We start from the raw sequence: 144,179 nt of genomic DNA, 5'->3' as shown, positions 1-144,179 counted from the left end.
CTGCCTGAACCAAGTTTGGCCTAGCATTAGCCGTTAGCTCGTTGCTCGACAGCTTCCTTGTTAACGTTAACTACACTGCTTCGCTATGGTACATCGGTTCCACCTGGCTAGGGCAGGCCTCGGAGCCTGCGCTCCACCAGGAGGGCTTAACGCTCTGGATCCTACAGCCCAGGCTGTCCGCCCCAGGCGGCCCGCACCGATAGTCAAGGTGCGGCGCTGCCGTCCGGGGCACCGCTTGTTCAGCAGCGCGCCTTGGTCAAGATGGCGCCAAGCGACGTGAGACACCGCCTGCCGTGCAGCCGACCGCAGCTAGCTCCACTGTCACTGGAGCTGGCGGGTCTGGCGGAGTTACCGCGAGGAAGGTGACTAAGAAGTCTAACAATATCCCTCCGGTGACCATTTCTCCTACGGGCGCGGTGCCTAAAGAGTAGCGTTGTGAGGTGACCGTCGAAGACGTCCCCTTCGACGTGAACTTTAGCAAAACAGTCCGATCCTTCAGGCGAGAATCGGACCTGAGCTCCAGTCAGAGCTAGGGTTCGTACTCAGGATACTCTGAGGACGAGAAGGAGGAGGACATGGCGGAGGATGGCTCTCGCCCTGTCTTTACAGTGAAAGGTAAGGCCCCTGCGGCGCCAGCACTTCAACTGCCCCTCCACCCGCCAGTCAGGCGGGTGGAGCGGGTGGAGCGATGGCAGAGGACGTTGGTTTTCTGCAACGGAGATGTTGGATTCACTAAAGCGCTACAATCCTCATGGAAGTTACACAAGCACAATCTTTTCTGGGTTCTGTCAGACCCCAGTATAGAGTGGTGGGCACGACGTTTATTTTCTGTACCCCGCGTCGGGGAAATGAAAATGAGAATGTCAATGTATATGCCTCCTGTGTCCCAGATAGATCTGTTGAAAGAACAAAGTCTGTTTCTGTCCAACTCTATTGCACTAGCACAGATGACTCCATCTTGCATGACTCCTGTAAAAGTGTTGAAGTCCTGTCAGGACTTGTAATCAATCACGGGTTTTATCAGCAACCAGTATTGTTATTGTCAAACATTTATATGGTTCCTCTTACACGCGAGGGGAATATCCCTCGCGTGAACAATGCAATGAATTTAACGATGAGTCACTAATTCTGTCGGCCTACTATGAGCCCTCGTCACGGGACAAGCATGAAGGCCATAGCGCAGGTATTAAACGTAAAAGTTCCTCCCCTGTCAGGGGAGAATGCTTTAGTTGCGGACATTGTAGAGGGGGATTGTGTTGGGGCAGGGGTCCGTGGTGTCACCCGGTTCCCCTCCCCCCAAACGAGGACGTTTATTTTTCCCCGCGTCGGGGAAATAAAAATGAGAATGTCAATGAATATGCCTCTTGTGTCCCAGATAAATCTGTTGAAAGAACAAGTCTGTTTCTGTCCAACTCTATTGCACAGACGACTCCATCTTGCATGCCTCCTGTAAAATTGATGTAGTCCTGTCAGGACTCTGTAGTCAATCACAGGTTTTATCAGCAACCAGTAATGTTATGTCAAACATTTAGATGGTTCCCCTTACACGCGAGGAGAATATCCATCGCGTGGTCAATGCAATGAATTAACAATGAGTCACAAAATTCTGTCGGCCTACTAATGAGCCCTCGTCAAGGGACAAACATAAAGGCCTTAGGACAGGGGCTAAGATAAATGCATGCCTCCTGTAGTATTGATGGAGTCCTGTCAGGACTCGTTAATCAATCACAGGTTTTATCAGCAACCAGTAATGTTAATGTCAAACAATTATGTGGTTCCTCATGCGCGCGAGTGGAATATCCCTCGCGTCGACAATATGACTCCTTTATGCATGCCTCCTGTAAGAATGATGGAGTCCCGTCAGGACTCCTTAATCAATCACAGGTTTTATCAGCAACCAGTAATGTTAACGTCAAACAATTATGTGGTTCCTCATGCGCGCGAGTGGGCTTTCCCTCGCGTGAGCGATGCTATGAATTTAACTTTGAGTCAGAAATTCTGTCGGCCTACTATGAGCCCGGGTCAAGGGACAAGCATAAAGGCCTTAGAGCAGGTATTAAACGTAAAAGTTCCTCTCCTGTCAGGGGAGAATGCTTTAGTTGTGGGCGAGTCTGTTTATCAGTCGAATCGCTTTGTTCTTCCTGTCTCTCTATCGAGCGAAGTGCGAACGCTTCCGGTGACACCGGATACGGATTCGCTCGCTCCCCGCTTCCGGTCCCGCCGCAAAATAGCTCCGCTAGTCAAGCGGTACAACCAGAAGGTGTTTCCGCCATGCGGCCTATTGAACCCTTGCGCTCCGCATCCGGTCGTCCCGGATACGGATACGCAGGTCTCCCGCTTCCGGTCCAGTCGCCAAATAGCTCCGCCGTCACGGAAGCACAGTGGTGGGGTTTCTCTCTCTCAAAACACGCTAGCACGCTGCGCGTGCCAGTGGAGGTTATGCGTAAAAGTTCCTCTCCTGTCAGGGGAGAATGCTTTAGTTGTGGGCGAGTCTGTTTATCAGTCGAATCGCTTTGCTCCTCCTGTTGCTCTATCGAGCGAAAACCGAACGCTTCCGGTTTCACCGGATACGGATTCGCTAGCTCCCCGCTTCCGGTCCGGCCGAAAAAAGCTCCGCTAGTCAAGCGGTACAATCAGAAGGTGTTCCCGCCTTGCGGCCTATTGAACCCCTGCGCTCCGCATCCGGGTGTTCCGGATACGGATACGCAGGTTCCCCACTTCCGGTCCGGCCGCCAAAAAGCTCCGCCGTCACGGAAGCACAGTGGTGGGGTTTCTCTCGCTCAAAACACGCTAGCACGCTGCGCGCGCCAGTGGAAGTTATGCAACCCGAGCCATTGGGTATTTCGAACGATAACCAGGGGTACAGGTTACAGTTCGCAGACATACCCCCGCTTTCGAGCAGGGTTATTCATACCAGGGCGCGTGGTTTAAAAGCAAATCTTTTGAGAGAAGAGATCAGCTCCTTGCTAAGCAAGGGTGCTATAGTGGAGCTGGACAGGACCCAATCCCGCATGGGATTTTGGAGCCGTTATTTCCTGGTGCCCAAAAAAAGGGGGGGGGGCTACGTCCCATCCTGGACCTAAAGGCACTAAACGTGTACCTGAAGAAATACGTTTTCAGGATGCTAACTGTACCCACCATGTTACGGTCGGTCAGGCAAGGGGATTTCCACTGTTCAGTGGATCTGAAGGATGCTTATCAGCACGTCCAGATTTATCCCCCACACAGGAAATTCCTACGGTTCGCCTTCGAGGGTCGCCTGTACGAGTATACAGTACTCCCTTTCGGTCTGTCACTGAGCCCGAGGGTTTTCGTGAAAGTGACCGAAGCAGCCATCGCCCCGCTGAGACAGCAGGGCGTCAGGTTGGCGACGTACATCGACGTTTGGATGATTTCAGCGAGCTCCGCCCACAAAGTGGCGCGTCACACACAAGTGGTTTTGGCTCACCTGAAGGCCTTAGGTTTCATAGTCAACCACGGCAAGAGCATGCTGACTCCAGCAAGTCGTCTTACATTCATTGGGGTCCTTCTGGACTCATCCGACATGTCGGCCCGTCTCTCAGAGGAGAGGGTGGACAGGTTTCGGGAATGTCTCGACTCCTTTTCAAGTGGGCCAGGAGGTCACTTACAGGAGTTGCATGGTACTGACGGGAATGATGGCTTCCGCAGTACATCTGTTGCGTTTGGGCAGGTTTCATATGAGACCTTTTCAAAGATGGATGTTATCCCTCGGGATCCCGCCCTCCTTGAAGTACAAGAAGGTTACGGTTTCCCCTTCCTGCGCGATCGCCCTGTCTCCGTGGCTGGTGGAGGGGTTCCTCACCAGCGGAGTCTCGATTGGCGAGGTGGTTTCCCGCAAGTCGATCACGACAGACGCCAGTCTTAGTGGATGGGGAGCCACTTTCGAGGGGCGCACAGCGCAGGGGCTTTGGCCTCTGGAGATGAGGGGTCGTCACATCAACTATTTGGAGTTGATGGCTATACTCCTGGCGCTCAAGCATTTCGAGCCTTGGATTTTGCATTGTCACGTCCTGGTCAGGACAGACAATACGACGGCCATGTTTTATGTCAACAAACAGGGGGGCCTGTCGTCGTTGCCACTGGACCGTCTGGCTCGAGAATTGACGGTTTGGTGCTTGTCGCGCCTCAAGTCGATCAGGGCCTTACACGTCCCAGGTCTCCTCAACAGCGGAGCAGATCTCCTGTCCAGGGGAGGTTCTCGCTACGAGGATTGGTCTCTCCACCCCAGGGTGGCGAGCCAGATTTTTCGCAAGTTCGGTCAGCCAGTGGCGGACCTGTTTGCGTCAGCGGAGAATACGAAGTGTCCGTTGTTCTTCGCGGTGAAGGGCAGTCCTCCCTTGGGGTTGGACGCCTTAGCGCACACGTGGCCGAGAGGTCTACTGTACGCGTTTCCCCCCTTCGACTTAATCCGACCCACTCTGGAGAGAGTCAGGAGGTTCGGTCTGGAGATGCTCCTGGTGGCTCCCTACAAGGGCACGTGGAGGTCGGCGATCGCCCCTCTCCTTTGCGAACCGGGTTGGCAGCTGCCTCAGTGCAGGGATCTGTTGAGTCAGGCCAGGGGGGAGATCTTCCACCAAGACCTGCAGGTCCTAGACCTGTGGGTTTGGCACGTGAAAGGTTAAACCTGCTGGCGGCTGGTTTTTCTTCTGAAGTGGTTGCTACCATTCAGAGTGCTAAGGCGCCTTCTACGAGGGCGTCTTATGATGGAAGGTGGAATGCCTTTGAGGACTGGTGTGAGTCGCGTGTTCCACCGGTGGTGGCCCATGTGGCGTCAGCCCAGGAAATTCTGGAATTTATGCAGGACCGCTTGAGAAGTGGTCTTGCATTTTCTACCCTTAGGGGGTATTTGGCGGCTATTAATGCCTGTCACCTGGGGGTGGCGGGCGAGGCACCTTCTAAAGTCCCGGAGGTCATCAAGTTCATGCAAGGAGTTGAACGTTTGAGGCCGGTGACTAGGTCTTTGTTCCCAGTTTGGGATCTGCAGGTGGTTCTAGGGGGCCTATGTCGGGCTCCCTTTGAGCCGCTTGTAGGGATGCCTTTGAAACTTTTGAGTTTCAAGACGGCTCTTTTGCTGGCTTTGGCCACGGCTAAAAGAGTTGGTGACCTGCAAGCTCTCTCGGTGTCTGCGGAGTGCATGCAGTTTATGAACAATGATCTCAAGGTGTTGCTCAAGCCTCATCTTAAGTTTGTTCCTGAGAACATGGTGGTTCCTAAGGAGCCTGTTGTTCTTCTGGCTTTTCATCCTCCTCCGTTTGTCTCGGTGGAGGATGAACGGCTGAATTGCCTTTGTCCTGTCAGGGCATTGAGGGCCTACTGTGACAGGACTGCTGGTTCTAGAGCTTCTTCTCAGCTCTTCGTGGAAATGGGCAATGTTCTTGTCAGAAAGCCGGTGTCTAGACCCACTCTTTCGAGGTGGATTGTGGATGCTATTAGGCTGGCTTACTCTAGTGCGGGTGTGGAAGTGCCGGCGGCACTTAAAGCCCATAGCACTAGAGGTGTGGCTACTTCGTGGGCACTGGCAAAGGGAGTCTCCGTTCAGGAGATTTGTGTTTCGGCGAATTGGTCTTCGCCTTCTACCTTTGCAGCCTACTATCACCTGGATATCGAATCCTCTTCGCTAGCGCATTCGGTTCTGGGTGCAGTTGCCTCCTCTACGTCATAGAGGAGTCGGATCTTCCCCTCCCACAGGTGGGCATGTAGCCACCTGGGGTATTTTGGGGGGGACCCTGTGTTTTCCTTATATAGTGTGTCTTACTTATAAGGCGGACTTGTCCTTTTCATTTAGTTGAATGAGGCGGACTTCGGTCTGTCAGGGTCTCTCCTTATTTTCTCATGCCTTCACACCCAGGTCCGGTGGGCCTGGGACCTTCTGGGTGATGGGTCACGCCCGTTTGGGCTGTGCTCACCCGTATGAGGGGTGTGTGGGGGTATGAGAGTAGGTTGTGGCTTAGAGGGGAGTTTAAGAATCCCAAGTGGGAGGTCATCCTGGAATATTGACAGTAAACGGTAGGTTCCGTACGGAACCATTGTTTACTTAGATATGGAAGGATGACCTCCCACGTAATGCCCCTCTGTTTCACTGAATGTGGCAGAGAGTGGTATTAAGAGGATGTTACTTCCGCCTCCGGGGGCTTATATAGCCTGGAGGCGGGTCACTCCGGTTTGAGTGACAGGCCCTTCCTACCTACGTTAGTACGGGAGCTGAAGTAGTTTCTCTGAATGATCGCCAGGGGGCGTCATTACCCAAGTGGGAGGTCATCCTTCCATATCTAAGTAAACAATGGTTCCGTACGGAACCTACCGTTGTACGTCATGCAGACAGGCCAATATGAGTGGGTGGAGTTGGAAAAAAAGAGAAATTTAAATCTCATTAACTACTCTAGTCTTTTCAACTCTGCACCCACAGTATTTTATGTTGCTTTCTTTTCAGACACAGCTCAGTATTTTAGCAGCCATGTTGGCTTAGAGTTCCTTACAGCAATGACCTGAGAGAGTATGGATGGAGGGAGTTTAGAATCGGGTGCTGCTGCTGCTCTTGTACTGTAGTGTTGGTAGAAGAAAAAGTTTTTACCCTGCATAAGGGAACACTGCTAGCAGCAGTTATTTAGAGCGAGTGACATTTTTCACCCACACAGTCATCCAGTAATATCAGTAGCCTACTAGCCTACTTATAGGACGACTTCACCACTTTTCAACCTATCTTATATAATTGGTCCTCACTAATGTTAATGATAAAATAGCACAATTCTTTCCTATGCTGTCTGTGTCTCATAGGAGGACCGTGGGCAGTTCAGAAATCCGTCTGCCAGTGACATCATCGATGGGAAACCAAGCTAATGGGGCTTTTAAGCTGTGACATCATTTTGTAGTCAGACCTCCAAGCAGATTTAGTCAATATCTGTCCCTCGCTATTTCAACAGATCCGAGACAAAAATAACGACTAAAGTATAATTCTACCACTTTCCTTTCAACAACAAAGAGAAGAAAAATTTGTAAATAGTAAAAATAGTAAAAAGATTCACGGGCGCTGCGGCCTTTTGGCCCCAAAAGTTCTCCTCTGCCTGCAAAATGATGTCAGACTTAACAGCCCCATAGAAACTGTTGGCTTTTTATTCCTGAACAGTTACAATGTTATAATGGAAGCCATTGTTCTCGCGATAATAAAAGTCTAAATATTTTTTTTTAAATCTTAAAAAAACAAGAAAAAAAATCTGCCAAATGATGATGTCACTGGCAAACGGTTTTCTGAACTCCCCACAGCCCTCCTCTGAGACACAGACAGAGTAGAAAAGAATTGTGCTATTTTATCGTGAACATTAGTGAGGACCAATTTGAAAAGTGGTGAAGTCGTCCTTAGTAAAAGGCTACAGTTGTACTACTCGGCTGCTCATGGATGTGATAAATGTAAAATAGTCCCTTTCTTTATTATTATTAGAAGGAAGAATTGGGGGGTTGCATATTCTAATATTCACGGAAGGAGATTCTCTAGAGGAAGGGCCATGGGTTCACAATTTAATTATGAGATATCCTGCATGGAAAGTTACCATTTTGTCCGGAGGGTGCTCAGCATCATTCAAATGTTCATCCACCAGACAAAGTTTCAGGGCAATCTGCCCATTAGATTTTTGAGATATATTGTGTGCAAATTGGACATTTTGGCTTAATGCTGGCTCTAGAGGAAAGGGCATGGGGTCACTCAAATCAGTAGAGCTCATTCTCCACAGAGCATGAAGGTGAAGTTCATGCCAATCCAGCCATAATTTTTTGACATACGTTGTTTGAGATCAAAGTGGTAGACTTTAGAGCACTGCCACTAGTGGGGTTAAGAAGACATGACCTTTGTCTGACATCAGGGGTTTAGTGAGTAACTTTGACAGCCGTTTGCTTTCAGTGCCTGTGCCAGAGACCCCAGTGAGGCCATCTCTGACCGACTGAAGGACATGTTCCAGGTCTTCAGTCAACACTACGAGGACAAAATGGAGGAGAACAGGGGAATGGGGAAAGGTACACACACACACACACACACACACACACACACACACACACACACACACACACACACACACACACACACACGCACGCACACACACTTGATTCGAGATAGTGATTGGCCGAATGGCCGTATTCGTGGGTGGGAAAGATGTCAGATGAGGGGTTGTTCCCTGACGCTGCACTAGCAACTACATGTTGGCTGGGATCCCTGTTCAGCAGGGAGTCAGTGGAACTAGTCTCGGAGGGATAACGTGTTCCTCTGCACGTGTTACGCCCTCCTGGAGAAAGCCCTCACTGTCAGGTGAAAAGAAGTAGCTGGCAACTCTGTGTATCAGAGGAAACATATGGTTGTCTACACCCTCGCCTGACCAAACAATAGGGGTTGGCAGTGATAGGGACTGAACACATGGGGGGGGAATTGGCATAACGAATTGGCATAACTCCGAACATTTTTTAAAAGAAAAAAAAGAAAGAAAGAAAGAAAGAAAAGAAAGTGATGTGAACTAGAGGCGTTTGGGTTGTGCAGTGGAAAAGCCCCTGCCTACCACCATGTAGGTTGTGGGTTTGAATCTGCCGTGATGCAGCCGGCTTTGTAAGGCATCTACAGTACAGTGTATGTGAACACAATTGGCCTGTGTTAGTGGGAGGGAAGGCGTGATAGTGTTGGTCCTACGGACTGGGGCGGCACCTGTCAGCAGGGAGTGTTGGGTGGGAGGACTGAGACGAAAGCCCTACTGTACATCCTCCTGGTGGGGGCTATGCCTGGCAGATGAGTCAGTAGGATACAACAGCAGTGACTGACAACACAGAAATGTGTATCGGGAGGAATTCATAGGCATAATTACTAAATTGGGGGGGAAAAAGGGGGTAAAAGATATATTGGCTACTCAAAATCTTGAAAAAGAAAGAAAGTGGTGAACTGATGATACATTTAGTGTCTCTAATGTACAACCATCTGTTCCTGGGCTCTGTGCTGTAGACATGGCAATGAAGTATTTCCGCCTGGCGGAGGCGCTGTACTACAAGATATTGGAGGCCATCATTGAGAGAGAGAAGAGAATCCTGGGAGACGCTGACCTTTCTGTAAGCCACAACTTCCCCCAATCACAATCATTTTGACCTTTTGTGAGGCTTGTCGATAGTATCATTTCAACCTGGACAGTTTCAGTTCAATTTCTGTGTGTGTGTGTGTGTGTGTGTGTGTGTGTGTGTGTGTGTGTGTGTGTGTGTGTGTGTGTGTGTGTGTGTGTGTGTGTGTGTGTGTGTGTGTGTGTGTGTGTGTGTGTGTGTGTGTGCGTGCGTGCGTGCGTGCGTTGCAGGGGATTCTGGAACAGGATGTGTTTCATCGCTCCCTGCTGGCTTGCTGCCTGGAGGTGGTCATCTTCTCCTACAGGCCACCGGGAGACTTCCCTACTGTCATCAGCATCTTCCAGCTCCCTGCCTTCCACTTCTACAAGGTAAACGCACCACAAATCACAACATGTACAAACGCTGTAGTGTAGATAGCTTTCCTCACAGACCATTGAGCCATGCATGTAAGGCAGGCCTAGGGGTTCCCAAACGTTTTTGTCTCAGGACACCCTGTAAATATTTTTTTAATCCGAGGCACCACTCCCAGCACCTTAAATTTATAGAATATCGTCGTTGTCGGGTGGAAACCTTGTATGTGTCCAAAACCTTTCTTTTTGTATTTATCATCTATAAAATGTACTAAACTAGTGAAAACAGCCGATCTACAAGCACACAACACCTCGCGATGTTTTTTGCGACAGAGGTTTCTGCCTGATAGTGACGATATTTTAGTGATTATGTTGCGAGGATAACGTTGAGATAATAGCCATTTTGGTTAGAACTGACTGAAAATAACTTTGTGCTTCAAGTTTAAAATGATACAAAATATTTCTTCAAGTGTCCAAATAAATTCCACATATTATCAAATGATCTCGCGGCACCCCTGGACTGCCGTCGCGGCACCCCAGGGTGCCCCATCACCCACTTTGAAAACCCCTGATGTAAGGTATGCAGCATGGAGATGGTCCCCGGCTCAGTCGCTGCCCACTACTCCCAAGTCCTCATTTATGGGTTTCAACATTGCTGGGTGTGTGTGAATTCAAGGAGGCAAAACCACTTGGAACATGCATTAGAGTCACCGGTTACCCTGTTATTAAGGTTTATTACGTGACGTCACGCACATAGTTCTCTTTGATCTCCCAACACAGCTCTGACCATTTTGGCAGGAGGTAATGAGCATAGTCTTCTTTCCCTCCATGAAAATCTTTATTGTCACATCACAGGTTTACAGGTGTAAAACAGTGGGTCAATTTTCTTTTGTGCAAACTCCATCGTTTTGCTAGTTTGTCAATATCATAGATATTTGATTTATGTTCAACTCAAACCGCCTTTTATTTTGTGTTATTTTCACACTCAAACGTAACCTGACTTGCGCCAGATGATAGCAGCAGTGCGTATGCCTGCTTACTATCCATCTGGGATTGCTCCGGCAGATTCGATGTAAGGGGCGGGCCATTTTTTTGAAATTCTTAGCAGGTGATTGGATGGGGCTGTCTGTCTATCACAGTCTGGGAGTGCCAACTCCAACCACTCATATTGGCCTGTCTGCGTGACGTTCCACCCAGAATCCGCCTCCTGGGTTTCCACGTGGTCTGCAATCAGACTCTATTGGCTCAGAGCCGCTCAGAGCCCGCCCGTAGCTGCCGCTGATTGGTCCGGCCCGGGGCTTTACGAGCGTTATCAACTCCCACCGAGAGAACTCAGATGGTAAAGTAGAGCGGTAGCCAACGCACTGCTGCCACCATCTGACGCAAGTCAGGTTAACTCAAACGTAGGCCTGTTCTCACCTCTCACCTGTATGCTCAACCCAGTTCCTTTAAATAACCCTGTGGTACAAAGGATTCTTTGACTAGTAGATCATTTCCATAGTGTACCAACCAGTCTTTTTTTCTCATGGCAAAATCTTCCCCCCTCTGTGTTGACTGAGGCTAAATCGCCTATGCATGGTTCCCAGATATGCTGTAAAGATGGCTGCATTCCACCTCCTAGCTACACAGAAATCTGTCTTGTATGATGGTGCTCTGTGCCAGAAATAGACGATCTTCAAGCTCACAACATGGTGCAATGTGATGTGTCTATTTTCCTTTCTTTGTGTGTGTGTGTGTGTGTGTGTGTATGTGTGTGTGCGGATGTGTGCATGTGTTTGTACCCAGGTTATAGAGGTGCTGGTGCGAGCAGAGCAGGGTCTGTTTCGGGAGGTGGTGAAGCACCTGAACCAGGTGGAGGAGCAGGTTCTGGAGAGCCTAGCCTGGACCGGAGGCTCCCCGCTCTGGGACAGCCTCCGTCAGGCCAAGGAGCAGCATGTCCCCACCTGCCAGGAGGTCTGTCTACCCCCCCCCCCCACACACACACACACACACACACACACACACACCACTACACCCTGAAAGACTCTGGATCGCTCACTCTACATTCACTTTGTTGCTCAGTGATTGACATGTTGAGTGCTAAATTAAAACATGCTTAATTTATATTCCATTTACAAGTCCACGATGCATCCCCCTCTCTACAAACTCACAATGCATCCCGAGAATAGCAGATCGACAAGCTCAAAAGTAAAGCAAAAAGTATGCTCTCTTTATGTGTGTGTGTGTGTGTGTGTGTGTGTGTGTGTGTGTGTGTGTGTGTGTGTGTGTGTGTGTGTGTGTGTGTGTGTGTGTGTGTGTGTGTGTGTGTGTGTGTGTGTGATATAGGTGATGCCTCCACAGCATCTGGAAGACAGTGATGGCTCAAGCACTTCAGGCAGCACCCCTCTCACCCCCATCACCCGTGGGCCTGACCTCACCACCAACAGTATTGTCAAAGGTCTGTGTGTGTGTGTGTGTGTGTTAGATTATAACGAAACCACTTCAGACCTATACATATACTGTACATGTACTTTGGCCATTTGAAAATAACTGATCTAGAGGCTGTAGATCTGCTATTTTCAAAGGCTTTTTATACATTTTAAAACTCGGGACCTTCTACAATCTACATGAGTATATTTACTTTTGGGACTTTAAGTACTTTTTTATTTTATTTTGATTACTGAACATGTACTGTACTTGTAACAGACTATTCTACAATAGGGTATTGATACTTTTGTGATTACTTCATATCCATCACTGCTTTTTTCTAGGTGTGTCTCCGTCTCCTACGACCCTGTTCGGTCGCTACAGCTCTCCACCCGCCGGCTCAGCTCGGAGGAGGCTGTTTGTAGACCCAGTGGACGGCACAACATCCTCCACCTCCACCGGCACCACCACAGCCACAGTAACCACCATCCCAGCCCGAACCGGTCAAACCAGCCTGGTCACCACCATCCCAGCCGGACAGACCGTGGTCACCATGGCAACTGCCACTGTCACCGCCAATAACGGCCAGACAGTCACCATACCTGTACAAGGTGAGCATCAGGGTTCAACTCAAACCGTATACACCTACAATGTCCCTTACTAGTGGCCAAGGGACATTGTAGGTCCCTTTGCTCAGGATTTTACAGCGAAAGAAGAGATACTGTCAGCATCATCTAACTAGCTTCATTAGAATGTTGCACCAAAGCTGGATGTAAATTTTGATGCCCTTTGACATCCTTGCAGGAATTGCCAACGAGAGTGGAGGCATCACTTTCATCCCAGTCCAAGTGGTACAGGGCACTACTCTGCAAACCATAACAGCCCAGTCTCTGACTGGCACCATAACCAGCCAAGCAGCCGTCACCAAACAGGTGAAGCCAGCCACCAGTCCACTGAGAAAAGGCTCCCTTTCGCTGTTCTTCAGAAAGGTAAGAAAAGACAGTTCAGTTGAAGTTATATGACAAAGCCTACTGTACAAATTGCATTAGACAATTATGAATGTACTGCAAATAGAAAAGGGAATCAAAGCATGGGAGAGATGCTGTGTGCCTCAGCTGTACAATGGCATTAGAAAGGTGTTTTCCAAAGACATTTTAACTTTGATATATCCTAGAGTTTTGCCACTCTTGCTTGAAATTTACATAATTTACACGCACGCACGCACGCACGCACGCACGCACGCACGCACGCACGCACGCACACGCACACGCACACGCACACGCACACACACACACACACACACACACACACACACACACACACACATTGCTACTTTGTGGGGACATTACACATAGTCTACTATCTTTGTGGGGACATTCCATTCATTTTAACCCTAACCCTAAACCCTAACCCTAACCCTTAACCTAACCCCTAAAGACCTTGTGGGGACCTATTAATAAGTACCCACAAGGTATTGTGCAAGGATTGTACTATCTTTGTGGGGACATGAGGTCCCCACAAAGATAGCTTTGCAAGCCCACACACACACACACACACACACACACGCGCACACGCGCACACACACACACACACACACACGCACGCACGCACACACGCACGCACACACAAACACACAGTTACAAGTCCACTTTAGGCTACTGCTACCAACAATTCAAGAAGTTAAACTTTATACCTAAAACCTGCTTTGTGCAACAGTCTTGTTCGTCCGGAAAACATTACATACAATATATAAATAAAATAAAGTAAATCATAATAATAATAATAATGCTAATATTTTGGAGTATGTTTTCTTCTGCAGGTGTACCACCTGGCCAGTGTGCGTCTGAGAGACCTGTGTGTCAAGCTGGACATCTCATCTGAGCTGCGGAGGAAAATATGGACGTGTTTTGAGTATTCTCTGGTGCACTGCACCGAACTCATGATGGACCGACACCTTGACCAGCTGCTCATGTGCGCCATCTATGTCATGACCAAGGTGCATGCACACTTTTTATGCCTGTGTTTTTGTTCTTATTGTTTATTGTACCTGCATCTCATGGCTGTCAGATAAGAAACAACACAGCAGGGAATGATGGATTCCTTTCACACCAGACATTTTGATCTGAGGGTAATAACATTCATTGTAGGTGTGTTTCATTTAGGCGTTTCTGTGTGCCAGCATGAACCCTAACCCTAACTGTACAAGAGCTGTCCATGCTAGCACACAGTGCTAAGGCCACCCTAACACTTGCACCTAAATGAAACACACCCACAGTTAAAGTTACTTTCAGCTGAAGCCCATGTTACTCACAGCATCTTATGTCATTAGTTCCAGCGACAGAGGGTCTGAATCCTAAGTCAAAATGTCTGCGGTAAAAAGGGTCTTTCATGGCATGACTTATCTCACGTGTGTGCGTGTATGTGCGTGCGTGCGAATGCACACACACGCGTACAGTCAGAATCGTCTATGTGCATGTGGGCTGCTATCTGTCTATCCAATAGTATATTTGTGCTTCTGTCTCTTGCTTGCTATGTACAGGGGGGTTGAGTTCAGTGGGTAAGTCCAAAAGGTCATACACCAGTAAGACTCCCTAAGGGCGAGAAGCGCGCACATGGCTGCGTGCATATGGCTGCTTTGGCATGTATACCCTTCTGCTGAGCTGGTCGAGTCATCACTGTGATGTGAGAACAGTTAGCTATATCCATATATGGAGTCCGTGAGGTCAGATGTAGAGGTATTGACCAGCTCAATATATGGAAATCTAGGTGATGATCCAGTCATCTCCATGTATGGATATCCAGGGTTTGCTGAGGTCAGTGTCGTGATCTTCATATATGGAGATCCAGGTGATGATAGTCAGCAGTCTTGATTTGCAAAGGAATTCTGTCTTAAGACTCTTGGCCATATATGGAGCATCCATACTGTATATGGGCATTGCCAAATATGGGCTTAAAATATGGGAATTCCCAGATATGGGCTTATTATTGATGACATCAGGGATCTCCATATATGGGCATAAAAGGGACAAGGATGGAATTAATTTGCAAGTGTGGCAACCACACTGGTTAGACTGACACAATATGTCCATATACAGTATGGGCATTACCAGATAAGGGCTTAATATTGATGGGTAGCTCTCCGTAGCTGAGTTTCCATGTTGTGGGTCAACTGAACACATGTACATCACCTTCTCTAGGTGACCAAAGAGGACAAGTCCTTCCAGGACATTATGAAGTGTTACCGTACACAGCCTCAGGCCAGCAGCACTGTGAGTACCTTTGATTGATTGATTGAAATTTTGATGTGACAAAAATACATATTTAACTTATGAACGATCTGTACAGTTCTGTCAAAAAGTATAAAAGATGCCTGAGAGTGCCCAGTGTCCACAGTATGTCTCGAAACATCCCTGATCAAGACTTGGAGAACCACTGCTGTAGTGTAGAGTAGACCACCTCTTCCATATACTTCTTGACACTAAGCATCTCACTGGTGATGCTGTCAGTCAGTGTGTCTCTGTCCCCATTCACATCACTGGATAACCAACAGTTACCTCCAGCATAGCAAGACAAATCTGTGAAAACCCAAATCCCTATCGTCTTTAAAAAAACAAATAAAAAAAAACACTTAGATTGTAGGTTTGGTTTTATGTGAGATTCATCTGTGACAGTGTTGTGCTGTTTATATGAATGTTGTGTCTTTGTTACTGTACTAATACTATGGATGTGTCTCTAGTCTGTCATTGTGTGATGCATTGTTTGCTGTTCTGTCTGTGTGACCCAGGTGTACAGGAGTGTGCTGATCGCAGGAAGAAAGAGACGCAACTCAAGCAACACGGAGGGCAATAGACAGAGCTCTCCCACTGATGCCAGCCAAGAACCAGGTGAACACACGTCGCACACGCACTAACACATATTATTATGAAATCTGTTTATAAGTAGAGTTTTCCATATTAACAAACATGGATTTGTTTACTTCCATAATTTCGTATACTCAGAGTATGTTGTTAGGCCACATTGACTATATTGAATAAAGGTATTACCTTCAAAGATGTTCAGGAAATCGAGAACAAAGGGGTTCTACGGAGCACCTCAGCCTACATGGCTAGTCCGGTGCACCACAGGAGCAGGGACAGAAGTATGCAAAGGAGAGAGACTGGAGCAGCTTGGACAAATTAAGTCTTTTATTTAGCTAGTACAAATATAAAAAAGTAATTTTTATTTTTGTACTAGCACCTAAATAAAAGGCTTAATTTGTCCCAGCTGCTCCAGTCTCTCTCCTTTGCATGTTCACGAAATTGTAATATTTGTGTTAATGATGACAATACTAGCCCCATCCTCGTGGTGTGCACTTACGTCATGATGCATGTTCTTGAAAGCGGGGAGGGTTCTTCTGTCATTGCACATACTCCTACAGGCTGGGGCGGAGAATGTTTACCGGAGGAGTTGGATGATGGCTCTACATCTTCCCGGTGGGGCCTCCTTATTGGCAGTTGAGCCAGTAACAGCATTGTCAAACAGTGGGAGGAATATTTACCATTAATAACTAAAAAGGGGTAGAAATACTATATAGAACATCTGTTGCTACATGTGCAACTTCTCAGCCTATAGGATCATATATAAACTTTTAATCTGCCTGTCTCACAAAAGCCTGCCCACTCTCCTTTCCTCTCTGTTCTTCCAAGTAAATTGTTCATTTACTTGGTCCCTCTATCATTGTCTTTTTCATTGTCATCGGCAAGTAACTGATTTTATTTTGAATCTCCAGCGAGTGCAGACAACAGCCCGGTTCCTATGCGTTCCAGTAGCACCCTACCAGTCCCACAGCCTGGCAGTGCCCCCACCACTCCTGTCAACAATTCCCAGGTCAACTCCACCCCTGCATCCTCCTCTTCCTCGCTAGGGGAAGGCGTTGAGGAGAGGGGAGACCTCATCCGCTTCTACAACCAGGTCTACATCAAACAGATGCGCACCTTTGCCCTTCGTTACTCGCCCAGTTCACCATCTGCAGGGGTATGTGTGTGTGTGTGTGTGTGTGTGTGTGTGTGTGTGTGTGTGTGTGTTTGTGTGTGTGTGTCTGATTTAATTATGTTATATCTTGTGCGTGTATGGATATTGTACATGGTGTTAGCTTGTCAGTTGCCACCATTGGTGTATGAATGTGGGAAGTGAGGACGCTGGCGTTGACTGTTCGCCGCTTCACCTCCCAATGTATGAATGAATGGGACATTGTAAGCGCTTTGAGTTCGCAACTTGCTTAGAAAAGCGCTATAAAAATGCAATCCATTATTATGGTGATGAGTGTGGTACATTGCCACGCTGCTTTAACTCAGTGGTTCTCAACCTTTTCAGGCTGGGACCACCAAAATAATCATATTTTAACTGGGGACCCCCCCCTGACGAGGCATTACATTTTGTATAACACAGTTGTAGGCGTTGTTATATCGGCTATATTCACAATTTATGTCTCTAATATTTGACAATTTGGCCAATGTTTAATTTTATAGATATTAAAAAGTCCTTAAATTGTCACTTTATAAATGTGCAGATGTCCTCTATACACTTTATGTAGTTTTTGTTTTACTGTTGAGTGAGAAAATAATGTTGCACATTAAGTTAACCACTGCTTTAACTGATTTAATTTGCGTGTTTCAGGGGTCTCCAAAGCTGTGCCCGTACCCCAGCCTGAGGTCCGCTTCACCACGCAGACTCCTGCTGTCACACAATCACTCCATCTACATCTCACCTCACAAGACTGGATCACCTCCCACACCCACTCCTCGGGACAAAATCTACTACTACATCTGCAGCAGCCCACCCAATGTAAGTTGCATGAATTCACATGTGTCATTTCTAGCACACACACACACACACACTATAATTTTTAGTATTCGAATTATTCGACCTCAAAGTATTCTAATAGTCGAATATTCGACAGGACTGGCCAAACTGTCAAATATTAAGTAAGCAAGAGGCGAACATTGTGAAAATAGCAGATCTACACGCGTTGCGAGGCGTTGTGAGCATGTAGATCGGCTATTTTCACAATATTTATCTGCGGAACCAAGTCATATTAAATGTAATACCTACAATTCCAAGTGCTTGTCAGGGTGGGGGTCCCCAGTTCAAATATGTTTATTTTGGGGTCACGGCCTAAAAAGGTTTGAGAACCCCTGGTATAGAGCAATAACAAATTCATCCACCAGGGGCATTAACAACTCATTCTTATGACTTCCTATCTACAAGGTCGAATAGTGACTTTGATATTTGAATTTTCGAATATTCGAATATTTGGTGAATGCCCTAACACACATACACACCCCGACAACCTACGTTAAAACGATCTCTTGTGACCTCTGACTCCTAGCGTCTTCAGGAGATCAACAGCATGATCCGCACCGGAGAGACTCCTCCCAGGAAGCGCAGCCTGCCTCTGGAGGAGGAGCTGTCTCCCAAGAGGGTGTGTCCAGACCACTCCGCCCTCCTCCGCAGGCTGCAGGATGTGGCCAACGACCGAAGCTCCACCCACTGAGACACAACTAAACACACCCACTGAAACAGACATAGCCAGGACGGATGACATACAGTACCGTGCACTGACGAGCCATCAGGTATTACCAACAACATTCATTCAAGTGAAGCAGCAACATTTTAATTTTGTATTCATCTATGTACAGGAGGGTTGAGTTCAGTGGTTAAGTCCAAAAGGGCATGATGCTTTGGCTTCATTCTGACCCAACATACGTATGGAGAGAGAGAGAGAAAGATGGCATTGCATCTAGTGGCCAATCCAGTACGCCGTCTGCTTCAAATGACTTGATCGTGTGCCACCAAGTGAGAGGTGGTGCTGTTTGAAATACTGAGGAAACACTGTTGTTTTACCCATAAAGCTGTCCAATTTCTTGTTTGAATGGAAATATTGGATCAGATAGCGTTGATCAACGGTAGATAGACGTTAGTAGTTTCTCCTGCAGTATGTACTGTATGAACAGAATAGGCAACAGCTGTCAGTATTAAGCATCTTGTGTATATATATATCTACTATTTCACCAAACTAATGCCATTGTCTGAATTCAGCGGCTCCAAATCAGTTGAACCCGTCTCACGATGACTTCCTTCTCGCAACTTAAGATGCATCATTCCATATACCGTATTCATTCTGTAGTATGGAGCTGTAGTGAGAATTTCACTATTGGCACAACAACCTCCTTACTAAATGAAAGGTGTGTATGAAGTGGCTCACTGAAAGCACTCTATGATGACTTTGTCTTACTTTTGTCTAACCACTTTGTACACAGTGTCACCTTACAAACGGGTATCGGAAGAAGTCATTTAAACATAGTAAAAAAACGTATTAAATCATCCCCTTGGTTTTACAAAGCAGGAAACACCAACACGCTTTTTTTTATATCTTATATTTTTATTTTGTGTGGTATGCTTTCTATGCTTGTTATATATTTAATTAGTAGCTGTGGTAGCCAATTTCATTTAGTTATCTGTTATTAACAAGACGAGTGATTACAGTCAAACTGATTTCCCATGTTATTTAAAGGGGGCGTAAGTGATATACTTTTGTTAAAATAGCTCTATATATTCCAATACCAATCGTTCCTATAAAATGTTTGTTCTACAAAAGGGTCTTCCCATTTCGTTAAGCTCTTTAGTAAACAGAATTATCAGATCAAGATATCAGATATATCCAATCAGAAGAGAAAACTCATACAGCATACAGGATAAACAAGTGAAATTGGAAATGATGAAGCTATCCAAATGAAGCTGATAAATGATTGTTGCCAATTTCTCACTCCTGATTGGTTAAAACGGATACAATCACTTGAAAATGCATTCTCTGTTTACTGAGGAGCTGGAGTGATAGGGAGACCCCCGTTACGGACCAAACACTCCATATCAATGATTACTATCAGAATTTATGAGCTTTAACCTTTTAACAAAATTATTATTCTCACAAAAACATAACCCCTTTAACCATAGACCGATAATGTAATTATTGTAGGTTTTGCTCAGTTTTGAAAACTTCCCTTGCAATCATGCATTGTTAACTCGTATCATTTGTTAACCTCCTTGACATATGTTTGTACTGTATATATTTGTACAAAAGAGAAAAGAAGACATATTTTATGGTGGGCTGTGTAAGTTAAGCAAGTGCCTTTTTTTTACATCTGACTTGTAATCATCTGGATCATTTGTTCGTGTCAATTCACCAAGCAATATCAATGTCTTCAATCGTTGTAAACCAACCAACCACATTATGACAATAAAATGCACAATGCCCTTAGAGTTGACCGTGTTTTTCACCACTAGATGATGCTGCATGTCAAAATTCACAGATTATTGTTTGTGTACACACACACACACACACACACACACACACACACACACACACACACACACACACACACACGCACGCACACACACACACACACACACACACACACACACACACACACACACACACACTGTATGGAAAAATATTGCGCAAAGGATGTGACTTCTCTGGGTTTTTGGTATGGGGATGTTTCTATTCATTCCTAATAAGAGACTGCAAACAAAAGTTACAAGTTGTTTCCTTTTTGCATGCATAAATACGAAAGTTTAACATGTGTATTATTGAAAGCTTTTTATATGGACAGGTAAATCTATTGGGCCAGTTGAGTGGCACCTCATTCATAAATCCTAAAAGCTTGGTTTCCATACGTTAACAACTGTCTCCAGCATCACGTGGATCCCAAGCTTAATGCAGTAAACATGGTCGATTTTAAGACTCGCCATCAAATATTGACAGCGCAGTATAAAACCTAGAGTTGCCTGAAATGGAAACATCTTGTTTGTCACTGTCTATGAGCCATCTCTATGCTTCATTTCCAAGGCATGATTTACTATGCCACAAACTTCATGTCTACACTTCAAAAATGACAAACCGTAAATTTGGTGTTGTTGTTATGCTAAGGCGAGAGCTACACAATGGCTGTCCGGGGCATTTATGTTGCGAGGGACGGTTCAATTTGGTTGTTTCATAAACAGGAGGAGCAGAACCTGATCAAGGTGTCATCTATCAACAGCCGTCAGGTGACATCATCTCTACGGTCTTCTAAGTCCCTTAGAAGTTTTCTCTTTGTTTTTCTCCATGTATGCAGGTGGGGAAGTCTTGGAAGCTTAACACCAAGCCTCCTTTCTACTTCGCTGTAGCAGTGATTGAGTAAAATAGTAGAATATAACTGATATAGTAAAAAAGGGTTTTTAGACTAGTTCACCTGACATAAAAATGGTGAAGACATGCATCTTTGGACTTGCATGTACACCTTTTGGTCTAGGATTGAATCCTGCCCCTGACTTCCCTTGTCCTCTAAGTTAGTTTACCTCAATTACATTATGTCTCAATTATGAAAATACTTAGGAGAGGCCTGCCATCTAGTGCTTTTCTTTTTTCCTGAACCGGTCAACATACTTTGACACAAAACTTGCAAGTCACTGTCCATTTTTTAATCATCAATATAATATTTTCAATCAGCTAAAAATGACCTAATACCATTATCTTCCAGACAACCCGTTTTATTGTTCTGCTTGGTCAAAGAGTCATGTGAACATGAAGCGATGACAGGGGAATACAATCAAACAAAATGACTCGATACAGTTGCTGTTAGGCATAATTGTCTTGTATTACTCATCTGGCATCACCAGACACACATCTCTTTTAAAACAATAGACATAACATAGGCTGTTGAATTTACACTCTGTTTCTCCATGGAGAATCCCATCACGCTGTAAGAACCAACAAAGCCATACTGTAATGTTGAGCGTGCATATAGAGGGACATGTATGGTCTATTGTCCACGGTATGTTTTGCTCTATCCCTCTGCACTGTATGTGACTGTCAAATTCTGTTGGTTAAATTAAATCTAAATTTATTGACAAGAAAGACGGAGGGGTATTTTATTAGCCATGTTTTTTGGAAGTCCACATTTCTTGCAATTCCCTTTCTAGTAAGTTTGAGAGAAATACACATTATATCAAGATTAGGAAACACCTTTGCAATTGTCCAGTCTATCGGACCTCAGGAAAGTACTTAAAGTACACACACACACACACACACACACACACACACACACACACACACACACACACACACACACACACACACACACACACACACTTGTTAGTACTTATAATTCCACTTTCACTGTGAACATATTATTTCAGGGTGATTTTCATTAAGCATATAGTTTTACTGTTTAAACCTTTCCATTCTGTACTGCATGTTGTTAACATGCCAACGTAAAGCCCAGTGTAATGTTAAGTGTGACCAGACCTTACAGTATACATAACAACCTCATACTGTATATTATATCATATTCCAGTATTGGCAACAGGAAGCTGGACTTCTATTGTTGACACGACTCACCATGTGGTTTTGGCCCTTCAGTCTGTTACTAAGGCCCCAGGGCCTGCTGGAATGTTTGTGTACGATGAGAAGTCTTCATCATATCTAATGACGGCAGAGGGGGTGAGTCATAGGATGTAGTGAGTGCACCTGGATCCCACTCTGTCAGCCCCTCAGTACCTGAGCAAGAGCCCAGCCAGACAGATATGTATTTGTGCATTAGAGCCCAGAAATTAATCAGCCATGAATCAAAGGATCCGGTGGACTGTAATTGTCACCTTCACCCAACTTCAAAGAGGCGAGGTGAATTCCATCCTGCTAAGGTAGCACTCTCTCAGGTCATTAAATGACCTGAGCGTTGCATGCATGAACAATACAGGGTGTTTTATATTTCTTTGCAGTTAAATAATAAGTACAGCTTATTTGATGATATATATTCAGCCTAATTTAAGTAGGACATTGGCTATCATACACATTCTTTTTAGGTTGTGTTGTTATTCAAAAGCACATTTTCTTAATTTCATCCAAACTTTTTTCATTAACTGCTGAGAAGTGGTTTCTGAATTGTTTCATGTGACTGACCATGACCCTGACCATCATACTGACCTTGATACAATACTGAACATGATACTGACATGATACTGACCAGGACAAAATACTGATCATGAAACCGACATAATACTACCGTAACCATGATACTATCATAATACTAATCGATATACTTTTCATTGTGGCTAAGAGTTGTGTGTATAATCTGCCGTGGTCAACACCTCATCAACGCCGGTGTGTTTGACTGACTTTGATACTGACCATGATACTGACTGACATCATGTGTCAGTCAAACATATCGGCCTGCCACAGCCCTGTAACAGGGGTGTCAGGCCCTGTCACAGCCCTTTCACAGGAATGCAGGCCCTGCCACAGGTACGCACATGAAAGTCATGTGACAGGGCCTGACATCCATGTGACAGGGCTGGTAACATGGTAACGTGGTAAACGGTAACATGGTAACATGGACAGGACCTGTGGCAGGGCCATGACAGCCCTGTCATTCAGTGCTGTGAGAGGGGTGTTAAATAAATTAATTAAGTTAAATAAGTATGGAATATGGATAGATCCATAACCAAAATAAGAAGAGACGAGCCAAAGGACGTATATCTTAAATTGCTGTATTTGAAGAGAGGTCAGACAAGGAAGACAGACAGTGAGCATACCATAGTGGTAGCTTTCTAAATCGCTCTCCCTTCCAAGATGGAAGTTAACATGTATATAAAGAGTACAGTTATAACAGTATAAGTCGTGGGACACATTGATTCGTTCCCAGATCATAACAAGGAAGACAGTGACTGACATACAGTATAAGCCAAAACATGATTATATCATGGCAACCAAAGTTACTATGACCTGTAATCTATTAGCCTGAGCTTACAGTATCCGACCAAAATATGGTCTCCTATACTGTAAGTTCAGTTCATAATATATCCTTATATGGTCATATGACAATCATACACAAACCAGAGAATGATGTATCATAATTCTACCCTATCAAGGGGCCTCATGTGACATCCATATACAATCAAACATTTAATTTTCCGAATGTCTGTCTGTCTGAGTGAGTGAGTGAGTGAGTGAGTGAGTGAGTGAGTGAGTGAGTGAGTGAGTGAGTGAGTGAGTGAGTGAGTGTCTGTCACAGCGTTTCTCCTCAGTGGCTGGAGCAATTGATCTGAAATCACATCACCATTAGCATATGAACACACCTAACATAACTGTGAAGCCCGTTTGTCACTTTCACAAATCATATGCTGTATATTAGCATTTTTATGGTGTATCTACTATCTATTCTGCATCTAGCATGAGGCATATCTATTCTGCATCTAGCATGAGGCAACATGTTTAACCAGCTGTGTGTGTGTGTGTGTGTGTGTGTGTGTGTGTGTGTGTGTGTGTGTGTGTGTGTGTGTGTGTGTGTGCGTGCGTGCGTGCGTGCGTGCGTGCGTGCGTGCGTGCGTGCGTGCGTGCGTGCATGCGTGCGTGCGTGTGCGGGTGGGCGGGCGGGGGTACGCAGTATCTCTGTAGCCATTAAACGAAACGGGTATTTCTTACATTGATGATCCTACATATTATCATGCAAGCACCAGTTAAAGTTACTTTCCATCCCTCATATACTGTGTGCACAGTGCACATCCCATAACCCACACACTGCACATCATTTCGGAGCTCATATCTGTGAACGGGTAAGGGCTAGTTCTAATAATAAACGTAACAGGCTTCACCCTAGGTAGTAGACTAATAGTACTTAATACTCACATACTAATACTAACAGTCCAGTTTAATGTAAAATCTGACATTTGGAAATTGATGAGATGTTTTCTAAATGACATATAAGCAACACAATACTCAATACAAGGGATAGGGGGCACTGGCCCAAAAGAGATCGAGAAACACTGTTCTAGAGCAGGGGTCATCCATGCTGGCTTGTGGTGGACATATTTGTCAAAATGACCAGAAACACATAAAGAGATATCCCTGGATGACCATAACAGGTCTGTAACCCCATTGTAAACACTCAGAGTTAAGCAAATAACTGTTATTTGTGTGGTTCACAAATAACATTTGTGAACCACTAGTAATAGTGGAGTCAGTGATTCCCAACCTTTTCTGGATCAGGGCCCACTTGGAAATCTTGAAAGTGTTCATGGGCCTTGTGGCCTGCCCTTTTTTCTTTTTTGTTGTTGTCTTTTTTAAGAAAGCTTATTTGAATGATCAATCAAGCGATTATTTTCCGGCTTGGATCAATGGAACTAGTACGTTTCTAGAAAAAGATACCATTACTTGTTTATTTTCTTTCTTTCTTTTTTAACCTTTTTATCAAATTAATGGAACATTAACATAAACTATTGTCAATTATTTAGGGGCCCATGTGCACTTGCAAAATCTTCACAGCCCCACAGGTTGGGCAGGGAATCGTCCTGTATATCTCAGCCACACCAACTCAAAACGGCCAAAGACGGATTCTGTTCGGCGGTTCCCGACATTCGGTCGTGTTGGAAGTCACCATTATTACAGAAATATATACTGCATGCTATGCTGAACGTAATCCACTTAGTGTCATCTTTTCAAAATGCATATTTACCGTACAGTTTGTGTTTGTATGCTTATTTCGCAATACCTATTGCGCAATCCTCTGTAGAGTGAGTTTGTCATCATGGTCACAAGAGTATCAGGTTTCAAGAGGGAAGGGGGGGGGTTAGAGAGAGGAGAGAGAGAAGAGAGAGAGAGAGAAAGAGAGAGAGAGAGAGAGAGAGAGAGAGAGAGAGAGAGAGAGAGGTACAGTAAGATACAGTAGATTACAGTACAGTAAGATACAGTACAGCAAGGTACAGCATAGTACAGTACAATACGGTACAGCAAGGTACAGTAGAGTACAGCAAAGTACAGTACAATACGGTACAGCAAGGTACAGTAGAGTACAGCAAAGTACAGTACAATACGGTACAGTCAGGTACAGTAGAGTAAGATACAGTATATTACAGTACAGTAAGATACAGTACAGCAAGGTACAGCATAGTACAGTACAATACGGTACAGCAAGGTACAGTAGAGTACAGCAAAGTACAGTACAATACGGTACAGCAAGGTACAGTAGAGTACAGCAAAGTACAGTACAATACGGTACAGTCAGGTACAGTAGAGTAAAGCAAAGTACAGTAAGGTAAGGTAAAGTAGAGTACAGTACAATACGGTACAGTAAGATACAGTAGATTACAGTACAGTAAGATACAGTACAGCAAGGTACAGCATAGTACAGTACAATACGGTACAGCAAGGTACAGTAGAGTACAGCAAAGTACAGTACAATACGGTAAAGCAAGGTACAGTAGAGTACAGCAAAGTACAGTACAATACGGTACAGTCAGGTACAGTAGAGTAAAGCAAAGTACAGTAAGGTAAAGTAGAGTACAGTGCAATACGGTACAGTACAGTACAGTACAGTACAGCAAAGTACAGTACAGTACAATACGGTACAGTCAGGTACAGTAGAGTAAAGCAAAGTACAGTAAGGTAAAGTAGAGTACAGTGCAATACGGTACAGTACAGTACAGTACAGTACAGCAAAGTACAGTACAGTACAATACGGTACAGTCAGGTACAGTAGTGTACAGCAAAGTACAGTAAGGTAAAGTAGAGTACAGTAGAGTACAGCAAAGTACAGTAAGGTAAAGTAGAGTACAGTAGAGTACAGCAAAGTACAGTAAGGTAAAGTAGAGCACAGTAGAGTACAGGACAGTAAGGTAAAGTAGAGTACAGTAGAGTACATTAAAGTACAGTACAGTAAGGTAAAGTAGAGTACAGTAGAGTACATTAAAGTACAGTAAGGTAAAGTAAGGTACAGTAGAGTACATTAAAGTACAGGACAGTAAGGTAAAGTAGAGTACAGTAGAGTACATTAAAGTACATTAATGTACAAAGTACAATACAGTAAGGTACAGTAGAGTACAGTACAGTAAGGTACAGTAGAGTACATTAAAGTACAGTACAGTAAGGTACAGTAGAGTACATTAAAGTACAGTACAGTAAGGTACAGTAGAGTACAGTAGAGTACAGTAAAGTACAGTACAGTAGAGTACAGTAAAGTACAGTACAGTAAGTGGATGGATGGATGTGGATGGATGCATGGATGGATGGATGGATGGATGGATGGATGGATGTGGATGGATGGATCGATGGATGGATGGATGGATCGATGCATGGATGTGGATGGATGGATGGATGGATGGATGCATGGATGGATGGATGGATGGATGCGAATGGATGGATGTGGATGGATGGATGTGGATGGGTGGATGGATGTGGATGGATGGATGGATGGATGTGGATGGATGTGGATGGATGGATGTGGATGGATGGATGGATGGATGGACAGACAGACAGACAGACAGACAGATGGATGGATGGATGTGGATGGATGGATGGATGCATGGATGGATGTGGATGGATGTGGATGGATGGATGGATGTGGATGGGTGGATGTGGATGGATGGATGCATGGATGGATGGATGTGGATGGATGGATGGATGGATGTGGTTGGATGCATGGATGGATGGATGGATGGATGGATGTGGATGGATGGATGGATGGATGTGGATGGATGGATGGATGGATGGATGTGGATGGATGGATGTGTGGATGGATGGATGGATGGATGGATGGATGTGGATTGATGGATGTGGATGGATGGATGGATGTGTGGATGGATGGATGGATGTGGATGGATGGATGTGGATGGATGGATGGATGGATGTGGGTGGATCACTGCTGCAACGTAGCTGTGAGCGCCTGCGAAGCAGGCGCGATCTCTAGATGTGAGCGGCCCGAAGGGCCGCGAACCTCTAGTATACACAATATATAGGCCTACTCCTGAATACAAGTGTATTGCTGACAATGTTAAAATCACATTTGATACTTTGGCCTATTTGCAGTCCTAAACCTCTATTTGATCAATTTTGTTATTTATTTCTTCTAATGCCTTTGTCTGATTTAAATTTGATTTGAGCTGATTTAAACTTTTGAATTAGCCTACAATTGTGTAGGCCTATGACATGGGCATCATGGCTACTATTATCATGCTCTCCAGCTTTCAGCCTACAGCTCCACCAGTCTATAAATCATAATGTTGTTCACTGTTTACTGTCCATATTCTGTAAAAGGGTAAAAAGCAACACTTTTTCTCTGACAACTTCAAACGTTTTAAGAAATGCACAATAGGCTAATGTGCTGTAGATTATTAAAACCTACACACACAGTGCAAAAAATGGCAGTCCTATTAATTAAAAGATCACAGGAGCTGAGCTGACCATCTCTCTTGTAACAGAGAGCTGGGAGCAGGACAGGACGGACAGGACAGGATAGATGATGACAGACTGGGCGTGAGGATAAACGTTCACACAACAACTCTACAGGCAGCATGTAGCGCGCCGCGATTCCTCCCTCCCTCCCTCTCTCTTTCTACGAGCGCTCATGTGAGAGTGTACAAGCATGTCGCGCAGGAAGCAAACGAAACCGCAACACTGCATCCAATCGGAGGATTTGTCCTGCGGGGAATACACAAGTAAGTTTTAAAATGATTCCTAAAAGCGGCGTATCGTTGGGGATAAAATACTTGCTCAATGTTTCCTGTGATGTTAAATCATTAATTTTTCAAAAAAAACTTTGACTGGAAGTTTAAAACCCTTGTTTTGAAGTAGGCTACTACAGTTGAGTTTTCAGCGAATATTATGGAATAGAGATGTATTTAATACGTATTTGTGTGGTAGGCGTAGGACTATTTATTTATATTTTCTACACATTCAACAGCATTAATTATGAAATGATGACTGTATCATGTCACGTGGATAATTCCAGTAAGGTGTTATGTCAGTTAGGCTACGATTTTAAATGGCTTAAGTTAAAGTGCATTAATATTGAACTGAAACATTATGATTATTAGTGTGGTTGGCAACCAGACATAGTAGGCTACTTGTCTGTCTGTCTTTCTTTCTTTCTTTCTTTCTTGATACACTTTATTTTGACGCTCCCTCCTACAGAGTAGCCTAGTTTAATTTATTCATGAATTGATTTTCTCCATTGGCTTGAATGGGAAAATGCAAAAAAAAAATACTTTTCACAAATATGGAGATGACATAGATATCATAGATATCTGACTCATAGACTCAGTCATGATGACATCAGGGATCTCTATCATATGGGCATGTGGGGACAAGGACTGACACAGAGAGAGAGATCTCCCTATGGTCATTCATTTATTAGTAAATTAATAATTAATCCCCATTGACTTGAATTGGGAAAATTCAAATGGTAAGACAGAATTTATTTGCAAGTGTGACTCGAGTCATGGCAACCACACTTGCAATTTGGATGGGCAAGAGATAAATTGTTGTTTATTTGTTGTCTAATAATTAGATCAACATTTCTTTTGATCCTCGATCCTCCTCGATGAATTGAATCAGGGACGTGCTGGCCATTGGGAAAAGCGGGACAACTCCCAAACGGCCGGTCCATTCCCGGCCGGTCCAGGCCGGCCATTACAAAAAAAATGGCCGGCCCACAAAGTAAATATAACTCATGTAGTTGGCCGCTGGCTTGTCTCTCATGATCTGAAATGGCCAATATTTGAGTAGCAGCAGCGCTATTTATCTCGCTCTATAGCACTCATTAGACTCTTTATACCAGAAAAACGATGAGACCTAAAATCACAGTAACCGCTAATCAGTTAGTATTTGGGGCCTCGCGACGTGTCCCGAAGGCGAAAAAATCATCTGTGCGCAATGAGGGCCTCTCCAACTCCTTTTCCCGGGCTGAATCAGGGGCCCAGCACGTCCCTGAATTGAATACACAGGACCTAATGGAAACAAGCCCTGGGGGCATATCGGGTTATCTTTTTAGCATTCTTTTGTATAAATCTGTGCCACCATTTGCAAACTATTAATGAAGTAGCTATTCAATCAATCGATAATGTAGCTGCATGATTATAATCCCTGCTAAAATTGATCAATTATTATGTATTTGACTTCAACAGTTATGTACACAGCTGTTTAACTCTTAAAAAGAAGATTTCAGAGTTAAATTAACTCTGAATTTACTGTGTACGAAAGACTTTTATATAAAAATCCAATATTGTTCGACCACGTAAATGTATCATCCTTATCTCCTACAGATGATGGCCATTGGTGTTTGGATACACTCCCCATCACGGATCACAGTATTTATGTCTGCACCAGATGCTGTGCTGAGTTTAACTCATCAGCTGACATGCAGCAACATCAGACGGACTGCTCTCAGGACCCAGTGGTTGTGATTGTGAGTGATAATGTCAATCCACACTCCTATAGCCACATATTCCCTGCAGGCTCCTCACCGCCCAGCCCAATAGGGGAACACACAGATATGGCTGAAGATTTTGAAATGGAAGACAGCAATAATCTATCACAAGACAAAAATGGTCATGTGGAGTTCATTTATTACTCTCATAGGAAGACCAGCCACGGCAGCTTAGACAGTCCCAGTAGCACCAGCAGCCAAGATGATAGTGGCAAAAGCAGTGGCTCTGACCATGTTGGCGAGTCTGTATTCGGCACCTCAACTCTCCCAGCATCATTTCCTCAACTTGATCAATCTCCTGAACTGGAAAAGTGCTCATGGGCAGACAGCAATGTCGTCATTGAAAACCTCCAGAGCACAAACGTGGCCGTGGCTCAGTTTTCGCAACAGATGAATTTGGATGCTTATCGCAGCGGGAGTGGCAAGATTGGCATCTCCTCTCTGGTAGAGCAGCTCCTGGCTCTGCAGATCCAGCAGATCCAGCAGCTACAGCTGATTGACCAGATTCGTCACCAGGTTCTGATGTTTGCCTCTCAGAAGTTGGAGATAAAAGAGACTCCCTCAAGCTCAACTCAAGACCTGTTGTCTTCAAAACACGTTGGTCAGCTGACTGTCCTCAGTTCTCACCTGTCTCAGCAACTAGCTGCAGCCGCTGGCATTGCTCAGTGTCTGGCTAACCAGTCTGGTAAAATAGCTCAATTCAAGCATTTAACAGCAGCAGAGCAGTTACCTGAAAACCATCCTGGAAGTGGAGATTTGCCATCTAATCTTGAGCCCTCGCCAAGTGTTGGCAAGATATTGACGTCCACAGCTCGCAAACTGCTTCACAAAAAACATTACATGCTTTCTGGCACTTATCCCCAACTCAATGTTTTGTCCCAAGCCAAAATGTCCTCTTTGGCTTTTAGCGATAGCTTTGTCAGAAAGACTTCAAACAGCTCATGCCTATCTCAATCTAACTCTACCAGTGTACAAACTGATTCCAATTCAGCACCAAGCATTAGTGCCATCGTTGAAGACCTGGATGCACTGACATTTTTGGCCCAACAGAAAGATAAGACAACAAAGCTGCCCCTTTTTGAACCAAAGACATCTAACAAAGACTCGTTCTTAAAACACAAATGTAGATTTTGTGCAAAGATATTTGGGAGTGACAGTGCATTGCAAATCCACTTGCGATCGCACACAGGGGAAAGGCCATACAAATGCAACATCTGTGGAAACAGGTTTTCCACCCGGGGAAACTTAAAGGTCCACTTTCAGAGACACAAGGAGAGGTATCCTCACATCCAGATGAACCCTTACCCTGTTCCAGAGCACCTTGATAATATCCCAACCAGCACTGGTATTCCTTATGGCATGATCATGCGACCCGAGAAAACATCCACATGCCTGTTAGATAGTAAGCCATCACTGTCCTCCTTAAATGACTTTGCTCTATTGGGATCAACCAGTTTGTATTCACTTATCAAGAAAGAGAATCACTCTAGATTAATAACCACACCATGTGATCAAAGGGAACACTTTGATGCAACTGCAAAGACAACTGGCTCGGCAAGAACTGGGGAAGGAGGCTCACTCATAGTGAACCTTAAATGTGAAGATATCAAACCACATATGGACTTTGTCTCCAAGAAGAACACAGAGCTAGACGAATCAACCAATCTTGCATCTGGTGACATTCAATCCACCTGTACTGAATCCAATTCATTCAAAGTAATTCATCCGTTGCGAACCTCTGTCACCTCAAAACTCCAGCAACTAGTGGAGAACATTGACACAAAGCCATCTGAACCAAATGAATGCATCATATGCCACCGCATACTCAGCTGTCAGAGTGCCCTTAGAATGCACTACCGAACCCATACAGGGGAGCGACCCCATCGTTGTAAAGTGTGTTGCAGAGCCTTCTCCACCAAAGGAAACCTCAAGACGCATCAAGCTGTTCACCGTGCTACACCACCAATGAGGATCCAGCACTCTTGCCCCATCTGCCAAAGGAAGTTCACCAATGCTGTGGTCTTGCAGCAACACATCCGTATGCATATGGATGGCCACTTACCAAATTCCTCACTTTTAAACCAGAAATATGCTATGTCATTTGGTTGTGGCGATGGATTCATGGACAAAAAGAACTTGAGTGACCCAAGGAGCTTCTCCAATGATAACACAGAGAGCTCACAAAAGAGTGCCTTTTCAAGGTTAAATTCCATGTCCAGCAGTTTGTCTCCATCTCCATATAATAACAGTTCATTTGATGACCACAAGAAAGCCACCTTCCAAGGGCCAAATAGGGAGCCACGGACTAACTGGATTAAGATGGAAAGGAATGAGGAAGCCAAAGAAGGTTTCCCCATGGACCACACAAAACCAGCTTTGTCTGATCAGTGTCCTGTAGAGCTTTCCATTCATCAAGAGTTAACCTCAAATTATGTTTTGTCTCCAAATAATAATAATAATAATAATAAGACAGCTGGCTTTTTGGAACCACACAAGCCGCAGGTCATCATAAGCGCTTTGAGGCCCATCGGAACCAGTGTTGGGCCCCCCGACCTAAAACCGTTTAACCACCTAAAGGATGCCCCAAACTTGCTGCTCCGTGAAAGGAGCATCTTTAAGAACACAATTTGTGACATATGCGGGAAGAACTTTGCCTGTCAAAGTGCTTTGGACATCCATTATCGAAGTCATACTAAGGAAAGACCATTTATCTGCACAACATGCAGCAGGGGCTTCTCTACAAAAGGGAACCTCAAGCAGCACATGTTAACCCACCAAATGAGGGACCTGCCTTCACTACTCTTTGAACCCTCAAATCCCAACCACGTATCCAACCCCAATCCTTCTGTGTCGTCTATGAGCTCACCAGTCATCAAGACAGAGGCCAATGGTTTCTTTGAAAGCTCCTTTGGGAATGATAGGGTCACTTCTAGCATGTCTTTGAGCTCTTCTGTATCGATGCCCCCAATCCAGACCACCGTACCACCTCGACGGACACCTAAACAGCACTACTGTCACACTTGTGGGAAGACCTTCTCGTCTTCCAGTGCTCTGCAGATACATGAAAGGACTCACACAGGGGAGAAGCCATTTGCCTGCACCGTCTGTGGACGGGCTTTTACAACTAAGGGGAATCTAAAGGTATATTTCATGGATTATTTGTGATATTAAATGTAGACACATTTATGGGACAAAAATATTTTCTGCCATCTATATATATATATATATATATATATATATATATATATATATATATATATATATATATATAAATATATATAAATATATATATATATATATATATATATAATCGCTATGATCTATATAGATCATAGCGATGCACCAACCAAGAAGAGACAACATACGCAAAGGGAGAAGTAGCCGATCAGAGCGCTTTGCTTGGCCCAGTGGATGCGAAATTTAGATTTAAAAAACTCACTCGTTGATTCACTCGTACAACAAAATGTGTTTTACTTGAAAAAAATGCTTCTCGGGTCAAATATTAATATGCGATTAAAATGCAATTAATTAATTACAAAGCCTGTAATTAATTCGATTTTTTTTATCGCATCCCAGCCCTACTTGCTCAGAGCTCAATTTAAATCTAGAACACCCTTTATTCATTGTATTACAGGTGCTTAGATCACAGTGCACCAAGCTCAGCCAAGCTCACCTCAACTATAGATGGCAGCAAACTCACAAGGGTTTTGCTCCCCTTTAAATGACTAGGTCCCGAATAACTGATCAGCTATCTGTTTTGGGTTGTTGGTTCTTCTTCATTGTTCACCATTGTGTTGTCTGACTGTTGAAAGCTTTTTTGTTGTCCAACATCTTCCAGCTGGGTTTAGCTCAACAAGGAACGCCACCAATGCTAAACTGAATGCACACATGGAACTGAAAATGGTTTCCTTTGGATATCCAATGGGAGCTTTAACTATTCATTCAATGATTACCCTCCCTTACAGGTCCATATGGGGACTCATATGTGGAACAGCGCCCCCACCAGGAGAGGCCGCAGACTGTCTCTAGACGGACCACTGGCGCTCATAGGAAGCCGCCCTATAAAACTCCCAGAACCACCACAGAGGAATTCAGCAGCAGTCATGGCCAACACTGGAGAGTCCATTTTTCACTGGAGCCGCTGGAGGCGCTCTCTCCACAAGTTTGACCATGAAAACCAATGATATTTCTATCATTCAGAGTAGAGGACTAGCCTATCTGTGCAGTCCATGGGGTCGGCAACTTTGATGATGGCGAGGGCCACTATATTTCCACCTTCACTCCAGAGGGCCACATTGCATATTGCTACGTACTACTTTGTCATTCTAGTATCTCATACAAAAGAAGCAAAAATAGACGATCTACAAGCTCAAAACGCATCGCAGCTTGTAGATCGGCTATTTTGGCTTCTTTTGGAATCCTGGATTATTTTTTGTTATTTTTTAATTGGAATCCTGAAATGTAACATTTTGATTTAATTTCAAACACATTTAGTTATATACTCAGGTTAACTTTATGAACCTAAATACAATACATTGGACATAAAAAAAAAATCATTTTAATACTACTATACTAGTCATTAAGCTACTAATGTAGACTGACAGAATTAAAGCAGGTCATGGTTGTAATTTTAACAGCTGAAATCAATAATATATCAGTATTCCGGTATCAACCTGCGGGCCGCATTAAGTGAGGGTGTGGGCCGCATGTGGCCCCCGGGCCGCCTGTTGCCCATGTATGCCATATAGGACAGTGATTCTCAACCTGTTGGTTGAGACACTCAGGGGTGTCCCTCTGTGATTTTGAGTTGGTTCCCAGATGACAGTAAAGTTACAAAATAAGCCTGGGTTTCCGAGGCTAAACTAAATGTAATACATCCACTCCTACAATACCAAAGTGCTTGTCAGTGTGGTGGTCCCCAGGTCAAATATGATCATTTTTTGAAGAAAGACTCAGATCTTTTACTTCAGTAAAAGTAGCAATACCACAATTTGATTGATTGATTTGATTTGATTGATTGATTGATTGATTGAATACTTTATTAGTAATAAATGTAAACAGTACGAGGTACAGTCAGACATTTATGAAAGGATAACACAAATAGTCCAGGGGACATACAGTAGAAGTGAAAGTCTATTACAGGCAGTCCAGTAGTCACAATTTGTAACTTCAGTAAAAGTACAAAAGTATTGACTTCAAAATATTTAAGTCAATAGTAAAAGTACTGAAAATGTTTCAAAATCTCATGGAAAATAGCAGATCTACAAGCTCACAACGTGTCACACACACATCGCCAATTTTTGAATAGCTGAACAGGGCTTAAGGTTTTGGAATAACAACAACAATCGAAATCTATGATGTGACTAAAGCTGTCAAATAATTGTAGTGGAGTAAAAAGTACACTATATATTTGCCTCTGAGATGTAGTATAGGCCTACTCAAGTAAAGTAAAAGTACCTCGAAATTGTCCTTAAATACAGAACTTTAGTAAATATACTTACTTTACTTAGTTACTTTCCAGCACTGGTTACTGACTTATTTGGGCACAGAAAGACTTTGTTTTATGTTGTAGACTAGAGCAAATGTACTCGTTATAAATTATAATATATTATTTAAATGCATTTTGTAAATAAGTGTATGACCTGTTACCATTACGTTTTTATAATGCTGAGATTAGACTACCTTACATTTTTATTAGTCATATTTGCGAACAGCATTGAGGTGTTCTGTTGTATTTACAACATACTGATAAGCAACAATGTTTTCACTTACTTTGTGAGATAACAGATAACTTGACATGAACAGCAACAAATAATTTCACGTTTAAGTTATTAGAAATAGAAAGAAAATAATAATAAAGACTATAGAAAGGGCATACATCTGATTATGGATGAAAAATACTACTTTGTACACAGGAGTCGACGCAGGCAGTGTGTGTGTGTGTGTGTGTGTGTGTGTGTGTGTGTGTGTGTGTGTGTGCGTGCGTGCGTGCGTGCGTGCGTGCGTGCGTGCGTGCGTGCGTGCGTGCGTGCGTGCGTGCGTGCGTGTGTCTGTGTGTGTGTAGTCCCAAACTGTTTTATAACGTATTCATACTATTGCAAAAGCTAAAACGGATGTTGCTCATTTCATGCACTTTTAACAAACAGCTTTTTCCAATTCTCAACTCGGAAAGAAATGCTCAGCTGTGAAATCCTTGTGAAAGCCTTTTGTCCTAATCGAGGATAGAGTCCATGATCTCTTCCATGATGCTGTGGTTGTACTTTATTACACTCATTCATGTTCATGACACCCAATACTGTTTGGTAACAGTTGGTACAAATTATACACTTCAATAATAAAATGATCTTTTTCCAGGGGATCTGTTGGTGTTTCGAGAGTGGGTGTGTGTGTGTATGCGTGCGTACACTACTGTACTGTATTGTTACCTTTGTGTGAACCAAATGCCCTCACAAGGATAGAAAGATGATGAAAACTACAGAGCACTCACTACAAAGTGATGACACATTTTGTTTTAACATTAGGTTTAGGGTTTAGAGCATGGGGGGTCCGGGACCCAAAGGGGGTCCTCAGAGTTACTACAGGGGGTCCTCCAAATCTTTGAGTGATAGAAAAAAAAAAGTCTCCTTTTTTACATTAACCACTTGAACCCTAGCGCCCATATTCTGAGAACTTTAGCCAAAAATAGCAGATCTACAAGCTCACAACGCCTCGCAGCGTTGTGTATATAAATAAAGTTGCTGTATATAAATCAGTATCACATTTTAGTTCCATAGACATTAACCATAATATATTGCATCACATATCCTTAGGTCAAAGAGAAATGACTCCCTTTCTGTCACAACCTATTTTACCCTACTAAGACCTGGAATGCCTCTGTGTCACCTATAGACCACGCAGTAGCAGATATACAAGCTTGTAGATCTGCTCGTGAACATTTGTTTAAGTCTTTGAATATTTTTGACCCGATTCTATAAATGTCCTACATCTAAATCAATGGTTCTTAAACTTTTTCATGTCAAGGTTAGGACCCCCAAAATTACATGTATTTGGCCGCAGTCCCCCATCTCAAAACATGTCGTTCAAGGGACCCCCCAAAAGCAAATATTTGAGTTACAAATGTTCACTTTTAAAATGATATATTCAAAGATTTGAAAAACGTAAAAATTATTTTCAAAAATAGCAGATCTACAAGCTCGCGGTGAGCTTGTATATCTGGAATTTTTTAATAGTTAAAGCATAGAATAATGCTTAAAGTGGTTCCAGGTCTACTACATATCTGTCAGTCCCAGTAGCCAGCTTACTGGGCTAAAATGTCAACCCATCTCTCCTGTCTGCCATTAGCATCAGAACGATGAGTAATCAGCTGGAGTACAGCAAGGATAAGCCCAAAACAAATCCCTGTCAAAGCCATTCATAGATATAGATCTCATACAGACAGACTGCAGCCATGTATATGCCTCCATAGGCAGTCACAAAGACCACTGATATTACCCACTTAAATCCCACAAACGTCAGCTATTTTCAGTTCAACAGAAATGTCCATCTACAAGCTCAAAACGCGCTGTGATGTGTTGTGAGCTTGTAGATCTGCTATTTCTGCAGATTGGTTCACCTATATTTTCACAGAATGTTCTGCTATCACATGCCCAGAATAGGGATGCTGGGGTTCATGTGGTTAATGCATTACATACAGTCTCTCACACACACACACACACACACACACACACACACACACACACACACACACACACACACACACACACACACACACACACACACACACACACACACACTGTATTTGATGTTTTTATTAAAAAAAAAAGATTACATGTTCTTGACTTTACCCTCCAAAGATATCGCTTTGTTATTTAATGAAAGACTTCATACGTAAACATTTATGAACTGTGACTCATTTTATTATAAATTGTAATAACATTGAAAGAGCTGCTCTTGACTTTATCCTCTAAATATATAGCTTTGTTAATATTGAGTAAAAAGACACCATACCCAAACCTTGATTATCCAATCATATATTCACTGCTGAAAGTGTAGGAAAAACCTGGATATTTAGAGAATGTAATCAGACGTCAGCCCTTTCCATCTCATATGCATTGTTTTAAAACTTGCATTAGTGTGTCTATGTTTTGTCACGGCTGTATAACAGAAGCACAGTGGGATGTACCAGTCACACACAGCGGCTTACTTTAAAAAACTCATTGCTGACGAACAATGCTGCTTTTCTAATCATTGCATATTTCACTTCAAAACTGCCAGGGTCAGCATGTTGTTTGCAAGATGGCATTTCCTTTGTAAGCGTTTCAACAGTGATCATGGCACTTTTGTTACACTGACAATGGAAATATTCAATAACAGAAGACCCTGCCAAATCTGTGCCGGGGGCCGAAAATCTCCCCTCTCTCCCCTCTGCAAGCCCAACTGTCCGTTGATAACATTGTGATTATGTCTTTGTTGCAGCGGCGTGCCTACGGCACAGATCATTTCTGATCATAATGCTGAGGGGGGACCACCCTTTCAGAGTGGGCTCGGCTACATTTGGAGCTCAGTATTTCCAGAGAGAGGCTGGCTGGGGGATTTAGCAGCGTCCGCACTTTGATCCCTTCATGTATGCGCCCAATAAACAGGCTTAATGTTTTGCTACGCCATCCGCTAAGTGTCAATTTGTCACAAACTGCACTCCTATCTGAATGTATCTTCATTGTAATTTAATGCTAATAAGCATCAGTTGTAGGGGGACTTGGTCCTCTCGGCTGGCCCTTGTATCAGGGTTATCACTGTTGATAAATGTTCCCTGGATGCTCACATTTGCATGCACTCACAAATCACTTCATGAGTTCTGAATTGAGTTTTTTTTTATTACTTAATGTGTTCCATTTTCCCCACCTCAGTAAGTTTATTTATGTCTTATGTGTTAGAATGTTTTTAAGGCATTTATATTTATTGTAGATTTAGATTCATTTATGTATTGATTGTTGTTGAGAGCAACAGGAATGAGGGCAGAAGTGAGCTGAATTCAACACCTTAACATTGCAATTATCACTGCTTGTACCACCAAAGAGCCTCACATGACAAAATAAAATACAGTGTAACAGCCTCATCGTTGATATTTAATCAGTTATGTGGATTCAATATTGTGAATCAGATGAAATATATATACATTTATATATAATTTTTCCAAAGCATACAACATTTTTCACCGGTTAAACATGACCATTGTAAACATAATTATGTTTACACCTTGAACAACAGACATGGTTGGTTTGTGGTTTAATAAAGGAAAAGATGTATTAAGACAAGGCACATTTGTGTCATCTTGCAAACTTCTGCCAAGCAGTGGTTTTCCCATCAGCTACATGTATTTTCACTATTTTCAGGGTTCGGGTTTAGGTGGTTAACCAATGGCAAACTACAGTAGCAAAGATTTAGCCAGTCCTGTCCACACCGTTATACCACTGATTCTCAAAGTGGGGTCTGGAACCCCCAGGGGTCTTCGGAGAGCAAAATGAGGAACAGCTAAACACTTTATTAATTATTTATACATTTTCAGCTCTCAAATCTCAACCCTGTAATTGGTCTATTTTTGAAAAATATCTTATAGGGGTGCCTGGCACAAATCGTTTAAAATGAGGGACAGAGGCCAAATACATATACATTTCGAGATCCTTGAAATGAAACCTTCTGGTCAAACATTAAATTGGTTTATTAGAATCTTTCAGGTTGTTCTGATCCAACTTGTGTTGTGCACTCTGAGGGCAAATACAGCATGATAAATGTACTCTGCTAAGTGCTAACAAACCAAGACCAGATACTTTGACACTTGGATCGGATGATGTGGATGGATACAGAGTTCCTGTACTTTCTCCAGTGGAAGCAATGACTCCTTTTCTCCTTATCATGTAGGCCTACTCAAGTATTCAAAAGTACAAATGGCGAAATACATTTTCAGAAATTTTCCATAATTTTCCAAATACCTTTCAAAAACTTTAGTCCACCACTGCCCTTGATAGGGATGAGTAACAAGTGGCCCACCCACTTTCACAACTTCAAGGTTAGCAGTGGTGGAATAAGTACTCATAATGCAAAAGGTTCCATTTCACAATTATATTATTCTTGTAACTGTTACAGTGGGGATGATTTTACTTATTTTATTTGCTGCCAAGACAGCCAAGTACCTTAACCTTCAATAATTGGCCAAGCACGCCAGTAAGGATATTGGCACGGGATCATGTCCTTGTCGCTGCACTAGTGACTCCTACTGGTTGGCCGGTTTGATTGATTGATTGATTGATTGACTGAATACTTTATTAACAGTTACATACAGTGGTACGATATTAGATATAAATAGGGTATAAGTTATGGGGGGAAAAAGATGACTTGAACAGTGACAATAATTATCTTCTTTCTTTATGTTAGACTCTAGAGCCTTATATTGTGAAGGCCTTATTATGCAGAGTGCAGACGGTGGCTGGATGGTTATGCAAGGACTTCCACATGTATGTCTTTCCCCCCCGTATGAATATTTTTTATGAAACTTAATATTATTATTACTTTTCTTTTTATTATTATAACTTTGAAAATTAATACAAATATTTGAAAGCTGCCTTGTGTGTCATTGCTGCTTGGTAAAGAGGTCAATAACTGAGCTCTTATTGGTGAGCAGTTAAATCACATGGTTTCTAATTAAATGTGTAGGCTACTGTAGTACAGAACAGCTGGTTGATTTACATTTCCAGCATCATGGTTGTAAGTGTAACATGTTGAATACCTTATAATATGAGATATTCTGAATATCAAAACATTGCCCTGGTTTATCACTTTCTATTGAGAGTACCAGTGAATCAGGTGTTGTTGCGTATAGGCTATGCGTGCCGGTGCCTCGGGGTTAGATAGCTCTGTGTCCATCTGAATATCACTCAGCAGCACCTGTCATATCCAAAACAAACACCTGAACTCCACTCCCTCATCTCATGCATCTATCGTTTTGACGTACAGGAAATGACAGCATTTCACTTGGCCTGGGGTCATTACTACTGGCCACAATGCAAAAAGGTTTATGTTATCAGTGTGACTGATGTAACCTGCCAACTGTTTCTAATTACTCAAAACCAAATTCTCAGCTGTGAGAGAATTTGGAGTTGATTTGCAGATGCTTGTCTTCAAGAACTGTGAACAACATGGCAAGAGCAGGTGAGAAATACACCACAATGGAAACATTTTTGTTATCCTTTTAGCACCATTGTGTAATCGTACCACTGTACTTTTTGCAAACTGTTAATCAATCAATCAATCAAGTGTAAGTCTGTCATTCACAAGGAATTGATCCCCTGAGAGGAGTTTGAGAGGACAGAGTTAAACTGTGCTGGAATTACACTAAAAAATACAGCATAGGCAGGAGATTAAAAGCATGATAAAGGATGGGCAGAGTGTTAAAAACCCAAACAATTCTCCCAAAGGAGACTGTAACTCTTAGTTAGTTGTGAATACTGCATAAGCCAATTTTCCCAATAAAAAACAATCTAGTAGCTTCCCTGTTTTGGGCATGTCACAATATGTGAACACTGTGAGTTTGTTGATCAGCAATTTTTGGTGAAGAGATCTATGGAAAAAAAGAGGGGACCAAGTATAGACTCCTGGGGGACCCGGTCATGAAGTATATAGGGTTTAAGTGAATTCAGATGAAAAGCTGTTGTTGAAGTTGATCCATTAAATTATAACAACACTAATGAGCTATGTTGTCAAATGTTGGTCTCTTGTCTGATTCATGAACAGATATCATCATTGCATGATGGAAACTGTCATAATTTGTAAGAACACGAAGGCACTATGCCACCATTTGAGGATACAAGAAAATATTGCATTTCAATTAACTTATTATTTATCTAAATGCTATCAATCTTCGGGTGACTTGGCCCTACATCATCCATGCAAGTTAATGCCCATTTGATCCCAGTTAATGATAGTGTGTGGTGGTGTAGAGGAGCAGGATGATGCAAAACAATGACAAACGCACTACCTTCCTTCTTATCTAAAAATATTATCAGTAACCTGTAATATAAATATGCAAATCCACTGCGTGTACATTATAATCTTCACTTGGGGTGATTCATCTCCCTAAAGATTTCATTTGCATACAAAGATAAGGACCATGCATCATTGTATGTCATTTTGAAACCAAATATTAATCAATTGTTGGACCTAAAGTGGCCCAGAGTCCGTTGATATACAGCATACACAGGAAAGAGCCTTGAAGAAACTTCAATGTACATATTCACTGCTGCTTCAAACGTCACATGGTAATTCGGCTGTGGCATCAAAATTCATTAAGGGATGCATTTTTTTGTGCCCTTATCACTTGCTCACATAGTCAGACTGGGCTGGGCAGCCTATCTGTTCTGCAGATCATACATGGGCCGTGCCGCTGTATAGCCATTTAACCTTGACCGGCTGTGGCTCCGAACAAACACAGACCCAAAATATTCAAGGACATGGGAACACAACTTGCCTGAACTGACTAGAATGGGAACGTTGAGCTCTCATCTTCCAGAATTCAGTTACTTCAGCAGTGTGATTTCTTTCATATCGTTATCAATGAAAGCTAGTAAAATTACATTAGTATCATATCATATTTTTATTTCAGTGTATCCAACACAATGAGGATGTTATAGTATGTGACAGTATGATGTCAATGTACACACTGTGTTATTACGACTGTAGCTCGCATTTACTATGAAAACCTGCAGCTCATGTCTGTCCGTCCGTCCATGCCTCATGTCACGCTCCATATATGGCCAAGACAGAATTGGAGATCCCTGATGTCATCAATATACGTCCTTGTCCCTTTTATGCCCATATATGGAGATCTCTGATGTCATCAATATTAAGCCATATCTGGGAATGCCCATATATGGACATATTGTGTCTCATGTGGTCTATGACGTCAGACATCTCCATATTTGGGAAAATATGGGCACATTTTGGCCACGTTTTGTCCAACTTAAACTAGTAAGACGCCCCAGTGCGACACGTGTTAGGGCTAGGTCAGTGATGGCCAGTGATGTATATCGGACCAGTTACCCATATATGGAGACCCTAATGTTATGTCAAAACATGCCCATATATGGGCATTCCCAGATATGTCCTTAATATTGATGACAATGGGACAGGGATCTCCATATATGGGCATAAAATGTATGTTAATTAGTAAAGCCAGGCAGGGCCTTGGCAAGTTAGGGCCTTTGTTTGATGCCTGGGGATCTCCATGTATGGGCATAAAAGGGATTTTGTTTCTGGGAATGACCATATATGGACTTTTTATTTTATTTTATCCTTTATTAATAATAATATAACCATATCCATATACATACAATACAATATATTTTATGCCCATACACGCAGATCCCTATCTGAACCAGCCACACAGATATGGGCCATGCCTTTGCCATCTGGCCAGTGATATATACCAGTAAGACTCCCTAATCGGGAGATAAGCGACCCACAAATAGGCCAAAAGTTTGTTTTTACCAATTATTACACTCTATGTGAACATTTACATCAACAAATCCCAAGTACGATTACGGCCACTGTCATCCACAGCTTGCTCTGGTTGCATGCCATCAGACTGCAGTAGTGTCTGTTGGAGCAGGTTCCACTGCACGTCAGCTGAACTCCAAGTCATGAAGAAATGGGGAAGTCCTTTGGCGTCCATCATGTCGAGTAGTTAATCAGTCTTCCTGCCCTGTTCGACTGAAAGACCCTTTCGAGCCTTCTCGATATTGTATAGATTTCCACGGGAAATCTGGGGCGGCTGTAACGAAGGCTCTCAATTGCGCTCAAGACATACGGGCAGTTGACAGTTTGCCATGGTTACTCATTGAAGTTGAATCTCCATATATGGAGATAACCTACGCATCACACTAAGTCTGACCTCACCAGCCCATATTTGGGCATGAACAACTTATGTCTCCATATATGGAGATATGATGACATCACACAGTCCTCAGCCGATGATGTGGCGTGATGTCATACCATACACAAACGAGCCCTACGCATCACACTAAGTCTGACCTCACCAGCCCATATTTGGGCATGAACAACTTATGTCTCCATATATGGAGATATGATGACATCACACAGTCCTCAGCCGATGATGTGGCGTGATGTCATACAATACACAAACGAGCCCTACAGTATAAAGTGTGATGTCATACTGATGCGGAGATATGAGCAGGGCAAAGGTGTGACGTGTGACCGACCGACCGACGGACGGCCGGTGGAGGTTTTGATACTAAACTGCGACCTGACGGTCGCAATCAATGACATCAGGGATCTTCATATATGGTCATGAAAGGGATACCCATATATGGACTTTTACATAGGTGATATCACCTGTGATGTCACAGTGACAAGGGAACCAACCCATAGACTGTAAAAATGTGTACTTACTGACTGACTGACTGACTGACTGACTGACTGACAGACACAGTATGGATATCCAGGGTTTGATCTTTGATGAGGTGATGTCACGTGACATCACTTCCTGTACTGACTGAAGGACTGACTGAAGGACGGAAAAGCTGCGACATTTCTCATGGTATACTACGACCTTCGGTCGCAACAACCAACGAGGTCTGTGCATTTTTTGGGACAAAGTTGATCCCATGACAAAGCGCCAGTGCTCGCCCAGCAGTCTGCCATCAACCAGGCGGATAAGTGCATGCGTCCATGTGCACACGCCCATGTGTGCGCTTCTCGCCCTTAGGGTATTTTACTAGTTATGTTTGTTGGTTCAGTAGCCATGTTGACTACTGTTGCCAGAATTCTGTGTTGATTATGAACACAAAAAGTTCTTAAATTATTATGCTTGGTTAATTAAGTGATTGGACTACAATCAATAGTGGAAAAGTAACTAAGTACTTACTATGTAGTATCAGCACTAATACAATTCTGAGGTGTTTTTACTTTACTTGAGTATGTTTGTCGTTGAGTACTTTATACTTCTACTCCACATCTCAGAGGCAAACAGTGTATTTTTACTTCAGTACAATTATTCAACAGCTTTAGTTATGTAACTTTGCAGATTTAGATTATTATTACAAAACGTATATTCAGAAATAGTTGATCTACAAGCTCACAAAGGTGTTGAGGGCTTGTAGACTTTTAAGTACAAACCACTGGAGTGGAGAAAAGTAAGGGGTGGGAGGTGGGGAGGGTGTATCACTCATCTCAGGAATATTACAACATCTCTAGACCAGCTGTCTCTACAACACTCTGACAGCAGCTGGACTGTGGCGAGGCTAATATGCACACCAGCTATGACCCTGAATCCTACACTCCCTGGTCGGTGCCTGCCTGGAACGCACTGGCACCGCATTGTTCTGAAATTATGTCTTGTGCAGCTGGTTGATATGACAATCGAGGATAACTGATAAGCTATTGTCTGTGTGTGTGTGTGTGTGTGTGTGTGTGTGTGTGTGTGTGTGTGTGTGTGTGTGTGTGTGTGCGCGTGCGTGCGTGCGTGCGTGTGTGCGTGCGTGTGTGTATGGGCAGAGAGAGAACGAGAGATAAGAGAAACAGAGACAGCAAGAGAATGTCATTAATGCTCAAACGTGTTCGCACGTGTCAAGCTAAGACACGTACCTGGTGTTAGCCTACGACAATTATGTGACCAACAAAGGAAATCAGAATTCAAACAGTTCCAGGAATCCCACTGGATTCATGTAGTCAGAGAGAAATTGCAGTCAAACACAACAGGCTCATAGCTTCTTAGATGTGGTAAAGAGGGACGTCATCAACAGCTTAGGTCACAGTCAGACCCATTCTGTAAAGTTCACCCGATGTGGTTGTACTTAGTAGTAATAGTAGTAGTAGTATTTACATCTGTATTTTCATTTATTGTAAATTCTTCTTTATAGGGAAAAAACTCCTCTCAGATACTTCATCAGCCACCCTAAAGTATAGTAAAGTTGACAGGTAAATGATTCCCCTATGAGAGTATTTCTCATTGGAACCACAGAGCTCTACTTTCTAATCATAGGTCAAAGTTAATTTCCTCATATAAAAATGGTAACATTCTAAGGTAATGAAATCTTAATTGCATTTCAGGATGAAGGGTCAGTTGTAATTGAAAATGTTGATGCAGAAATGCAGAATGTGCACCTGAACAATGTTGTATACACGGTATGTGTATATGTAAAATGCCTTAATTAAATAACTGGAATATTATTTTAGCCATTTTGCATTTGTTGAGACCAGTGGTTCTCAAACTTTTTAATGTCAAGGACTCCGAATTGAAATGTATTTGGCTGTGGACCCCCATCTGAAAATGTTTTTTGTCAGGGAAGCGGCACGCCCCATAGAGAGAGCCAACGTATTAATGGATGAAGTGGTTAAAATGATTGTGATGCTGTGTTAACAAATTAGCTTGGGACCCCTTGGAACCCTCTCAAGGACCCCCAGGGGTCCCTGGACCCCACTTTGAGAACCACTGGTGTAGCCTATTGTCGTTGCAAGTAATTTTCAAGCTAAATGTGCTCCGACCTTGACCTTTAATTTAACTATGTTGTTCATCGAATATTGATTTGAGAATACTAGACCCCTACTGAGAGAATACGACCACTAAATCACTGCAGAATGCAGCCCAGTCCATTAGCAGTGTGGCGTGGATTAACACTAGGTTATACAAGGATCAATCTCAAAATGGTTTTGACATTTGTATGTGACATTTTTTAGAGTGACTTCCCCATTTTTCCAACAATATTTTCTTTGCCTTTGCCTTTGAGAGACTTCCCCATTTTTCAAACAATATTTTCTTTGCCTTTGAGCAATGCATATTAGTTAGAAAATATTTGAAATACATTCATTGATAAGCCTTTCCTGCCTGGAGCTGAAAATGCAACGTGCCATTCGTTCAAAGCATATGAGCAAATCATATTTTAAACTAAAGCGGTTCATTTGAAAATGCTGTTTAATAAATAACAAATAAATAATATAACTACAGCATGTAAAGCAACACTTCATAATATAAATCTTTATGAGCACAGGTGTTGTGTTAGGTAGTAATGTCTTTTTTAAATGCTCGCAACCATTTGGTAAGATGGTTTTTTACATTATGAGGATGGTGGATCTCTATCTGTCTTTCCATAGTGAAGAAGTCGGTGAGTTAAAAATCAACAATGAAATCAACTCTGTCTCCCAGCTGGCTCTGTGGCCCACTGTACTCACTGGCCCCAGAACAAACAAGGACTTATGCTCTCTCACTGGTACAGACAGACAGAAATGTATCAAAACTGATAAATAAATGCATTTGGCCGCAGCCTGCCCTCTTAAGACAATGGAGCCTCAATGAAATGCCATTGTTTTTCCCACAAGCGTCCGTTTATGTGCTTATTTGCTGTATTAAAGCCACACAGGCATTTGACAGAGTGAGGATTGTTTCATAAATAGACGCTTGAGTAAAGTGAAAGGACAAAGAATCATCTGCTTGCATGATTCTCAATGAATAATCAGTGACCATTTGAACTATTTGAACTAAGATGATAGTCATGCAACCATTAATGCAAGCATTAGTTAGTCAGCTATAGATCTCATCCTGACAATGATTGTGATCAATTGCTGAATGTATGTTTATTAGAGCTTAGGGCTTGTCAATATTGATATAAGGAATTTTTTCCTCAATGTCAATGACATTTTCAATAAATAATCATCAGTAAATTGTAATAATTAGGTGGATAATGTGGGTAAAGACAAATAGAAAATCTGAAAATCACTTCACATTACAGTGATGCAAAATTTTAAAAAGGAAAAGTTCAAACATATATCATAATCATGATATTATGATATTTCAAATCAAATCCCAACAGTATCTAGTCTCATATTGATATAATATTAGTATATTGCCCAACCCTAATATAATGATGGTCTACTATGCAATGTACTGTATGTCTTGCATACTGTACTTCATTGTGTTCTATGTGGGTTTCTTCTTATGCTGTAGGCCTAAATGATACCACAGAAAATTGGCCTACATCCTATCCTATATTAAAATTGCCTAATGGACGACGGTGGACAGTGGGTTGACGTCACAAATGTAACATCCAGACTTGGGATGCACACCGTTGCTCCGATCCGCACCAAACTTGGAACAAACACTGTTCAGGGGTCCGCCATAACAATATAGTCACACGGTTGAGTCACACCAGGGGCCATGTCAGGGCCCCCAGCTCCAGGGGCTCAAACACTGTTGCTCAGAAATGCACCAAACCTGGCACAAACACTGTCCAGGGGTCTGCCATGACATTGACAAAATTGGCACAGGGTAGGCAGGCACCTTAGCACCATCATAGTTTGTTAAATAACAAATTGAAAGTGTCCTAAGTCAGCAGAATAGCATATCGTAATTCTTACTTTGAGGGCCAGTCACCATGACTAAACTTAATTAGACAAACATATATGAGATCAAGGATGTATTACCTTGCTTATTGTATTATGTATTACCTTGCTTATTGTAAGTCGCTCTGGATTAAGTGCTAAATGCCTAAATTGTAAATTGTATGACAAGTATGAACAACAGAAGATTAAGGCTTTGGGCAGGCAAGAGACAACATGTTGATAACAGCAGTAATACTTTGAGTTAGTCTCCACCTAGTGGAAGAACACTGGTACTACAGTGTGGGTGAGGTCAGTGGAGAGATGGGCTGAATCAACCTGCCAGACCCATAGACTAGAGTATATAAGGCCAGACCATGCTTTTCTGCAGAATACATTCTTCCTGTTCCCAGACTAGCTGGTTAGCTGGGTTTTATTACATCGGGGCAAGTTGCATAGGCTTATATCCAGTTGTGAGTGACAGTGTGTCACATAAAAATAACTTAGCCTCACATCTCTCTTTTTCACTTCCTTTTTTCTTATTCTTGCTTCACTTTTGCATTCATTGCTGACACGACTTTATCTACAGATAAACTTCCCCGTTCAACTGGTTCCTCTTTTCAAAAACAAGTCATTGTGAATGTTTTACGATCAGGATAGGAGCAGCCTATTCCATGCTTTTCCTCTGTCACGCCAAACATTCACTCCCTGACAGAACAGCATACAGGAGGAAGGTAAGACTAATAGTCTAACTGTAATTTGTGATTTTGTGTCGACACTGGTTATGCAACGCAAATTATTACCATCCACTATAGAACTTTTTCAGTTTTGTTTGAGGTGCTCTTTGGATAGGCATGCCTACATGTAAACTACAAGAAAACCTCAAGGCCCTCATTTGAAACAAATAAAATGCCTTAGGCTTTACTGCCATGGCATGGCCAATAAGCCTTAAACAAACTCTGTCGTCTGGCGTGTGGCATGTTTCGACTTCAAGCCTTGGGCAGGGAGCCAATAAAGTAAAAGAAAGCTTTTGATATTCTTGGGTTGGGTTAAACAACTCGGTAAAGTTGGGGAAAATTCACAAACCAAATACTTGGTAGAATGGGGTTCCAGACGATACACGGTCACCTCGTATTGTCTGGAAGGCACTTAAGACATTTATTTGGGGAGTTCCAAGCTAATAGAATCTACAATCTTTCTCTTCCTAGAAAGTTAGCATGCTGAAACAGAAGCCACTGTTCTTACATTGATAAGGCCTATACAAATACATTAATGAATAGTATACATAACATTGTGAAAACATGTTTGAAATGACAAAACCTGCCTACCGCAGGCAGGTTTTCTGAAGTGTCCATAACCCTCCTCTGGTCCTTTAAGTTCTGCGGTTGCTGATTTGCCAATAGAGCTGGGATGGCAGAAGCACGACTGGTACGAATACCTGCTAGTAGACAGAGGGACAAGAAAGGCCCAGACACAGTGACACAAGAGTCTGACCAGCACAATGGAAAAGCATATGAGACACTGGCCCCAGGTATTCTTTCAGTCCTGTATTTCAATCAAAGCAACTTCCTATTTAACAGATTATGTTACAAACAAAAAGTACCTGGAAAAGGACTCCAACTGTGTGTGTGTGTGTGTGTGTGTGTGTGTGTGTGTGTGTGTGTGTGTGTGTGTGCGTGCGTGCGTGCGTGCGTGCGTGCGTGCGTGCGTGCGTGCGTGTGCGTGTGTGCCCGTAGGACCCAGTTCTTCCTGTTTAACAACCAAGGAGCTTCAGCAAAATTGGAAGATTGTAAAGAAGCAACTGAGGTCTTCCAAACTGCTGTTTGAAATCCCATCTGCACGTATTATAGAACAAACCCTGTCCAAATATGTGGTGAGACAGACCTCTTGATACAGAACCACTACAGGCAGCAAAACTTGAAAATATTTCAGTATCCATAAACCAACAGGACAGTGTGTATGTAGGTAAAGTTAAAGGATAACTTTACAGATTTGTTTTATCCTATTATTCCTTTGTGCTGGCATGTGTGAATCTGCAAAACTTTCCGGTGTGTTTTGTGCTGAAAGCTTGCTCTCAGTGGCTCTGTAAATTCTCTGCTGTGTTGTTTTACGTGCACTAGCACAGATTTTCTAAAGAGCAATGCCTGGACAGAGAACTCATTGGGAAGTGTTATGTGAGATTTTCAAATGTGCTCACAATGGAATGGCAGGATTCAAATAAATAATTGATTAAGTTGCCTTTTATTATACATTCCAGGTATACAAGATTGTGGTGTTCCGCTCTGGCATTTACGAGTCCAGGCGCGTGTCTGTAGAGCGCCGCTACAGTGACTTTGTCTGCTTCCACCGCCAACTGCTTGAAGAATTCAGCGCTGAAATTGAGGATGTAGAACTTCCACGCAAACTTCTGACAGGGAATTTCGACGAGGAGAATATCAACGAGAGGCGCCTAGCTCTCCAGGACTACCTAGCAAAACTCTATGCAGTGCGCTGCATTCGATATTCCTGCCATTTCTCCGAATTTTTCACCCAACAAGAGCAGATGCGTGCGCACAACCTTTTGCGGTCTGGACAGTTTCAATTAGCAAGGGACCTGCTGCAGAACATTCTAGAACTCCTGGAGAAGCTGGCACAGAGGCAGAGCCCAGTCCTGCTGGTGCCCACACTGTGTGCTCTTGCCATTTGCCACCGCGACTTGGATGAAACCGAGGAATCGTTCTCTATGGCTCAAAGGGCACTGCCCCCAGTGAGACGCTATGGGCTGAAACGCTACAGAGCACCGCTGTTAGAGCTCCTGGTGGATTTGGGGTACCAGCTGGGACGTCCTGTGGCTCAAATACAAGACGAATTGACTGGAGTTAGGGATGCAGAGAGGGGGCTGGTGTCTTTTCTCTCTCTCAAACAGATAGTGGTACAGGAGTTCACATAAGGATTGTGTGGTGGACCGTGGACCACAGATGTAATGTTGATATGGTATGAACTAAGAACTATGAACTTGAAAATACCCTCATTTTCACTTCTTAAGAAAGTTTGTGATGTTCGAAACAACTTACCCATTTGGAGTGTTTTGGCGACACCTCTAGTAGCTACGTGGCCATTACAGCATGTCATGTTTTTGCTGCATCAAAAGTAATACAATAAAACAAAACAGCAAACCAGCAGCCAATCAGAGGCAGGATTTTGCCAGAATGTGGGTGCTAAAAGGGCCCACAACACAGACCCAAAATCAATCTCACTGCCATGCATAGGGAGCACCACTAGGGCTGTCACAATTATTACATAATCGTCTAATCGCAATTATTTGACATAATCGTGATTATTTTTCATAATCGTCATAATCGTTTCCATGTTGAAACATTTTCACATATTTTTATAAAAGTCAAAAATAGTGGAAATAGCAGATCTACAAGCTCACAACGCGTCGCATCACGACGCGTTGTGAGCTTGTAGATCAGCTATTTCCACTATCAATGTTATTTTTTAAGTAGTAAGTTGTCAAATATGTCAGTAATGTATTTGTATATTTAGTTTATGTGTCATATCTACCATTATGCAACTTCAAAGCCTAAAAGCCAAACAGAAATGTAATTATCAACGACAAATACACAATTAAATCGTTAATCGCCAATTATTTGAGTGACAATTAATCGTCATGTAAAATGTCATATCGTGACAGTCCTAAGCACCACAAATGCTACAAATGTCACTGTTGCTGAAAACGTGATTTTCTCCACCAAATTACGAAATTAGTAGCCTATACTGGTTTTGTTCTCAGCTTAGCAGCCTGCCATGTTGGCTGAGTAATTTGTGTTTGACAGACCTTGTGTGTTTAACTTTTGATCATTCTATGGCAGACTGGATGAACAGTAACCACATGCAGAAAGATATAGTAGCCCTGTCACCTTATTAAACAAATGGCCTAAGTCATTTTTTAAGGTTTTCAGGAAAAATATTAAAACTGATCCAAAACCGAACTATATGTTATTTTTTAAACATTCCACCCAAAACATTACTAAATAATTATGACTATCAATATGTAAAAATAACACTGTCTGTCAGTTATGTAACATAAGAGGGCCATTTAGAAATAGCCGATCTACAAGCTCACGATGTGCTGCACCGCAACGCATTGTGAGCTTGTAGATCTGCTATTTTCAAAATAGCATTAAATAGGATTAAAACTTAACTTAAGCAAAAATAAAATGCCTATTTGGGTCAAAAATCTGTCAATAATTTGGCCTAAATCACAAAGAATTGCCAAATTTGGCCTAAGTCACACTCGTATCTGACAAAAATATAAATTTCCTAAAAGATTAACTCAGCCAGGCCATTAGTTTAATAAGGTGACGCTATGTAGCTCAAAGTGGAACCAAAGAAAAAGTCATTTGTGTGCATGGATGGTTGTCAAAATGGATACTGATAATGAGGAAATTGTTTGTTACACTGTTCTGCTTTCTGGTGGAGGATGGTCAACCACTATCATGACCTAAATAATATGTGCTAACAGGCAATAGCTGCAACATCCCTATTAGTTATTTATGATTTCATATTATATAATATATATATATATAATATATATATCTAACATATAATTTTCCAAAAGTCTGTCTCTCTGAGTGTCTGTAACAGCGTTTCTCCTCAGTGGCTGGAGCGATTGATCTGAAATCGCATCACCATTAGCATATGAACACACCTGACATAACTGTGAAGCCCGTTTGTCACTTTCACAAATCGTATACTGTATATTAGCATTTTTATGATTTTTATGGTGTATCAGTCTGTCTGTAACAGCGTTTCTCCTCAGTGGCTGGAGCGATTGATCTGAAATTGCATCACCATTAGCATATGAACACACCTGACATAACTGTGAAGCCCGTTTGTCACTTTCACAAATCGTATACTGTATATTAGCATTTTTATGATTTTTATGGTGTATCTGTCTGTCTGTAACAGCGTTTCTCCTCAGTGGCTGGAGCGATTGATCTGAAATCGCATCACCATTAGCATATGAACACACCTGACATAACTGTGAAGCCCGTTTGTCACTTTCACAAATCGTATACTGTATATTAGCATTTTTATGATTTTTATGGTGTATCTGTCTGTCTGTAACAGCGTTTCTCCTCAGTGGCTGGAGCGATTGATCTGAAATTGCATCACCATTAGCATATGAACACACCTGACATAACTGTGAAGCCCGTTTGTCACTTTCACAAATCGTATGCTGTATATTAGCATTTTTATGGTGTATCTACTATCTATTCTGCATCTAGCATGAGGCATATCTATTCTGCATCTAGCATGAGGCAACATGTTTAACCAGCTCTGTGTATGTGTGTGTGTGTGTGTGTGTGTGTGTGTGTGTGTGTGTGTGTGTGTGTGTGTGTGTGTGTGTGTGTGTGTGCACAGGCAGGCAGGCAGGCAGGCAGGCAGGCAGGCAGGCGGGTGTGTGTGCAGGCGGGTGGGCGGGCGGGCGGGGGGGGGGGGGGGGGGGGGGGGGACAGTATCTCTGTAGCCATTAAACGAAACGGGTATTTCTTACATTGATGCTCCACATATTATCATGCAAGCACCAGTTAAAGTTACTTTCCATCCCTCATATACTGTGTGCACAGTGCTCATCCCATAACCCACACACTGCACATCATTTCAGAGCTCATATCTTTGAACGGGTAAGGGCTAGTATTATATATTATTCATTAAAAAGATTTAAATTCAATGTGTGTGTTATTCTGACTGAAATGTGTGTAGGCCTACACAGTGCATATTCCTGCCATATGCCATATTTGGGGACATTGGACCTGAAACCTGATGTTGGTATGGCATTGTGTGTGTGTGTGTGTGTGTGTGTGTGTGTGTGTGTGTGTGTGTGTGTGTGTGTGTGTGTGTGTGTGTGTGTGTGTTGGATTTGACTGGGGAAAGTTGAAAAGGACACAGCTGGGTTATTCACTCACACATCCCCCGCCCACTGAGCCACTTGTACGTACAGTAATATATCTGTAGGAATGCAATGACTTCATTGCTGATAAACAGCTAAGAATCTTCTCAAAAGCAGAATATTATTCATGGTTACAACTTACAAATGACATTGTTAAACCATTGTGAATACACCTGAGAAAGCGTTTAACTCCAATGCAGAACAACAGAGAGGAGGAGAACAACGCAACCACAACCATCCACTCAAGCAGCCAGCCTTCAAATGAAACGTCAACGTGCATACACAACACAGACAACAGGTAGCAGCATACAAAACCATTGTGCCTACCTTAATTTAGCCAATTAGCCATCTTCTTGGCCTCTGTGCAGAGAAGTCCTCAATCACATCATACATCTACTCTCTGCGGCAGGCCACACACTCTCAATGGACATAAAGATCAGTGTTTCCACCCTCTCTCTCTGATTTATAGGCCTACTTGAGTTGAGAGTGAGACAACATTGGTGAGATGTTTTGCTCATGGGCCCAAATTAACCAAACTGTTCAACTATAGGGAGCCTGGGCGAAAGGAGTCCATCCATAACATAACATGCAGACAGAGATATCCATAAGGCATAAAAGGAACAGGCACTGCAGACATGATGGACAGATACAGAAATCATACTGCCCAGAATTCATTGGTGTTCTCTCTCTCTCTCTCTCTCTCTCTCTCTCTCTCTCTCTCTCTCTCTCTCTCTCTCTCTCTCTCTCTCTCCTCTAGTATGTACACTGTTTATTTTTAACAGCCTGCTTACACTTTCTCCCCCCCCAGTAAGTAATTACAAAGATCAACCAATCATCCAACTCAAGCCTGGCAGCTGGATGATTGGTTGATCTTTGTCGACTCGTCATCCTTCAAACACCGCTCTGGGTTTGATTGCTTGAGTCTGAGTGAGGTTTAAAGTGCGTGTGTGACTCGTGTGACTCGTGTGTCTGACTGTAGTCTGTAGCTAAACATCCATACGACACACATTTGAGGTCTCTGTACATAAGTTTTATATTTTTAATACTCAGGCAAATATGGCAAGTGACCCCGCGTATCTCTCCAAAAACCTTATGCGCATGAAGGTAAGCAGTGTTACTTGTTGTGGGACCTGTAGTAAGTAGCAACAGCATGCTAAGATAATAACATTAGCCAACAATGTTAGCATTAGCTAATGCTAGTCCTACATCTGTCTACACATAAAACATGCTAAATCAATCTAAATGACATGCCAGCCTTTGCATAGGGCCTGCAAGCTAAAGGTAATGTGTTGGTAGTGAACATTAATGTTGTACGTTGTTCATTATCCCTGCAGTTCATGCAGAGAGGTCTGGATGCTGACACCAAGAAGCAGCTGGAAGAGGAGGAGAAAAAGATAATTAGTGATGAACACTGGTATCTAGATCTCCCAGAGCTCAAAGCCAAAGAGTACGTATAATGTAGAACTGGTCTGGTCCATAATTCTGTCTGTGTAAATTAACAAGCAAAAACGTGTCAGTGTTTGGACATTTTTATATTCAAATAAATAGTCTTTTGTTGGTTTAACATACTTTCTTTGCCCATGTTTTTTTCCAATAATAATAATATCAATTAAGAACAGTAGCATACTAATTTTGAAATGAGAAATGGAATGGCAAAATGTCTCATAAAATTGGATATCTTTGGGATGGAAAGTCTCATTCAGCCACTTTTCTTAACACAGGAACTTCATCATAGAGGAGAAGAGTTTTGTGCTTTGTGAAGACCTGAAGTATGGACGAATGTCATTCAATGGTTTTAATCCAGAAGTGGAGGTTTGTAATTTAAACTTCCACTATGGGATGTATAGTTTGGAATGCAACAAGTACTTACTGTTTACTGTTAACTGTCTATTTTGCGCATAGCTGCAAATTGCAACACTCGATTTTTTAATCTGTTGAATCTAGGGTTGCAATACCTCCCATAGGGATTCAATGCATCAATGCATTTTTTTAATTTATTTTTTGCTATCTAATTGTATTAAACGACGTGAAACTCATCAATATTGCGGCTCTATGGAAATATTGAATTACCCTCTTTCTATCTACAAAGTGTTTGTTTCAGAAAAAAAACATGTTATGAGCTACATTCTGTCAAGAAATTCAGTTCAGGTGATTATTTTGTATTGGAGTTTGGAAGTGCTCGTGGGAAATCACTCAGCAGTTCTGTGTACCACGGTACCACCTGGTTCTAAATGTCACATAATGTAGCAGGCAGCGAAACATTGCGTTATTGAAGACGAGCGCTTCCAGGTATTGCAACCCTAGATTCATCAGATTAAAGATCTAGTGTTACGGCTATTTGCTGCTATTTTGTGCAGGTCATTGTACAGGCGAATGAAAACCCTACTGAGCTTGTAGATCAGCTGTCTTTGAAATCGGGCTTAAGTGGTCACTTTTTTGCCACCCGTTAGTTTTTTTATTAAATGATGCCTCTGTTTCAAAGACTCCCACTTTGATATTAGATTTAAGCCACAGACCCTCCATTTCATACCAGTGTTAATTTTGTCTAAGACTAAAAGATTTTGATATTTAGTAGACTAAAACAATTTCAGAAGACTAAAACAGGACGAAGACTAAATGGTGTTATTCAAATGACTAAGACTAAATCTAATCTAAGACTAATAATCACTGTAAAAATAACACTGGGACTGTGCAATGGAAAAGCCAAATACATCTTTAATCTTTACATTTGAGAATGGCACTTATCTGTTCTTTTCCAATCTTGTTGATTTTGCACAGAGTAGCAGATAGTGTCTGATGTGATTTTTTTTTTTACCTGGCAGTGGCACTGTGGCACACACAGGGCATTGTAGCCTAGCCCTAGCAGTTTACTTCTTTTGAGAGTTACTTGAACATTAACATAAGTGATGTAAATGCTGTATTAAGGTGCAATGGCATTACAGCCGCGATAGTGTTTTGTTTATTATTTTTTGAGAACTCAGAATTGCACTGTATTTTTCTTAATCTTTTTGATTTTGCACTGACAGAGCAACAGACAGTAGAAGACAATGACTTGTTCAGAGTTAGGTGGTTATATTTAGCCTAAAGACGAATCCCAAAATACCTTTTTAAAAATATATATATTTAGTCGACTAAGACTAGACTAAGAAAATTAGAAGACTAAAACAGGACTAAGACTAAATGGTGTGTTATTCAAAAGACTAAGACTAAATCATTTTTTTACTGGGAAACAAATTATTCCATTTGTTGCTGACCCATCATAAGACACAAAAGAGTCCATTTGGCTGCTAGCTATCAATAATTTAACCGAAGAACCCCTTCAAGGACCCCTGGAGGTCTGAGATGGCAGGTTGAGAACCAATAACAGGACAATCTGGGAACCCATTGTCAAAGAAAAGGGAAAAACAGCGCCCTCTCTGTTTTCATCTGTTCTTGAGAGAGCAGGATAGTGACTGTTGTGTTGCATCCACCATAGAAACTGATGAAATTGAAGAATGGCCCCAACGAGATTGAAGAGGGCAAAGAGGATGCAAGAAAAATGCAAACGGATGTCACAGATGAAGAGATGGCACAAAGGTACAGTTAAAGACAAGGAACAGTTCATGCATGCATCATTTGCATAGGGAAATCTTTGCTTCTGACTTCTAACATTTAAGCTGTTGTAACCAACATAATAGAAAATAAGTATACTATTGAATGTATTGAAAAGTACACAGTGCAACACATTTAAAAATGCCAAATTGTATAAAAACACAAACAAGACAGATGCCTGTTTCCATAGTGGTCCATTTTAAAACATTCAACTCTCAAACAACAGTACAATACACAAAGATACTAAAAAGAAATACTAGAGTATACAGTTTAAAACAAATGACAATAACCTTTATCCATTTAGTTGTATTAATTGGCTATTCTTTATTGCAATGCTCTCCTTTTCCTTGCAGGTATGAGAGTCTTGTAAAGAGCATGAAGAAGAAGTTTGCCAAGAAGAGGGAGAGGTCAGCCATTGAAGAGGAAGAGGAAGATGTCAACCACAATATTGCAGAAACAAACACAAAGAGAACCTTTTTGAAACCTCAGGATTAAGTAAAAGAGGATGTTAGAATTTAGAAATATCTATTTGTTTTTTTATTGATTGACAAAAACATTTTTTTTTCTTTACAGCAATGCTTGCACAGAAAAATCAAGAGTGTTAATTTAAATGCAGAAATGGACCTGTAAGGGTCAGTTAATTTAACACACGATTTTACTGTGCGTATAAACTTAAATGGATAGTGTCCATAAATGTCACAGTTATACTGTATTCTTAAGTGACTGGATGTTATACATCCTCGTAAAAAAAGAAAAGAAAAACGATTTTATGAGCATTACAATGTGGGACATACTGAACAATGACATACAATGTACTCTGTATTTATTTTTTTATTTTTTACACTTGATGTACCATGGAACGGATTCCCAGTAAATGCATGCCCCAACTTGTTAAAATGTTTGCCTTGTGATATTTGTCATGAAATGTATTTTATAGCAAGCATTCCCACAAAGATCCAAGAGGATTTATAGTGTCACTCAATCTGACAAGTATAAGCAGCTGAAATGTTGTGACATGCTCTACAGACAGTTCTAACAATAACAAGATAGGCTATTAAAATATCAGTCCAAGTGATCAGTCTTCATGGGAAGCCTTGGTTATAACTAACTGCATGCAGAAACATGCACAAACAGGTGATGGTAACATATTTTAAAGGTAGTGTAAGTGATATTGTTTGGTTAAATGTTTTTGTATGGGAACAGTTTAAAAACCCTATACATAATTATTGCTATAGAGTGTTTGTGATGAGCACAAAATGTTTGCGGACATTTGGCTCAATTGAACAACTATTGTCTCTGGCAACTCTTAACATTTCATCCTAAGTCCTGCTGGTTGAGAATCATAGACGTTAAAGAGGTGTGTGAGGAAGATGTCTGAGACGACAGTGGGGAAAACTCGGTAAAGGAACGGGAAGAGCCAGCCTGCCCGTCCCGGTGTATAGTGAAGGTTAGGGCTCTCAGACAGCAGGGCATGGCAGATGTCATCAAGCACGGGATTCAGGTCTGCAGAGCATTGATCAGCCTTCTTGGTGAACCAACCTTGGAGAGAGGATATGTAAGCCTCCCCGTAGTCCTCCCTTGCATCAGATGATATGCCGTTTAGGATCTCCTCTTGAAATTGACTCCAGTCTCCTTTATCGCTGACCATAGCTGGAATCAAATGGGAAGATTCATTGTTACATCACCCATGTTTGTACTGCAGAACACGTTAGAAGTCTTGGCAAATGTCTGGAATTGGCTTCAGGGTTTCTCAAAAGGCATTTTTGAACTAAGCTCAGTTTTCCCAGATTCAATAAGAATGCAACCATGCAAAATGTAATCTGAATAATGTTTCTTTGGAAACTGTCCTGGATGTCATCGTGAACTTGATTTATATTTAGCTGTGTGCACCTGTTTTGCACACCCTGAAAATGCAGATCTACAATCTCACTTAGCACAACACGTCTCGTGTGAGCTTGTGGATCAGCTATTTTCAGTGTTGCATGATGCACAACCGTAATCATACTTAAAAACGATTACATACTTGTTCTGAAGCCTGTTGGTTGAATCACAGCTACTTGAACACCCCAGCCAGCCAGCTCCATTCTAATCACTTTTGAGAAGTGGTTCAGAGCTGCTTTTGATGCTCCATAAGCAGAATATCTAGGGAGAGGCACCTCACCTATGAACAAAATTTAATTAATAAATGCATGTAGGCCTACTGAAAATTCATTTTAATTGCACAGAATCCATAAAACTGTCACATATTCCCTATTCATGAATGGTTTAATAAAAAATAAATCTACTTTCAAAGGGATATTTTACCCTAAAGTGACTTTCTTTCTATTGATTACTCACCCTATGGAGACTGGAATTCATGGATATGTTTTAGTTTTTGTTGCATTCCTGAGCCAATAATTTGTGGAGACAATTTGTGTCTCCATAGGGAACAAAGCAGGCTCTTTGAGTCTCCATAGGGAACCACTGCTGGTCATCAAATTATTGGCTTAAGAATTAGACGATATCCATGAATTCAAGTCTCCATAATAGATAGAATATCTTTCTTTATTGTTTGGGGTGAAATATTCCTTTAACACCAACATAATGATGCTTTGATTAGTTACTTTGCAAGATTATAATCTGTGTGATTATCTCTGTCAGTGATCTGTGTGGTCAGAACTACCTCCCATGCTGCAGACGTTCACAATCCGTCCCCTGGATTTTCTCAGCAACGGGAGGAAAACCTGACACATCTCCACAGCAGCCAGGAAGTTCACGTCTATGCAGCGTCTGTAGGTACTCATGGGCTGGATCTCCCCATCGGCCACCCAGCCTAGGCACCCTGCATTATTCACTAACCCCCAGAGACCTGCCAGCCAATGCAGACAGGATGCACTCAGGGGATGTTTTAACACTGTTCACAGTTAGCTTCTCATGAATATGGCCTGGAAAAGAACTACAACGTAAAGTGTGCAACCGTTAGTAGTCGTGGGAATTCTGAATCAATCAGTAAATGATGAGGCAAGAGGAGTCAGAGACAGTTGTATAAAGGTGGTGTTGGTTGTGCTTTAATAATGACATAAATTCATGGGGACAAGTACATTGGACACACCGATCGTGGTACGGTGGTTCTGCCAAGTTGATACAAGGACATGCTGTACCAAAACAAGCTGTACCAAAACAACAGCTATCAGGCCTAAGCCAAGACATCTCGACTCTTATAACGTCTATATATCATATATCATATCATATGGCAAAAGTTGAACAACATAAGTGAAGGTCAGATAAAGACAACAATAACACTATATTACCAATATGTAATTCTACCACAATTCTTCCTCATGGTATAGGCCTGGTAGGCTGGACAACATGTAGTCCCTGAAGTAATTTGGAGACCAAGTAGCAGTAGTAATTGCATAATACGATAATGTCTCATTAGCTGAATGGTTAGGGAGACTACCTGAGGAACCAGAGCCCCTGGTTGTCCCCGGTTCGATTCCAGGGTATAGCAATGTCGATATGTGTCTCTGAGCAAGACTCACATGCTCCTTGTGAGCAGCGAATCAGCTGGGTTGGGCTGAAAATACTGAATTTCCCCCTAGGTAACTATTATTACCAGTATTATTGTTATTATTATTATAACACAATACACACAAGAATGACATTATAGGCTATAATGGTATATTCTGATGACACTGAAAAGCTCATCTTGATCTTTTCATTGTCAGTTTCATTGTAAAACCTAACCATACCTGCCTCACCAACTGTAGTGCGGATGTACTGGTGAGCTTTTTCTATCTGCAGGCGGTCCGTCACATCGAGCTGTAGAACATGCAGCTCCTTGCATCCCTGTTTCCTCAGATTCTGAGCCCCAGCAGCATTCTCATCCAGAACACCAGCAAACACGTTCACTCCCATCTTACTCAAAAGTGCTGCCAAGGCATGTCCAAAACCTGAATCACAACCTTTAGGACAGAAGAGATTTAACAACTTAAATCTCCACCCTATTTTCAAATTTCTTTCAGAATGTCCAAAATAAATGTAAAATAAACAATATACAAGCTCACGACATGCTGCAATGCGAGGTGTTGTGAGCTTTTCGCCTATGACATGCCAGAAATAGGGATGCCAGGCTTAAAGTGTTTATGTATATACACTCATAAATCCTAACTGCTGAAAAAGCAGCTGTCCGTGCATAAAGAATCCTGTCATCATAAGTGCAGTTGCTAGTTGTACAAACTGTATTGACTGTACTTGGTACAATATTGGCCTAACCCTAACCCTGAATGACAATCAAATCAAACAAAAATGAAAACCAGCTATAATTGCAATGCTCTGGAAGTCTTTCCTCTATTAAATATTAAGTTAAAGTTAAATTAATGAAGTATCTTTGTATTTGTTTTGGTAGCTCAGTCGGAAGTCTTTCCTCTGTTAAATATTAAGTTACAGTTACATTAATGAAGTATCTTTGTATTTGTTTAAGTAGCTTGGAAGTCTCTCCTCTGTTAAACATTAAGTTACAGTTAAATTGATTAAGTATCTTTGTATTTGTTTAGGTAGCTTGGAAGTCTTTCCTCTGTTAAACATTAAGTTACAGTTAAATTGATGAAGTATCTTTGTATTTGTTTAAGTAGCTTGGAAGTCTTTCCTCTGTTAAACATGAAGTTACAGTTAAATTGATGAAGTATCTTTGTATTTGTTTAAGTAGCTTGGAAGTCTCTCCTCTGTTAAACATTAAGTTACAGTTAAATTGATAAAGTGTCTTTGTATTTGTTTAGGTAGCTTGGAAGTCTTTCCTCTGTTAAATATTAAGTTACAGTTAAATTGATGAAGTATCTTTGTATTTGTTTAAGTAGCTTGGGTGAGTTTACCAGGCTACCCCTCCTGACTCACCCCTGATCACAAAACAATGTTTTCTAAATATCTGTTTAACCACCGAATTCCAAAATATACACATATCTATTGTTGAGAAGGCACAAATTATAAAGGCACAAATTATAACAAATTAACACACAGTGTTTCCACATAATTAGAATTTCCAGTATTAAAATGTTGCCCTGCAGAATTGTTGACTCCAATGCATGTTGCTGAATAAACTGAGCATGGCTGGGGTTAAGGATTTTAGATGGTATTGTTCATAATGTCCATGACTGTAACATACAGTGACAGTGAACTAGACCTTTACCTGGTCTTTTCTTTACCTGGTCTTTTCATATTGCTACAGGCAATGTAGTAGGCCTATAAATGTCCTGCCACATTGCAACTATGATTTTCTCTTTCATTTAAGAGCCTGGTTGTATAAACACTCAGACAGCATATGTTGAGGGACCAGCGTGTACTGAGTTATCAATTCTAGGAATGTAATGAGGGATCAGCTTGGTGTACAAGAGGATAGGTGCAAGTCACATTGCTGCGATAGTTCTGTTGGAAAGGGCACAGATCATGTTTAAAAATACAACTAACGCAGAGGAAGAAATTCATATTTAAAGGGGATGTAAGTGATTTTTTGTTTTGTTTTGATAAAGTGTTAAATAGCTCTATATTCCCATAGTAATCATTGCTAAAGTGTTTGTTTTGTGACAGGCATCTATCTCCCTGTCTCCCCATCTCTTTAGTAAACAGAAGATTCATTTTCAGGGCCATTTCATTCAATCAGGAGATAGAACTCATACAGGATAAAGAAGTTACATTGGAAGTGATTAAACAAATAATCTGACAGGATTTGGAACACTGTAAAATTGAAGAAATTATGATCATATAGCTTACATTTCTTAATCACAGAGTATATGCTTCAAGTTACATTGGAAGTGATTAAACAAATAATCTCACAGGATTTGGAACACTATAAAATTGAAGCAATGAATACTATGATAATATAGCTTACATTTCTTAATCACAAAGTATATGCTTCACGTTCCATCGTACAGCATGACTGGAAAAGATCAGAGGAAAACCTATAGTACTATACAAGTGTTGGATGCCAGAAAAACTGTTTCAAACAGCTGGCAGAAAAACATATGTACTTGTTGTTACACAATTATTTTCATATTGTGTGAGTGTGTGTGTGTGTGTGTGTGTGTGTGTGTGTGTGTGTGTGTGTGTGTGTGTGTGTGTGTGTGTGTATGTGTGTGTGTGTGTGTGTGTGTGTGTGTGTGTGTGTGTGTGTGTGTGTGTGTGTGTGTGTGTATTCTCACCTGTAACCAGAACCGCTTTTCCATGCATTGGCAGCAACTTGGCATCTCTTGTTCCCAATGTACTATAGCACAGGCAGATGCCACAGCACAAAAACAGAAGTCCCAAGTAACCTGCAAAGAAGAGAGGGCCCCCAAGGGCAACGAGGGCTACGGCCGAACCAGAATCAACACCCTTTTTGATTTTCCATATGAAAGCACAAATGTATACACCTATGGTTACTGTATAAATACTAGAATACCAGAATCCACTGTCAGAGCTAAGTTCCATTATTCAAGTCTGATAACTGTAGTCCTTAATTTGGCATGTTGAGTTGCCAATATCTCCGTCTTTATATTCTCCACTCTGGAAAGCTAATTTATACTCGCTCTACCCGCTTTCCAGACTACAATCGGCCAATCAGCCAGGACTTTTATACATGAGCAAACAGGCGTATCCCAAGTACCCATTCGTCTTCTGCTACATTAAGAGGCGGTGACAGGTGGAAGAGTATCTGTGCTACGTTGTCATTTGGCAGACACACCACAGTCCCAGCTTCCTGACTCGTTCTGAGCAAAGCGAGTTGTCTGAGACAGTTCTCTGCCTTGATCATGCTTCACATGAACATTGAGTTAACAGATTAGAATCTAATCTGTCTAATCTACTCAGGGCTGGGAAATTGTCTCTGGCAGCTTCGTCTGCTAATCAGAGTCAATCATTTAATATGAATAAAAAGTCTGACAAAGAAATTAGTTCTGTTTTTTTTTATCTAGTAAGAGAGGTCCATCTTTATCTACAGTAGATTTGAAAAAAAAAAACATTCTTGCTCAATTCTGGATTCATCCATTCTCTATCTATACTATAATTTTGCGAATGTCTGAGTGAGTGTCTGAGTGTCTGTCTGTCACAGCGTTTCTCCTCAGTGGCTGGAGCAATTCATCTGAAATCGCATCACCATAAGCATATGAACACACCTGACATAACTGTGAAGCCCGTTTGTCACTTTCACAAATCGTATGCTGTATATTAGCATTTTTATGGTGTATCTATATCTATTCTGCATCTAGCTTGAGGCTCATCTATTCTGCATCTAGCATGAGGCAACATGTTTAACCAGCTCTCTCTGTGTGTGTGTGTGTGTGTGTGTGTGTGTGTGTGTGTGTGTGTGTGTGTGTGTGTGTGTGTGTGTGTGTGTGTGTGCAGGCAGGCGGGTGTGTGCGTGGGCGGGTGGGCGGGGGGGGGGGGGGGGGGGGGGGGGGGGGGTTAGCCATTAAACGAAACGGGTATTTCTTACATTGATGCTCCTACATATTATCATGCAAGCACCAGTTACAGTTACTTTCCATCCCTCATATACTGTATGCACAGTGCACATCCCATAACCCACACACTGCACATCATTTTGGAGCTCATATCTTTGAACGGGTAAGGGCTAGTCAAACATAATTTTCCGAATGTCTGAGTGAGTGTCTGTCTGTCTGTCTGAAACAGCGTTTCTCCTCAGTGGCTGGAGCAATTGATCTGAAATCGCATCACCATTAGCATATGAACACACCTGACATAACTGTGAAGCCCGTTTGTCACTTTCACAAATCATATACTTTATATTAGCATTTTTATGGTGTATCTACTATCTATTCTGCATCTAGCATGAGGCACATCTATTCTGCATCTAGCATGAGGCAACATGTTTAACCAGCTCTGTGTGTGTGTGTGTGTGTGTGTGTGTGTGTGTGTGTGTGTGTGTGTGTGTGTGTGTGTGTGTGTGCAGGCAGGCGGGTGTGTATGCAGGCGGGTGGGCGGGCTGGGGGGGGGGGGGTGTATCTCTGTAGCCATTAAACGAAACGGGTATTTCTTACATTGATGCTCCTACATATTATCATGCAAGCACCAGTTAAAGTTACTTTCCATCCCTCATATACTGTATGCACAGTGCACATCCCATAACCCACACACTGCACATCATTTTGGAGCTCATATCTTTGAACGGGTAAGGGCTAGTATATATTAAACATAAAAAGATCTTGATCTTTGCTAGATTGCATTGCTCAGATAAAGACAAAAAAAGGCTTTTGCATATAATACTTTCAAGATAACCTTTAGTCAGTTCACATGCATTAGAAACACACCTACAGTATTGTTCTGTGAAACTGAAAACCCTATTCTTTCATCTATCATTTATATCAGGTTTTCAACTGGTGATCCATGAAGGTATTTCATGTGGTTCCTGGTCATCCATTCAGTAATGTATAAAGCGAAGTTGGACCAGCTGCAATCATGCCATGGACCACTACTTGAGAAGTGCACAAAAATTACCTGGTGACTCAAGATGACAAGTCTTGAAGTCAGACACTGGGACGCAGGTCAAGCAATTCCACTGAAAAGTGGAAGGGAAAGTGCCATCATAATTAGGAAATATATCAAAGGCCACCCAATCCCACCTTGAACTAATTTTAGTCCACATATCCCCACCCAACACAACAGTGGTCCCCAGGTTGATTCTTAGTCAGGGTGGTGGTCCCTGGTTCACAGTTGAAAACGTCCGATTTATACAGTATAAATACAACCAGATTAGTCATTTGCAGCTCAGTTAACTAATAGTACTGACCCTAACTATAGTACCGTGTAACTACTGTACAATACTAACCAAAACTACAGAACCAACAATATCACTGACGATCACTATAATATTAACGCTGACACCATTGTGGGCAATTCCTACAGACGCATAGACAAAATGCAATTGCCTTTCCTAATTTGATCACATTAATTTGTTTGATTAAACTTGTGTGATTTGATTACTGATTAGTTTACATTATGCCATTTTAATTAAACCAAAGTATGTGATTAGTTCACATAATCCAGTATCTGACAAGGTATTAGATAGCATGTATAAGTCTAAATACACAATTATACATTAGGTGCAGTAAGTGATATTTGTGCTAAATATTCTGATAGCAATCATTGCTATTTTTGTGTTTGTTCACTCAGTAACAGGGAGGCTCCCATCTATAGAGCTTTTTAGTAAACAGAAGATGCATTTTGGGATAGAACTTTTATCCAGTCAGGAGAAAACTCACAGTATACAGGATAAACATGTGAATTTGAAAGTGGTGACAAAAGTAGTGAGCAGACAAACCCGGAACGCTAAATGGATACGCTCTGCTGATTGGCTGAAAAATGCATCAGAGCTGTAGAGAAGGGTTCATTATTGAACACTTTGACTCTTAAACAAAACTTCGTTTTAACCTTTGAGGGATAGGAATAAGTGTCCACCACATGACATGTGTTGTGTAACCAAAGCATGATAATACAGGTGCATAAAGTGACAAATGGAACATTTATTTTGCAACTCAGTGCTGACTAAATAAAGTGTGGGGCATATTTTCACTTACAGCAATATCTGCACATTATTAATGGGAGATTGTATTTCTTCCCCTCAGAAAAGCAACCAGATGATTCCCTTTAAAAGGTTATACATATCAACATATACAGTCAAGTCTCACAATGTACATCAAAACTCAAATTAACATACTGGCGATCACAAACGTAAAGTGCTCACGTGGCCAAGGACTACATAGTGAATTAATTTAGCCAATGGGAGGACAACACTTAAATTATTCAGCCAATGGTGTTGGGTTACAAACTGAAGCTCAGAGCAGAGGGAGGTTATTCAGGCAAAGTTTTTCTTCAGGAAGTTGATCAGCCCGTTGGTGGAGGAATCATGGGACGTGACCTCAGCGCTATCTTTGAGCTCAGGTTCGATCTGCTTGGCCAGCTGCTTGCCTAGCTCGACCCTATGGGAAGGGAAGACAACAACTTTGTCAAACAACCCAAAAAACACATTTCGAATGTTGGAAAAAAAAATGCAACAAAACAGTTAAGGCCATCCACACCAATGCAACTTCTTGCAACTGCCATTGGGGATAATGGTTGCGAGTAGTTGCATGTTGCATTGCAAGGCGATTCCTTGGTGTGGTTTGGCTTTAAGATGTTATGTTCCAATTCATCGTTAAAGTTGCCCTCAAAAGTATTACAAGTTTACCCAAGATTCATTAAGTAGTGTTGTTTGCATATCATTTACATGGCTGGGTTTTTGACTTACCCCCACTGGTCATAGCTGTTGATGTCCCACATGACACCTTGCACAAAGATTTTGTGCTCATACATGGCTGTAAAACACAGGACATCAGATCAGAGTGGAAGCATAAAACACAGAGGGCTATTTTCACGATTTTAAAAATGTTTTTCAAAAAATGCCACTCTAGTCTAAAAAGGTTCCTTTGGTTTGATAGCCATGGATACAAAATAAAGTATAGGGTGAAAGAAATCCCTTGGTGCTCATTAAAATATATCATGCTGACTTTTGAGGTCTCACCAGAAGATATACTGGTAACAAATTATTGTCCCCTCATCATAATTCAGTATGCCTCAAACACAGTATAACTAACAAAACAACACGCTTGTTTCCCAACAGCAGAAACACTAGCTTACTTCCCAACAGTAGAAACACTAGCTTACTTCCTCCATCATAAATTATCTGCTCAAAAATTCTTCCCCCAGACCAAAGATGCCAATGGGGCAAAGGAACAATCCATGCCAACACCCACTACTTACCAACCAGAGCTCCAAGCATAAAGGGACTCAGTTTCTTGAAAACAATCGAGTTGCTTGGTTTGTTCCCTTGGAAGACCTAATGTTGGACATGGATGAAAAGAAGATAAAACTATTAATTAATTCACAATTGGGATAGAACAAAACAAATTTACAGTGAGGTTCAAATAAGCAGACACGTTAATGTCCATTGGGATTTTAACCTCTGTAAAATGTAAGAGTTGAGTCTTGCAAGCTTAACCACTATATATATATACTAGGGCTTTCACCAACTAGTCAACTAGTTGACTAGTCGACCAGTATAACCACTAGTTGATCGTATAGGTACTAGTCAAAACGTTGTTATATGTAGGCCTAGTGAGCTCATTTCATTTGTATTATACTATAGTTAGTTTATTTTTAACAACGATTATAAACTGAATATTATTCAGTGAGTCACACACACACTGCATCTATCAGCATCTTCCTCATCAGGGGTTAATCCCAGAGTTCATCCAAAGTTCATTCTGTCAGAGCGAACGCTGGGACTACAGTACAGAATAGTTGTCAGTTTAAAATGGTAGTGCGAACAAAGCAGCAAGTGAAGACAGCAGTTCACAACTAACCATGCGTCACCAGGATTTCTCGGGGGAAATAGTTAACAGACCAACCAACGTTTGTTTGATTAGAAGTCATTAAAGGACGGTGGAGTGTTTGTGTAGCGAGCTAGCCTAGCCTATAGCCTGTTGTCATGACCATCATGCATTCTGGATTACTTTGTTAAACGAGAGACGCAGAAAGACCGTTTGGTGAGTCCAGTTTCCATTCCTTATTATTGTACCAGCTAAAATGAATGTGGCAATTATGAAATGCTGGACTTTGTTATGTTGCAGTAACGTGCACACGTGGGTTTGTGTGAGTATACATTGTCATGGTAACTTGGCTGTTGTGAAAAGCCGTGCCACAGTGGTCTTTATTATTACATAATAGGTTAACGACTAATCTACTACCAGTGGGTTCAACTCTGTAAAGAATACTAGTAGTGAAAGCCCTATATATATTCTTTGTTGACCCGAGTCCACTGAGGGTCCTCTCCTTTTCCCTCTCTACCCCAATTCTCAAAATACTCACAAGTAGGGTTGGGTATCGTCGGCGATACTTTTAATGGTATCGATTCACTGACGTTGATACTATCGAGTATCGGTTCACGTAAAAACGAACGATACCTTGTTTCGATACTTTTGAATGCACCCTTGCCGGTCGCATCTGTAACAGTTGGGCTACTGAAAGTTTAATGACTGCTTTAGTAGGCTACACTCGTTACTGTGAAAATAGCCGAGAATAGCCTATAATGTTTATTATTATGATAATGATCCAACGTCTATAAAATAGCCCATAGAAAAAGGCAAATAATAATTTTTAATAATAATAATTAATAAAAAGTATCGAAAATGGTATCGAAAAAGGTATCGTATCGATTCCCAGGTATCGAAAAGGGTATCGTATTGATTAAAAGGTGAACGATACCCATCCCTACTCACAAGATCGCGCACAACTTGATGGGCTTATACATGTGCTATTGTCCCTGAATGTTTGCCTATTATGACATGCCCAGAACTGGGACACTACAGTGCATTATGGTTAAGATCAATAACAGGAATGGACAATCAGCTGACTAACAGATCTATGATCTGTGTGCACCTACTTTGTGAGGCAGCAGGTTCTCCAGGGCCGGTCCTCCCAGGCCACTGGCCTCCAGCTCTTTGCGGGCCTCGTCTGAGGTCTTCCCCTTCATCAGTGCTTCTGTCTGGGCCAGAAAGTTTGCCGCCAGAATCTGAACAACCCAGAATTAGGACAGACTATTAATTTGAACCATTTAGAAAGAGACGTTTACAGTTTGTTCAGTTGCAAAATCCTTCTGTTTCCCCACAGGCACTGGATTACAACACATGAATAAAGCAGACTAAGGTACAGTACATGTTTTCACATTCAAAATGGTCAGATATCTTCTGCAAATAATGAGATTAAAAACTATGAGAACTGTTATTGGGTCACTGGGGAGGGTACCTTGTGATGAAGGTTGTCCCTGATTGGGTTCTGTGACTGGGCAGGAATGAGGAAGTCAGCAGGAATCATTCTGGTGCCTGGTTGGATAACACATAAGTTGAAATGGTCAAAGATAACGCATAAGGAAAACTGACATTCACAAAGGTACAGCAGTGGTCAGCAAGTAAATCTGACCTCAGGCCAATTATTTTCTAAGCCATTAGATGGCAGGCCAGAACACAATCAATGGCTAATTTAGGAACTGGAACATGCTACAAACCATCTTATATACACTATATTGCTATAAAAAGGTTTATAAAAATAAAAATAAAGTTTGTGTGGTGTTATAACTACGGTACTAAATGTGTGTAATCAAATGTTATAGTTGAAGATAGAAATTCTTCTATATAATAATTTAATCATTTTGTGCAGGCACCATCCTCAAATGTGGCACTATTAGGACCTTTTTTTGACAGACGATCATGCTTTTCAAACATAACCCCTTTCATGCTTCAAGGTCTCTACTTAGAACGGAAAGAAACTGTTTTGTTTTAGGATGCCATGTTATTGTGCATTAAATACTATGCTATTAAAATAATAGAATATATTCATGCTTTTATTTTAAACATGCTAACTGAGAACCAATGTCATTACTATCAATCTATAACTAATAATCTGTCAATTGCACAATAATCATGTAACAATTTCAGGGACCCCCTGCAGTATCCCCGCAGACCCCCTAGGGGTCGCGGACCCCCTGTTGAAGACCCCTGGTCTAAAGGGTAAAGTTGACAGTGAAAACAGAACATTTAAAGACGAATGGAAAGAGAAGCAGGCGTTCATCCTGCTTGGTTTCCTCAATGCAAAGCCATTGCTGTCCAAATCCTACCTGTGGGACTGTCAGTCAGATATTGTAACGTATTTACCGGGCCAGTTATTATCGCTGGCAGGCCAGTTATGGCCCATGGGCTGCCTGTTGCCTTCCACCGAGTTACAGTATAGTTCTGTTTGAGTAACCAGCTTGTCTTAGCACATCTACTGCCGGGTATATCATTAATTAATTCAGTAGATTCTGCTGGGGTTTTTCCACCTTATTTTTGAGGCTCCATGAACGCATCACAGTCCAAATGTAATCAGTTTACTTTTCTTTCACTCAGTAAAGAAAAGTTATAACCACGGCTTTCGTTATGCTATACCAGATGTTAAGGAGGGATGGCTCAAGATGCGCTGCTCACTTGGTCTGTGTGGCTGCTCTAAACTGTTTTCTTGGCACTACATTTTTTGACTAGGATTCATGCCATTTACTCTTCTTCTTTCGTGTATCATCATCATCGTCCTTGATGATTATGATCTTGCACTCAGTAAATCACTCTAGAAAAGAGTGTCTGCAAGGGACGGAAAGAGACAATAATTCGAGCTAGGAGTCACACACCCACACAGACCACATGTACACCACACATGCACACCAGAGGTCGCTGCAGGGGACCTTGGGTACAGTAATTACCGGTCTAAGCCATTTTAGAAAATGACAAAGACCAGAAAATAATATAATTCCATCCAGATATCCTGGCCAGTAAAAAAAAAAAAAAGCACATGGAACTGTATCATTATTTATGCTACCTCTGACTCTGTCTCTCTCTCTCCCTCTCTCTCGGAGGGCGATACACTACACAGCATTACAAAAAATAAAATTGAGAGATTGAAAGGCACATTGAGAGATTGAAAGGCACATTGAGAAGTCCTCCCACAAATGAACATCTTCAAATGAAGAGCGCATTGTTGTTGAAGCATCCAACAGAGATGCCGAAAGAGGTGTCCTTTACTGTGCAGGTTAAACCACGGCTCTAATCACAAAACACGGTCCCATCCAATAAAACATTACCACTTGAAGTGAAGAGATCTATGGACTATGGAAGAGAGAGCCAGCTTTGGGACAGTTGATTAAGCTTTTGCAGATATCTTGTACTAGTCAAAGACGCATGGACGGCACACAACACAACTTGCGAGTAGCCTATAATTGAATATTGAAGTGCCTACCTATTGTTGTGCAGTACTTTCATTGTTCTGAAGAAAATGTGTTCCAATAATGATGCAAAATCAAGACAGCTTGACAACATTATGCCAAAATGCAGGTCTTTATATTTTTACTCCATGTCAGAAAAGGGCTTCCTTTCATACTATTATTCATCACACTCATGTCTACAAAACCCTTGTCTTATTCTTTTTTACAATTCTGTTGCTTATTGCAGAGTAGTAGACAGTGTGTTAACATTACAGTACCTTGATGAATGAGCTGATAGAAGGCATGCTGTCCATTGGTCCCTGGCTCTCCCCAGACGATTGGTCCAGTGTGGTATGCGACACGGGTTCCACTTTTGCTGATATACTTTCCGTTCGATTCCATGTCACCCTGTGGACCACAAGCCAAGATCACAATCAGACACAACACAAGCTTCTCTATCTCTGCACATCCTGACAGCAAACAGGCTTTCCTGATGTCAACCAGGCCAACGCTGCAGGGGGCCTAGCACTTACAGTAAAACTTTGTGTCTGAACTTCCGCCTGTTGATTATTTAGATACAGATGCTACTTGTGCACTCTCCCAAAACACACTGTGTACAGTGTGCATACAGTATATACACACATTATAATGAAAAATAAATAATAATTGGTTAGATTAACTGAGATGCCAACTAAATTCCACAGACTGCAAGTCTGAAAGAGTCTGAAGAATTCTGTTTGGTGGAGAGTTACCTTAACCTGCCCATGGAGGTTACCCTATATGGAAACTATCCTGGCGAGCGGAGTGGTGAAATCTTGCCATTTCGACATCCCATCATTTCGACTAAGGGTTAGGGTTAGGCATAGTTTTACTGAGGTTAGGGTTTGGTTTAGGCATAGTGGTTAACATTCACCAGGTTAGCATTCACCAGCGTCGGCGGATTAGCATTTCACCAGGTTAACATTCACCCGCGTCAAAAAGATGGGACGTCAAACAAGTCAAAATGATGACACACTAGCGGAGTGATGCACCAAGAAAGTCAGTCGGATTAGCAGACCTACAAAAAAAGATAAAGCCTCAGATCCCTATATATGGAATACCCTGATGCCCATCAATATGACGTCATAGTACTGCTGTCATAGACTGGCCTGTACTTCATGTTAAGGAATTAAGGGACACAGACAGACGGTACAAAGATTTCCATACAATAGGTATTGCATAACCGGGTGGGGCACTTGCTTAGCCCTCAAGGAGGCTGGTATTGTGTGCGTGTATAATATATTTATTGATTTAGTCCAATTGAGGTACAAGTCTCTTTTACAAGACTCCATTACAAAAACAAAATCAAAGAGTAATTTAAAATTGAATAATTTTAAAAACAAGTAGCGGACCACTCAGTACATATAACCTGTTGTACCAACAGATGTTAGTCTCCAGCTTCTGTCTTTCAGTCCCTCATCTCTCAACCCTTGTGTCTGTGTCTCCGTCTCTGTGTGACTGACCTGCTGGAAGTAGGCAGCAAAGCGGTGCATATACTGGTCGTAGGGCAGCATGGCGTGGGTCTCAGCCTGAAAGAAGTTTATGTACCAGACTCCCAGCGCAGCCAGAAGCACCGGAAGATTCTTTTCCAGAGGCGTGTTACGGAAATGATTGTCCTGGGGTGGCATTAGGGAAAGAAAATTATTAAAAATCATACAACTTATTTTTACAGTGGTGACACAATGGGCTGAAGGTGAGTGAGGAGATCCATGTTCCCAAGGCCCACCCCAACCCTCCTCTAACCCAAATAGGACCCTCTTAGGAATGAACCCATGACACATGAGAGGTCATGTACCAGTAATGACCCCATAATGTGATTAGTCTTGCAGATGTAGTGCAAGAACATACTAGGAGTCACAACTCCTGTTACTGACTGACAGTGTGATGAGTTCTTGTTGTCTTAGTCTAGTCTTCTTTGTCTCGTACTATGTTTTTCCTCTTTATTTTCCCCTTTACTTTTTCAAAGCAGCCTCCCTCAGGAAACAACAAGTAAAATAACAAGTATGCAAGAATTGGTCATTTCAAAATGAATTAGATTCAGTGGAGGTATCAGTGGATGATCCCAGAGTATGACACATACTCTGTGGCATGCACCAACTTGCCCTCAGTTGCCAGAACAATACTGAATAATGCCTACGGAGAGGAAAGAGTAGAAAAGTGTGCCTACCATCCAGTGTGCACCAGAAAGAAGCTGCTCAAAGTTTTCAAATCCTACAGGACAGGAAGGAGGAAACATTTGACAATACTTAAAACACAATTTAAATACTTCCAAGAGGAGCAGGGAAATTTGATACAATTACACAAATTTGCAAATTTGCATACATAAACACAACTAACATGGTTAACAACTTACTTTATAATGGCTTTATTCCAGCATATTAGTTTATAATCTGATTTCATTTAAGTGATAATTATTGCAAGTACACAGTCACAGTGCCAGACAGTACAACTACGTTCCTAATGGCCTAATCAGTCAATAAAATTTCCGTAAATGCTAGCACTGCATTGTGTACTCTGCAAACTTTTCCATAATTAATTTCACAGGAGTAACACCATAGTAAAGCTGTGTTAACTGGGAATTATCTAAACCTCTTGCTTTAAGACAATGCCATACAGTAGATTTTAATAGCAATTCCAGCAGACATACCTATGTGCAGTGCAATGGACAGACCAATAGCTGACCACAGTGAGTAGCGGCCTCCAACCCACTGGAATATGCAAACATGACATAACAGTCACCAAAACAATCAGAGCAACACACAACAGACTTGGCCTACTTTCTCAGACAAGGCCACAATTCATCAAAAATGTCAGAACAATTTTTGATGGAATTGTTCGGTCAGTGGCATACATTTTTATAACCATGAGATCAAGACAGTTTAGGAAACTTATTGCAAACGGTATAAAAGCGTAACTTGACCTGGCTCGGGTCTGAGGCTATGCATGCTACTACAGTCTGAGTCACTCTTCAGAGCCTTACCAAAGCCATGCCAAAAAAGTTTATAAATTAATGCAGATTGTGTAAAAAACAAAAACAAAAACACATTACAAATAATTTTCATACAGGCATTTGTCATTCTCAACTTTTTGCAAATAGCCACTTGCACATTTCTGTTAATAATTTGCCTAATGGCATCATCATATTACGTGCACAGTCTTTATACTGTTAATAGAGAAAGTTGATTTGTACATTATATAAAGCATAGTGTAACAGTAAACACTTACATCCCAGAACTCAAACATGTTTTCTGTGTCGATGCCAAAGTCCTTCACTTTGGGCTAGAAGAGAGGATATCAAAGTCAAATGTCACAGAAAGGTTAAATCCATTATGCAGTGTGGCTGGCATGGGGATATGGGGGAAATCAGTGCCATTGGAAATGGCTACTTAGTACTTACTGCATTGGTGGACAGCGCTACAAAATGCTTGGCAACTGCAGATTTCTGCAAAAAAGAGAGAAGCGAGAGGAACATGCATAAAGATGATGACAATGTCATTGTGACACTTGTATCGGATACTTCCATGCACTTTTTATACCACGGTATGTAAAACACTGTGGCCTCATTGGTATTCAGAACAACAATTGACTCACGTCTTTAGCCGTCTGGAGGAACCAATCCCTGGCAGACTCGGCGTTGGTGATGGTCTCTTGGGTGGTGAATGTCTAAAAAAGGTTGATAACAAACTGATATTAATGCGGTGCACATACAGTAGTTAATGAACACTATTAATTCTGTGCCCCAGTATCTCTGAGAACAGGAAGAATAAACAGCTATTCTGTGTCGATACCACCCATAAACCGTTTACTGTATGTCCATGTCAACACAACCATAATAACTAGATCCTGAGCAATACATCAGATCAGATGTTATTGATCAGACCATATCTGTATGGCTATCGGTGAATAATGTTGTCCAATACGCACCAATATTACATTGTTTTACAGAACATAAGCCAGAAAATAGGCTTAGGGTGATATATAAATAAAAACACAAATAAAACAATTTCTAATAGTAAAGTAATTTTGGACATTATGGTTGTGGTGGATCAATAACATTTTAGGAACTTTTTTTTATTTTTTATTAATGTCCAGTATCAGTCAGGCTCCATTTAAAAATTCATGTATGAAAGATGGCACAACAATATTGTGTTTATTCAAACCTTGGAAGCAATGATGAAGAGTGTGGTCTCTGCATTGAGTTGAGCCAGGGTCTTGGCCATGTGAGTGCCATCAATGTTGGATACAAACCACACATTGGGACCGCCTGCCGAGTAGGGTTTCAGAGCCTCTGTCACCATCAGTGGACCCTGCACACAGAAAATCAATGTTACTGCTGCGTCATGGCGGGTATGCATTGTGATGTTTGACCTTTTCCAAGAGGATGTCATAAAATGGCTGCTTTTTTTGCCCTGCTGCATGGTGTCATTATGAAAGTTTGTTTTTTGTCTCTGGCTTCATATTCTACCACCTTATGCATTTCTGTCAAATGTCTTGATTCATTAATACCCTGTGACACAGTGATGCGTGATGCAGGATATCATTTGTAATAGCTCCTGTCCGTCTGAACAGAAATAACTCAAGAACAGACTGCGGAGGCCGCCCTGAGGAGGAGATCAACTTTGTCAAAATGGCATAATTGGTCATATCTTGCGAATGGAGGGGTGTAGAAAGATTAGGTTTGGTGTATTTGTATTTCCTCCCTTTGAAAAGGCCTTTTTGGGACAAAATGTGGTGGAGTGGCAAAAATTAAACGTGCTTCAGAACCATGATCAATTTGTATGAATGAAGCTGTGTTAGTCCTATGACGTCTATGATATGACATCATAGATACGATCCCTTTTATGCCCATATTTGGAGATCCCTGTCTGTAGAAACAGCCACACAGATATGGGCTGTATTGGCCATCTGTCTTGGCCATATATGGATTCTGTTAGTGTGGTATGTGGCCTCCATATATGGACATTCCCATATGAAGTCCTGTTAGATATGGGCTTAATATGGATGACATCAGGGATCTCCATATGGGCATAAAAGGGATTATGTTAGTGTGGTTCCCCTGACATCACAGTGATGTCAGAGCGGCAAACCCATAGACCGTAAAAAGGCGTACACGTCCGTCCGACAGACGGGCGGACGGACGGAGACATGATGTGCCATGTCTCATACTAAACTGCGACCTTCGGTCGCAAAAGCACAACACCAGTCATTTGTAGTGATTCACTGCAGCTTATGTAATATTGAAGCCAAGCACAGCTCCATGTTACCTTAGCTATTTTGGTACTGCTCAAGAATACATCCATGAGATATGAGCTAAGCATAAAAAGTTAAACAAAAAACACTAGTGGGATGAAGACGTACAGTGTACTGTATATGCCATAATCCCATATACATTTTCTAATCTCCAAAGATCAGACACAAGAGTCTGATCTAAGCCTACTCACAATGATAAAGATATTCCGTCTGTTATTTTTAAAGCCCATCCCTCTTTATGTGCAAGATCTGTCATATCTTATGAAATAACAAAACTACATTGAACTTGACTCCTAGTAAACTGGATTTGTGGGGTGAAATGAACTCACCAGATCAGAACCTCCGATGCCAATGTTGACCACATCAGTGATAGATTTTCCACTGAATCCCTTCCACTCTCCACTACGTACTCTCTGCAGTAAACACAACAAACAACAAAATGTGAATTTACATTGTGTTTAATTAAAATACACCACATTATAAAACTAACTAAAAGACAAGGTTTAAAACACCACAAATAAAAGACTTTGAAGTCCTGCACAAAAGTTGATACATGCGTCCACACACTATTTGTGCATACACAAACACAAACACAAACACACACACACACACACACACACACACACACACACACACACACAGAGAATACTCACGTGACAAAAGGCCTTCATCTTGTTGAGCACCCTGTTGACCTCTGGCATGACGTCGTTGCCATCAACAAGGATTGGCGTGTTTGAGCGATTACGTAGGGCAACATGGAGCACAGCGCGACCCTACACACGTCAGGTAAAAAGCATATAAATATTGAATTCTAGACAGTTTAATATATAGACAATAATATTTAGAATATGATACAAGGTGTTTCATTGCGAATAAACTATATTATTAACAAACAATGAATCTTCTATCGAACCTTGGCTGCATTATCTTTGAATGCATCTTTATTAGTCTGCACAAATTGCAGTGTCACTGGGGAGGATGTTGCGTAATGCCTTTGCATCATAGTGTCGTGTGTGAAAGAGGAAGGTTTCCCTGAATGACTAAACAGAGCGTGTGCTGTAATAAACTGCAACCCCAGGCACCATTGTGAGCATAAGGCAGTCAAACTGATAAACCACGACATATGGTCAGCCTTATAACTATAGCATATAACAGAACTACAATACTATCACCAGCAGCAATATTTGCTCCTCAGTCAAAATCAGGACGTAAACTCTGATGAAATTGTGCACTTTCATAAAGCTTTCACACAATGTGGAAATGTACTAAGGTGTTGAAAGTGTAGCAGTCAGTACCTCTGTGAAGTTGATCTTTTCTCCAGAGAACATCTTCTCTCTGGCCTCCTCCACACCTCTGGACTTGACCTGGGAACAATAAGCAAACAGGGACACCATTAATGCATCAATGTATTGCCCATAGATATATAAAGATCAACAGCAACACTGTATGTACCAACACTTTGGGCCGTTATTTCTTTAGCAATCAAAGGTTGCTCCATTTTAGAAAAAAGGAATACAATTTTCCTCATTCCTCAAAGAGGTTAGCGGAACTACACCACATTCTCTTAGTTAAGTAAGACGTTAGCGCAACACATTAGTACAATGTCCTTGTTTGGGCTCAGGTGCACCTCAGTCAGTACAATGTCCTTGTTTGGTCTCAATTGCCACATGCGAGTACAGAGGACACAGAGCCCCAAGACTTGGTACGCCTCTATATCGCGGACGTCTGTACCCCATAATTTATAAAGGATTATGTAAAATTACAAATTGCTAACATTGCTTACAGATAAACAGCTGGTATGTAGACAACCATTTCATATGGGGATGGCTTTAAGAGGCAGACAAGCCGTTTGACTACGAACAGAATGAGCTTAAGGATGATCAAGTGTGACAGCTGCAGCCTAAACCACACACTGACCGTGTGCGGTGACTTGTGTAAAAGCAGAGGAGGAAATGCTGCCATTGTTATAGAGTTACAGTACCATGGCCAACAGCATGGTCATGACTTCCTCGTTGATGAGATTCTTTGAGTAGTCCAACAGGATCTCTCCATCGCCTGTCTCAACGGTTGTGCTGTCAGAGACAATAAGAGCAGTGTCATACATTCAGCATACTAAACTAAAACCAGGGATAATTCTGATCTTTGTTAAGCACAGCTTGTAAGTGATGATGAAAATTATAAAAGGAAAGAGGGTAAAAATGTTGTGGATTAATATAAAGTCACACATTTACAGACTTGCAGCTCCATATTTAGAAATAGTTAAAGACAAATGATACTGAATCTGCATGACATTTGCATTTACACATGGTCATTTGGTGAACAAATGCAGGAATCATACTTTCATTAATACGGGGCGGGGGAAAAAACATATCTGAGCATCTCAAAGTCTATCCATGCTTTAGATTGCTTTAGGTGCACGTTCACGATGAATTAAAAAAGTACACAGTGTATCTGCTGTACAACAACGATACGACTGGGTCGTCATCCTGCTGTGTTCATCGTGGGCGTAGCTTGATTCTATTATATTCTGAAGAATGAATGGGCGCTGAAATTCATCTGAATGGCTCAGAACGGCATTGCAAACTTAATTTGCGAACAATAAAAGAAAATCACTCTCAGAGGGAAACGGTCAAGTAACGGTAACCCGATGCTCCCTCAGAAGAATCGGATAGATGCTGTGCAGACCAGCACGTAGCAGCCAGGCAGTGCTTTAATCACATGGAGGAAACGCCTTCGCTGCAGTCAACACAAGCGGCAGCTTAATCCCCAAAAGAAAACACGTAGACCTAAGTGTCACTGTCGTGTAGCAGAAAGGTGTCCTCTTCCTACTCAGAAACTAAAGTTTAACGGAGGACTGTTGGGAGGAAGGATTCACAGTTCACTCACACACCGAGGTCACGAAACGAGCCTGGCGGCGGTATGATGGCAGCAAGCCAGTACGCTAGCATTAGCCAGCTATTGCACATGATGGGCCTTTATAGCTCATTTAAGACATCTTTTATTCAAGTCGAACCTGAAGTTTCACAAACAAAAAAAGTCGACCAGGTACAATTTCACGGCGGAACGTTCTGAACGCTTTCACGTGTCAAACGAAGGCTAGTGAGAAATGCTTCGAAATGATGACCTTGTAACTCCTACAGGTACTGAGGCAGAAAGTCACAGCAGCGTGTAGATGTAAAGAACACAAAGTTTAGTTCGATTACAGAGAAGGTCGGTGTTTGGTGGAATAGGCTGCAACAAGTAACGTTAACAACACTGACATATAGAACTATTGCGTTCTTCTGTATGGGTAGGCTAACTCAGATTACGAAACACACACACACACACACACACATAGGCTACCTGAATTTGCTGAACCTCTCCTTGTCCGCATCAAACATGGCTCTCATGTTGAGGTTCCCGGCATTGGCTTTGTACCATTGCTCCAGTTTCTCGTAGTTCGGATCGCTCGCGAGTGCCATGGTGATAGAGTGATGGCAGTGGTCCCTTCTTTACTTCCAGACAGTGCAGCAGATGCTGAGTGAGTGAGATCAGATGTTTGAGACAGCGGGCATGTAAAGGAAAGGGGTCGGTACGTAGTACAATGCAGAGGAATGGCTTGACCGCTCTGCACCAATGACAGGCCAATGGGTGTTACCACGCCTACTATGACGGTCCTGGCTCCACCCACCTTGCAGACACAACTAGTTCCCCTCATCCAAAGCAATCATCTTGTTCAGTTCCACATTGCTACTCAGTGATGGAAAAAGCAGTTTATTAAGTAGAAGTATCAATTCTGCAATGTAGAAGTAGCCTACTCTGTTACAAGTACACGTCCTGAATTCAAAATGTGTTTGAGTAAAAGTATAAAAGTATTGGAAATTGGCATCAAAAGTAGACCTACTCGTCATTATGTAGAACAGTAGAAATAGAATGTCCCATGATTTCCAAGTTTTCAAATGTATAAAAATCTTTTGAAAATAGCAGATCTACAAGGTTCAGGTTGTAGATCGTAGCTATTTTCAAATGGCCCAAATGTATATAGGGCTGGAGTGGTTAATGTATGTTTTGAATAATAATCTAAAAGTAGCCTACTAGAGTTTTCAAATAATTGTAGTGGAGTAAAAGTACAATATTTGCCTCTGAGATGTAATGGAGTAGAGGTAGAAGTGGAAATACTCAACTAAAGTACAAATACCTCAAAACTTAAGTAAATGTACTTATTTACTTTACACCACTGATCACACATTGCTACTTCAGTAACTTCCATCACCACAGGCCTGTTATGTGTGAACCTACACACACCTATAAGATTATAGCTACTGGTATATTACTACTAGTCAAGATTCAATTGGTTGGCATTGTAGTGTGTTTTTTCAAAAAACACACAACAATAATAGTAGCCTAATGGCCCGGCCTCCAAAATGTACATCTGTATAGGCCGCCTACCAGTCAATGAATAGAACTGGCTGAGCGACATTTCATAGGAAACATGGGTTTCAAGCCTGCAGGTCCTCTCCACATTACACTGCCCAGTCAGGCCTTTACACAATGGAAATAGAGATCTATTTTATTTGTTACTTTAGGCGAGATTAGATCTCGGTTAGTAGGCGGGCGCCTAGTCCGCCTAACGCTCCCTACACTTCTGTTTTTTTGTCTGATCTGATCACAAGGAGCTTTTTAGGCCAAACCAATATTATGCAACTAGTTGCAACTCCTTGCAACAAAACAGTTTTAAGGCATGTCACCACACTCACACCAATGCAACTCCAATGGTTGCAAGTAGCCTAGTTGCAAGTGGTTGCATGTTCCAAGGAGTTGCATTTGTGTGGACGGAGTTCTTCCTTATTCCATAGTCAGTAAAATGATTGAAATTCAAGTAGGGTACATTTAAAGATACCCAAGTGAACATTTGGGTAATTACTCAAGTAAAGTGAACTTATTTATTGTACTTTTTTTTTCTTCACAAAAATCTTCTTGAGTAGGTATATTAGTTGGTTCTAGTGAGCTGCTTTCCATATCTTCTGGCAGTTGTAAAGCATTGGGGGAAAAACACGTGGGACAAAGTAACAATTAACTGTTTATTTTATGCATAAAAACAGTCCAATGAGGCCCACAATGGAGGATGTCACCATGCTGGATTCAAAGACAAAACATGTGGCTATATGACTCCAGAAACTGTTCAAGGAAACCAGAAGACAAAAATGTTTTTCTGTAAATATACTTTTACTTTTAGTATTGTGTCTCTTTATGTCTTGGTGAATCGAATACACAGGACCACGATGAAAACAAGCCCTCAGGGCTTTTTGTTATCCTTTTAGCATTATTGTATAACTTTGTACCTTTTGCAAACTGTTACTGTATAAGCATTCAATCTATTAAAAAAGAAATCATTAAGAAAACATGACCACCCCCTGTGCATGTTTGATGTTCTGACTACCACCTTACATTTCAGTAATTCAGTCGCCCCATAGCAGGGGTCTTCAACCCTTTTCTGGTCAAGGACTGCTGAGAGACGATGCAGGGACCCTCTACATACATATTTATCTGAATGTCTGTTGACCGTTAAAGATTTGAGACTAGATTGAAACTTTGGAAGTATTCAGGTTTTTCTTTTAGCTTGCCTCCAATTTATGCTGCAGCTTCGATGGCTTCATAGATTTCTTTGACAGCATTATCATCAGTGTTGTGGTTTTTAGTTTGGGCAATATCTTTGCCAATATGTTGAATTTGTATTAATATGTATTTTCAGACATTAATTAAAAAGAAAATGGTCCTATCACGCAACAATTTGGCAGCCCACCCCCCCCCCCCCCCCCCGTATGAACTCTGAGGAACACCCTGTTGAAGACCCATGCCCTACAACAGCAAACAGCAGTAAACACTTTGTTATAAACAACAGTCTCAGGACAAGGGTTTAAATTACATATCAATGATTATATATGCTATGACATTCAACACTATTCAATCGTACCAACAATGTTGGTACACAAGCCAGATCTTTTTCTCATATATATATATTTTTTTTGTGTATGGCTACCATTATCTTTTTAACTCCTAGCACATATCCCCCTCTTCTGGGGAAACATTGGTCTAAAAAGGTTACAGTGCAAGCTGTAGACCATCTATTTTCACAAACATGTTTAGTAGGCCTATAGTGAAAACAGGGAGCCCTTGGGAATCCTGTCAACCAAGTATAGGGTACTGTTTTAAGTGGTTATACCAGTTGTTCCAACCTGGTGTGTGCCAAGGAAAACTTAGGTTAAGATCACACTTTGCTGTGATGAGGTTAGAAGATATTACATTGTTTATTACAATTCAATTCAACCAAATCAAGTCTCCAAAAAAATAAGGTCCAATACACATTGGTATACCGTGTCCAGCGGTTCTTTTCATTGATCAATGCTTCCCCTTACATTAGTGCAAGGCTTTGTGTGCCATGAATTATTAACATATAAAGCTATGGCATTTGTTTCTGGTTAAAGTGACAGCACTGAAATAGTTGAGAACCACTATTCCTATCAATTATCCCTCTTGATAACATAAAGCCTGGACTAAGACTTTATGGTTTGAACTGGCCGTCACAATAATGTTCCAAGAGTAAAGATCTTATAAGCTTGACAGCCACGCTGTATTTACAAAGGGTGCATAACTGTTCCGGGTTTCCATAAGGTGACACAACCACGTCCCAGTTAACCCATTTAGGCCTAGAAATGATTGAATGCTTTAACCAGTGAAAAATAGCAGATATACAAGCTCACAGCGCGGCACCGAGTGCGGCGCTGCGAGCTTGTAGATCTGCTATTTTTGAAAGAGTCGTGAAAATGTGTGCAAATCTTTGAATATATGTATTTTCAAAGCGAACGTTTGTAACTCACATTTTGCTTCTGGGGGGGGTCCCTGGAACTAAATATTTTGAGATGGGGGTCCGTGGCCAAATAAATATCATTTTGGGGGTCCTTCACATGAAAAGGTTTGAGAACCACTGACATAGTTGTCTCTCAAGAACAGACAAACTGAGCTCCAGTCAAGTGAAAAGGACCTTTTCTTTGACGATGGCTGGCCAGATTGCTGACATAGAAACATAGGTTTTTTTCCAAAAATCTTAGAAGGATTCAAAAGACACTTATAGAATCGGGTCAAAATTCTAATTTTCACGATTTTTCGAAAATAGCAGATCTACAAGCTCGCAGCGCGGCACTCGGTGCCGCGCTGTGAGCTTGTATATCTGCTATTTTTCAATAGTTAAAGCATAAAATATTGCGTCATATTGTGTTCAGGCCTAATAGGTTTGTTTTATTAGCTCAGCAACAGATATGAACTGGAAATACATAATATGAAGATGTCATGTGTTTCTGGTTCAGACCTGCTGCCTAGCCAATCAAACAAACCTATGGGAAACTTAACTGGAACAGTCATGCCACCTTCTGGAAACCTGGTCAACAGTTATGCACAGAGCCAATTAGAAGATGGTAAAACTGAAATCAAATACTGTATATTCTATTCTGAGTGACACTTAGCCACACTGACCTACATACTTATTACTTAGTGACCTGATGCAAATAAATAGCTATTTAACAGCCTAACAGTAAACAGTTTGCTCTATGATCGTACAGTATGTGCTCATGACTGGAAAACATTTTTTAAATTAATTCACGTTAGGAGCTGCACCACCATCAAGCTAAAGTTAAAAACAACTTTTACAGTTATAACTACACAACAAATTAACATATTTTGATTTTTGTTCATAGATGTTCAATCATCTGGGGACCTTAGTGATGATCTAGCATTAAGGCAGACCATAATATATTTTCTATACATTTCCTGAGCACAATCAAGTACATTAAAGGTAGCTTTGCATGTCAAACCGACATCTTTTTAAAAAGAAAGGAAAAAATTAAAATAAAAGTCATTTTAACCATTAAATTAACACTAATTTGCATTAGTGTATGCCACTGCCAGGTCTTTTTGAACTCTTGACATAACATAAAACACATCAAATCTCTGACCCATGTTCTAACCGGATTATTCTTATATGGACTCAAAGACAGATGCCAATTATTAAAATTGTTGCTCTTTGGCACTGTCTCCCCCGCGTCATATGTGCCTACACCCTAGGTGGGGTTGGTAAAAGGGCCTTTCTGTGTGGAGTTTGCATGTTCTCACCGTGTCCCCTAGGGTAGGTACCCTCACAAAAAACATGCAGTAATCCTGGTCTCTATACTGCCTCCCACTGGTCAGCCAGGCACCTGATGGAGGGGAAAGGAACCAGTTGTAAAAACGTGTTCCTTCCTTGTACTACATACATCCTACTGGGGAAACGCCCCTGTCAGGTGAAAAGAAGTGGCTTGGACTCCTCATGCATAGAGGGAAACACGAAGTCAGTTTGTTGCTCTCCCCGGGATGGCAGAGGGAGTGTAGCGCCCAGGATTAAATTAGACAATATTGATACAAGTGAAAATAATGGGTTGCAAAAATCATGGGATTAAAAATAAATAAATAAATATTGCGTTCTGGCACTGTGGTCGTTGTGCCCATGGTGTAATCCCATTCAATCTGCTGCACCACATAGAAGTAAAAGCTAACATGTTATTCTCTGCCTGTAGAGACAAATAATCCACAAATTAAAACTCCACTCTGAAATCTAGCTACCCTACTGGGAACCATGAGACATGTTGGGTAATATGATAACAGTATCAATGTAATTCTATCATGATCAGCAGAATAAAATCTCAGGACAGATGAGCAGAAGACACCACTTTATAATACAATTTTGAAATTGTAAAAGTGCAACTGTATACATTTCTTGCCCGATCAAAATCCCATTCAAGACTTGATTCAGTCCAACTTCATCAGTTCCTCTTTGCCTTTCCCCAACTGGGCTTCATCATTCATGTCCTCATAAATATACATCAATATTGCTAGCAGACTAGTTGCTACACCCTGATAGGTATATATAATTAGTCTTTCATTTTTTTCTGTCAGAATAACTGCATTGACATGACATCTCTTATGTAGCTTTAGTAGGCTATCAACCTCCATGCAGTGCCATGGGACAAAATTAGTGGCATTGATAGATTATCCAAGTTAAATGTGGAGTAAGAATATAAGCAGATGAACTAAAGAGACAGACCTTTGTCTATCTGTACCTGTGCTTGACATTATGGACATCAGGATGACGTTACAAAAGATACCAGAAACAGTCCAGAGGAAATTAGTGTCCTTCATGAAACAGCAGCTGACATAAAAGTGAACATTACACATTATTATGAATATCATCTCAAAAAGGTATTTAGCCAAGACACTAAGTGCAATCAATCTTAACTGGACCATTTTCTGGGAAGCAACTCATAACTTCTTTTTTTTTTTTAGATCTTGCCTATATAGATAGAACTAATAGACATGATTGTAGCAAAGAGCAGCATCTCCAACTCATGTTTGTACCAGCAGCCTGTGAAACAATTTAAAAAATAAAAGCAAGTCGGCTTTGTCCTATGATCTGCAATGCTCCTGCCTTAAACTAAGTTGCGTTAACACCAAGTTGAGTTGTGCATTGGTAACACTACCACAAGAAAAAACAGAGGTTGAAGTACAAGTTGACATCTAAACTATGTTAGACTCGACAGAATTTCTTCCTTTGATTCAAACCTACAATTTAACATAAGTCATAGAAGACATTACTAAAACACAGGAGACAGTAGTCAGTCAAAACTGAATATTGCGTTATGAGTTTGAAGATCTAGTGGGAAAAACAAGCACTGCCACTTCAGAATTGGGATAGTTACCAAAGTGAATGGACTGAATATATATGGAACACCGTAGGTTAAGTGGGAGGGTGAGTGGTGATAGAAAAATACATGGTAAAAAGCTGTGACTTGAGACCCTGTGGATTGATTTGGTGCTTAAGTTACATTAAAGGCTAATACCCCCTCCTCCCCTCCCAAAAATAAAGCTATGCCAGTGACCATCAGTCAAAGGACTGAGGTTTATGACCCTCAACATCAAACAAAATATTATCAAATACAAGTTTATAGGGAAAGGGAGGAGAAAAAAAAACATTAAAAAAACGAAACAAAAGAAATAATAATAATGACCTCTGACCCTCTGAAATATGACATTTTATCCTCTTTTTCAGCCACCTGGAAATGTTTCTTGTTGAGCTCTTGAATTTTCTGAAGGACTGCGCTGTTGTTTCCATTGTTGAAAAGATATGGAAAGGAAATTGCATTCAAGCAGTCTACCCAGTGCTGGTGACGAATATACAGCTAGTACACAATCTTCATTCTTTTAGTCAAAAAGTAGCAACCAAAACTAATTTAATAACTTTTTAGCACAAGGAATTGCACCTCTCCATGGACTCTTCCTCCAGTTGTACTATGCAGACACTTTGTTGTCCTTCTGGAATAAATAAATAAAGAAAAAAAGACAAAAGAAACAGCATCATCAAAAACTGAGCAGAAAATGTCTTCTATTAGTACCTACAGCAAAATCCACCAAGTTTTCAATAAACATATTAGACAATTATTTTGAGTTTGTCAATAAACATTAGACATTATTTTGAGTTTGTCAACTAACATTATGGTCATTATTTTTTAGAACCTTTTTGTATTGATGCCATGTTTTTCATATAGCCAAAAATGTATATTTTGCTTTTTTAGGTAAAATGTTTAAGCCACAATCCCTAAATCCTGTGGTCATCTGAACCCCGCAAGCCAGATGACGTCATGATGATGTTATGATAACATCCTCCGGTGAAGTTCAGAACTAGGCCAATTCACAGCCCATATGGGGATGATCTTGACGTCATTACCAGGACGTCATATGGACTATAGGATTATTGTTATTGTTTGTAATGTTAGTTGAAATATGAGCATACAAGGTTATATTCCGGGACATATCTGACTAGTTAAGATATTTATCGGGCCTCGATCGGACCCTCTCTGATTAATCCAGGACGTCCGTTTTTGTGGGAAGGATTTATGTTGGTTGAAATCAGGTGATATTCTAGGCCAGATCTGACTAGTCATGGTTTGACTTGATCTGGCCCCAATCGAGACGTCACTGATTGGTCCAGGTCCTGACCGTGCTTGCTGGGAAGTATTACAATAACAGAATTTCTAAAAGCTTCTAAATGTTTTTGTACACTTTCAATCCATCATGATCATCGTATGAAAATAGTTATGTGCCAACACCTTGCACACTGAGTCTGTTGAGTTTATTCTGTTGCGTTTATTCTATTATTTAGAACTGCGTGTGACAATTTAGACGCTAAATACGGACTCAAGAGCCTTAACCCTCTACTGGTCACAACTCTGCAATGTCACTTGTGAGCAGCGTTCTTCCAAATAAATAAACTAGTCAAGACCATTTTTTTTGTGTCACTACCACATAGATTTAGAGGTGGTATAAGTTGAACGTCTCTCATTTCTAGCTATGATATGATGACTGTATAGTAATTGAACTCGGTCCCCGGTATCAACATTGGTAAACTTTCTTCAAGGTGGAAATACTGCATTATTCCAAACATTAAGACTTGTATATTAGAGCTAGCAAGGCCATCATCTTTCAAAAAATCTGATAAAATTTACCCTGTACTCTGGTAAGTCGGCAAACTCCCGGCCTCCCTGACTGTTTCTGTAAGCTCCCCTATAGCCACCGCCTCCATGGGGAGGTCCAAAGGACCCTCGGCTGTTAGAGCGACCTCTGCCCCCACGGAAGCCCATGACACCGCCACGCCCACGGTAACCACCGCGGCCTCGGTTCTGGCGTAAGGGGATGCCAAAAGTCTCTGCGTTCATCCGCCTCTCCTCAGCCCAGGTATTTCTCCGTTCCCTGCACGAAACAGTAAAAGAGAGGACAGTCAGCTTTCAAACTATTTTTTTGGGGGGGGAACCAATCTACATGTTCATGACATCTCATCATTTTCACCACATGCCGTTCATACCATGAACTATATAACAGGTGATTTAAGAAAATAAGCATCAAAGCTGTGGCAAATAATAATGTGTGTAATTGGTAGATATTTTATCACATTTACCTTGGGAACCCCAAGCCTCCAGATTTTTCGTTCGCTTTCCTAATGAAAATAAAATATAACAATACAGTCATTTCATGGACATCAGGATTCAAATGGTGGCTGGTTCACTCACATGCAAGGACATTAACAGTGCATGTATATGAACCAGCATGCTCCCATGACAAAAGACTGTCACTGCACCCTGCAGCAGGTGTTTACTTGCGGCTGACAGTACTGTCCTTGTACACTTAATCATACATACTGCAGCAGACGTAGCACTAGCAGTTAAGGTGACTCTGCACCAAAGAGATTACAAGAAACTCTTTCCACCTCCTTCAGACTGGCAGTCTGTGGCATTTAGTTGGTACAGACTAAGCACAAACTCTAGTCGGCAGAAAGAACATTGTTTTTGCGTTGATCTCTGTCTGCCAGTCTGTTGCCAGGTCTGCTCATCATTATCGTTTATTTTCCGAAGTGTAGTTGCTTATTTGGGTCTTGCTTTCAAGATGAAAAAAAGAAAGAAAAAAAAGCTGATGTAATAGGGCTAAAGTGGTGAAAATGGTTGCTTCTTTTGGGCTTGTTTTCATAGACCAGTTTGCTTGTTTCACTCACAGAATCTGCCAAATGTGGCAACACACTTTCAGCCCTGTTAAAAAACAAAAAGCATTTAGCCTTAGCTTGGCTTTGGAGCTGATCGATTGGTATAGCAATTGATAGTTGAGATTGATAATATGGTATTTAGTTCAAATGTGCGGCGGGAAAATGTAATTTAGGCTTGGTTCTGCAGCAGTAGCAAACTAAAGGTCCACTCTACAACCCCCTTAATTCTGCCGACTCCTAGAAAAAGACAGCAAAAGACTGAACATGTCCAGTTTTCATCAACGGCAAGCGCCTCTTGCCGACAAGCTCCCGATGAATCCCTGTCTGCAGCAGACACTTTCCGCCTTCTTCCGTTGCCGACGTGGTTAAGTGCTGCCTTTAAGCACACTTATCTGACCCCTGCCATTATGTCACGCACCACCTAGTATTATTACACGGCTTGGTTGAATGCTTGATTATGATTGGCCAATCGCTGAAATCAGTGGTGTGTTATTTCTGGATAACAGACAGCTGCGCTCTATAACAGACCGATGCTTAATCAAAGGTTCAAAGCATCTGCTGCACTGCGTGAACTTTATGCTGTATTCAACATGTAAACAAACACATAGTGTCATTTACCACTAAACGTTGCTTTCAAGAATGTTTTTAAAAATATTTGAAGCTAGAAATAGACGATGTAGTAACATAAAATGGATTCTATTTGATCAACTTCCTTGTGTTTTCCCGAGGCGACCTTGTTGCGCTGGGGGGGACGCCCAGTGCAGTACTTGTGGAATACTTTCACTACTTGTAAGCAAGGAAATACTTTGTTTTGTTTTTAGTTTTTAGTCAAATTATTAATTTATTTATTAAGTAGCCATTTAATAAGCGGGATAACGTCTGGCTCAGCAGTCGTTCGAGAAATAAAAATCCCTTCAGCCTGTCGGGATCTTTATTTCTCGATAGCGACCGCTGAGCCAGACGTTATCCCTTATCCCTTACATAATGTTGGTGTACTGTACTTTTGTTTGCTAGCTAGTATGGTATTACATGACTTTCAAGGGTTTCTGATTGTGGTACGTTGTGGTACGTTGTGGATGCTGTTGCAAACTTTATTTTGATCTGCATGGCTATACCTGGTGTCATCACAAGAGATGTTGTCGAAGAATGACTTGGTCTTGTCGTAGTAACAGTTGGGGCCCAATGGGTCTCCTTCTTCATCAACGTTCCCTTCACTGTTCTGGGTCTCCACTCCCGAGTCTCCCTTATCCTCTCCATTCACCGCCTTCTCTGGCTTGTCACTCTTCTCATCTGGAGGATGCAAGGTTCAATGTTGACTTGATTATCCCTTTAGAGCACTGGTTCCCAAACACTGAAGAGGAACACACACCGGGCACGGAGGCGGCGCGTCAAAACATACGGCCCCATTATTTTCAATGAACTAACCCACACTGGCGGCGTCAGACGCTCGCAGCCGCGGGTCTGCCGCCTCGCCTGCCGCGGCGCCGCCGGTACGCAGCTGTTCTATTTTTCCAGTGTTGCGGCGCGGTGAACATGTTCTCCCATGGTTCTCCCCACCGAGGGAAATGGATGTGCTGTGTGGCAGCGCGCCGCATCCAGTTGGGGTTACCGCGGGGCACTTCACGTGCGTCGATACCGCAACGCGACGCAGAGCAGCCGCCCGCGTCCAGTATGTGCTCCCCTTCAGTCGAGACCCATTTGTGGGTCACGGACATTTTAATTATGATTTTAAAACATAAAAAGAAAAAAGAAATCCCAAAAAAGAAAAATCTTTCATAATTCAATTATAAACCAATTTCATAAATATACAAACAACTTCCAGTGAGAAAATTACATAATGAAATGCTGCCATCATCAAAATGAAACTTTTGAGGTGTTGCTATGAACATATTATGCTACCTTTCAGCTTCAGCTTGCTCTGAAACTCCCTGTCGATCTCCTCTTTGTTGAACTGGGCGTTTGCACTCTCAAAGTCGAAGTCTTTCTCAAACTTCATGGGTCCATCGCGGCGCACGTTGAAGCGGCCCCGGCCGCGGTGACCGCCTCCTCGACTGCGCCGGTTTGCTGGGGCACCTGCGGCTGCTAAACAGGCATACCAAAAGAACACAAGAGCATACTTGCTGTGACAAAGATTGTCTTTTTCAATTGCCAACCAACATAATACATAAGTAAGTGTTCATGGTGTTGGCTATAAAACACTCCCATTAAAGTCAGATGCAAAACAAACATGGAATGATGCTGTAAGGTCACTAATCACAGTTACTAAACACCAATAGTGATCAGCATGACAAGCATAACCTCCAAACTAAGAAATGGCTTATCATTCACCTTTAAAGTCATTGACACGAACAGCATGTCAATCTGCACACGTATGCAAACAAACAATCAATTTAAAACAAAAAAGGGATGCGAGGCTGAATGACTTTCAAAAAAAGAAAAACATGGGCTATGGGCTCCATTGCCCAAAAAGGAACTGGAAAGGCATGCACTCTTTATGGGCATAGAGTTCTAAACTTTGTGAAGATGGATTTCAGAGACGGAGGGGTGGGGTTTAACCTGTGGAACGTTTAGAGGTATCCCTGCCTTCACCTCGTGCCTGCTCAGAATCGGGCTTGTGGACTTTCTGGGCATCTGTGCCTGTAATAGTAGAGTCCTTTAGTCTTCCAAAAATAAAAACACCTTGAACAATCAAGAGCAAAAACAGCCCTGTGCTGTATCGAGCTGTTGCCACTAGTCTCCTACCTTCTGCAGAAAAAGGCACAATGGTTTCAAATATGGCACCTCTGGAACAAAATGTTAAGCAATTATACAAACTGTCAGGTTTCTTTTTCCAATGATTGCTGTTTTAGTGGCACAAAAACAAAAACAAACATTAGTGTATACACTGGACTGGGCTCTCACCTGAGGCCCTAAAGATAGAGTGGGTAAACCCTGCAGTGGGAGCCCTATCTACAGCAGTGGTGTGATAGGCGGAGGTGGGGCGGAGCGCAGGCCAGCCCTGGCTGCTGCCGACACCCCTGACAGTCTCACCCCGCCTGGGCTCCATGCCATCCTGATGCTGAGTCTTCTGACTTCCATGGCCGGCGGGGGCTGTGCGGCCATGGGCAGGGCTCCTGCGTCCCAGCCCGGGTGCAGGAGCAGTGGGGGCGGAAGATGGAGCCGACGGGGTGGCTTGTACTGCCTGCTCCGAGGTGGGACTCTTCCTTAGGGTATCCCGGCTGGGGCTACTACGACCTGGAACAAAAGACAACAGTTAAAGATGACTGGTCTTGACAACTGATAAATAACAAATGGACATATTTATTTGACCACTATTAAAACCAAGATTGAGGTCAGGTTCGAAAATGCACATCACCTAATTAGGAGTCAAACTTTAAATTAAACAATGCTCTGCACGGACATCAAAGCCTAAAATGGAACGGAAGCCCATGGACACAAAATGATTAAATAACACTGAAAATGCTGATTATCAAGACAGCCATAATCATGCAGTTATAATCTTGTCATCAGAACACAGAACTGTTATTGTAAGAAAGTCACATAAATATCCACTTTTTTAAGATTTATCAAAATATGTATATGTTATTGATGCAGTTATTACATTAGCTTATTTTTAAAGCAAACTTGCATGTGTATGACAAGTGAATTACTGTAAATCAAATAACTCAGGCAACCATATTCATTCCAGACAGATTTTGTGTTTTCTACTTGATCTGGCTTGTAATAAGTGTGGCTACAGTGAAATCTCATTCTTCTTCAAAACGTCATCCTCATCAAAACAATTCACGATAGAGGCACACGGGGGCAGCACCATACAGTGTAGTAAGAATTAGTCAAACAGATTCCGTGGATTTTCCTTTTCAAACCCGCTTTTACCTTCGGTACCCAGAGATCGTGAGTCAGTGGGGAGAGCAGAGCCAATTGCACTGCCCTGACACTGGGTGGCTGCTGTGCTTGTGTCACTCCCAAATGAGGGTACTGATCGTCCTGTATAGGAAGGAACAGCAGGCAGAGTATTGAGTGCACTCCTGGTTCCTTTTTTTTTGGGGTCATTTTTCACATGGATTATTCCACAAAGTGTTCAATGTTACAATCTTGCACCCTGAATAATTAGGACCACAAGTCCTGATTAATAATAATTAAACATATTTAGTAAGCGAGTGTGTGTGTGTGTGTGTGTGTGTGTGTGTGTGTGACTGTAGGGGGGGAAGCGTCACCTCAGTGGTCTGTGCGCGCACTGAGATGAAGAATCAGTTCTTGTAGCATGCCTATGTGGTCCATGAGCCAAACAGTGACCCTGAACCTTTGGATAGTATGCTTGACTGGGCCACCTTCACAGCAAGCTCCTAGTTCAGAATGAATTTCACAGCTTTCTTTTCACAACGACGAAAACTATGTTTTCATGGCACAAGAGGAGGCAAAGCAATAGTTAACAGATTATTCGCTCTTTAATTCTACTTAATCCCTTTCCCAGTATGTGAACCTGAATGGTTGATCTTACCGACACCAACAGCTCCAAACTGTGGGGAAACCAGAGGGCTGTTGCTGAATTGGCTGTACTGGGGAACTGGGACCCTGTTAAAGAGGCCATAGGAACCAGCAGACTGGAATGGGGTTGAGGCAGTGGAAGCAGCAGATGATGGAGCTGAGCCCATGGAAGACTGCAGAGATTAACAGAACATAACTCTAGCGTAAGCTTAATTTGTAGGGTCTTATATCAAGTATGGGAGTGTCACTTACCCACAATAACAACATAGTATGAAGCACAAATTAGGCTTAATCTAAAAAATGGTTTGCTGTGGTTGCCAAGTTCTTTTCACTTTACCACTTTTTCAAGTAGTAGGTTAATACACTGTGTCATTAGCTATTATTTATTTTAATCAGACTGATAAGAGATTTGAGTAGAAGAATAATTTTCCAATGCAAAAAAAGAAGAAGTAAAAAAAAAAAAAAAAATGTTTGTTGCTTGTATACCTGGACAATGGCAGGATCCTGGGGTAGAGAGCATGTTGGCTTAGGTGGCTCACACACAGTTAGGTCCTTGATGTCGCTTCCTCTGAAGATGATGTACTCAAATATCTCATCTCTGGGTGGGATGGGCCTATCAGTAGGGCGATCCTCCGTGCCAAAAGAGCGAACTAACAGGAAGACAACCATCATATATTTTACAATTTAACAACCACTTAAAGCATTTTACTCCTTCTGCCCCAGGAATCATCAGGATTGTGTTGTTCTGCATAGCAATGTTTTTTCAAGATGAGCTCACGTAGAGGACTTCAATGTTGGAAATTGCTAATCAATATGCATAATGGCAATTCAAATAATGAATCTAGGAGCTCATACATCAGCTATTCTTGGCTAATGTTCCCCCCCAGAATATGAATGCTGGGGTTCAAGTGGTTAAGCCCTTTCTTGCATGCCAGGTGTAATGTGTAGTACTGTAATTGACGCCATCTCTGACAACTTGGGCAGAGATCATTCAAAGCTGCTTACTAAGTTAGCCAATGTAACTAGCCTGAAACTTCGCAGAAGTAGTGGTGCAACAGTACATTTCAGTTAGATATATATGTGTATTACAGTGTAATCAATGCCATACAGTCCTACCATGTTGCCAAGCTGACTCATGTTGTGTGACATACACAGGTTAACATCATCCGTGATGTTAACCTGTGACTGTGTTACAGACTAGTTCATGTTCTCTTCCAGAGTGTCAGTTTATCAGCTGACATGGGACATCAGCTGACTTAACAGACAAGGATATTTATCCTTCTTGACAGTTCCTAAGCACAAATAAGGTTGCTAGCAAATCTGATAGACTACAACTTAGTAACTGACTGAGAATGGAATACAACCACCCTAAGGACTACATTGAGTGACATCTAGACCTACTGCACATACAGTATAAACAGAGCTGTACCTTCAACACATTTTAAATCTGAGGCATTTTGTGTAAACTATTAAAATCTTATTGAGAAAAAAATAAAAAAGGAATGCTGCCATTTGTTTCAAAAAGCTTTATACCTTGGTCTGTGTATGTATTGTACATGTACAACATGTAAATAACTATGAAATGTGACATAGCTCTGCTTACACGATGATGTAACCCCTCCAACCGAAAATTCTAAACACCAGACTGGACTGGTCAGCGCCTGCTGGCCAACAAAACCCAACCAAGTTCTTTATTATATAGGCTATATTTTTATAATCGAACTAGCCTTTTCGCTCGACAAAATGACGTTATTATTTCCAACACAAATGGCGTAATGACAACTAAACAAATACGCGTCGACATTCATTTCAGTAATGTTTGTTTGTTATTATTATTATTTTAAAAAAAATCTATATTTTTTCAAATGTATGAAAAGAAATTGGGAGTCGTGACCCATAAAAATTGGTCCTTGACCCACAAATGAGTTCCGACCATAGGGTCCTGGGAAACAGTGTGAGTGTTGTTATAGATCTGTTCTTTTTGTGGTCTTTTTCTGCAAACACACCGTCCAACTACAGGACGAGGCTTCTCCAGCAGCTCGCTGTAGCATCGCTACCTTCAGTGGTGTAAAGTAACTAAGTACATTTACTCAAGTACTGTACTTAAGTACAATTTTGAGGAGTTTGTACATGAATATTTCCAATGTCCAACCAATACCTTTACTTCTACTCCACTATGTCTCGGATGATCCAAATATTGTACTTTTACTCCACTATACATTAATTGAAAACTTTAGTTACTAGATTTAGATTTTTTTTTATAAACATACATTAGCCACTTCAGCCTTTGGCCATTTGAAATCATCAGATCTACAAGCTCACACTGCGATGCATTTTTAGCTTGTAGTTGTAGATCTGATATTTTCAAAAGATTTGTATAAATGTTATGCATTTGAAAACAGGACATTCTGCATAATGATTAAGTTCTACTTTTAAGTACATTTTGATTTACTCAAGTACATTTTGAATTACTTTTACTTGTAGTGTTTCTACATTGCAGTAATAGTGATACTTTTACTTAGAGTAGGACAGATTTGAGTACTTCTTCCACCACTGGGAACGATCAGGCTTCTTCAGCATCGTTTACCTTTGGCGAGTGCGACGGTGGAGTTCTCCGTGTCAATAGTGTAGAGGATTCCCTCATAGCGAATCTCGGCCTTGGAGATGAGGCTGATTTTGCTCCCCAGATAGGGCGTCCCTCCTCCGCTCATTGTGACTCCTTCTCCGGGCTCCGCGCCGCTCCTCCGCTATCTGGACGCCCCCTCCTCCGCTTTCTAACTGCGTGCTTGATCACAGATGAAGCTAAAAGAACCCCCCCAGTCTTCCTTGAATGTGTGCTTGTTGTTGTTGTTCTCCAACTCGGCTACATACACACAGCGCACGACACAACCCGCTACAACATGGCTACCTCATTTTGCATCGAACTAGAGGTGGGACGTTTGCGAACGAATCGAGTCTTTTGAACAGCTCTTTGAAATGAACGATGGGATCCGGTTCGCAGTGGGGAGCCGTTCAGTTTACAGTTTAGGCATTTAGCAGACGCTTTTAATCCAAAGCGACTTACAATAAGCAGATAATACATTACTATAATAACAAGATAACATGTCAGAACATCAACAACAATATAACAAATGCATATGAATATCAATCTAAAACAATAAAATCAGTAACGAGAAAAAAAAATGTTGACTAGCTTCATGTATGGTCATTGAGTGGTGCTATGGGTCAAGGTGGAGTCTGAAAAGGTGAGTCTTCAGTCCACGGCGAAAGCTAGCGAGTGAGTCCGTTGTTCTAAGTGCGACAGGAAGTTTATTCCACAGCTTGGGGGCCAGGAGGGCAAACTGTCTCGGACGTGTGGATTTCTGTCCTGGGGCCTTCAGCGAGGGTTCTGTCAGCATCCCTGTGTTGGCTGATCTAAGTGAACGGGTGGGGGTGTAGGGGTTGATCAGGTTTTGGAGGCTGCTTTGAAGGTCAGCATCACGTGTTTTGTATTCAGTGCGGCCCGCAACCGGGAGCCAGTGGAGGCTGCGCGGAGAAGGGGGGAGACATGTTCCTTTCTAAATGAACAGTTGTGGGAAAAGTAGGCTAGCCTACTTAAACATTCTTTATTTATGTAAAAGTATCAATATTGCAATGTAGAAATACTCTGCCACAACAAGTATAAGTTTGGCATTAAAATGTACTTGAGTTTTTAAAGTACAAAAGTATTGTATTGGTATCAAAATGCACTAGTAGAAAGTACTCATTATGCAGAATGTCCCATTTCACAAGTTTTCCAATGAATAAAATGTAGGAAATGTATATATAGGGTTGAAGTGATTTGTAATTACATTATAATCAAAATCTACAAAGTATTAAGTAACTACATAGTAACTAAAATGAACCAGTCTTTTGAACGGCTCTTTGAAAGGAACGGATCCCAGAGATCCAGCTCACTTCAAAGAGCCATAAATCCCATCTCTACATCGAACGGCTCTTCACGCGGGGGTTAATGGGAAATCATAATATCGCGCGTTTACACACTGGGGTTGGAAAGTAGATCTGTGGCACGTAGAAACGCCACGATTTGGACCGTGCACGCGCACAAACAAGTCGACGATCCACAAGACTGGGCTCAATTCGTTTTGCGTGTTTGCGTCCGGTCTTGGGCGGATACGGAAACGTGTCGTGTTCCCATGATGTATCATTGCGTAAAGATTACCGGATAAAGTAGGCTGGTAGACCGGATATGAGCAGTGTACAGTAAATAGGAAAGCCTCATGGAAAGCCTGCTGCCATAAGGGTAGTGTACTGACGCGACGTAAATAATAATTATAATATAATAACAGCTGTTCGTGCATGGAGGACCAATTTCGACTTATTAGGAAATACATACATAACATTTTCCTATAATTTGAACACCATTTCATTACATTTGAATAATTGTATTTATTATTAAATGTATTGTATTTCCAAATAGTTTTAGTGGCCCTCTAGCACAGCTTTGTAAACCCAAACAAATACATTAATCGAGTAATAAAATAAAATAAAAAGGAGCATAGCAGACCAACGCTCATTTTCTAAAACGACACGGAGAGTCCCTTCTGCTCGCTCTGTTTCTATGGTCGTAAACAACACGGGTTGTGCGCGCACGCGTACATTCTAAAATACGATTTGCACAACGGTTCGACATCAAAGATGGCGGGAGCCTCCGACCCACTGGAGGACATGCTCTTCAATGAGGTGGATGAGAAAGCAGTTAGCGACTTAGTTGGCTCGTTGGAATCACAACTCGGTCATCAAAAGACACCCAGTGCTTCGTATACCGGGGTGAAAAGAGAGGGACCCGCGGGCGCTGTCAGTCAGTTCTCAGGGAAAGTGCGTGATCAAGTGGGGTCTCTGGAGCAGCAGCAGCCACAACAAGGACAACCAAAAGCGGGGTTAAACCAGGAACCGAGCGCCAATGAGGCGCTCTCCAACAAGATCCCCACCTCTTCTACCTCCACTTTGTCTCCCGCGGGCGTAATTAACGCCGGATCTAATTTACAAACACTTGGAGCATCTCCCACGATCTCTCCCGTGCCAGGATCTGTAACTTTGCCCACTCAGTCTGCTGCTGCTAGCTTCAACAGGGCTACTGTTCTGGGTTCGGTGGGCACATCGGTGGTGTCTGCTCCCAACCCAAACATCACAACACAACAACAAGGGATCAGAACTGCCTCCTCGCCCGGATTACAGAGTTTGAACGGCAACTCTGGAGCAGTGAAACGGGTCAACTCCCCCGGCGTGATCCCACCGCCCCAGGCTGGAGCCAGCACTGTTATAAGTAACGTTACTGTCAGTGCCGGTGGAGGCTCCAATATTATTGTGTCCATGGCCTCACAGCCCAACTTTCCCATACCTCAGTCTTCTTCAGTGGCGTCCACTACAATTGCTTTGCAAAGGCACCCCAGCCCCGTGTCCAGCGTGTCCCAGAACGGGATGGACCCAAAGCTCTCTCCCCTGGTCACGCAGGGGGGCACGGGTTCCCCGGCATCCGCCCCACCTCAGGTCATGAACCACAGCAACACTCTCATGCACACCAAAATGTTGGTGCCCAACCAGCCTGTTTCTGGCAACTCTGTCATTCTTGGAAGTACCCCCCCTCCGTCTGCGATCAATTCCCCCATTAGCCAGCCTCAAAGTGTGACCAGCACCGCTGTCACACTGACACCTGCGGTCAACGGAGTTGGTCAGCCCGCAGTGAGACTTGTGAGGCCGCCCCTTGCACCTGTGATGGCTACTTCAGTCCAGCAGCAGAGGCCGGGTCTTGTTGCAAGCCCTGCCAGGACTGGTGCCCCTCAGCTGGCTGTCAGACCACAGCAACAGACCACAATTCAGCTGCCTCCTGGATTTACCATACCCCCTGGTAACTATGAGATTGCTGACATAAAGGATAGATTTATCCCCCCAGTGTGTGTGTTTGTGTTAACTTTCTCCCACAGTACCATCAGGACAATTTCCTGCGCTGTTATATAGTTCTTCTGCTTGATTAAAGGTTATGCACAATGCCAATTGTCACTTGATGAATCAGTTTGCTTTAAGACAGACTTTGTGAAAGTGAACAATCTGAATATCACTCAGCACCATGCAATGTCTTTGCAAAACACTTGTTGAGCTGACCAGGCGGGGTCATCATTCTACCAGCTATGTTGGTAGACGTATATTGGAATAGAACCTCTGTCAAAGTGTCTGGTAAACTCAGAGTTAACTAACTTAACCAGCCTCAGCTATAATGTACCAAGACACCTTCGTCATTAATGTATTTTACCCTTCATAATATTGAACTAAATAACAGCATGGAACGCAAAGAAACAAATGACAAGTTTGAAAAGATAAAAGAAATAAAGGGGAATATGAAAACATCTAATCTTACAACAAAAACCTAGAGCCTAAACCTCCCACTAGATTCATCTTTGTAGCTGGACATACAGTATGTCAGCTTGGAAGGTCTGTCGGATACAGTGACTGAGCGATTATTTGCCCTTCATCCTTTCAGGCATGGTTCTGGTGAGAACAGAGACTGGCCAGCTGGTGATGGTACCACAGCATGTCCTGGCCCAGGCCCAGGCGAAAACCCAACAGGGCCAGGCGGTCACCAACATCCCCCCGAGACCTGCTACCCCGACAGCTGCGGCCACAGTCCGAGTCAGTGCGCCCAGTCCGGTAAATACTACAAGTAGATCGCAGTTACAGTTGTCACGTCAGTCCCTCCTTCTATGAAGGTTTATTATAGTGTATTTTTATCTTCTTCTTTTTTTTCTTCTTTTTTTCTTTATCCCTCTTGACCTCTGCCCTCTGCCCCTCTCCCTGTTTTCTGAAGGTGCCTGGAACGGCCCAGACTGTCCGACTGGCATCTCCAGGACAGACTAGAATGGTACAGTCCCCCTCTCCTTCTGGTCCTTCCACACAGGTGTGTACTACGCTATAATAACACCCTAATCCGTTCTTTACACTTATGTTGCTTCGAAGTTGCATTTCCTTACTTTCGTGTTCAGCCTAACTGATGTTAGCAGTAGTAGTAGGAGATTTGTTACGGCATGGCTCATAGAAGGGTCAAGCGTCTAGAAGAGTGTCTTTGTGACTGTTCTCCAGGGCTGATCCTGCAAACCACGTGACTGGACCAATCAGAGCCAAATTTCTTGTACACAGTGCCAGTAGGCCAAGGCAGTAACTTACATATGTTTTGTATATTTTAAATAATGGAAGTCAACAGGGTTCAGATTGATTATTGTTATGTTAAGCAATAAACTGTTTCTTAACAACTCTTGCCTTCAGTTCAGTTTTGTCGTGCCATGCAGTGCAGTGCATCACCTCTTTCTGTCAGTTCTGTTGGTTTTGAAACGACAAAAGGTTTCTTGTCTCTCTTGGCAGTCTTATGTAGACTAGAGGTTGCATTTTCTATGTCAGGAGTGGGTTGTCAGAATACCACAATACTATATCAGATCAAGTATCATCGTAATGCAAATGAATAGCTAGCTGTAGTAGTAGTAGTAGTAAAACTAGAACGTGGTAGTAATATTTTTCCAAAGGGTTCAAAGTGCTAGTGTTAATTCATATTTCATGCTAAGGTGGGTCCGTGGGTGGTCATAGTCTGATAAGGAAGCTAGCTTAACACTTAAAAGCTGCCTTGCCAGAATGTTATTAATACAATATTACTGCCAATGCTGCTGTCCTATATATGCCATCCGTTTCTTCACTGTTAAGACCATAGTTAGCAGGTATTTAGTTTTGGTATTGAAGAGCTAAATTGAAGTGTCAAAACACCATGCAGGCTGAGTTTAGGTGTTAGGTTACAGTTTTAAATTGGTTCTTTCAAGACAAGAGGACTTTTTTTTTTAAAGTGGCTTGTACATTCACCATTCACTTTCACTATTCTACTATCCATCCGCATTAAAATAATAATACATCAAATAATATGAATATATATACTATTCTATTATTATTGAATATTTCTCATGGGTCATCAAAGTATTCGTAAAGTCTATCTAGGTCGTCCTCAGACGAGCCCTCCATCGTTGTTTCCAGTCATCTCGGTTCTCCATACATCTGGCCAGCTCATTGGTGTTCTGTGTCCCTACGTCTTCCTTGAGTACGTCCACGTATGTTTTTGTGGGACGTCCTCGCGACCGGTGCCCATGTGTTGGCTCCCACAGTACCAATTTGCTGGCTGGAAGCTCCTGGTGTCTTTGGCAGTGTCCTGCTAGTCTCATTCTTCTGGTGGCAATTTTCTCGCTTACCCTTGGTATACCCTCATACAGGCTCCTGTTGGTAACATGTGCACTCCTGTTGATGTTGAGTACTGCACGCAACATTCTAGTGTAGCACCCATTTAGAGACTTCTGCAGGGTTGGCTTCAGGGTCCAGCATTCACTGCCATAGAGGAGAACAGACTCCACTGTTGCGAAGAAGAAGCTAAGTTTGATTTGGCGGGGGAGGCTAGAGTTCCATACACTGTTCATGCCGTTCAGGGCCCTCCAAGCGAGTGCCTTCCTTACTTCCTTACTTCCTTACTTTACTCTCGATAATACTGTCAACTAAATAGCTAAATGTTAACATGAAATATTGCTGTGTTTCTCTAGAAGGCCATCACAGTGGCTCCTGTGGGGACGACCATGTCGGTGAAGATGAGTGCCCCTCAGAAGGCCCAGACGGTGATAACGGCAGGACAGACCATGGCCAAGCCTGGCACTGTTCAAAGCAACCTTGCCATGAATAGCAGCACAGCAGCCACAGTCTCCACCCCAGCCGCCAGAACCGCCGCACCGTCGCAGGTTTGTGCAAAATTCAGGCCCAAACACGTTAATTACATTTCAAAGCGATTTACAGAGAACACATATGCAGATAAAAGCAATTAACTAGTGGGTTTTTTAATTCACCAACCTTTTGCACTTTTGTTTCCTGTTCCAATAATTCTTTACCCTTTTTCCTCCCTATTTAGCCATTATGCCAATTCCCCCGAGTAGTGTAGTCCCGTGTCACTGCAGTGCTGACTGCTGCTGTTTGTGTCCCATCCGATACATATGATGTGCCATTTGCTTCTTTTCACCGTCTTGCATGGCCAGATGATCAGAGGTCTCCACCTTCTGACATGTCTGGGGAATTCTAAATTCAATAAATAGGCTAGAACAGCAGCGAAAGGTTCTGCAATCAATGCTAGTATTTATTCACACAGTTTTAGCCCTTAGATGTTACCAGACATACTGTATCAGTAGGGGCAGATTGTCTGGTAATTGTAATTGTCTATTACAACTTTTTTTTTCTTCACCTGACCTGAGGAACACACATCCTGAGACTTTGTTTATGTGCTTAGGGCAGGGCCCTTGAGCGATGGCTAATTATGGTTGTAACAATACATTTTAACAGCGATACGATACGCATCACGATACATACTATACGATCGTGGACGATATTGGTTCATTCATGGCAATACGATACTATACGATTCAATGATTTAAAATTGATATATTATAGTAGCTATTTAGCGTGTGTGAAATGTGTTGCTAGTGCAGTTTTTTAAAGGGAAACATATTATGGATATAAATAAGTAAACACAGGGATTTTCTGGCAAATACATGGAAATTGTATTTCAACACATATGGACAAACCAGCACCCTGACATGAACACAGAGATTACACACATTTATCGATAGACCAAGAGTAGCTATATGGAATGGAAAAGTAATTAGACCCCTCTTTTTTCAGTTTTCTTCTTAAAATTGCTAAATACAAGGCACACATAGTTAGTTTACATACAATCTATTATTTGCATTGCAAAACGATTTGATACGGATTATTTGCATTGTAAAACGATACAATAGAACGCCAAACGATACAATATTTTGCTGTTTGCATATCGATATAGTAATTGTTGCAAATTAAAATAGATTTTTTTTTTATGCCGTTACTATATCGTTACACCCCTACTAATTACTGACCGATGCAATCAACTTCCCAGCCACAGCTCAAATCAACCAGTGCTTAAGTGGTGGCTTTGGTGACCACACATTTTGACTGCAAAGTCCACAGAAAATAAGAAATCTTACAATGTGACCTTCACCTTTTCTATTCTTCATGAATTCATTCTTACAGGAAATGCAGGAAAACGTGAAGAAATGCAAGAACTTTCTGGCCACGCTGATCAAGTTGGCATCCCACAATTCCCCCTCCCCAGAAACCTCCAAGAATGTGAAAGCCCTGGTGCAGGATCTACTTGTGAGTCCAAAATGCCACATTTACTTTTGTAGAGTAAGAATTGCATACTTTGTGTGCGTGTGTGCGTGTGTGTGTGTGTGTGTGTGTGTGCGTGTGTGCGTGTGTGCGCGTGCGTGCGTGCGTGCGTGCGTGCGTGCGTGCGTGTGTGTGTGTGTGTGGGAAATTAATTGGTAAAAATGTGTGGGAACCCTGTATTATTCTCATCCCATTTGTGTTTTTTAGGATGCTAAGATTGAGCCAGAGGAGTTCACCACTCGGCTCCAGGCTGAGCTGAATTCCTCCCCTCAACCCTACCTCATCCCCTTCCTCAAGGTACAGTGTTAATAATGCTCTAATGACAATCTATTAACCCATTTAGGCCTGAACACATTATGACGCAATATTTTATGCTTTAAATATAACAAAAATAGCAGATATACAAGCTCACAGCGCGGCACCGAGTGCCGCGCTGCGAGCTTGTAGATCTGCTATTTTTGAAAAAGTCGGAAAAATGTGTGCAAATCTTTGAATATGTGTATTTTCAAAGCGAACGTTTGTAACTCAAATTTTGCTTCTGGGTGGTCCCTGGAACTAAATATTTTGAGATGGGGGTCCGTGGCCAAATAAATATCATTTTGGGGGTCCTTCACATGAAAAGGTTTGAGAACCACTGACATAGTAGTGTCTCAAGAACAGACTAACTGAGCCGCATTTAAGTGAAAAGGACATTTTCTTTGACGATGGCCAGCCAGATTGCTGACATAGAAACATAGTTTTTTTTCCAAAAATCTTAGAAGGATTCAAAAGACACTTATAGAATCGGGTCAAAATTCTAATTTTCACGATTTTTCAAAAATAGCAGATCTACAAGCTTGCAGCGCGGCACTCGGTGCCGTGCTGTGAGCTTGTATATCTGCTATTTTTTAATATTTAAAGCATAACATATTGCGTCATAATGTGTTCAGGCCTAAATGGGTTAATACCACTACTACTCCCTTAAGCACTTAATAATAAATCAAATTAAGTAAGGCAGTTTGATTAAATTTGATCTAAAGTCTGTCATAGTGATTTAGTTGCTGCAGTTAAGTGAATTTTAATTTTGTACTGCCTGTCCTGTGACACTTCAAGTGCGTTATTTTTCGGACTCGTAAAGTTAAACTTTCAATGTAACATTTTATTGGCACAGTTTTAAAATAAAAGTAAACACAAAATATGACTAATATGGTATGTGCGATCTGAAACCATTTATTTATGAACTCTCTTCAATGCAAACTGTTGCATTTGGAACAACAGACTCACTCCCTAGCTTCCGCCTTGGCCTGAAGACCGTAGCACTCACCTACCCCTCAATGACCATACATGAAAGCTAGATAGCATTTTTCAGTTTATTTATATAAAACTTTTAGGTGCTCGGTCTACCTACGTTATTTTTGACTAGATTGATATTTCTATGCATTTGATATATTGATGTTGATGTATTACCTTTCTATGTACCGTATTTTCCGGACTATAAGAAAAAAAAAAAACTCAAAAAACTATAGTGCGCCTTATATATGGATCATTCATTGACATTGACATTCCCTTTAGCACAGCTCCATCTGTTGGATGCATAACGCAACGGTAGCGTCTATTATGTGCGCCTTATATATGAAAACATTTTGAAAATAGACCATTCATTGACAGTGCGCCTTATAGTCAGGTGCGCCTTATAGTCCAGAAAATACTGTATTACCTGTTTATTGTATTGATGTATTACCTTGCTTATTGTAAGTCGCTCTGGATTAAGAGCGTTTGCTAAATGCCTAAATTGTAAATTGTAACACAGACTCTCTGTAATAAACGGGACATCACATAATCACAACCTTGATCATCGTAATACATCATCCATGATCTACTAAACCCTTGACTGATTCCCTGCCCCACAGAAAAGCCTCCCTGCCCTACGCCAATCCCTGCTCAACAACCAGCAGTCTCTAACAAACCCCACGACCTCCTCCGGGCCTATAATGGTGACGCCGACAGCACACAACACCACCACCACCACCACCACCATCAGGGCCCGGTTGCCCGCCGGCCCCACCTCGGGCAGCATCAGGCCAGCGCTCACAAATACAGCTACCGTGGTACGTGGTATGATGATGATGGTCTAGACAGCCTGGGTATTTAGATTGAACAGATTTAAGCCAATTGTACGTGCTGCTTTTCCCAGCAAACTGCATAAGATTGCATTTTGAAATATAAAATCAAAGTATAAGTGACGCACAGAAACGTCTCAAGAGCATAGTAATATTAGTAATTTTAATTTAACGGGTAGAGCCAACTGCTTTTTGTTTAAATACCATTTTAAGATGAGCCGGTGGAGTCCACTCATGAGGACAGAATGTAGATTGATTGATTGATTGATTAAAGTATTTATTGGAAGTTTGCATAGGAAAAGGTACAGTTTCATGACAGTACAGTTCACTGGTACATGGTCAACTAAAAGGAAAGCCGCGGCTTGTTTACATTGAGATCCTTTAAAAACTCATATAACATTGAATGACAGACAGATGGAACACAGTACTATGCATAAGATAGCATCAGAAAAAGAGTCGTAAAAAAACAATGCTGAATAAATGGTATTTACAATAGAAAGGTCAGGGGGAGGTAAGGTTAGGCTAGGTTTATTTTGACCAGTTTCGAGTGGCAGCCACCTGTACTGTAAGTGGTTTGTCATAGCGGTTTTAAAGGAAGTTAGGGATTTACACTCCTTAATATATTTTCATTACAAGAGATCACTACACTAGGGAATTTTACTGATTAGCGCACACATTCAACCAGAGAGGAAAACGAATTAGAGAAAGCTGGTGTCATGTTTGGTAGCTATGAAAACCTACATGACATATTATTGAAATGTTTTTTTATATAGTTTGTTTATGGTGACATGGATGAGTACAGATCTTGGGTTTAAGCACCTTGGGGATACAGTTCAGTCACTTAAAAGACAAGAATGAGACATTGATTGTGGTGTGTGTCTAAGTGACTGGTGTTGCGTTAGCGGCGGATTTGTCACATTCCTGGGAATGCATTCCCAGAGAGCGTACGATTTTCTAATTGAGCGTGATGAATGACTCATGTCAGCCATACTAACATCTCAATAATGTTGCCTGTCTGCTGTTCCATACCAGATAGAGTAGTGTGCTTCTTCCCCTATGTGTCTGCTGCTAGCAGCAATATCTCTCTCAATTGCTAAGTAAATATGTTTGCCGTTTCCTTGTACTGTGTTGCTTAAGTGAAACAAAACACTATATACACCTACAGTATATGTATAAATTAGCATGTGATTATCCACTGTTTACTGCCATGTGTACATATGGGCATACGTTACAATTTGAAGGGCTAGTGATACATTGTAGACCTTATTAATCCCTGGGGGAAATTCAGCTTCACCCAGCAGATGGATGCTCAGATGGTCATGATGAGTGCTTGGGCACTTCGGCCTGTAATACTGTGGCCAGTAGGCAAACCGGTGACCTTATGATTACCAGCCTCTCTACCCACTAAGCTGCGGTCGCCCCATTCAACAAGAACAGACAAGAAATAATACACAAAAACAGACAAGTGCACTTACACACCCTGTCCATTCAAGACACATTTACTTCAGCGGTGGCTGGTATTTAGTGTTCTCACCACAATCGAAGGAAATGAGCTACGACTAAACCTACCGGTGTGTGCACGGATAGAGTGGTAATGCCCGACCCTGGGGAGAGCAGTAATGTACTTATTACCTGGATGGTATTCATCCTGGGTAATCATATCAGCCTTCTAGAGATGATCCTCTAACTCAGTGGTTTTCAACCTTTTTCATATCAAGGCCCATTATTTATTCAGCATTTGAGCCACGGTTTGATGAGATTTAGCCTCTTTAGTCCGAGCGTTTCGTGCTTAAATTGTGCACTTTATGATAGAAGCATGAAATTTGGCACAGTTAGAACATGCCATATGGAACATTTTTGGCTATAGGGACATCGCAGATGAGGGGGTTCCACCTGGACATTGCTTCGTGTCTTATCTATTTCTCTGCGTCCATAATCAAATATTGGCACTTGGGCTACTAGTGTGTACCTTTATGTCTCTTGAACACTAGTTATTTGAATTCTTCTGCTGTGGGTCGGCACTACTACAAGTCCTATAGTGATTGCTTGTTGTCTTAACACGATTCATATCACCAACATACAGTATTGAACACAGCTCACTCATTTAAAATGGAGTGTGTTTTAAATTGTCTTTTTATAATAGAGGGTATGCGCATACATAAAGTGAATGGCAAATCGAGTGGCAAAGAGTGTTTAAGGTCGTTCAACGTGGTTTAATGCAATCAGATAGGACTTTTCTGTTTGGATGTATGGGCTGTCAAGGCCAGAAAGTAATTTTTTTGCCACTCAGTAGGCATATCTTTCAGTGGTTAAGATTAGGAATAGGGTTAGGTTTTGGCACCGTTTTACTGAGGTTAAGGTTAGGAATAAGGTTGGGTTTAACCACCATTTAGGTATAGTTTACAGAGCTATATAAGGATATTAAGGATATAACAAGGATATAACAAATAAGCCTAGCCTAAGCCTTAACCGAGTTTCTTTTTAGTTGACATTGTATCAGTGAACTGTACTGTCATGAAACTGTACCTTTTCCTATACAAGACTTCTAAATACCCCAATCAATCAATCAAAAGGCATAAACCATCAGCCCAGGTGAGTTTCTTTCCAGCAACTCTTCTGGTATTCAAGCTATTGACATGCCAGGATATAAGCAATTTGTCCATGAATGTCCCTTTCATTGTAGGGTTCATAATTGTCTTTGTCCTGGAGAAACTCGTTTTTCAATGATGTTTTTTCAGGGACAAAGTGCTGGTTCATTTTTCCATTGACTTGACACCATTGTAAAAGGGTAATTATGGTTTACAAGGCATTTTAACAAGGATTAGCTGTTCCAAATGTAATAAAAAAAACCTTTTTACAAAGGGGAAACAGTGTCAGCTCTTGCTCACTTCATCATTCATTTTCTGTAAATTTAGATGGGTAGATATAGGTGTGTTTTCCAGATTTTATGTTAAAATGATCTGCCTACATCCGTGTTAGATAACGTGCTATAAGAAACTATGGTTCCTTTACAGATCATTAAAGCTTAATCTTGGCTGGTGCTCAACAAGTGTAAAAACAAGAATGGTGTGTGTTGTAAGACTACTAGCGTACTCTGTTGTACACTTGTCCTAAAATTGTGCACTTTCTAGTGCAGTGTTTCCCAAAGGCCGGGACCCATTTGTGGGTCAGGGACCCATTTTCTATGGGTCGCGAGTAAATATCCCTTTTCTATTTCCTTAGTTTCCAACAATTAGAAAAATATATATTTCAAAATATTAACAAAAAACCTCAAAGCCACTGATGTCTCCATCCCTAAGGGAGTTATTGCTGAAGTTATGAGTATTCACCATTTTCTTCCACTTTCTTGACAGGCTGTGAGGAGACCCGGGGTCCAACCAGCTAATACCCGTATGCCCATTATGATGGGCATACGGCCGCAAGGTACCAAACATCATCCAGTCATATTTCCTGTTGTTTGCTTCAACCTGTTTGTTGTAATGAAAATGGGTGGCATTTACCACGTTAGCTCATTTTGTTGATTGGCGTGTTTTTTAATTGAATTCTAAATACTTTCTCTGTGCTTCTCCGCACATTGTGGTTGCAGATGTATCTGCATTTGCTGTCAACCCCACTGTGGTGCCCACGTACATAAAAATGAAGCCATATCATGTATTGCAAATGCTGTTTTCCTCTCATGTGTAAGAGTAATGTAACGTTCTGAACATTCTCTATTGTGAGAGCATTGATGTTGAACGGGGTTGATTTAGTGTCTTCTTCTTCTTCAGGTACGGTTGTAAGAGCGCCTCCCATCATGGCCGGCAAGAGTCCCATGAGTGTGACCGCCCAAGCCAATCAGAAGAAGCTGAGTGATCCAGGGGGCGGGACTTTCCGGTGAAATATGGACTCATTTTGTTTGCAAACCTCTTAGTGTACTTAAATAGGATATTGAACTCCTGACCTGATGCTAGTTAGGTGCAGATAAGCTGCTTATTAACATGTAGATACACTTATCAGCCACAAGAGGGCAGCTCCTACCCTATACATTCAGTGAATGCATTTCAAAGGTAAAAAATCAGTAAATGTCTGTAATGTTGAGAGAATGGATTGATGAAAGATGAGTGGTAAAATGTTTTCATTTACTGCTCTCTATGGTTTTATGGTTTTACAGATTTTAGTATTTTGAGTTCAGTGGGTGGGAGCATGCGTACAAGTGGCTAAATATGCCTTTTTAGACACAATAAGCAGGCAATGTCTTTGTTACTATTTACACCAGCCCCCATAAGTCACATCTGCCCATGAAAGATTGCGGTGCGTCTTGGGAATGGGCTTATTGTGTCTAAAAAGACACAATAAGCCAAAATTAATTAAGCAAAATAGTTAAAATCACTAAACGATAGAAAGAAGTAAATGAAAACATTTTAACACTCATCTTTTCTTTTCTCTAATGACTATCTAAAATATGAACCTCTGTTGTAAAAAAAAACAAAGTCCTTGAAATTTGGGATCTGCGTCTGTTGTCTTCCAGAGATGACGATGACATCAACGACGTGGCGTCCATGGCAGGTGTCAACCTTAACGAGGAGAATGCCCGTATCCTAGCAACCAGCTCGGAGCTGGTGGGCACAAAGATCCGGTCCTGTAAGGACGAGGCCTTCCTGCCTACTGGGCTGTTGCAACGGCGCATCCTAGAAACGGGTAATAATTAATAACAATTATAATTTATTTTAGCACGTTCATTAAGAGGAGATCCATGAATGCGTTATAAAAGTTTTAAAAGCATACAAAGAAAACAGACAAGATCATGAACTTGGCTGGGATTGGGATGGAGGGGACGGGTCAACACTCAACAGTCCATCAGTGAAGGAAATGCATCACTGAATAAAAATGTTTTCAGGTTCTTTAAAAAGACTGGTGCAAGCAGTTCCAATTCGTGCCATGGCCGTAGTTTACAACGCAACACCCGTTGGGAGCCGTTCTGGAGATGCACTTTTATGCGGCCGATTTGACACTCAACACTGCTCTTCGTTGCGTCCTTAGCAAAACACTCACCAAGAGTGAAGTTGATCAGATGAACAGTTCTTAAGATATATGAAGGAAAGTCAGACATAGAGAGATTCCTGGAATTTATAGATAGATGAGTATGTAGAGCCCTCTGGTGGTCGTTAAGGAGATGAGGTACACTTGTGCGGAAGGTATTAGTCCTCTATTAGTCCGCTATAAAAACAACTTGTTGTTTTGTCATAGTCAGCTTTGAAAGAGCAAGATATATAAATTATGTTATTTTTTTATTAAACATACACGATCGTGATTTCTTGGTCAAACCATTATTCAGTTCCCTGTGTGAAGTTGAGAGACCTGCTGATTTAAAGTAAATCACTTCAAAACATTTTTTTTTTATTGCATTTCAATTTTGGGACAAGTTGTTAAACAGGCATAAAAACCTCCCAAACAAAACACGACACTGCCCTGTGATCTGAAGAGGACAAGAGAAAGAAGGGAAATGTGGTATTTTCATTTGTGATGAAGATACTCTTTTATATCTATATTATAGGAATATATAAGAATAATGCAAGCATAGAAAAAGTCAGTAATTAAATAATGAAACCTAAGTCAATAATGTAATGTGAAAAATAAAGGTGAGATATATATTGTGACTATCGTGGTAGAAAACGATTGTGCAAATCAACAATAATCGTTAATAATGGTTGTTTTTGATCAGCTCAATCGATCACCTCAATCAATAGCCCAATCTTATCACTTTGTTGATGAAAAGGAGGTGGTTACCCTCCCCTGTGGACATACTGTACAGTAGGTGTCTATCCACGAAGCATCATTAGGCCTGTCACAACTATTATTGTACATAATCACCTAATTGCAATTATTTGAGTTAATCGCTAACATTATCGTCATAATCGTTTCCATGTTGGAAAATGTCATACATTGTCCAGAAATAGCAGATCTACAAGCTTACAACCAGTCACTTTATGACATGTTTTAAACTTGTAGATCAGCTATTTCCGCTATTTCTTATGCTTTTTTTAAGTATGAAATTATTAAATTTGTCAGTAATTTATTTGTAAATGTATTTTTCACATCTGCCCATGATGTGATTATGAAGCCTAAAAACCAAACGGGAATTAAAATTGTATTCCCAATGTTCAATGCCAAAAACACAATTAAATCGTTAATCGCAATCATTTGTGTGACAATTAATCGTCAACTTGAATTTGTAATGGTGACAGCCCTAAGCCTCATTTTCAATGCCTCCCCATCTCAGCCAAGAAGTTTGGTGTGACGGAGGTTCCTGTGGAGGTGGTGAACTACATTTCCCACGCTACCCAGTGCAGACTGCGCTCCCTGCTGGAGAAGGTGTCGGCCGTAGCTCAGCATCGCGCTGAGGGGGGCAAGGTAAAGTCTTACTTACTAATGGTAACTGATATTAACACTTATGTTGCTATGATTCTTTCTCTTCAATGTCTCGCGTTGCCATGGTTACCATAGACTTCCATGTAATTGTGCAAGTGTGTAAAAGGTGCACGCCCATGCCTAGATGATGCACCACGTGTGTAGATGCTGTTCACAGCTTTCAAACAAAAAAATCCGCTTGGAAATCCGTTCAGGCATTCATGATTTATCAGCCATTATGTTTTCTTCAGATGTAAACAAACATGGCTGCCATGTTTGAAAGAATGGGTTGGTATGGGGGTTAAACATGCAATTTCGCGATCGCGATCCTGCCTAATACATTTCTGGAGGTCCAAAAAAAATATATATATAGATTTTTTTTTTTTTTTTAAAACGGCCCAAACTCGGGAAACTCGGGGTTGGCACAGCACTAGTACCAATACAAACTCGGGAAACTCGGGGTTGGCACAGCACTAGTACCAATACAAACTCGGGAAACTCGGGGTTGGCACCATATGTGTTAAGGGCTTTGCACACAGGCGCGATTTAAAACAATTGCTGCATGATTAAAACGCATTGGATTTGGTGTGCAATGCTGTGCAGAATCCGCGCTGCGGATCCAAAAAGGAGTCATAAAAGGAGTGATGAGTTTTTACCGCATGCGACAAGACGCACAAATCGAACTGGGTTCGATCGGTAAAAAAAACGCACTGCCGCAGCCACCTGCCGCATGGCAAATTTGGAGCCGGTGTGCATGAGGTCACAGAGAATCATTGCTTTCTTTAAAAAAAAAAAAAGGAAAAAAAATAATAATAATCTGTGCTAAAAAAAACTGTCTGTGTGCAAAGCCCTTAAAGGAGTAGTTCACCCCCAAAATGCAATTTTTTCTATTGATTACTCATGCCATGGAGAGTAGAGTTCAATAATATTTTTGGGTTTTTTGTCACATTCCTAAGACAAAAATTTGATTTGAGTAAATTTACCCCCATTGATTCCGGATGGTGACCCGTTTCGAAACGGGTCACCATCCGAAATGAATGGGGGTAAATTTATTGTTATCACATTTTTTGTCTTAGGAATGTGACAAAAACCAAAAAATATTATTGAACTCTACTCTCCATGGCATGAGTAATCAATAGAAAAAAAGTCATTTTGGGGGTGAACTACTCCTTTAAACATGATAAGACTGTTAACCCCTTTCAACCCGGTGTCCCTTTTGTGGGCATCTCTTTATAGGTAGCATTTCCCCAAAACTTTCAAAGACCTTTGCACAACACCATTGTACAATGAAATGTAAATAGGGGGCGTAAGTGGGTTAACATTAACTTGTTCTCTATTGCTTAATTTATTTCGTTTAGTAATGGGTTTACTTTTATTTGTTGTTTTTATACATTCTTGGTTATATATTCTTTATTGTATATTGTCAATGTGATAATCTTTTATCTTTTTTATCTTTTATTTTTATTTTTATTTTATTTTTACGAGGGACATTCACAGTCCCAGCAAAGAAACTAAAAAAAAAATATTTTTAAATATTTATCAATAACCCATAAAGACTGTACACATCTAACACGTCTACCTCTGTCTCCCTCTCTCTCTCTTCCTCTATGACCTTGACCTTGCCTCCTTCCCATCTCCTGGTGTCCTCCCTCTCACCCGTCCATCCTGGGGTTTTGTTGGTTGGTCCAGGATGAAGGATGGTATGAGCAGTCGTCAGATGTCAGGGCACAGCTCCGTTTCTTTGAGCAGCTGGAGAGAATGGAGAAACAACGGAAAGACGAAATGGAGAGAGAAATCCTTCTGAAGGCTGCAAAGGTAACCAGCAACCACACACGCAGGCTAGGGATGGGACGATATGAACATTTCATGTCACGTTTATTGTGACAAAAGAAATCGCGATGTACGATATTATCGCGATAATCAAAATCCATTATCCTGGGGTGGAACATTTGCCAAAAAATAGCAGATCTATAAGCTCACAACGCATCGCGTTGCGACACGTTATGAGCTTGTAGATCTGCTATTTTTTGGCAAAGACATTTGATAGAGAGTGAAAAAAAGACTTATCAAGTACGTATATTATAAGTACCTTTTACCAATAGAGAGTTTAAATGGTACCGGATATGCAGCTGAGCAAATAAAAGGTGAATTGATCCCAGTGCATGACGGAGGACGATATCACGATAAATGAAATCTCCACAATACAATTATTGCGAGTGCTTTTTATCACGATAAACGATAATATTGCGTATCGTCCCATCCCTAACGCAGGCGTGCAAAAACACTCGCTCCCGCGCACAAAAACACACACACACACACACACACACACACACACACACACACACACACACACTTGAAGCTTCCTTCCACAGTGTGGATAACAATAAAAAAGATGGAAAGGTAAAATTATAATAAAACACACACAGGTTCACCAGCTCAAACCAGTTTTTTAGTTTTTGCTGTCATAAAACAGTCACGTCTCAAGTCATTTATAAAGCAGTCATGTCTCCAGTTGAGACTTAAAGCAGTCATGTCTCCAGTCGAGAATACACCAGTCGAGTAAAATACAAACATTTTTTAACATTAGTACACAGTTCTGAAGTTGTCACCTTATATAGTATCTGTGTGTGCATGCACATGCCTGTGCATATACCTGCATGCAACTGTTTTTGTATGAGCATGTGTACAGTAATTGTGTATACATGAATATCTTTGTGTGTGCGTGTGTGTGCGTGTGTGTGTGTGTGTGTGTGTGTGTGTGTGTGTGTGTGTGTGTGTGTGTGTGTGTGTGTGTGTGTGTGTGTGTGTGTGTGTGTGTGTGTGTGTGTGTGTGTGTGTAATAGGGTGTTCTGACGTATGAAAGGCGAGGCAATTAGAGACCGTTCACAGTGTCCTCTAAAGATATCATTATTGGAGTCACACACACGCACACACAGGGCCAGGCTGATTATGTTGATGTACAGTAGTATAGAGCTGTCATGGGGAAGGTGATTATTTCCTGGCTTCCACTGAATAGAATTCCCCAACCATACTATCACTGTCACAGGAATTAAGTTGGCCAATTTAATTCACTCTGCACCCCTCAGTGGCTTATGTGGGCTGTTGAATACCATTAACATTTTTCACTGAATCATCCATTCGTGAACTTAGTGTACTTTCCTATCTAGAAAGTGAATGGTATTAAATCTATTTTCTCTTATTTTTATTGGAGTATTATGTGTAAGTTATGACCCATATTATCATAGGCAATTACTTTTTATTGCAGTTCTTGGCTGCTATTGGTTTAGTCTGTCTTTCTCTTTTGTGTTTTATTATAATTGCCTTACATGATTGCTCTAATTTCAGAGTCGTGCCAGACAGGAGGACCCCGAACAGGCCCGTCTGAAAGCAAAAGCAAAAGAGGTAAGCCGCATGCATGCGAATGTGTAATAGATGCACAATTAAATACCAAAAAAGGATGTACTGCCTCCTCTGCTTAGAAGGGTCCCTATTTAACTAAACTATATATATATTTCAAAAGCACCTCGAAGCACACAATTCCTGTTCTGAGCAAAGGACACCTGTTGATTGATTGATTGAATACTTTATTAGAAGTTTGCATAGGAAAAGGTACAGGACAGTACAGTTCACTGATACAAGGTCAACTAAAAGGATAATGACCACAAGAAAGCTTTTAGGCTTATTTACATTGGGTCCCTTTGTACTCAATTCATACAAACATTAAATGACAGACAAATAAAACGCTGTACTATGCAACAAATATCATCATAAGACAGTCGGAAAACAAAATACAAAATAAATGATATTTACAGTAAAGGGGGCAGGGGGAGTCTTTTTTTTACCATTTTCGAGTTGCAGCCTCCTGTAAAGGGCCATTTATAGTTACGTATGGTTGTTTTTGTTTACGTTTTGGGTGAGAGAGTACGTACAGTAAATCCGTCGACATGCATAGTTCCTCTACGTTATGTATTTGCCGACCTGCTCTCCGTTGGGCCGCGCGCCACATTGTGCCTCCCAGCACAGAACAGAATAGCTAACAAAAGCGAAGCTGGCATTAAGCCAAAATATGTAGAACCACAGAATTTCTTGACCCGACGTGATGTTATAAGTGGTAACAGTCTGGACTGGTTCGGCAACGTTGCATCGCGGATTCGCGGTAAATGTAAAACTCCGCGAGGGTACAGAATTAACCACATATGGATCCGGACCCGGAGTAATTATAACAAAACACACCCGCTCATATAATTCCCAAGTATTTGATGAGCCGCTGAGCTAATTTTAATCAGCTCTTCTTGTGTGCCTCGTCTTGTTGTTGGAGGATAGGCGGTGTGTGTGACTGTGTGAGAGAGTGTGTGTGCAGTCAAGGCATCCTCTTCACGTGGTTGCGACATTCCTTTTTTCCCGTTTCTTGATACAATATATTTCTCATTGGGACACATAGTTTGAGAACCGCTGTCATAGAGCAGAGGAAAAGTAATTTTCCTCACTACTGCGCCTACGATTGACAACGGTGGCCGCGGGTACTTCTTGCTACGGATACATCTTGTACGTTCAGTCCGTCCAGTTGGGTGCTGTACGTAAGGGTCTGTGTACGGACCTAAATCATCCGGAGTGTTACGTACTGGGAGACAGACCGTACGTGAACCGGATCAACCGGACCAAATCTCTCTCACCCTCTGTTTCTTGTGTATTCCTGCGGTCCTTATGTACTACTATGCATGGTACTTAATTGACTTTTCAGAGTGTTTTAAAGGACGGTAGGGATTTACACTCCTTTAAGGCTGTCGCTAGGGCATTCCACATTTTTGCGGCAAAGCAGGAGAACCTTTGTTTGAGCCAAATCTGGGTTGTTGTTGGTTGTTAATGAAGATTCCATATTAAGGGAGACTTGCATCACAGCAGCATGGAGATGCACTGAATTAGTTGGGATCTGGACTAAATGTCCAACTAGTGTTAATTGTATGAGCCATTCTTTTTTTATTTAATGTCAGTCTTCTTAGTCCAGTTTCAATCGCCCTTGTTAGTTTTGATCAAATTTAGTCAACCTCATCTTGTCTTTATTTAGTCAAGTATTAGTCAACTAAAGGCTTTTAGTCCTTATATTAGTCCAAGACAACATAATTTTAGTCAGTCTTGTTTAGTCGACATTTTAGTCTAGTTTTGGTTGATTTTTTTTTGTCAGCAAATAATATAGAAGTTGAACATATTATCCATCTTATCTAAAATTATTTCACATAGCATTGTCTCTCATCTTTTTGATGAAAAACACAATTTTAAGGAATACAGTACAATACAGTACAACAAAACCCACACCTGGTTATAGAAACAATGATTCTACTTCAACCAACCCAGTACAACAGTACAGTAGGCTACAACAAGACACCTGGTTATCCCAGTACAGCCCATCATTGTCTGGTCAGAACCACCAGCCCAGTAGCTTTTATTTTTTATTTAGTCATAGTTTTAGTCATCAGAGCTTAGTTTGTTTCTAGTTTTTATTTGTTGACGAAATTGTCAGTACATTTAGTCTTATAGTTTTAGTCATAAGCTTAGTTTTTATCAAGTTTTTTATTTAGTTTTCGTCAGTGAAAAAAAGGCAGTCGACTAACATTTTTCATCTTAGTTTTAGTCAACGAAATTAACGCTGTGTCCAACCATAGACAGATGCGGCACAAACCATCATACAGTTGTCATTGTTTTATATTGTATTAGATATGCATTTGTAGGTATTTGTATCATTGTTCCCTGTAATGCCCAATAACATTTACCCATCAAATTCACACACACACACACACACACACACACACACACACACACACACACACACACACCACTCTACCATGATTGGTGTCCTTCTTCCTCTCTCTGCTCTCCCTGTTGACGAGCACCCCGGGCAATATTTAGGGAACGTCCCGCGACGGTAGCCATGAGCATGCCTGGAGGGTGGGTGGGGTTCAAGGGTCATTACCCACAAGTCTCCAGTGGAGGCTGAGGCACGAAGATGGAGAATCATGTCGAGACATGTTAATGCTTTCTGGACCGAGTGTATTACATAGTAGCATAGTAGTGTCCAGAAAATGCTTCAACAATATATATATACTTTGTCGCATGACGACGAACAGCGAAAAAACAACAATCTCAACATGTCGCATCGAGTTTGTAGATCTGCTATTTTAGCTATTCTTGAAAATATTTAGGAATAACAGGCAGGAATTTAGGCAGCACAGCAGTGAAGGTACAGTTAAGTACCATGCATATTAGTACATAAGGACCACAGGAATACACAAGAAACAGAGGGTGAGAGAGATTTGGTCCGGTTGATCCGGTTCACGTACGGTCTGTCTCCCAGTGCGTAACACTCCAGATGATTTAGGTCCGTACACAGACCCTTACGTACAGCACCCAAATGGACGGACTGAACGTACAAGATGTATCCGTAGCAAGAAGTACCCGCGGCCACAGTTGTCAATCGTAGCCGCAGTAGTGAGGAAAATTACTTTTCCTCTGCTCTATGACAGCGGTTCTCAAACTATGTGTCCCAATGAGAAATATATTGTATCAAGAAACAGGAAAAAGGAACGTCGCACTCGCAACCACGTGAAGAGGACGCCTTGACTGCACAGTCACACACACACCGCCTATCCTCCAACAACAAGACAAGGCACACAAGAAGAGCTGATTAGCTCAGCGGCTCATCAAATACTTGGGAATTATTTGAGCGGGTGTGTTTTGTTATAATTACTCCGGGTCCGGATCCATATGTGGTTAAATCTGTACCCTCGTGGAGTTTTACATTTACCGCGAATCCGCGATGCAACGTTGCCGAACCAGTCCAGAGATTACCACTTATAACATCACGTCGGGTCAAGAAATTCTGTGGTTATACATATTTTGGCTTAATGCCAGCTTTGCTTTTGTTAGCTATTCTGTTCTGTGCTGGGAGGCACAATGTGGCGCGCGGCCCAACGGAGAGCGGGTCGGCACGTACATAACGCAGAGGAACTATGCATGTCGACAGATTTACTGTACGTACTCTCTCACCCAAAACGTACACAAAATCAACCATACGTAACTATAAATGGCCCTTTACAGGGCAAGGAATTGTACTGTAGATACAGCAGTAACGACCACACAAAAAAGAAGCACCATCAATAATGAACAAAATATACAGTACAACAGTATACACAACAGTATACTATACACCCTCAACAAAGCTTTCATTATGCAAATAAGAATACACACACACACACACACACACACACACACACACACACACACACACACACACACACACACACACAGTAACCATGTCAGATCCTTACTTACAATAAGCTAATCATCTAATTAGCTCTGAAGTAACGCAGCAATTAGCTAACAGTTCATTGTAACTCTGTCCCTGAACCCCTAAAAATGCAATCATGGGTGTACCATTGATTTATTAACACAAAGAATAAGAGAAAGGCATTTGTGTAAAAGAAAAAAAATACCCATTTCCGGCAATCGTTTACTTTTCCTCAGTACTCAAGCTATTCCCCCTGAAAAAGTAAAATAAAAAGTCCACTAGTGGAGATTACATTGTAGTCTTGCCAATAGCTAAATTTTAGGACTAAAGCCTAAAATGTATACTTATAACTGAAAATCGGTACGAGTTGCTTATAAATAACAGGTATTCCAGTCAATGCTGCGTTGTGTTACAAGTTGGCAACACAAGTAGAAATTCGGTTTTAGTCAAATAAACAGGCAGGAAGCCACTGGAGCCTGAGGCAGGAACACTTCCGGCCGGCCTACAGGTTCTGAGTCACACCAGGGTTTGCGGATCTCATACTTTATACAGAGTGTGATGCTGCTGCTTTAGGTGTTTGTGTGTGTGCGTGCGTGCGTGAGATAACTTGTAGATCGGCTATGTTTTGGCCAGTCGTGTAAAGTAACTAAGTACTGTACTTAAGTACATACAATTTCCACTTCTACTCCACGACATCTTAGAGACACATATTGTACTTTTACGCCAGCTTTAGTTACTTTGTAGATTTTGAGTACTTGAGTACTCAAAGTACTCAATGAGTACTTTCTACTTTTGGTGCTTTAAGTACATTTTGATACCAATACTTTTGTACCTTTTACTCAATGGTAAATTTAGAATTCAGGACTTCTACTTGTAACAGAGTATTTCTACATTGAAGTATTGAGACTTTTACTTAAGTAAATCATTAGAGTACTTTTTACACCACTGGCTTTGGCTTTAGGCTTACTGTTAAAAGATAGTGAAAATGACATTCTTCAAATCGTTCATATAATCTTAGCAAAACACTGGCTAGACCGATCAATGCCAGATTCCCGATGAAAAAGAAGGACATGTCACGCGCCATCCAAACCCCTAAATCGAGTTAGGGTTAGAAAAACTGTCTGTATTGCGTACTGCAAAGTGCTGTGATGTTTTAAGCTGTGTACGATCAAGTTTTGTTTTCTTTACATCTCCAACTCCTCCACATTGGTGAGAGGTAAAAATCGGCGAGTTATGTTGCCACAGCAATACATCACTCATGCTAGAACAAGGGCTCTATTTTCATCCATGCCTTACCTCTTATCCCTAAACTCTTTTGCAATATTTTGCTATTTTGAAAAACATTTTTAAATATTTCAAATAGCTGATCTACAAGCTCACAACGTGTCAATGGGCCCTATTTTCGCCAGTATATATTTCAAATAGCCGCTTTACATAGACACAATTCTGAGCTTGTTGATCGGCTATTTGAACTATTTAAAAATATTTTTCAAAATGATAATAAAAAATGGCAAAAAATACATTTAGGGATAAAGGGGTAAGGCCCATAGTCTATATTCACAGCAAAGAGGCATGTTAAAATGCTGCTGTATGCACGCCTACACACACGTGCACATATAAACGCTCATACACTATGTAATGTAAGCATATCCATCTTACTGCACCCCAGGGCAGATGACCTCAGCTCCATGCTGGCTGTCATGATCAGCTAAAAGGTTAAAAGCCATAGGTAGACCCATAGGGGGCAGCAGTATGTGTCTGTAGGTTTGTGTATCTATCAGTTAGGGCATTCATGAATAGTGATTTTTAGTATTCGAATTATTCAACCTCAAAGTATTCGAATAGTCTAATATTCGACAGGACTGGACTGTCAAATAAGCAAGAGGCGAACGTTGTGAGCATGTAGATCTGCTATTTTCACAATATTTATCTGCGGAACCGAGTCACATTAAATGTAATAACTACAATTCCAAGTGCTTGTCAGGGCGCGGGTACCCAGTTCAAATATGTTTATTTTGGGGGTCACAGCCTAAAAAGGTTTGAGAACCCCTGGTATAGAGCATTAACAAATTCATCCACCAGGGGCATTAACAACTCATTCTTATGACTTCCTATCTCGCCACGCTTTATAAACTATATATTTTTTAAAGGAAAAAAAAAAGGCGAATATTCGACTTCGGTGAACAACATCGAATAGTGACTTTGATATTCGAATATTTGAATATTTGGTGAATGCCCTAGTATCTATCAGTAGCCAATTTGCACCTGTGTGAGCTTGTTTGTGTATTTGCCAATTTAGTTGTACTGTATGTGGCTGCTTGTGCACTGAGCATGTGTTGTTATGTCTCCATGTACAGTTTGTGCATACATGTTGTATGCACATGGTGACAAGACAGTGTGTGGGTGTGTGTGTGTGTGTGGTCATGTATACAACTTCCCTTCCAATTAACATTACGGCCTCTTAATGAGGACGTTAACATAGCCTTGAATTATGTCCTCTGTCCATTCAACTCCTCGTCACCATCTCCTCCTCCCCCGCAGAAGGCCGTTGTTGCAGGGCATGGGCAACATGGCTCTAGCAAGCTGCCAGCAGGGCTTATACTACCAAAAGGTTGTTTATACAGGGATTTGACTCTGAGGTATTACATCAGGATGATGCGTTGTTGCACTCAGGGAAGGGAACGTATGTTTTGATCCAGCGAGTGGTGGATAAAAGACATTTAACTAGAAATTTAGGCCTAGAATTATTGAATGCTTTAACTATTGAAAAATAGCAGATATACAAGCTCGGTGCCGCGCTGCGAGCTTGTAGATCTGCTATTTTTGAAAAAGTTGTGAAAATGTGTGCAAATCTTTGAATATATGTATTTTTAAAGCAAACTCAATTTTGCTTCTGGGGATGGTCCCTGGAACTAAATATTTTGAGACGGGGGTCCGTGGCCAAATGAATATCAGTTTGGGGGTCCTTCACATGAAGACGTTTGAGAACCACTGACACAGTAGTCCCAAAATACACTTATAGAATCGGGTCAAAATTCTAATTTTCACAATTTAAAAAAAATAGCAGATCTACAAGCTCGCAGTGAGCTTGTATATCTGCTATTTTTCAATAGTTAAAGCATAAAATAATGATACACAATAATGTGTACCCGTTCTAAATAGGTTAAAGAACTATTTAGCCCGCTATTCTAGCATCTGATGTCAAAAAGGGCGAAAGAGTTGACAAATAGACCACCCACATCATGTCAGATTTACCACAGCTCAGCCTGGAGCTTGTGTTAATTTCCCAACCTGAGTGTTATCGTCTGTATATTCTTTCCCACTGGCATCTGGTTTTGCTTTAAATTCAATATTGTGATCACGTTTATCCCAACACGTTTCTTTCTATCTTTCTTTCTTTCTTTCTTTTTGTTACATTAAAAATGTCACTCATCAGAATAAGATATATTAGACGTGGCATAACAGGACCCCAGGCTTGGCCTACAGCATTTTTTTAAAAGTGACAGCTCATTTGTAAAAACTCTGCATAGCAGAACAACATGTACTACTCAGTTTCCTTTTGCAGACAACATGCAACCACAATCATGTTGTAGTTCCCTTCTGGCATATTCCATACTTCTTCTGACATATCATATAATCACAATCAGAAACACTTGTTTGTCATGTATAATAAAGGGTTTGTCTTGCTGACCCTATTACTGAAAGCCGACAACTACAATCAAATCTTTACTGTACATGTACTGGTAGGGCCTACAAGGACAGCAAACATGTAGATTTTCCGATAATACTGACAATGACAAATTGGAGTCATTGTAGTTTATGACGTATTATTACACGGCTTGGTTGAATGCTCGATTCTGATTGGTCAATCACTAAATTTAGCGGTCAACTATTTCTGGATAATGAGTACCTGTACCTGGCTGCACTGCTTCCAATCTATGCTGTATCCACCATGACAGCCACGTACAGTAAACAAACACACAATGTCATCTACAACTAAACTTTTCTCTCAAGAATGTTTTTGACACTTGAAGCGAGTAATAGATGATGCAGTAACCGAAAATGTATTCTATTTGATTAACACTTTTTTGCGAGATGACTCTGTTGCGCTGGGCAGACAGCTAGTGCAACACTTATGGAATACTTCCATTACCATAAGCAAGGAAATACTTAATTTGTTGTTACTTTTGTTGTCAATTTATCAATTTATTTATTAAGTAGCGATAAGCGTGATAAGCGGGATAAGTGTCAGTGTGCTGGTCGTTGTTAAAAATATCCCCCTTCAGGATCATCAACCGCCTTGGCATTGCCTCTGCATCTGCTTAATCATCCTTTCGGGGGTTATTTTTCAAAAACGACCAGTGTGCTGACAATTATCCCTTGCATAATCTCAGCGGTGCGAAAAGTACTCACATTTTTTACTTAAGTAAAAGTATCAATACTGCAATGTAGAAATAGAAATAAATTTCCTGAATTCAACATTTACTTGAATAAAGTATTGGAATCAAAAGCACTTAAAGTAAAAGTACAAAATGTTTGAAAATAGCAGATCTACAAGCTCTCAACACACCGCTATCGGCTTTTTTCAAACAGCTTAGTTAGAAAACAGGGCTAAAGTCGATTATGTATGTTTTATAATATTATAATTTATTTCTACAAAGTAACTAAGGTTTTCAAATAATTGTAGTGGAGTAAAAGTACAATATTAGGATCCGAGATGTAGTGGAGTAGAAGTAAAAGTATTGTAAATTGTAAATACTCAAGTAAAGTACAAACACCTCAAAACTGTGCTTAAAGGGGCACTCCACCACTTTTCAACCTATGTTCATATAATTGGTCCTCACTAAAAAATAGTAAATAAATATTCTTTTTTTTTCTTTTTTTTTCTCAGAGGAGGGTTGTGGGCAGGTCAGAAACCCATCGTCTTGTGACATCATAATCCAGCTTATAGAAACTGCAGGCTTTCTATTCCTGAAAAGTTGCAATTTTAAAGTGGAAGCCATTGTTCTCGCAATAATAAAAATCTAAATATCTTTTTCAAAAATATTGATTACTTTTTTTTTTTGGAAAATGATGATGTCACAAGACGATGGATTCGGAACTTCCCACAGCTCTCCTATGAGACCCAGACTGAATAGGAAAAAAATGTGCTATTTTATTATGAACATTAGTGAGGACCTATTATATGAAGACACGTTGAAAAGTGGTGAACTACTCCTTTAAGTAAATGTACAGTACTTAGTTACTTTACACCACTGCATAATCAACACTTACCATTTTTACCCAAGTCTGCAGCTCTGCTCACATTGTCATGCCCATGTCTGCCCTCCCTTACAGATGCAACAGCAGGAGCAGGCCCAGATTCGACAACGAGATGCCAACCTCACGGCCCTCGCTGCAATCGGCCCTCGCAAGAAACGCAAGCTGGACTCGCCAGGATCCAGTTCAGCTGGCACAGAGGTAAGCTATACTGAACACAGTGAAGTTGTTGTGCGTTAAGCACTTAAACTTTATTATAATTTGCCATACTGAACACAGTCAAGTTGTTGTGCGTTAACCACTTAAACTTTATTATAATTTGCCATACTGAACACAGTCAAGTTGTTGTGCGTTAACCACTTAAACTTTATTATAATTTGCCATACTGAACACAGTCAAGTTGTTGCGCGTTAACCACTTAAACTTTATTATTAATTTCAGGGTTACCACGGTCATGAAATTCCTGGAAATATTTTGAAATTAGAAAAATATTTTTCCAGTACTGGAAAAGTTTTGGAATTGATCAAGGGTCCTGGAAGGTCCTGGAAAAATAGCTATGCATTGTCTTTGGTTATTGATTTTGTTAATACCTCTGAAATGACAAATTAAACATTGGCCAAATTGTCAAATATTAGAGTTAGAAATTGTGAAAATAGCAGATCTACATGCTCACAACGCCTTGCATCGCGAGGCGTTGTGAGCATGTAGATTGGCTATTTTGAACCACTGGCATACACTACCTGTCTTTGGGCATTGCGCATATGAGTAAGTGACTCGTTATTGAGCTGAATTATTGTTATATAGTCCTGGAAATCGGGTTAAATATTCTGGAAAAGTTTTGGAAATTAATTGGTAAAAATGTGTGGGAACCCTGTAATTTGCTGACTGGAGTCTCCGAAGGGACTACTAGGCCCCCCTCCTTCTTTCCTGCTACACCAAATGTCTTTGCCCCAGAGTAGGGACACAGGGGTTCATGTGGTCAATTTAGAACTGAACTAAGTTAAAAGAAACTTTATGTTATATAATTAATAAAATTGCTGTCTGTGTCATGAGTACATCCACACAGAACGCGAATGTAATTTTTTTCCCCCTTCGAAACAAGATTTTCATTGCGGATAAAAACATCAACTTATACGAATGAGGCATCAGATCAACACATTTTCTGGTCGTTTATTCGTACCTTAACAGTCATAAATCGCCAATAGAGGGTATGCGCATGCATAAAGTGAATGGCAAAGTGAGTTTAACATCGTTTAATGTTGTTTAATGCAATCAGATAGGACTGTTCTGTTGGATGTATGGGCTGTCAAGCCCAGAAAGTAGTTATTTTTGCCACTCAGTTGGCATTCCCGCATTACTTCCGGGTATGATGATGATGTCACGCGCATACCCTCTATTGCCGTTTTAATTTTTTAACCAAAAATCACACCCGTGTGAACTGAGCGGTGGTTTACCCACCAACCCCTAGAGCTTCGAATTAATTTATATTTAATTAAAACAACAAATCTGCAGCACTTCTCGCGTGTAACGTTAAAATGTGGCTGGTCTCGCGAGGCAGAAGTCTCCATTCGCCGCTGCAAAAGTGGGCTGATCTACAAGTCCACAATGCGTCACTGATCCAATAGGTTGTGGGCTTGTAGATTAATTAAAAGGGTGCTTGTTCACCGACATACAGCGAAGAATAAACCTCCAGCTACTGAACTTTCCCTACACTGACCGTCCTCCGCCTAGCAGACAGTGCTTTGCCTCTTCAGTTAAACGTGCTCACGTTTCACACAATGTAACTTTAATTGATTCAGAATGATAACGAGTCAAGCTGAAACGGGCGACTCATTTGGTAGGGACGGGAAGGCAGACTGTTTACGAGACTTCTCCACCGAAAACACTATGTAAAGCATGGATTTCTTCTCTCACGAGTCTGCCTGCACGCAGCCACGTTCACGGTAAAACTCCCTCCGTCCCTCTGTAGACTACCTAATTTGGTTCAAACGAAAACATAATCCATTGGTGTGATTATAATTGCTCGTTTCACATCGTGGTTGTTCCACGCTTCGCATAGACGATGCGATGATACTGCTCTTGCTTTTACCAACGCCAGTCGTCAGGCACGTGCACACAGACATCAAACGGGGCTTGAGCCCCTGCCCTTTTAAGAGAGAATTGTCCACCAAAGGGCCCTTTTAGAAATGTCAGCCCCTGCCTCTCTTAACATTCTCTGCACGTCCCTGACCAACGCGAGAGAGAGAGAGAGAGAGAGAGAGAGAGAGAGAGAGAGAGAGAGAGAGAGAGAGAGAGAGAGAGAGAGAGAGAGAGAGAGAGAGAGAGAGAGAGAGAGAGAGAGAGAGAGAGAGAGAGAGAGAGAGAGAGAGAGAGAGAGAGAGAGAGAGTGTGTTGTCTGCCTGCCCTGCTCAATAGCGCCCCTCCTTTAACGTGTGTCTGTGTGTGTGGTCAGGAGAGGTATGGCCGGCGACAGACATACACGGCAGGCGACAGACATACACGGCCAGTAACATCTTGAAAGCGAATCACAGGAGCGGCTACCACCGCTCAAAAACAGCTGGTGGCAGGTGTTCATTTCCTACTCTGGTGGTCATGATGTTTGTCTTTACCTCTGTCTCTCTTTTCTGGATACTGAACCTCTGTCATAACACTGTGTAGTAATGTTTGAGTAATGATGACAGGACAAAACGACAGTGGGAACTTTTTGTACCTTGTGACCTCTTTCATCTTCTCTCTCTCACACACACACAGACACAGACACACACACACACACACACACACACACACACACACACACACACACACACACACACACACACACACACACACACACACACACACACTGACAGACGCCCCACCCCCACCCTGTGGAGTGAATGTGACCAAAGTTGAGTGAAGGGGGTCAGTGTGTGCCTAGAGGCTGATTGTGGGTGTGTCTGCTCTTCACTGCAGCCCGTCTATTACCCCTCCCTCCCTCCACACACACACACACACACACACACACACACACACACACACACACACACACACACACACACACACCGCCCTGAGGGGACCATAGACTTTCAGCTCTGCAGAAATGAGCCTGGGGCAGGGGGGCGTGGCCCCCGCGGGGCACCTGGCTGCAGGATGGGGGTCCTGCCTTGCGTTCGCCCCCTCTCCCATCCTCCTCTCCCTCCCTCCCTGTCACACATTGGGCCTGAGGCCCATGCCCTCCAGAAGCCCCCCAGACAAAAGCGGAGGCCTCTGTGCAGAAACAGGAAAGCACGGGATTAGGGAAGGGAGGGCTAACGGGGAGACGAGGGGTCCTACAAGAGAGAGAGACGGTTTGGGGGGGGGGGCTTAGGTTTGCTGAACTTTGTGATATGCGAGCTATTTTCTTGCCTGCAGGTTTTAGTTACGCTGCCAGGGGATGTTTGCGTTTCATCTCGATTCTGGTTCCATGCTAGTTTGTGTGTTAAGCAAGTCAGCGCGTTTATGAGAGAGCACCGGACGTTTAGGCCTAGGATTATTGACTACTTTAACCATTGAAAAATAGCAGATATACAAGCTCACAGCGCGGCACCGAGTGCCGCGCTGCGAGCTTGTAGATCTGCTATTTTTGAAAGATCATGATTTTTCTTTGCAAGTCTTTGAATATATCTATTTAAAAGCGAACATTTGTAACTCAAATATTTGCTTCTGGGGGTCCCTGGAACAACATATTTTGAGATGGGGGTCCGTGGCTAAATTCCTGTAATTTTGGGGGTCCTTGACATGAAAAAGTTTGAGAACCACTGATTCAGAGGAAGGATTTAGAAGTCGGGTCAAAGATATTCATAGACTTGCACACACTTTCACGATTTTTCAAAAATAGCAGATCTACAAGCTCGCAGCGCGGCACTCGGTGCCGCGCTGTGAGCTTGTATATCTGCTATTTTTCTAAGGTTAAAGCATACAATAGTGGTTAAAGTGGTTAAAATCTAACGCGACTCGGGCGCGTTCCAGGTATTTGAGAGTTAAGCGTGGCCTGGACATGTCAGACGTTTCTCATAAACATGAATCGGTTGACCAACGTCTCAGAGACATCTGCCTCAGGTGAGCCGCTACGGTCCCCTATTTACCGTTTTAAGTGAAAATACAAAGCCTGCCCTCTGTATTGTTTGCAAGTATTCATAACAGCCTGGTGCCTCGGAGGGAGTGGGGATGTGTTTAGAGAAGAGAGGGGCGTGGTTGATGTTGTTGCCTCTCTGAAGCCCGAGTCGGCCCACGGCCGTTGGGAGCTTAGGGCTCCACTGAAGCTCCTCGAGGGCAGATTAGATAGAAGGAGGCAACCAACAAGACTCTGAAAGAAACAGAAAACCCATTTGTGTTTTGCGCGAGCGTTTCCAGCCACAACCGGTTTGAAAATCATATAGCACACACTGGACAAAGGTTCTTCTGAAGGATCTTGGCGAATACTGCTTGCATCGCTGCCGCTGAATATGTGATTAGATGGAATAATTGGAGCATCGACAGCATATTATACGATGATATGATGTTTGGGATGTATTGTGCCAAATTGGACACACCCCTGGGTATATGCATGTATGATGATGTGTGTGTGTGCGCGAGCGTGTTTGTGCGAGGGAGAGTAGGAGGTTAGCGTGCCTGCAGGCTGTGAAGCTTCATAATGCTCTGATTGTGTTCCTGTGTAGACCTGGAGCCTCATTCCTATCCCCTGGTGTCAGCTCTGCCCTGGAGCTCTGCTTCCATAGAAATAGTAGCCTAGTTATCTATACAATGGCTACCCACCACTGCACCATGAAAAGATAGAAAGCCTAACCCATTTTCAGCTACGTTCAAGTTGGTTCACAAACTTCTTCTTTTTTGGCCCTCAGGAAAAATGGTAGCCTAGTTATCTATCTAATTGTTAGCTCACAAAAAATAGACATTCCTAAGTACACGCTGGCCCATGACATTTTTCAAATATATTTGAGTTGGTTTGGTTCCCCAAAAAAATGTTTTCTTCTTTTGTTAAGGGGGGGTTCTGCTCACACAAGTTATAGTTTTTTTATAGCCATTACCCACTGGCTCAAAAAAAAGAACAGCCTTCTAGGACAAATTCAGAAAGGCACAGGTCTATTTCACAGGCTGTTTTCAACCAAGTTCATGTTGGTACCCAAACTTTTATTTATTTATTCAGCTCTCCCCTCAGGCTCTGTTCACATAGAAATGGTAACTTTGGTATAGTAGGTAGCATCACTGGCCCTCCGCCAAAAGCCGTTTTGGCAGCACATTGGAAAGTCATACAACTAAACAAATTTTCAACTATGCCACCAGGTAAAAGACATGTCAAACACCCCAAGCCAGAAAACCAACCGTGCTATATTTCCATATATTTACCCGAGGATTAGTTCAGGAAGTAGCTCTCTGGTAGAGAACATTCTCTCTCTCTCTCTCTCTCTCACACAGACACACACACACACACACACACACACACACACACACACACACACACACACACACACACACAAATGTTCATTTGTGCCCTGCGATGCTCTTTCAAATAGTTCACCCCACTGAACATGCCCGGGGCCATTTCAGCGGCATGGGAAGCAATGCTTCAAGTCATCATCGCTGCTGTGAATTGGAATATTCTGTTTGGATAATAATATACAGTGTTGGGAAAGAGGGCTTGTTGGAGCAAAGTTGTGTGCTGCTGGCTAGTAGCCATATAGTCCATAGGGGGAGGGTGTGGCTTTGCCCCGTGGCTATGGACACACCTTTTGATATAAAGGTGTGGCGATCCTATTACAGGTCTGGGCCCAGTGTGTGATTACTGGTGCGTGAGGTGTAGTCTGTCGTTTTTACTGATGATTCACAGACTTGTCAGGAAAAAAGTGAGATGGGTCAGGAGAACTGTAGGGACGACTTAAAAGGTTGGTCTTCTAGATAATGTCCATGAAGGACATGTCAGTTAATTTTATATATTTAAGAAATGTAGCTCATCAATACAGCAGAAAAACAAGATTAAAATCCTAGATTAACAGCATTATAAATGGTCAATGGTACGGAATGTAGAGTCAAAAAGACCTGACTGTAGGTATGTGTGTCCTTACAATGAATATGTATAATGGATAAGCGGTAAAACAAACAAATTAGCCACCATGAAAAGGTAGAAAAGTCATCAATGCTGCATTTGTAGGAGCCTGTTTTTCCACTGCTGCTGCCTGCACAATTAGCTTGATTCCCTGAAGGCTGACTCCCATATTGTACATCCTCCGCATGAAGGTGGACTCTCATATTGTACGTACTACTCTGCATAATGCGGTCCTCCTTTCCCTCCAGGTTGCTTCAGGCTCAGGAGCAGGCTCGTCCACAGCTGTCTCCCCCCGCGGGCAGCTCCGCCAGCGGATCACGCGAGTTAACCTCAGGGACTTCATCTTCTGTCTGGAGCAGGAGAGGACCACGGCCAGGTCGTTGCTGCTCTACAAGGCACTACTGAAATAAGGTGTCCCTCAAGGAAGCGTACTCTGCCCACTGCAGATCACAAATTTGAGTTAAACCTTTTAATCTCCCCATGCCCTCCCCCCCCCCCCCCCCCTTTATACATGTTTATTGTCATCTACTATGAATTGGTAGCCAAATCCTCTGTAAGACCTCCATGCTCGCATACCTTTAGGTTGACCTGCAACACTTTACTGAGTCTCTTGAGATTTTAATTTGGCATGATGATTCACCCGTACAAGATGTCACTTTTCAACATGTCCGTGTGTCTAGTTTGGGACAATAGTATTATATGTTACATTTTTTTATCACATGTTAACAGAAACACAACAAACCATATATTGTGTTGCAATGTAACACTAGTGTATGTGTTCCCAAAAAAGATACAAAAATATGCTGAAAATGATATGTTTTTAGAAGTGCAGTTTGATAACAAGATGAGATATTGAATCCTGTTGGCAGAAATGCTGCCAGGATTGTTTTTATTTGCTATGATGACTCCAGCGCTGTAACTGAAGAGGCGCTTTTTGAGAGTCTGTCCAAACTTCTCCATGAAAAAATACAGATCATGTCCCTTTTCTTGCTAATTGTAGCCCAAATGCAACTCACTCAGGATGCTACGTAATGACAGGCTTATGGGCTCTGTAGTTTGTTTTCACTTTACTCATCATGGTTAGTTCTGTGACAAAGTCTATAGTTCGTAGGAACGAACACATATTTACCGATCATGGTATCATCATGTTTGCATTTTACTGTTGTTGAAGGCTGAATGTCTAACTGTGTTGCATCAGATCTCGATAGTCAGATGAATGTACCGACAGTACTGTGATGCTTCCTTGGTGACATACACAGTATGCATGGTACTACAAAAGGTGATGGTTTGGGAATGCATAGTTGCCAGAGAAGTGTGCACGGGAGTGTGAGAGTGCGAGTGCGTGCGGCGGTGTGTGTGTGTGTGTGTGTGAGAGAGAGAGTGAGTGCGAGTGAGTGTGGGTGAGTGTATGTGTGTATGCACAAATGGAAATCATGGCTCTCTAGGATAAACTGTGAACACAGTTACATTTGTCTGGCTGTTGTTTTTTTTGTTTTGTTTTTTGGTTAACACAAGCTGTCCATGTTTAGATTACAATCAGCTGAATCAGGGAGCTGGCTCTCCTGTTAACATTAATTCACGCTGCGATCATGAAGGGTAACAAAATAAAAGATAGCAATGTCAGATGAAATAACATTCCTGTGATTTCCTCAAAATAAATTCCCCTTCAAATGGATTTCCCTCATCCCGATCATTGTGTAACAATGATTTAGCTCAACTTGCTAAATGCTTTAGGATTCACATGAGCCCAAATGTTTAACTGCTTCCATTATTGATTTGTCATTGTCTTGATTGATTATAATACGATTGCTTCACAGTTTGTTGTTGAAAGGCTGTTTTTAAGTTGAGTTTGTTTTGGAAAGACTGTGCATTCATTGAGGGTTTTTAACGCTTGAAATGTCTTTTTTACAGTAATGGGCATTTGGTTTGTATAGTATATAGATCTAATTGATGATTGAAGCTGTGGTGTTTGTACTGTTAATTCAGTAAGAGCCTGGGTCTTGGAGACACCCAGCTTAAGTATCATCTGTTGGAAGGACACATTTTTGTGACTATTTATATTTCCTACATTCTGTATTCAATCCTGACACATTTCAGGCAATGCAATTTTACTATTGTTTGTACCTTTGCAAAAAAAAACAACTAAATAAATAAAATTATAAATAAGGTATGACTTTTGGTATGTTATGCGTGTTGACAGGTGTGAGGGACACGGGCGTCACAAGGGGGAGGGGGGGAGTGGGACTGAGATACTAGGGCCCAAGGTGGAGGGGCCCTAATTATTTTATACTTTAGCTATTGAAAAATAGCAGATATACAAGTTCACAGTGCGGCACTGAGTGCTGCGCTGAGAGCTTGTAGGTCTGCTATTTTTGAAAGTCGTGAAAATGTGTGCAAATCTTTGAATATATGTATTTTTTAAGCGAACATCTTAAAAAACCATCTCAAACATCTCAAACTTTGCTTCTGGGGGGTCCCTCCCTGGATCTTAATATTTTGAGATGGGGATCCGTGGCCAAATACATATCATTTTGGGGGTCTCTCACATGAAAAAGTTTGAGCACCGTTGACATAGAAACATAGAAGGATTTGAAATATTCAAAGACTTGCAGAAATTTTAAGATTTTTCAAAAATAGCAGATATACAAGCTGTGAGCTTGTATCAATAGTTAAAGCACAAAATAATGCGTAATGATGCATTCCCAGTCTAAATGGGTTAAACCCCTTCCCCCTATGAAGAACATTCAAGAACACCGCAGTGAATCCTTGTACCCAGGGCCCAGAATTTGGTGCGACACCCCTGGTGAGGGAAATATTCATCATAAAGTTATGGACATTTTGGACTGCTCATATATGTCAACTATTCAATTTTTAGATTTAAAATGTGTAAAAATGGTTAACACGTTTCAAAACTTCTGCTATCACTGTTCAGAACATTCTAGTTTGCTTCTAGTTAGAATTGCAGGAGTGAAAACAAGACAACAGAGACCATTTCAACTTTTTACCAATACATCTGTACAAATGGAAAATTGTGACACAAAGCAAGCTAACAAATACATTAAATATATATTTTCAAAATTGCTCCTTATAAAAAGAATTAAATTATGTGCCTTACGGCACCAAAGCACATATTTAAAAAATTACCTTTCAATGAATTTGTATACACAACATATTCACCAAGCAAGTTATCAAACAAAAACAAAAAAAAAACATTTTGAATTCTTATTACAAATATCTACATTTGTAAAGGGAGAACTCATGTATAGATGTTGAACAATGTATGCTTTGTTCCTGAAAGGAGGGGCCTAGATTCTGGTATATATTACATACATACTTGGATTTTGTTAATTTCCCCTGACAAATATTTGTGTCCCTGGACTTGGATGTTCAATTGCTTTGCAGAAGCTACTAGATTGCATCATCAGCTTCACACTCAAAGAGGAAGGACATGATTGGTCTTTAAGTAGCTCAGTCCAAGGAAGTTATTTAAGAAGGAAGGGAAACACGTGACCACATGGGCATGCGTATGGAGCTCAGCATGGGTGCCAACCTGCACTTGTTTATGATGTCACAAGTTGGCACTGTTTTCCCTTTCCTTTGACGATGGCTGGACAGCTTGCTTTCACGGTCTCGCGATGCAGGTTGTGCAGCCCAGGCAGAAACTTGCATCAATTAAATTAAACAGATCGCAAGTCGGCAAACAAACACTCTGAAAAAAACGTGTGATATATGTTCTTCTATATTCCAGAACCGATTTGATGACAAAGGTCGCAATCGTCCAGAAATAATGTTTGTTCACAAGCAGTACAGCCCACGTAACAGACGCCTCTCATGCATCCCATTCATGACTTCTATTCATCGCACTTCCGGTGGGAGTTCCTGGCACCCATGCTGAGCTCCATACGCATGCCCATGTGGTCACGTGTTTCCCTTCCTTCTTAAATAACTTCCTTGGCTCAGTCCAGGGTGCACTGGAATGAAGAGATGCTATAGGACGCTTCCAAAAGAGAGAGAGAGAGAGAGAGAGACATTTCCTTTTCTGCAACATGATCCAAGTCTTCAGGTCTCAACAAGATCAGGTCTTGAGGATGCATGAGGATATTACCCTCCGGCTACTAGAGACATTAGAAGGATTCAGACATTGCTGTTACTATTTTAGTTGGTAATGGAGTTGACAACTGTCATAAGGAGTCCCTTGGTTGGTTGGTATTGGTTACATGCTAGTCCAGTGGTTCCTGTTTGATCCTGATTGGTGTGCTGGTGATGGACTGGCTCCTCCTCAGGTCACGACACAGGACGTACTCGCTGAACTGTGATGAGTCGACTCCACCACCACATGATGCCTTGACTGTGAAGCCCTTCTGAAACAACCTCTCCAGGACCTGGATGGTTTGCAAAGACAGAGTTTCAATGACCACTAGCTTTGTACTACAGATAAACATCTGCTCAACTAAGTAATAGAGTTGACTTCATTGACATGGAACTGCAGTGATTGTTTACAAGGTTAACTGAAACTGTCTGCAAGAGTGCTACTGTACTCTGTGTGGTGCATTATCCTTAGATTAATACAGTTCATCAATTCATGATTCATCTTCTCTTATTTTCAATTGCTTTTAATCCATACACAAAACGACTTGGGCCATTAAACATTCATCAGTGCTTAAGATTGAATCCAAACCATTTGTTTCATTAGTTAAAAGAACTGTCCCAAGAAGATGAATTCATTGTTGTGGTGTTGATCACTAGACGGTAACAGATTTAGCTGTGTGATGAAGTAGCTGAGTTGACCGAAACTCACCTGCACAGAGTTTAGCCTACAGTAGCCATTGAGTGGAAAGCGGATGACATGCGTGGGGTCCTGGTTCCAGCCAGCGTTGACCGAGTTACACATGACGTCTCCGGTCTCTGGGAAGATCTCCTCTATGAGGACCTTCTCCCCACTAAGGGCAATCCTCTCCCCCAGGTCGGGGGTGACGCGGACCACCAGACACTCACAGGGGGCAGTGCGCTGAGCCTCACGCTCCACTTGCCAGCGCTCCAGCTCCCGCACCATGGGAGTGAGCTGGTAGTAGCGTGCCTCCTCATACAGCTGGGGAAAGTCCTGCAACACACACAACACAACACAACACATGTAAACACTTCAACATGACATACTTAGACCACACCACACCACCGCCTGTATGACATAATAAGCCATGCAAATCAATACGAGAAATGCATCTAAATGTGTTGAATACATGAGAAAATTCCATAACAAAAACTGAAAGCATGTTTTTGGTTTACGGAACAGTTATGCCAACAAAGGCGGCTTCAACTCACTTTACGGAAACCGCCTGAGAGGCTGTGTGCAACTCGAGCTCAGAACTCACACAGTGGTTTTACTCGCAACATGAAACAGTATCTGTGAACTCGACGACATGCTTTTGTAGCGTTTGATATCCAATCTCTCATCCCTGCATACACAGGTGGCCATGATATCTCCTGCGCCAAATCCCTCTAAAGCTCTTCATGACGTCTCCCTGCGTGTTCCATAGTGTGCCGCTTTAGCGGGCGAACAGCAGACATGTCTATTCATAATTAGTGCGTGTGAAAGGGAACGAGCGGCTTTTCTCTCGCAATATTCCTTTTTTCTACTCCATATCGTTCCTGACAACAAGCATACACAGAGCTTACAGAGCTTCTGGGCCCCGGGGCTCTGCTCTGTATCAAAGCTTCAGCCTCCTTAGCTCCCCTCCCTTCATGGGCTTGAAGCAAGGGATAGATGTATTTTATAAAAAGGGGCTCTGTCCGCGGGGCATTTTAGTCATCCTGAGCGCAGAGGCACAGAATAACAGAGGCAACGCAATAGCTACAGTAACTACAGGGAGGGAAGATGAGAGAGATGCGATATGTGCACAGAGAGGCACGCACTCGCACAGTATCAAACATACACGTTTATACATTCAAACACAGTTTCTCTCTCACAGACACACCACGTTCCCCACACATCAATTTAATAAAACACACAGCGTGTCCATGCTGTAAGCCATGCGCAATCGACCCCAATAGCAGCCACAGGCACACTGGAGCACTGATTAAAGTGTCAGCGTCTGCACAGTTTAAACACAGTAAAAGACTGGCTGCTGTCGGTGCACAGTGGAGTAATGAAGATAATGCGTTTGTGGACACTGGCGGATAATTTGTTTGACCTCGGTGTCATTTTTCTGTTTTCTGTGAATTATATGAATTTGCCGCGAGGAAAATTCACAACAGTATTTGCGTTTCATCCTCAGAAATAACACATGGATGATCGTTTGAGAGCAGTTACAATCAAACATAGATGCAACAACAACATTATACTCAGGCGTATGTGTTGAGTTTGAAAAGTTGTTTCTTGTTTGTTTGTTTGTTTTGCAGTAAAGTGCTTCACAGTTTTTACAGTGTTGTCTTTTAGTGGACAGTAGAATACCTTGAAGTCCTCTGGCAGAAGTAGTTTGCAGGTCCGTAGGAAGCTGAGGATGTGACGGAATATATCTCCATCCCTGTCGATGAAGTAATGCTGCTTCAAACTGTCCAGCACAATTGGCTCTGTGCCATTAAAGAGTCGACTAATTCTGGAGGGGGGAGAGAGAGAGACAGACAGACATGCAGACATGTAAGAAATGAAGAAAGAATAGTGAAACAAGTTGTATTATAACTAAGCCTATGAGCTAATCTTCTATTAACTGTATGGTTCAGCAAGTGCATTAAGTTCGTGGTTTTAGAGTCCATGAAAAACTGTTTTGCTAAGTTACCGTATAACTCAAACGGATCAATTCATTTATGGAAGGCTGTCTTTAGTGTCCAGATTTGGCACCACTTTGTCAGCTAAATGGTTGTTGTGCTAATCAAAAAATACAAGGAACTTTCAGCAACGTTTTATGTAAATTTGGCCTTATTTTTCCATTTTCTTAATTTTTTGGAGGAGTTGCCTCCCAGGAAACAATAAGTCCATTTCTGGCACTAAACAAATGTTAAAATCTTTAGTACTTTATAACAGACCATAATTTCAGTCAAAATACTATGATGAATGATCAACATAGAATTTGTTTTTATAGGGGACGGGTTATACTGTAGTGTACTGTACACATAGATTATAGCATCTCAGGATAACATTGAATGCATTTCAACAAAGTTCTTTGACTCTTTTGTAGGTTAGGTTCCTCTTAACTCTGGGCAATATATAATATAAGTCCTCTCTTTTTCTGTTCACTCTCTCTCTACCTCATTCTCTTTCCTTCTTTCCCTGCCTCCCATCTCCCTCCTCCTGTCTTGCTCATTTTCACTCTATCCCCCCTCATTTCTTTCTCAGTAAATCGATGCCAGATCATTTTCTAAGAGCCAGTGCTCATCTTTCCCTAGCTGCCTGTGGCGTTCCTCTGTTTTCCAGTCGGAGACTCACCTCCTTGCTCCAGGCCAGCTCAGCCCTTCTCTGCTGCACTCCCTCACTCCTCTCTCTCTCTCTCTCTCTCTCTCTCTCTCTCTCTCTCTCTCCTCTTTCCCTCTCTCTTTTTCTCTCTCTTTGTCCTCTGAAAGGCAATTAAAATCTACCCTTTACTTCTGTTCTTCTTTCTGCCCTTTCTCTCTATTGCACTCACAAATTGGATATCATGATGGGGGGGTTCTGTGTGAGAAAATGTGTGAACAAGTGCAGCTGGGGTGGAGAGTATTATTATTAGAGGGTTATTGAAGGTTTAGCCTATGATGGATAAAACAGTGTTCAGTAATCTATGATTCTATCATTTTATATCATTTGATATGACCATAGTAAGCTAGTCTTAAGATAAAGGTCAGTTTCACTCTACAACTAAGCTCACTAGGTAGTGTGGGGGAAAAGACTATCACAGGTTTGTTAGTTTGTTTTATTTGTTTTTTTGTTCTCATTATATTTTGTGGTGACCAAAGGTAATTGGTCTTTGTGATTAGCCTATGTGATTGTGAGTAACCTCTGCAGTTGAGTACTGTCTGTACACAGTCTGGTTAATGGCAAATAGGATGCTCCTATGTTTGTTGAACATGTTTGTTGTACGTCTGTCCTCGACTAAACAAATACTTAAGACGATAGTTGAGGACTGAACATTTCAGATCGATTGATTGATTGATGTTTTCAGAATGCTTATTAATTCAGCATGGAAAAGGGCATTAAAATGAATAATTAATTCAGCATGGAAAAAAGCATGAAAACAACTAATATAGTTGACTAAGACCAAACTGACCGATTAATTGATTATTCGATTATGAGGGGTCCAGTCCTGGTTTGTTGGCCAGGTAGTACTGTATATCACACTGAGGCAAACAGAAATGGGCCAGAAGCGTCCATGTGGAAATAATATCTTATATACTCTAATTTGGAATGTGTTTGAAGAGATCATAGATGATACCTGCAAAAACACATCCAAAGTTCATCGACAATTACCACAGTGCATTGTCAAAGTGCCCTCAAAGGCACGGTGGCACGTCTCCAAATCGATATGTTAATTTCTCCATTCATTGTGGATACAATTAACCATTTGCCTAGTATGAATTTAATCACCATTTAAAAGACTTCTTAGAACATTCTCCTCTTACCTTGAGTCTGGGTATTTGGTGAGGGTGGCGAGGCTACTGGTGTACATGTGCCCTCCGACATCGATGTGAACCGGTGCGTTGGACTTGGTAAGCTGGGCTGCCGAGGGGATGCCCTGAGTTGTCATGGGAGAGACTGGGGACCTGCTCAGAGACATCCTAGACATGCACCGTCCCTCCTGATATGGGAACAAAAAAAACGATTTAATGTAGGCTATATGAGATTCAGTAATCATCTGTAATCGCGTTTACATTGTAGGTGTTAAACCGATTAACCTTTTTGGCTCCTATTCCTGGAAGAGATTGAATGTCTAGACTGGAGCAACCACGGGGAAATCTCGCTTTTGCGAACGCCCATCATTTCGACCGGAGGGTTAGCGACTCACTCCACGGAGGTTAAGGTTAGGGTGAGGGTTAGAGTCGGGTGTCGAAAAGATGTAGTAACAGCAACACACTCCCGCAACCACAACATATTGAGAGCAATGGCAGAATGATTGTTAGATCTTTAACATAAGCAGGCAATTGTGTGGCGTGAAAGAGCAAAGGTAAAACGCTTATCAGATCACCAACATGATAAGCAGCCAATAGTGAGGAGTGAAAGCCACTGTGGCTTGGCCCCTGCCCTGATTATAGGCCTAGATAAATTCAGACCCTCTAGGCCTAATAGGTTCAGTGACATTGATTTCTCTGCTAGGCTATAGGGTCATCCATGAGCAGACAGACACCAGTTATATTTGGGACAATGGGATCCCAACTCAAAAAGATGTCCCAGTCACTCTAGTCCTAAGGCAAGTATAGAACCTCCAGCTACTGAATGGGTCCTGTGTATATAAATAAAGTGAGAGGGGTCTGACTGAGATAAACTCACCAACCCAGATCTCTCAGCCGTAGCGCGTTCGGCACCGTTTCTTTTTCAACCCCAAATCCCACAAGGCTGTTCTGCTGGTGAGCTGCTGCTGCTGCTGGTCTGTTCATGGGCCTGAGGATGGTTTCTTTTTGAAGTTGTTCAGAGACCAGCTACAGGGCACAGTGTAGTTTCACTTTAGCTGCCGTCCTTCCAATTGAACTCGCTGTTAATTTTGATGTCATGCTTTTCGATCGTATGTCTGTAGAGTGTAGACCTACAGCCGCCAATCTAAGCCACGACTCACATATTATATCAGTGATTAGAAAAGCCAGAGATGGAAAGAGCTCGTCCCTCAAATTACCATAAAAGTAGGCAAATATTCATATTCATAGCGCAGGGGTGGTTGGTCGAGGAGGGTGCCCGCATTGATGGAACAGAGGGCGGTTATGTCCCGGGGCCAGTGGGCAAGGGCAGATTCAGGATTAATTGAACCATCCCCCACAGAAAGTCTCTCAATTGTGAAGAAGTTCTTTGAACCATAAAAGGTGAACAGGAGGCGGACTTCATTCAGCGCCTCTCTCTGCCCCAGGCAGGTTGAGGATGCCCTGGGCTAGTATGGCTACAAACAGACCGCGGATTATTCCACATCACATTTCGGGTGTTGCCTTTCTTTCTCTGCAAAAAGCAATTTTGATATACTGTATGTCCTGGTTGAGAAATTGTTATTATTCCTTTTTTAAGGAGTTAGCATTTGATGCCGGTTGTAGGCTTTTTAAGGCATACAATTTAATTTAACATTTTTTTTTTACATTGTCTACTAAAGGAAAGCAATAGATGAAAGTAACACTACTATCTGCACAGTTATTACCAGGATATATTGCATTGATTGGATGTCTGTCTCTAAATTAGAACTGAAAATAAATGGTGTAATTAAATCCAGGCTATAATATGTAAGTAATATAGTAAGTAATATGCAAATTAGCCTACCTCAGTGAACCTTGTATCGGTTACAGTTTCAAACATGATATGAAATCCAAAAAAAACGAGAGGGTTCGTAGGCTATCTATAGTATCCGCGGATGTTCTCTGTTGTTTCCTCTGAATGGCGTCAGTAAATTGCAACCAGACAAACTTTGACTTGAAATCTACAGTCAGTAACTGGCTGATTACTGATAGTGGGGTGGGGTGTCTTTAAGACAACCACCCATAGTGTGATCAGACACACGCACGCACAGACGCACACACACGTATGCACACACATACATGCATGATGCACAGGTTCAACCTAAAAGCAGTGGCTCTCAGCAGTAGGCTTATACGTTTGCCCGGTCCCAAAACTAGTGAAAATAACCGATCTACAAGCTCGCAATGCATTGCTTCGTGCCACGTTGTGAGCTTGTAGATCGGCTATTTTCACTACTTCTTAAAGAAATTTGTTTTCTAATTTATGACATTTCTTAGATTTCTTTATTCATTAATTAAATTACTTTCATGAAAATCTTAGCTTTTTGGGGAATGTTTTTTAAAAATATTTTGAAATAATAATAATTGTACCAAAAATTAAGGGACGCATAAAATGTGTCCGCGCGACCCGCACATGGGTCCCGACCCACTGTTTGCGAACCAGTGACCCAACGAACATTGAGCGAAACGAAACGAACGAAGGCGCGTCGATCTTACCTGAGAGGACACTGATACGGTAGACATGGATGATGTATATCGACTTCTTCTCAGCTCCAGATATTTGTGAGATCTGTCACATTTGGCTGTGCTGCAGAGCTGCTGCTGTCCTCGTCTCCCTTCCTTTGCCAGTGTGAACTGTGTGAAGCCGCCGAGCCTCTGAGCGAGAAGCCAGTCGGTCTCCAAATGAGAGGAGGGCTGAAAGAATTCGTGCCCGGGGCAGTCCGACCGCCCCAGGGCCGAGGATTAGCTTACAATAACGCAGGCCTTTCTCTTCTCTCGCCCCAACTCGCTGCAACCAAGAAAACGTGATCCTGATCTGCCTCGTAGTCAAAAAAAGAAAAGAAAAAACGTCAATTTGATTTGACAAAATGCATTGTTTGCGTGCTACTCGTTGCTATGGTATCTCTTCTCTTGGGTAGGCTAATGATTAAATTAGATCCTCCGGATCAAAAAATAAATTTCTCTGAAGTCATCCGTAGCCTACGTACGAGCATCTAAATAGGTTCATTAGCCTATCTTTAG

At 41.7% G+C, this 144,179-nt stretch overlaps 9 protein-coding genes across 11 annotated transcripts in view; 5 read left to right on the top strand and 4 right to left on the bottom strand.

Annotated features, from left to right (window-relative positions):
- Positions 1-20,020, top strand: part of rbl2 (retinoblastoma-like 2 (p130)) — a gene marked incomplete at its 5' end in the record, with an annotated part of 27,590 nt that extends 7,570 nt beyond the window's left edge. Inside the window, 13 exons of the mRNA XM_080737676.1 lie at positions 7,913-8,025; positions 8,993-9,096; positions 9,333-9,470; positions 11,238-11,405; positions 11,778-11,889; positions 12,203-12,469; positions 12,663-12,847; positions 13,678-13,854; positions 15,056-15,127; positions 15,643-15,742; positions 16,627-16,871; positions 17,514-17,681; positions 18,226-20,020. Coding sequence (XP_080593802.1) covers positions 7,913-8,025; positions 8,993-9,096; positions 9,333-9,470; positions 11,238-11,405; positions 11,778-11,889; positions 12,203-12,469; positions 12,663-12,847; positions 13,678-13,854; positions 15,056-15,127; positions 15,643-15,742; positions 16,627-16,871; positions 17,514-17,681; positions 18,226-18,390 — 2,014 coding nt within the window. The 3' untranslated portion in view covers positions 18,391-20,020. The remainder of the gene's footprint in view (positions 1-7,912; positions 8,026-8,992; positions 9,097-9,332; positions 9,471-11,237; positions 11,406-11,777; positions 11,890-12,202; positions 12,470-12,662; positions 12,848-13,677; positions 13,855-15,055; positions 15,128-15,642; positions 15,743-16,626; positions 16,872-17,513; positions 17,682-18,225) is intronic.
- An 8,274-nt stretch (positions 20,021-28,294) lies between these two features.
- On the top strand, positions 28,295-34,320 carry sall1b (spalt-like transcription factor 1b; the record flags this gene model as incomplete). Its single annotated transcript, XM_080737166.1, has 5 exons — positions 28,295-28,367; positions 30,165-30,821; positions 31,128-32,530; positions 32,714-33,277; positions 34,102-34,320. 5 exons carry the CDS (start codon positions 28,295-28,297, stop codon positions 34,318-34,320), a joined length of 2,916 nt encoding a protein of 971 aa, XP_080593292.1.
- A 15,607-nt stretch (positions 34,321-49,927) lies between these two features.
- On the top strand, positions 49,928-51,446 carry snx20 (sorting nexin 20; the record flags this gene model as incomplete). The annotated part of the gene is made up of 3 exons (XM_080737165.1): positions 49,928-50,048; positions 50,254-50,390; positions 50,775-51,446. The coding sequence occupies 3 exons, from the start codon at positions 49,928-49,930 to the stop codon at positions 51,444-51,446; spliced, it is 930 nt and encodes a 309-aa protein (XP_080593291.1).
- Positions 51,447-55,421: 3,975 nt separating this feature from the next.
- On the top strand, positions 55,422-58,894 carry mphosph6 (M-phase phosphoprotein 6). The gene is made up of 5 exons (XM_080737273.1): positions 55,422-55,559; positions 55,790-55,902; positions 56,177-56,267; positions 57,931-58,031; positions 58,400-58,894. Exons 1-5 carry the CDS (start codon positions 55,512-55,514, stop codon positions 58,539-58,541), a joined length of 495 nt encoding a protein of 164 aa, XP_080593399.1. The 5' UTR covers positions 55,422-55,511; the 3' UTR covers positions 58,542-58,894.
- Positions 58,895-59,352: 458 nt separating this feature from the next.
- Positions 59,353-64,809, bottom strand: hsd17b2 (hydroxysteroid (17-beta) dehydrogenase 2; the record flags this gene model as incomplete). The annotated part of the gene is made up of 6 exons (XM_080737164.1): positions 59,353-59,696; positions 60,070-60,207; positions 60,709-60,894; positions 61,778-61,990; positions 64,220-64,281; positions 64,646-64,809. The coding sequence occupies 6 exons, from the start codon at positions 64,807-64,809 to the stop codon at positions 59,353-59,355; spliced, it is 1,107 nt and encodes a 368-aa protein (XP_080593290.1).
- Positions 64,810-67,517: 2,708 nt separating this feature from the next.
- Positions 67,518-81,685, bottom strand: gpia (glucose-6-phosphate isomerase a). Its single transcript, XM_080736609.1, has 18 exons — positions 81,469-81,685; positions 80,108-80,198; positions 79,422-79,490; positions 78,780-78,899; positions 78,456-78,539; positions 77,037-77,183; positions 76,468-76,539; positions 76,274-76,318; positions 76,102-76,155; positions 75,524-75,584; positions 75,044-75,087; positions 74,340-74,492; positions 73,116-73,245; positions 70,857-70,933; positions 70,495-70,623; positions 68,814-68,889; positions 68,302-68,368; positions 67,518-67,993 (listed from the first exon to the last, which is right to left on the bottom strand). Exons 1-18 carry the CDS (start codon positions 81,585-81,587, stop codon positions 67,870-67,872), a joined length of 1,662 nt encoding a protein of 553 aa, XP_080592735.1. The 5' UTR covers positions 81,588-81,685; the 3' UTR covers positions 67,518-67,869.
- Positions 81,686-86,845: 5,160 nt separating this feature from the next.
- lsm14aa (LSM14A mRNA processing body assembly factor a) lies at positions 86,846-98,110 on the bottom strand. Of its 2 annotated transcripts, XM_080737553.1 has the most exons (10): positions 97,797-98,110; positions 95,696-95,859; positions 95,223-95,382; positions 94,598-94,708; positions 93,623-93,955; positions 92,621-92,803; positions 91,837-92,011; positions 90,143-90,181; positions 89,694-89,937; positions 86,846-88,503 (listed from the first exon to the last, which is right to left on the bottom strand). In XM_080737553.1, exons 1-10 carry the CDS (start codon positions 97,918-97,920, stop codon positions 88,480-88,482), a joined length of 1,557 nt encoding a protein of 518 aa, XP_080593679.1. In that variant the 5' UTR covers positions 97,921-98,110; the 3' UTR covers positions 86,846-88,479. The 2 variants fall into 2 exon arrangements, with proteins under 2 accessions (XP_080593679.1, XP_080593680.1); XM_080737554.1 differs by lacking the exon at positions 94,598-94,708.
- Positions 98,111-99,871: 1,761 nt separating this feature from the next.
- Positions 99,872-134,663, top strand: LOC308293965 (transcription initiation factor TFIID subunit 4-like). Its single transcript, XM_080736644.1, has 15 exons — positions 99,872-101,096; positions 101,727-101,893; positions 102,051-102,140; positions 103,810-104,001; positions 105,320-105,442; positions 105,665-105,754; positions 107,347-107,544; positions 110,910-110,979; positions 111,324-111,429; positions 112,064-112,233; positions 113,816-113,946; positions 115,633-115,758; positions 117,289-117,345; positions 126,563-126,685; positions 132,794-134,663. Exons 1-15 carry the CDS (start codon positions 99,887-99,889, stop codon positions 132,953-132,955), a joined length of 3,015 nt encoding a protein of 1,004 aa, XP_080592770.1. The 5' UTR covers positions 99,872-99,886; the 3' UTR covers positions 132,956-134,663.
- A 2,102-nt stretch (positions 134,664-136,765) lies between these two features.
- On the bottom strand, positions 136,766-143,762 carry LOC308293816 (BTB/POZ domain-containing protein kctd15-like; the record flags this gene model as incomplete). Of its 2 annotated transcripts, none has more annotated exons than XM_080736451.1 (5): positions 136,766-136,927; positions 137,344-137,646; positions 138,994-139,138; positions 141,132-141,307; positions 143,655-143,762. In XM_080736451.1, the coding sequence occupies 5 exons, from the start codon at positions 143,679-143,681 to the stop codon at positions 136,766-136,768; spliced, it is 813 nt and encodes a 270-aa protein (XP_080592577.1). The 2 variants fall into 2 exon arrangements, with proteins under 2 accessions (XP_080592577.1, XP_080592578.1); XM_080736452.1 differs by lacking the exon at positions 143,655-143,762 and adding an exon at positions 142,987-142,998.
- Positions 143,763-144,179: the final 417 nt, after the last annotated feature.

Source organism: Nannobrachium achirus (assembly GCF_963921795.1).
Source record: "Nannobrachium achirus genome assembly, chromosome: 11".
Taxonomy (NCBI): domain Eukaryota; kingdom Metazoa; phylum Chordata; class Actinopteri; order Myctophiformes; family Myctophidae; genus Nannobrachium; species Nannobrachium achirus.
Note: the sequence above shows the minus strand (reverse complement) of the source record. Positions and strands in the feature narration are given on the sequence as shown.

Excerpts from the sequence above, each read along its gene's own strand:
- gpia (XM_080736609.1), bottom strand. The coding sequence starts at position 81,587 with ATGGCACTCGCGAGCGATCCGAACTACGAGAAACTGGAGCAATGGTAC. Across the intron at positions 80,199-81,468 it reads GAGAGGTTCAGCAAATTCAG|CACAACCGTTGAGACAGGCG; the intron begins GTAGCCTATGTG and ends TGTCTCTGACAG. Across the intron at positions 75,585-76,101 it reads ACATGTTTGAGTTCTGGGAT|TGGGTTGGAGGCCGCTACTC; the intron begins GTAAGTGTTTAC and ends TGCATATTCCAG.
- LOC308293965 (XM_080736644.1), top strand. The coding sequence starts at position 99,887 with ATGGCGGGAGCCTCCGACCCACTGGAGGACATGCTCTTCAATGAGGTG. Across the intron at positions 115,759-117,288 it reads TCCTTCTGAAGGCTGCAAAG|AGTCGTGCCAGACAGGAGGA; the intron begins GTAACCAGCAAC and ends CTCTAATTTCAG. Across the intron at positions 117,346-126,562 it reads TGAAAGCAAAAGCAAAAGAG|ATGCAACAGCAGGAGCAGGC; the intron begins GTAAGCCGCATG and ends CCTCCCTTACAG.
- mphosph6 (XM_080737273.1), top strand. The coding sequence starts at position 55,512 with ATGGCAAGTGACCCCGCGTATCTCTCCAAAAACCTTATGCGCATGAAG. Across the intron at positions 55,560-55,789 it reads AAAACCTTATGCGCATGAAG|TTCATGCAGAGAGGTCTGGA; the intron begins GTAAGCAGTGTT and ends TTATCCCTGCAG. Across the intron at positions 58,032-58,399 it reads GATGAAGAGATGGCACAAAG|GTATGAGAGTCTTGTAAAGA; the intron begins GTACAGTTAAAG and ends TTTTCCTTGCAG.
- lsm14aa (XM_080737553.1), bottom strand. The coding sequence starts at position 97,920 with ATGAGCGGAGGAGGGACGCCCTATCTGGGGAGCAAAATCAGCCTCATC. Across the intron at positions 93,956-94,597 it reads ACGATCTCTGGGTACCGAAG|GTCGTAGTAGCCCCAGCCGG; the intron begins GTAAAAGCGGGT and ends CTTTTGTTCCAG. Across the intron at positions 92,012-92,620 it reads GAGCAAGCTGAAGCTGAAAG|ATGAGAAGAGTGACAAGCCA; the intron begins GTAGCATAATAT and ends TGCATCCTCCAG.